We start from the raw sequence: 121,765 nt of genomic DNA on the forward strand, positions 1-121,765 counted from the left end.
CACCTTCTGAAGCAACTGCACGCTCATGAGAGGTGTCTCATGTGACTACTGAGAACTGCCTTTGTATAGTAACAGCTGGAGAGGAAAAAGGCTGCAAGTTAATACATGCCATTTGTTGAACAGGCATTTTGCCTTTGCTAGTACATCTGTAAGACTTCAGGAGGTTTATTTAAAGCACACAGTGTCAGTCATCCTATTCCTAATAAAGTTGGTGGGAACTAGACCTTCAGCTTCAGTAGGAACAGATACGAGCCACTGCTTTTAGAAAAAAAATAAAAGTATCTTCCCACCCCAGACCAACTTTTAATTTAGGAGTATGCTGTAAGACAGGAAAAGTTACTTTGTGCATTTATAAGAGCATAAATCAGAATAAAATTCAATATTTATTAGAATTTCTTCCAGTAACAGCATTCAACATCTTAACAAACCAAGTTGTGAAGTCTTAAAAAAATCTAGGATTACAAAAAAAGTTAAAATAAGTTGTTCCTTATATTTAATGGCAACAAAGGGGGAATTTTCTATTTAAAAACAAACTTGTCATATAAACAGTATTTTTTTAAGAAAATGTGATTTACATGATATGTAATTTTCAGAATGGATACACAGTGTATGAATACCAATCTGAAAGGAACAGAGGGGCAGAACACACACCCCCTTAATCTCAAAATATGCTGTCTGAAGAAAGGGGAAGGAAGAGGATCTTTCTAGTGAAATAACTTAGAAGATACCACGCAATGGACAAAAAAAACCCCGCAAGAGTACAGAAGACATTACATGACACCCTCATTACAACACACCCTCGAGTCTGGTTATACAGTAAATAAAGTTAGTAAAGTGCATCTTTTAAAGACTTGTCTAGTGAAATAGCTTTTCCAAATATAAAACACAACACAAGACGTGCAGTAACAGTTAAATCATAGTTTAAGTTTTTAAAAACTAATCTTTAACTTTTCATTCACTAAAGAAGAAAAGTTTTAACTGCAGTAGTGTTCACATTATTCTTCAGTAGGATGCATCCTCGTGTGCTTTTGTTACTTGGCAAATCTTTAAATATGGAGCAGGGCAAAAAAAATGCAGTTTAAGCAAGTGCTTCTCTCAATGTAATATAATTCTTCAATGGCAAAATAGCCACATGCAGCACAACCATGTTAGATTTTGGGGAGCTTTGGTGCACTAACGACGGGATTGGTCTCCTGCAAATACCTTCGCCCTGCACTCTTATAGTCGTAGGTGCAGGTGTGAGTCTCTGCATAGCGGTGTGTTGCACAGAAGTTGTTTCCACATCTGAAGAATCAAGAATATTAGAAGTTACAAGCTTTTAGAAGCTTTTAACTCTCTGACATGCTGGGAGCCCTTTGGCTTAATCATGTCTTGTATATTTGACATGAGTTTGGATTCTAATCATCCTTGACTGATAACATTAACTGGTAGGTTAATCAAAGTGACATTGTAACTGAATGTCGCAGTTTTGATCCAACAGTCTCTTCAGCTGGGAAGTTAACCAAGATCAGTACTCCTGGAACCAGCTAGCAAGGGTCAAACACACTTATAAATTAAGAATGATGGGCTTTGATTTATTTTATTTCTTTTTAAAGACCTCACACAACATCAGTTAGTAGAATTCAGTGGACAAAACCATGGAGCTAAAGTAATGGCATCAGGTGAAGTTCACATAACGCATTTCAATTCAAAACCACAACATCATTCAGGCCACCAAAACAGATGGCTTAGTTCAGCACAACTTCTGCCTGGCATAAACTCAAATTAGTCAATCGAGATTAATAAATACAGATTTAGTCAGCTGTAAAGACATCAGACACACTAACTATAGGGAACATGACTTCCTATATGACTGGATAAGGGTACATCTTTCCAGTATCAGTTGCAACTTCAGTGAGTTAAGATTATGATTTTTGCCTTTAAACTAGACAGCTCAGCAGCTAAGATTCCTAACAGGAGAAAAGCATTCTCTGGATGTTGTATCTGATCTAGACAAGTGCTTTAAATGGAGACCAATATTAGTGTCCTGCTGCCTGATTATTTGATAAAGTTGCTTTTTGACAGTAAAACAACATCATCATTCAAAGTCAGAATTCTCCTGAAATAGATTAAGCATTACTTGTCCAACTTACTGTCTATTAGACTATAATCTTCTATTTATCTATCTGGATTTGTAATAAACTCTGCAGCTGTTCCTGAGGCTTTGTGTGCCAGGTAATAAATTTGCTTTTCTTTGGTTCTTGGTCCTATAATCACTGGTTCTTACACGACTGTATTCTCTATTTGGTTCATGTTCCTTTCTAGTAAAAGGTCATCTCATTGTTCCTTTTGAAACTAGAACAAACGCTATTCCTGGAGATGTGCAATTTCCCCCTTTTCTGTGCTTCATTTTTAACCTTATGCAAGCTGCTTAGTTACTTCTAGAAGAGCTTGCAGTTACTTGTTCATCAGGAAAGTGTGCAGTGTCCAAAACTCTTTCAAAATCAAAGACTTCAGGCAGTTCCTCACCCTGAAACTCTTCAACACAATTCCCCAATGGCATAAGTCTTGTTCTTTTTGCTGTTGATTGGCATGAACTAAGATCAGCTTCAAATGTAGGCCTCAGAGTGCAGCAGTTCCCAAACTTGACTAGCTCATGGGAAAGGATACTGAGAAAAGAATGTCTTGTTGTAAACAATACTTTGAGAACCAAGATGAACAGAGAAAGCGGGTTTTTTTAAGTTGTTTTTTTAAAGTTTCCAGTGATCACCACTAAGTGCCAGGCCTCACCGTGTTGTCTACAAAACATGATTTGGAAGACCAGCGCCTGTGCTCTGCTTTTGAGAAGTTCTCAGAGGTGACTAAAGTCTCACAAGAAACAGAACACACATAAAAGCAAAAAATTGTCAAATTTGTATAAACTCTCAAACTGTGTTACAACAGGGTGAAATCTGAGGGAGATTTTCTGAAAATTTGTAACAAACCCAGTTTTTCCTCACATTGTTAATTATATAATTAATGTCAAAAAACTTCAGAGCACATAAATCTGTAGAAAGTTCTCCCAACACCAGTAAAAAATGTAATTGTTCTCTTTTTGCAATCATGTTCTTTATTTCCTGATACCTTGCATTCCAATACCTTGCATTTATTGATTTTTTTGGAAGAACATATACCTCAACAGCAGAACAGGCACAACATTCCTAAATTTTAATTCCTGGAATTTTGCTGAATTGAGAATTGCAACTTTTTTGAAGGTTGTCTTTTGATTTGCTATGCTTAAAGAATACCATGCAGCACAGAAAACCTTTTGGTTTACCCAGCTATCAATTTTAAACAACAGCTGGTTATACACTCAGCCTACCTGCACTCATAGCTGGTTGCCAATCCAGTTTTCTTCCCACAAAGAAAGCAATGCTTTGTAATTTTCTTTTTTGCTTGAATTGAGCCATTCACAGGTGGAAGATGGGTTGCTTCACCTGCTTTCAAAGGTAGAAAGACAGTAAAGACATTTTATTGTTACTTATTCCTGATCACAAACTAGTTAAATGTTATCTTCTGAAACTCATATTCATTTTGCATTTCTTAGGATCCTTCAAAGTGGAAGCCCCAAAGCCTAAACAGAAAGGGAAAAAAACCCAAAAGCCAAACCAGAAAACACACTTCAAGTCTACTAACACCTTTGGAAGAGGCAGCACAATGCGGGACTTAGACTCATTATTTTTAACACCTGTTAAAAGTTCACATAAGCAAGAAGTTACAGAAGAAATCACTGTCATCCCAAATGCAAAATAAAAACAGATAATGTGATTGGGAAAGCAATGCACACAATGGCTTTCCAAAGAATCAATTGGGCATTCAAGTACCTAGCATCTAGTATTTTCAGTAGCTAATAACTCAATTTTGCCAAATAAATACTGCAACATTTTAAAATCTTGCTGGTACTCCATAATTGCAAGAAAAATACATTATTAGACTACAGCCATCTGTTTAGCTATATGGTTTCATAAGGCACTTTGTAGATGTTAGTAAAATTTCTGTACTTAAAAATTTACTTTACTTTGATGTTTTGCCCTGTAGTTCTTGGCTGTTGCTTTATTAACTGGAGAGCATGTGAAGAAAAGGGATTTTCCTTCCCTCTGTAGAAGTAAACTCTTTGTCCATAATGTGCTTATGCATATTTACCATATGCTAGGACAGTGAAAGTGAGCAATGCATCCTCTCAACCGTTCTTTCAATGCTTCTAGTGCTATATTGTCAAGATGCTCCAAAAAAGTGACCTCATGAGTTCAGGAGTATTTTTTGTTCAGCACACCTTTAATCCCAACAGTCATTTCTCATCTGAGATACAGCAAGCTACATTCAATAGTAACACCAGGCAGTCACTACAAACCAGTGCTATCCCATTACTATTTAGCATCAAAATTTCCAGGCGTTTGTCCATGCTATCAACTTCATAATCTAAAAGCATACTATTTCAGAAGCATCAGTTAGCCAGCTTGTGAAAAAGACAGAGCTTGAAGACAGCCTCCCTTGTGGACCATACCTAAACAGAACAAATAGTACGTTTGTCCTCACATTTACAGTCCCTACAGCAATTGCATGTAAACTGAATCGGTCCTTTTGCTGGTTATAGAACAAATCATTACCAGCCACCCCTCTCTAAAGAGCCTGCACATGGTGACACCAACTTTGTCTTTCTCATGTCTAAAACCTTTTGGAAAATACACTTTTGTCTGACATAAAATACCAGAGGAGTGTCGTTTTCATAGTTCTATCCAAAATGACACAGATAACAGTAGGCTTCCCCATCATGCAGATATGTCTATTAGGATATAAACTCTTTTACATGGAGTAGGTAAGGACAGACCTGTTTATTAATTGACTGCCAATTCAAAGCTGTAACTCTGGTTCTGAAGCAAAGGCACAATCCCAAATCGTTACAATTACACCTTTTTTTTTTTTTTTTTTTTTTTTTTCCTGTTACAGCTGCTATTTGAAGATCTATCTTCTAGTTCATTCTCTATACCTACATCTTAAAATCCTGGAATGCATGACTTTTCCTAAGGTTAAACAGAAATAAAAGAAAACCTGAAAACTGTAAATCAAAAATGTGAAGAATTAAAGTAATTGTGCTGAGAATCTTCAGCTCACTGTCTTAAGAGTTTTGGAAGTACCAACCCAGACAATTCCATTCCTCCCAAGAGAATTAATCACATAAGAAATTAATACTTATGCACAACACATCCATTTTCAGTAGGTATCAAACATTAAGCGCTCCACACTTACCAAGACTAGGGTAGAAAGAATGATGCCCACCACAAGAAACAGGGAAAAATCTGCACTATATCAGTAATCTTAGGCCCTTATTGCTTCCTCCCCACTTTTCTTTGGACAAATCTTTCTGTCTCAGGCTGCAGTCCTAAAGACAATGCTACCAATAAATTTGACTCCGATTTTAGTACACTCAGAAGTACTCACAGAACTGATCTTTTGGAAACTTCAAAGCAGAAAGTCATGTTTATATCTACAAATGACATGCAGGATTCATGATTAAAAAAAGCTAGGAAAGAGTCTGTTATGTCTACCTAAGATCTGGATGACATCTGTATGTTAAAGAATTGCTTAAAATATTAAAAGTTATACCATGCTATAGAAGTATAATACAGCAAGGAGTTTGAAAGCTATAAGCCTTACAAAGATATATGATTCTTGTCCTCTATATATGTGATATACTGGGAAAGATTAAAGAGTCACTTTCAATTATTATTTGTCACATTACTTACCTACTCTTTTCCCTACAGCTGCAATACTTCCATTCATTCCAAGTCCATGCGCAGACTAAAAAAAAAATTTCCACAAAGAAATTACTAGCAGATGGAAATTACATGAAAAGTTAGGTGCTATAAGCTTATTTGAAATCAATGTTTTATCAATCAACATACCTACAAAAAGTCCAAGACAACTTTTGTACACAAAACTAATTTCTGCAACATAAAGCCTTACTCAAAATGACTAATAGTCTCCCCATACTTCACAACACACCAAAACAAGTACATAAGAGATCTGAAGTGAGGCACATATGGTGCCACTCATAGGGCAAACTTTGGAATAGATGACAATTAGTGAGCAGCAGCAGAAGTCAGATGACACTTCAAACACAGACATTTATAATTCTATCATTACAATAACTAATAAATTGTAGTTGTGAACTGAACAACCACTTTAATTTTTATGAAAAATTACTTCTAGGATCCCTTCAGATAAACAGACAGTTAAGATACCAAGAAGAAACTGGAAAAAAGTTTAAGACCATCAGGGATTTAAGTACACCTCCGCCTCCCCATCTGCCTTCCCTGAAAAGACACATGAAAAGTACAGTTTTCATAACACAGTACCAGAGAAGACAGGAAAACTTCAATTTCCTTGGAAGCATCAGTACTCACTAGAATATATTCAGCAGCTTCACTTGAAGGAGTAGTTTTCCTAAAGCTTTCCTCCTGAAAATGCTGCAGGTTTGTAGGTAGTGCAATACCAGAAGTCCGAAACCTGCCCGTCCCACAGGAACTCGGTAGACTTTCCCTATTTGCGCTTCGGGCCAGCGAAGCCAGAAATCCCAAGTTACTTACAGAACTCACAGGTTCTTTGGATGCCTTGTTAGCCACATCTGTGATATCCCTAGCCTCTGCTTTAGAAATTACATCAGATCTTTTGCCAAGTGACTCTACTTTCATGCTACGAAACCTAGTAGTCCTAGAAAAAGAGGAGTCTGCTATACTACGGACTTCCAACGATCGAAGCATGCTTGGGGAGGCTGTAGATCTCAAGTTACCAGCCTCAAAACATTTAGGTTGTGCTTGCGGTTTCAGAGAACTGTGACGTGCCACTTGTGCTGAATATCGAAGAGGTGACAAAAGCAGATTTTTCTGAGGACTTAATTCATGAGTACTGAGAAGACCAGTCCCCATTGCTGCAGTGCTCAGCACTTTGCTAATAGGTTTTCTATGCTGCTCTACAGCCTTAGATTCTTCATCTCCATCAGACAGTTCAAGTTCTGGGTTCACCTTTCCTATGTCATATATCTCACTACACTGTTCAGTGGTGCTTGCTTCTGTCAACAAAGCAAAAGCATCTGTTTCAGGTAGAAGTTTTTCTTCTGTTCCATATAGTTCTACATTTGTTAGATTAGAAAACAAAACAGCATCCTCCTCATTTGTTGAGGTCACATTTTCAGATGCTTTCTCTGAATTTGCAGGCAGAGATGAAACAGGAGTCAGAATACTATTTGTAGGTAGTTTTGCATTTTCTAGTTCAACGCGAGATATTTTTGGTGGTAATCTGATGCTACTAACTGACTGAGACCAAGAGTTGCTCTGCCAAGTGTCATCTTCCTTAAGAAAGTCATTAGTTGGGGATGGCATTGTTCTACCAGCAGTGGCCAAAGTAGCCAATGCTGAAAGTGCATTCTGGGAAGACTCTGAGTGATATGAATTCCCAGGAGGAGGTAGACAGGACTGTCCAATATGGGGAAGCACTCTTAAGAAACGGTGACGAGCAGCAGCTGCTGAGCCACTAGATGGTCGAGGAGCCATTGGAGGACGAGGTTTCACCTTGACAGTTTTCTTAGGCTATTAAAAAAAAACCCAAAACACAAAACACACACAACAATTAGTATCAAATTATGGTTGCGTTCAAAGACCTGACAGATCATATTCCCAGGAATTCAGACAGTGTAAGGCCAGAAAGGACCAAATCATTCTTTCTACTCCCTCATCTGTTACTACCCATCAAGACTTCACTCCAACACATGAATTATAAAAGTCAAAGATTATAAGCAGAAAAGGCTTTTTAATAAAAAGGCCACATGTCAGCAGAATAGAAAAGGGAAGCTAGAATGCCATCAAAGTTATCAAGAGCAGCTTAGGGTCCCTCAAGCAAGATGAACAACAAAAGAAAGTGTATCTTCATTATACATCTAGTTAACCTAGACAGACATGAACACCAGTGTAATGTTTTATCTTCTAGGTAATCTCATTCTCGTATTTAACTTTATAGGCTTTTCAGTTACAGTATTTCGAATGAAGTTTAACTTGAGAGAAACATTGATTTTTACCAGAGTAATACTAGAAACAATGCTACTTAAAGTATTGGAAGAAAAAAAAACCACCCTCCAAAAATGACACACCCAAAACAAACAAACCACTCCACGCAAATAAATCAAGGACCAGTGTGAATTCCTTGAATGTGGACAGGTAGATCCAAGTAAAGCCAATGCCCCACAGCAGAACATTTATACAACATCATTTATTTAAAGAACAGATAACCAGTGATAATTTTACTTCCCAAGACAGCAGAGTATCTGACCCGCTTTTTAGAAAAGCCAGCACTAGGAAAGTGCAAGCCATTTTACAATAGAAAAATTGAAATCACAACATCACCTTTTTACTCAGATTCATGTTCTCCATCTTTGCCTTGAGCAGTTTCATTTTATTCATAGTAATTGAATTCTCAATAATCTGTTGGCCAGAAGGTGATGCCTCTGTCTCATCTTCATCATCAGCATATAAATTATAAACTGAACCACCACTGAAAATAAAAGAAAATTTGTGTTCACCCAATCAAGTAATTTAATTATGTTTTCAATGTATTCTCACACCTAGAAGATCATATCCGTAGTTGATCTGTTGACAAAGCATTATGCAAAACTGTATGCAAAGACATTTCAAATCCATTCATTTTAGCACCTTATAAGGTGCTCACGCAAAGCAATGATGCTGAAATCGGAACACAGCCACACTTCTGGGAAGTTGTTATACCACATACAGTTGGTTCACACTCACTATATATTTTCCCCCACAGAGGGAATATCCAGTTCCACAAATGTCTCCTGAAGATATGGCCAAAGCTGTTAACTGTGAGACTCAGACAAGCTGATCAGTTTTCCAAATAACCAGACACTGGCATGGAAGGAAATTCCAAATATCTATCCATCCTGAGGGGTGTTTTCACCATAAATGGAAATGAGGGGTCACCCATGTGGATGTGATAATCTATTTCTCCTTTTCAAAATAAATTAAAAAAAAAAAATCAGTTTAGGTTTCCAAGGAGTCCAAGGAGTCTCATGTTTGGAAAAACAATGAGCAGATTAGAATTGCTAGTCCCAAGACAAAATATTTTAACTTGTAGTCACTGGTAATTTTTAGCATCACATTGCCTTTTTCCATTCTGTATTCTCACAGAACACAAAATCCCAATGTTTTGAAGTCAGTATCTGACTTGTTTTTCCTATGAAGCAATGAACCATTAATCACTCACATCTAATATTTGACAATGAAATGAAACAACCATTAGGAGTGTCCAAATCAGATTAATGCATTTTTGACACTGTATATAACACATTTTGAAGAGTGTTCTAATTGTTCTATTAGGCTGTCAGCATCTAGAAATCGTGAAAATCGGGTAACCCCCCATGTTTATACAAATGTCTTAACAGATTTAACTAAAGTTTCTACTCTCCAAAAGAGACCAAGGAATAAAAGTCAGTACCCAAAAAAAAAAAAAAAAAAAAAAAAAAGGTATTTCACTAATTACAGGTGGCATCTTACCTGATTCTTGGAAATATTCTGCTGCCCTTAGTCAGGAGCCAGTAATTGTGCACTGACCCTCCAAATCCATTGCCTAAAATGTAGCAAAATTCTGAAGGCAGCACAGCTGGGCGACAGATCTTTATGAGCAAGATAGCAGCAAATTCAAAGCAAGGGTCAGCAAAACAGTCCAGTCATTCCTTACCAAAAACTGAACAGGTCTATATGAGGACAGTCAGCACGCATATTACATATCTCTCCTGGTAAAGATTCAACAACAAAGAACCATTTCAGAATTTTAACTCTGCAAAGACTTAAGTCACCAACCCAAAACAATTCTTTGAACTTCCCTTCCTTCAAGGTGAGGATAGAAAGAAAAATGATACGTCTCACATGATTGGTTGGGTTTTTGTTTGTTTTGTTGGGTTTTTTTAATGCAAGAATAATTTTTATCATTTTTCTTGCATCTTCTGGCTAAACAGGAGCCAAAAATACTTTAAAAAAATCAGTAACAAAAGGATTTTTTGCATTAATGTGATTGTAAAATTATAAAAGTTGGAGAGGAAACTTTGTTCTTGATGATATTTTGAGCTCATTTTCAAATGAGTAAGTTTCAAATTTACTTTGTCCATAGGTGCCAACATTGCTGAGATTTGTTTGTAAAACGCGTGCCTCAAAAGTTACCAGTAGCTTGCTGAAACTCTTTTGACACCAGTGCCTGCCAGTCCTCTACCACAACTTCAAAAATTTTCTTTTAATCCAGAGACAATAATCATCATACATATTTACATCTTGTCAGGTTTTAACATTAACTTAACCACAGATAAAATACAACAATCTGGAGAACTATAAATCATAACTCAAACCAATGTCTCATTTCTAAATTGCAGTCACTGAATTCTGCTCCACTCATAAGCAATGTCAGAAAAGCTGGTAAACAAGTGCCTCAAAATGCTCAGTCACCAGTATACCCACACACATAAACCCATTTGTCAGTGTGGAAAACACTAGCATTCAGAGCGATTCACAGCCTTCCTCTATAATGATCAAATAAAAAGGTCTGATTTGTTTCTATTCTCTCCTCCATGTGCTACTCTTCCCATTTCCCACAAAGTTTGACCTGGCCATAACAACAAATTCCAATACTAGGATTTACAGCCTGTCTTAGTAGAAAAGCTAATAAATGAACTCCCATAGAAAACAGAGGAAGAGAAACAACTCAAAACTGTATGTTTTCAACTCAGGTGGCTTCTAACCTAACTGGATCATTTGACCAGTGACGGCACATTTCTTAAGCATAATTTGACTTTTATACATGCTGCTATGCTTTGAAAGGCTTACCAAGATGCCTTGCCAGAGCTAAAAGTGTTGTTTATTCCTCCGGTTTGATACATTTAGACAATCTGAATTATACTACTATTTAATCTATATAGTAGGATTACCTAATTGAAAGTACTAAGAGTTTCAGACAATTGTCCATGCTAGTTTTAAATGGGAACAAAACAAACCACACACAAGAATCTGAACACGTAGGCAGACACCAGGGAGCCCACTGTACCCATCAATGAAAGTTCAAGCTCCTTCTGACAACTTCTTGCATCACCTAGTGAGGTGGTATACAGTGGTATGTATATAGCATCTACAGTCCTAGCTCTGGATTGGTCTGGATGTTCTTTGGAGTTAAAAGGTAAAAGCGAACAATTTGGTAATAAGCAGGGTATCAGTGAGAACATGAATTACACCTATCTGCTCTTCTTTCCAGAAATATATCTAGCCCAATACATAAGCAAGGTTCTCAGTTCTTACTGATGATGGTGGTTTTTACCTATTTCAAATCTACACACAATACCCTATGTGGCTATTTACTGTGAAAGAGCACATGGGCTAAAAAGATAACAGATCTAAAATACTGGTATCTTTCCTCTTCTTTCCCTACAGTATATCAAATATTAGCTCTGTCTCTTCTGTGTAAAGATGTGGGAATTCAACCTTGGTATTTCATTCAGCATGTGGTTTTTAAGTACACACATCCTATAAAAGTTTGGGAGCAGTACCACTCTGAATCAGACTGAATATAAACCCAATACAAAGCTCTTCCTTTCACTTTGCCATCAGGAACAACAATAGTTACTGTAAACAGTGGAAGTCTTAGCCTTGGAGAAAATGTAGCTAGTCTCCAGAATAGGAACTCCTTTCCTTACAGTTGTATAAATATTAAGTTCTTCAGGGGATAAAAACAACCCACCCAAAATCTGCAGTATAAACACAGAATCTAATAATTTTTAATAGCTATTATTTATTTTGACAGCCTTAGGACTAATCTGTTTACTACAATGTAGTAGTTTAAGTGACATACTTGCTCTTCTGATATAGTATTTCAATTCTGTGACAGTGATTGAGACAAGTTTGGTACCTCAACAGTAGCTAATCCAAGGCCTAATTATGTCCAAAGGCTAGCGCTAATGGTAATTACTTCAGTATACTTAAAAGCAAACAAACAACCCCCACCAAAAAGAATAAAAAATACCCCCAAGCCCCAAACACCCAGTTCCTCTAAAATTTCAGCCAAATCCGCTCAATTTTGCACTGCCAATCCACTATCTTCCTGACTAATCATTTGGTCAAGTCATATCCATACGAAAAAGAAAGTTTATGCTGTGAACAGAGAAACATTTATAAAACCGAACAAATGCCTTAAGATGGAAGAAGGAAATACTTAACGGAAGTTTTTAATATCTTTATTGCCAAATTGACTCTCCTATGAATGTTCCCTTTTAGAAAGGGCTGGAATATTGAGAGTTGCCTTAAGCACAAGGTCAGCTTTATCTCACTCTATTCACACACACAGTGATAGACAACCATCAGCATAACCACTAACCACAAAGTACTACTGTGTTGGTATGCCACCCAGTTACAGAATTTTAGTAGCCCTTAGGGCACAATTCTTACAATATTCCAGATAGGTTTATTTGTTGACTTTATCAAAATTATACAGCATCCCCGTTTCGAAGAATAATATAAAGATTAAAACCTACTTTACCTCAAAGATTCAGATAATGGTGTTAAAGTGCCATCTCCCCGGTCTACCACACGGAAGAAATTCAACTGATCTCCTTCGCGATATACTAAAAAGGTAACTTGTTTGTTGGATAGCCCTTTCTCCCAGATCTCATCTCTAGTGGGATCCATGTATTCAGCCATTTCCCTGACAGGGTCTTCCACAGGAACTAAAAAAACCAGAATAAAACAAAATTATTATTGTTCTGATCACCTTTGAGAGCTCAGCTCAGTTTACACTGGGAATTCTCAACGTAGAAGACTTAAGTTTTATACAATTAAAATTATCAAGGGGATTTATCCACTTTCACTCCTCTACAGCTGATCCGTATAACCAAGTTTTATCATCAGACTGAACCACTGCCTGATTTACTAACTAGATTTTAAAAACTATTTGTATAACAAGATTACAGTATCATTTTTTCTGCAGGTGAAGATGTGCTGATTTTAAGATGATGATTCTACACAAAGATAATTGTTAAACTAAGGGTAAACAAGATGAAAGGGATGGTGCACTTGGTATGCTAAGGAAGATGGAAAAACACCCCTCCACTTTTGTTAAGTATTTCTCCAGTTAATTTGGAACTGAACTCTGCTCATCTAAAATGCTTAGCTGAGAGAAGCTATTTACAGTTTTAAGATGTTGCATGAAAACCACTATTTTTAAATGAGTTAACACCTACCTCTTCTAGTGTTAATAGGTCCACCTCGCATAGCCAGAACTAACTTCAGAATGCAGCCTTCTGAAATGCTGTAAATGACAATAAATAAAATTTTGGTAGCATTTTCTACTGCTTATGCTAACAATCATTCAGAGACATTAACTGCAATTTTATTCTATACTTACTTATAATCATTCAAACAATAGTCATCCTTCAGTTCTGTATTATTCCAAATTAAGTGCTGTTGAGAGACAGGAATACCTGAACAAAATAATCAAACAAAAAGACTATTAAAATTGGAGCATGGTGGGCAGGTTCTTGGGAAATTTTGCTTTTTGAACAATGTGAGGAGAGGTGAGAAAGTACATGACAGGGGAAAGAAGAAAGGAAGCAGGACAAGGACAGACACTTGAGTAGCCTTCAGTCATGATATCCAATCTCACAAATAGTTATTAAGAACAAAGTTAAAATTTCCAGCAAGCTTGTGCTCACACACCAAGTTCAATCTTCTGACTCAACAAGGGGTCTACAGTAGTATTCAGTTGCTTCAGGCTTACTGAATACTTGCTCTTTTCCAGTCATCAGATAAGGGAGGTTTTTCCTGTTATCCGTATCTCAGAGTTTTGAGCCTACTGACAGAAGAAACAGGATAAAACTTCTAACTACAGAACTGCTGAATAATTTAATCACAGACTGATTTTGTATTAAAGACAAGGCTGCATTAAGGTAACTGGTGGCAGCTCTAATATAATGGTGACAACTGTAAGTGTAGTTTTATCACTACTTTGGAACCTGAAAGTTCACATGTACAATACAGTACGATGGCCATTAGTCAAACTTTGCACTACAAATACTTATATTTTGTTGTGGGTGTTCTTTTAAGCCATCGGAACATTTTATTACTTATATCCACTAATACTCATTTTCAACTCAATTTCTGGGATGGATTTGCCTAAGTATTTTTTCTTAAAAAGAAAGTAAGCATACTGAATATTTGTTCCTTACTTAAAAAAATCCATATTCTACACAAAAACTAACTTTGTTTCTTTTTGCCTGAATAATCAACTCATTTAGATACAGATACAATATACTTTAAAGATAATAAGCATAAGCTGGTACAACTTGAGGTCTTCACACTTTTTTACTAGAATGCTGCCAGTTTCCAAATTTTGGATAGGACAGTTATGAAAGGATGAGACATGTCAGATAGAAAAAAAAAAAAAAAAAAAGACTAATAGGAAGGCGAATAGCTTTTTTCCTTTGAAATAAAAATAAAAAAAATCCTCCCTTCAGCATCAAAAAGAAGTACTGTTGCTCAATTTGTCTAGTGAAATCCAAGTGATTAAGAACTCACTGTGCATTCCTGAAAAATTGTAATTAAAATTAAAATCTATTATAGAAGTCGAGCTACCTTTTTTTCAAAAGTTCTAAACACTACTCCTCAAAGCAGTAAAATATATATTTCCCAAAAGGCTACATTAGAATAACCTTACCTTATACTTCTATTCATTGCATGCTCAGGTATTTAAAAGGAAATGCAAGTAGCAAAGCTACACAGTAAGACTTCCCAGTAAGACATCTGGCAAGAGGGGAACACAAAGATCAGCCTTTCAGGTGGCTTCCAAAAACATCTCAACTTCACAAGGCTTGCAAGTGTGCTTAGCAAGCTGTGGCAAAAGGTCAGTTAAGTAGCCCCTTCCTAGCTGGAGGAAGGGCACAAAGCTACTAATGCCCATTACCAGCAAGAAAGAAAAGGGAAACAGATTCTGGTGAAAGTCCAAGCAGATTCAACAGGCAAGTAGGAGACATGCTGAAGTGGACATCCCTGTGCAGAAGAGGCAGTAACTGTCACCGTTATTTAAGTTTTAGAGAATATGACAATTTCCTTTTCTCACCACAGCTCACATTTAGATCTTTTATCAACAACCAACAGAACGTCACTTGGATGGCATTTAACTTGAATCTTATATCCCCTGAAGTCCACAAGATGTTTGTAAGGTATGTTCATACAGTAGACTAGCATAATTACTACTATGCTACCAGCTATTTAATAACTGGTTATTGGCTATGTTTCAAGTCTGCAGAGTAAGTAAAAAAAGAACAAGCTGGCAACAGCCATTGAATCTACAGTGAAGTTCTTTTCTGTGTTGTTTTGCAGTCTTCTGATTACCAACAGTCATTACTGTCTGCATTTGTTATGGTTTCAGCAGCCTCCAAGGAGTGATTTCCAATTACTTTGATAAACTGAGAGAATGTGTGTTAAAAAGGCTGGCTTGCAACTGGCAGTACTGCAGTGAAACATGGTTTTGTTCATTTAACAATAACAACGTATTTTTGATTAAATGAACAGATGAAAAGACTATACTTTGCTGTGATGGAAAACAGACACATCTTTATTACTAATTGCCTTTTATGCTGCTTTTCAAGAACTCTGTATTTATACATGGAGGAAATGGTATGTGTGTGCTTCATAGGTTCAGGTGCAGGAAAATATGTGTCAGCTGTCCCTTTTCTGGATTACAATAAGGCTTTCTTGAGGAGACATTTGCACATGGATCAGCATGTAAGATTGGCAACAATAATGAGAACTAAGATACCCATCCTCTATCCCCTCTCCCCAAACAGCATGTATCACTTGTGTGCTCTAAATCGGTACTGAGAAGAGGAAAGTAGAGCAGTAAGCTACATCTCAATGCTCAAATGGAAGTGGGCTACCCAGGTGATGCTATAGGAGGACAAAAGCATCTGCAGACTGTCTACTGAAATGGCTGCAGATCTGCTGACAATCTGACCTATTAAAATAGGGGGAGGAGACGAGAGAAGTAGGTACTGTCTCTGAATCAGCGGATCAGATACACCCTTAAGCTCCACTCCTTTACTCTCTGGCATGCTAAGTAGGCTCACCAGAGAGACTGATGTGGTCAAGTCTGACCCAGAAAAAAAACCCCGTAGATTTCAGAACAACCTTAATTTTATGTTGTGGGTAGAAGGTTACTATGCTTAAACACACAACAATCATAGTCAAAGTTCAAACAGTGTACTACTTATCTTTCATCAGTGTTGAAATTCTGGACAGTTTCTTAAACAATTACTTTTTGTTCCTGCTTACAGAAAGGCTGGGCTAACAGTCTTATTTTACCCCACAAACTTGCTACACTATAGGAGAGATGCAAAGACACAATTTAGAGCAGCAGGACAGGTTTTATAACAGTCAACCCCCCCACACTTTCATTTGCATGACAGTAAGCTAAGTTAGTGTAAATGGTGATCAGTATTGACCTACACTTTATCGGAGAGACTGACAAAGAGGAGACTAACAACAGCTAGTCACCAGTAACTGAATACAGACCCACAAAATTCCTGACAAAGGTGACCTTATTCACACCTTCCAGAAGCTGCTCTAACCATCTGATCTGGGCACAGGATTGCATTTGCAGGAATATTTTCCCCACTCAGACAAGGCAGAAGCCTAAAAAAGGCTTCATGAATTTCTAGTGCCCATCAGCACAGTAAACAGGCAAATGAAAAAGCAAACAGTAGACATAAAGGAAAAGTAGGAGAAAGAAGAAAAGCAAGATTGGTTCTGTTAAAAACTCATTACACTTGTGCAATCCACTTACTCCAGTCCTGACAGAAACATAGCTATTTTCTCTAATACAAGTAGTAACAAATATTATGCCATACCCTGGATGCACAGAATATTGAAAGAAATTACATCCAAAAGAAGTCTGCTTGATATTCAGTTTCTTTCACTGAAGGTGAAGCTACTGTACACGAGCAGCAAAATAATGACAGCAAAAAGACCAAAGAAAAATAACAGCTCATGATGAATTGAGAGTACACACACATACAACAAAGTTATTGTTGCATCTGTCATTCTCTGCTGAACACAAGCATTCCAAATTAAGATGTACTCTGAAAGCTAGTTGTCTTTCCCCATTACAACAACACAAGAACAAGAGAGCACCTAAATTTTCATCTATGAAGGTAGATGTTTCCATATACACAGATCATAAAATTCAGTTGTGGTACATGTACAAAAAACTATGACCAAGTTGGTTTTGCTGATTTTAAAGTTAGCTACGTAAATGAAGGCCTTAACACTCCATACTGTAGAATGCAAATTTCATGCAAGTTAATAAATAATAATAATACCACCAACACCAAATCCTAAACATCACCTCCTCCCTTGAGATTCAATCCTATCTTACTGAACAAACATGTTTAGAGGTATTATCTATGAGTCTTTAACAGATGAAGGAATTAATCATACTAGGAATACACTATCTGAACGCTCCTTCCGTAAAATTCAATATAGTAGTTGGTGTTTCTAAATGAAGAATACTAAACTTTGTCCAGCCCAGCAGCTACAAAAACTGGTGCAATGGAGGAAGCAAGAAGATATTTTCTCAGTTAAAAAAAAAATAAATAATAAAATCAACCCATAAATGCTATTTCCTCTTTCAATGAAATCCTGCTATTTTTAAGTCAATCTTTCATGTCATCTTGAAACTCAGGTACAACCCTATCCATGTCCATCGACATGTGATCCTGCTTTCAAACACAAATATTCAACAACAAGTAAAACCAATGGAGTTGGTACTGCTACTGGCAACACTATGCTATGCTGCTGGCTGTGCATATTCTAGCTTTTACACCACCAATAGAGAAAAAGGGAGCTACTTCTTCTTCAGTGTACCATTTTAAAAGGTTCATTCCATGAATCTGAGATTAGGAGCAATTCACCCTAGGTGGCTCCAAAGTCAACACTGTTAACAAATCTATATTTTTGGATCCCAGAAATGGAACATACTTGAGGACAAATGCCTGAATCTGATCCAAACACACATTAGATCTGCTTCACTTCAATTTATCAGTAGACCTGCACTGAAATGTCAGATATATTAAAACCCATTAATAAATTTTTAGACCTATTCTTTAATGACTATACTGGAAATAGAAAGCTGAAGATCTGGAGCTCTTTCTTAGTAAGGTACCGATATCTATTACAGCTACCTAAGCAAAGCCTTTCCATACCAGATCATTAAAGAGGCATCAAGAATGACAAAGAGTATCATAAGTATACAAAATTCCTAACATACCATCCATATTGTCCTTTCTTATTACAGTGCAGTCTACAACTATTGATACTCCAATTGTTGACACGATCAGTTTGTCTTGATTTAGTTTTATTATTAGCCTCTTACAATTAAGAAGCACTAGTGAACAAATTTGTTAACTTCTGACACAATTCTTGGAGAGCTCAGGTCTCAGATCATTTTCCCAAAATTTATCTTTTTGTATGCTTACATACCATCATCCTCAACACCCAAACGAGTCCATGAAGACAACACGCATACTAGGGACCCTATACAGCCTCCCGGCTGTGTAGGAGGCATTCTCCAGCCAGCAATGCAGCTTCAGGCTCAATGAAAGTTAACACAATACAATTTCAAAAAGTGGAAAACAGCAGCAGAAAGAGATGTAAGCTTTCTGCTTCCCATGCTAAATTACAACAGAAAAACTACTTTAGGATTTTTGCTTCACCTGGGTGATTCACTGCTTAAACTTGTGCACTCTAGGAACTCTGTCACTGAAAAGTTTTTGGTTTGGGTTTTGGGTTTTTGTTTTGGGTTTTTTTTTGTTGTTTTTTTTTTTTTTTTTTTTTTTTTACATGCAACAACCACCCCAAATGCAACATAAAATTGTCATTGTGTATCTATCCTCTTCACACATAGCTGATTATTCTGTTTTCACTCTGCCTCCTATAAATCCTATTAATTTGGACATTACAGATATTTTAACTCTGTTCTGGAGGATCAAGGTATTTAAAATGATTTCTAACAGTTCAATGATAAGCACCAGTGAACTATTCATTTTTAAATAAAATTTACTTAATAATTAAGTATGTACAGCAGGCACCTAAGCCATTGATTACCTTATCTTACAAACTACAACATATGAGCAAAATTCTGAACACTTATAATTATTACTGAGCTGTTCTTCCAAAAAGAAATTATGATACTTTTGTAAGCTAGGCAAATCCAGCCTACAATAATAAACTAGGTATAATTCAATTATGTCTATTAGTAATGTCCCATTTTGGACTACAAGAAATTCAAATTCCTCTTCCTCACATATCCCACTGGTCTTTCTTCATGCATCCTTTAAAGGTAACTCCATCTATACTGTCCAGATATCCTGTCTTCTCCTGCGCTCCATTGCTCATGCTCTCCTTTTAATTCACTCTTAGCTAGCATTGTATCACATACATGCTTGCATCTCTCCTATGCCTATAGTCAGTCATGGAGAAGAAAAACCCTTTTCTTGTTTAATCTCTAGCCTCCAGAAGCATCTCAACACATTCTCAGACTTGTGATTAATTATGTCCCTGTCCATAGGAAACAAAAGCACATCCACATAGCTGCATTACTGTAGCTATGCTGATGTAAACTAGTTGTCTGCATGGTAGAGCCTCTACCATGTCACCTTACTAGCAAAAAGTCACCCCTACTGTTGCAATGCTTCTGTGTTTTAAGACATGCCAGCTACACTTTTTTACATCTATTAACACAGATTTCCATGAGAGGAGGAGAGTATCTAAGATTCAAGCGTAAGGCATCATATTCCATCTCCCAGAGAGGGGGTTCAACACAGACAGAAGCATGAAAAGCATGTACAGGTGTACCAGGGAAATAGAGGATTCCTTTTTCTTAAAATGAGCAACTCCAGTACTCTCAGCCTGTGCAACTACATAGTTGTAACTCCTCCCAAGCGAGAAAGAGGATGCAATGCTTCCAAGTAGCTAAATCACATTCATGCAGGATCATTCTCACTGTAGAGGGAAATGGGTGAGAGGACTTACATCTTTTCTTCTTGCATTAGCACCACAACTGGCCTCATAGCTTAAAGGGGGTTTTCACTTTGCAAGATGTGCCAAGTTTATCTCTTTAAGACAAAGCACTGCTCAGCCAGACCTCTACCAACAAAAGATCACTCACCTAAACAAAATTCAAATCAGTAACTTCACACTGCCTTTGGGATTTGCCTGCACTGCAGTTGCTCTTGCGACTGCAGTATCATAAACAAACCATAAACTGACTAACCTAAGAAGCAACAACCATAGCACCTAGTTCAAAGTATGCCCAGACAGTTGCAATATAGACACACTGATTAGGTTTACAACCTTGCTAGTTAACAAAAAACTTACGTCAGACAATCCTTTCAACATCAAAAATAGTATATCCCATATAATATCAAAACAATTAATGATTTACAATAGACTTTAAAATTTATCTTAATAACAACATACAAAAAAAGAAAGAAAAGAGCAGCAAACCCCAAATTCCACTGAAGCTTAAGCCATGAACTCCCAGGAAAAGGAAAGAACAGAAAAGCAACTCAATTCCAATTAAACTGAAGCCATAAACCAAGCACCTAGCTTATATACGTGTCATTAAACAAGTAATTTATTTGGTTAGATTTTAGTATTATAACTTGTAAAACAAGACTTCCTCTAAAGTTTATGCTGAAATAAGAGAGAATAGTACCTTCCAGTCTTTGAATTTTAGCTTTCACAGAAATAACTGTTTCAAAGGGGGAAACTCGCAGTTCAAAGCACGTCCCCGTGAGTGTTTCAATGAAGAGCTCCATAGTTTCATAAAAAGGAAGCTTGTAGTGAAACGGTCCCATATTATCTTCATTGAAAAAAGGAGGTTCTTTCTTGTTGGCCATTACAAAGGATTTAAAACTGTCTTGTAAGATCTGTCAGAAAACTACATTCCACTTCTATCCAAGTCAGCTTTGAGGACAGGTGTGGTGCACTGCTGCTCATGTTTGGGATTTTTCACCTATAAAATAAACAAGCATAATTCTAACCACATCTGAACATAGCTATTAAGAAAAGTTTCAATTTATTCTTAATGAACAATAAAATAGCTATTAAGAAGCACTAAATTACTATCTATGTCGTGCAACAGATACCAAACCCAGCATTAGTAACATCGTAGTTTTACGGTCAGTCGGCATTCCAGGTCCTACCTATTACCTCTACTATTTCTGCTTTCACGACCACCACGACAACCCGCGATATTAACGGCCAAAGCCTCCTGACAAGGGCTGAGCCTTCAGCAGGGTCAGAACCGGAAAAAGAACTCCAGAAAGACATAAAGCCAGGGACTCATCCGGACTCGGGGAAGGCAGAGGAGGCGGCGGCGGCAGCTTTGCCTCCTCGGCAGCGCCGCTCCCCGCCGGCCCGGCCCAGCCCCCACCCCGGGGCGGCAGCCCGGCCCAGGCCAGCAGAGCGGAGCGGAGCGCCCGCAAACAAAGGAGCGAGCGCAGCTGCCCGCCGCCCCCCACAGCCACCGCGCCTCTGGGCGGCCTCACAGCCCCGGTGGGACGCAGGGCCCCGCCGCCCGTGCCAGCCGTACCCCCAGCACACCCTCGGGGGGAGCCAGCCCCCCCTTCCCTCCAGGGACGCGCTTCACGCCGGCGGGGCTGGGGGAGAGAAGGGGTTAGACCATTGACCCTCTCTCCCCCGCCGCAAAGGCCCCGGGGGCGCCGCGCTCCCGAGGGCCCCGACACCGCCGAGCCGGTCCGCGACAGGAGGGAGGGCGGGGTCTCGGCTCATCTCATCTCACCTGCCGCCGCCGGGCCCGCTCCGGGGGAGACACGGCTCCTCTCCCCCCCGCGCAGCCCCGCCCGCCGCGCCTCACAGATGCTCGCCAGCCCCGGCGGACCTCACGGAGGGGGAGGGACGACCGCCGCCGCGGGAGAGGGACAAGACCCGGCACCCGCCCGCGCCGCCGCCACTCGCTCCCCGGCAGCCTCCGCGCCTACCTACCCTTTATGACATCCCCGCGAGGCGTCCTCCGACGGGCCAATGCGCGCCCGTTCTCATGCAGCTCGCCCAATCAGCGCCCTCGAGGGGCGGTGCTCCCGGCGCCGCCAGGGGCGGGTGTCCGCCGAGGCCGCGGCGCGTCGCTCTCGCTTGTTGTGGTCGTTAGGAGGCGGGTGCGGAGCGTGCGCGGGGAAGGACCCGGATGCAGCGCTCCCATCGCTCACGGTGCTAACGTCACATCCGCCCGGGCGCCCGCGGCGACTCCTGGGACTTGTAGTCTGACGAGGGCAGGGCCGCTCGCCCCGGCCCGAGCGCTGGATGAGCACCGTTGGCCTTTCCTCAGGGAAAATGCAAACTCGGCATTTACACCTCAAACTCAATCTCAGGGGCGCCCAGGAATTGCTAATGTAATAGCGCAGTGCTCGGTCCAGGTAGAGTAGGAGGTGGATGACTTCCTGCCTGTGCCGTCCTCAGCCAGTACACGGGCCTGGGGCAGCCCCTGCCACCGGCAGGGAGAGGAGCACTGTTCTCGGCATCTTTACTCGAGGTAGTGATCGGCTCCACTCAAACTTCAACCTAAGGCGGTCAGGCAGGCCTCCCGGAGCAGCGCTTCCCTCAGATGATCACAGTCTTCTGGCAAGATACTAGAAAAAACAAGCTTAATGTAATTAGCACTTCCTAATAAGCTAACTACTTTATTTTCCATTTAGGTTTTAAATTATGTAAGACTTACCCTGACTCTAGCTGTTGGGTTTCAGGCCCAGTTAAAACAGTGGTTTTTGACAGGCATGCAGCTGGTATGGGACCCTTCCAACAGAGAGCACTAAGTCCTGGGTGCTGTAACACTAGGCCTCTAGCTCTGCCCTTCAGAAAATGCAGCTGTGGTTTATCAAATTTGCTGAAGTATACAACCAAGTCAAAACTCAGTTAAAAAAAGCCACCACTTAGACCAAGCTATCCCAAACGTGAAGTGGCTAGACCAGGATATGCAGTCTGTTACGGAGAGTTAATTGAGGACCACACAGTTTAACTGGGGGAAGGGACTTTCCCTGGATCAGTATAGAAAGATGGGGAGAGGAAAGGTTTTGATCTATGTCATGGCGCAAGTTTCTATCAAGAGCTTTCCTCTACTGGGCTTTCACATTAAAGTTTAAGAAACACTAGAAGGCAGGAGGGTTTTTTTTCTGCTACTCCATCAGCTTGGGCCCTCAGGGTTCTTGGGTTGTGAACAGCACTCTGCAATGGTAAGAGAAGTTATTAATGATAAGAGCCAAGAAGAAAAAGGATGCAAGAAAGAAACAGAAGAATTCACCGTCTTTTTCCTGTTTCCCCCAGAATATCCTTGAGGCCCTTCTAAGCACAGAAGAAAGAGTAAAGCAGCAGTCCAAAACATGTACGAGGCATATGCAGCAGATGTAATGCCTATAAATAAAGTGCAAGTGCTCTCACTGTAGACACCCATTTGCAAATAGCTCCCACATTCTTTTCCAAGCTGCTACTCTCAACTTACCATGAATCACTGCCAAGCCCACCTATGGTGCAAATCAATACACGATGTTTCTCCTTTATCCTTTCCAACCTTTCCTTCTACTTTACCCTCATTAGCGCTAGATGCTTTGGCTGTAGTATTTACTGTGCCTGATAAAGTAAATCCAACTTGAGAAACAAGAGACTGAAGCAGATGTCTCAGAATAAGGGCTTCAGTGAAAGTAGGAGTTGCTCTCAAAGAAGTCCTCTGAGTACATGCTTTAAATTCACAGAGAGCAGAAGTCTTAAGAATTGAAGATAAAGTAGTTCATCACTATCATAAAAACAGTGCATCTAGTTCTAAAGTCAGAATTGCAGGCAGTCACTGGTAAATTAAGATAAACATTTGATCCTAACATTTATGCACTTGCTCTGCTTGTGTGCATGCAGGAGAGCAAATGTCTACCCTTGGGCATCAAGTATCGTTAATGGCATCAGTTCCAGAATGACAATCTAGAAAATACAGGAAGCAAGAAGGTTAAGCCAAATGCATCAGACAGTTAAAGGGATTCCACTGATTACCTCCTGTAAACAGCCTACAATGTGTTATGGATGAGAAAGGAAAGCAGACAGCAAGCCTTTGGGCACAAGTGAGTCTCTGCACTGAAGTATGTGCATAGGCTTGTTAACCTGGAAGTGACCAAGCGTGCTCAGTACAGGTGGACTTCTTGGAAACTGTTATTTGCAAAACTTTGGTATATCCAGGCAGGTGAAAAATCTCACGTAGTGGCTTACAACTTGAACAGAAGACAATCTTAGGTTTCTGTTGTTTTTTGAAGCAATGTGTGCTCATCTGTTACACTCTTTCTGGCAGAGAAGTTTTAACCATTTGTTATTTGTATAGACTACATTAGCTGCCAATATGAAATACCTAGCTCTGTCTGGTGTCAAGTCCTGCTCTAAGATTTGTTAACCGCTTAATTATATAAAAGAAGCTGTACCTGGTAACAGAACCCAGCCTTACCCTAGTATTAGCTTAGCAGATCAGCAGCTGATCCAGACAAGGCATGGTAATAGTTTTGGTTGTTTTCAAGTCATGATGCAGACCTCCTTAGCAAGCAGTAAAAAGAGACATACAGACAGATCTGGTTTAACAGACTCCATTTACTATTTATCAATTCTTTTCTCTATAGATCTGTTCAATAAAACAAACTATACTTTGTATAATAGATTACTTCATCACAGGTATTGCACAAGCTATATTCATCTGGGCACCATGGAAACAAGATAGCAGGAGGTTACTGTCTTTTTTTAAAAATATATCATTTAGCACAATTAGACCTAACACAAGAGAATACTAACCATTTAAAATGGGTAATCTCATTTAAATATCCACAGCCATCTCATTTCAGCTCTACTGGATTAAGGAATGTAGAGTATTAGTACTAAACTGGGCATAAGGAAAGCCTCCTCTCTGCAACACACTCCCCTTGGCTACTGGCTTCCAAAAACATTCAGTGGGTCATCAAATGTGCTCAGTGTCTTGCTTTCAGATTTTGCTTCTGAGGCTGCTTGGGAAGATCTGCTTTTAGGAGTGGGTATCTTGACTTGGCTGCTAGAGAAGATATCATCTAAAGGGAAAAAAAAAGGACAGATTTTAATGTGAAGCGACTGCCAAACAGAAGTAACATTGTACATAAGTCTCCAGCACACAGCAGTGACTGCCAAGGACATTCTGTGATAAACAAATGCTTTCCTGCTGCTTGCGATACTAGATGCATTTGTAAGGACATATGTGGGAGCTGCTAGCTGTAAATCAAATTAAGAATATTTTTTCTTCTCAGTAGAGAAGCACAGTACTTGTATTTTATAACATGTGCAAGCTCTCATAAGTTTGAGAAGTACTAATAAATTAAACCTCCGCAATCAATTCCATCATGTAAAGTGCCAGATAACATACCTCTTATCTAGAACATTAGCATCTGAGGAACCTGAGAGACCCAAGAGCTGTGAAGTTGTTGCCAAAGAAAATCAGAAGGGGAAAAATGGTACTTGGTAGCAACTACTGTTGTGACATCCACTAGCCATACCAGTCTTTAATGTACAGCTCAATAAGAACATAGCATAAATCACTTGAGAATAGAGCACAGCAAAGATGCAAGGAGGCAGACAGCTACAACTGCTATCCTGCTGAATATTAAGAAAGTCTGTCTACAGTCCTGGATCAAGATCTCCCACCACCTTCCTCAAAACAACTATTTCTGTTATGAATAACTAGGGCCACAAAACGGGAAAAATATCATGTTGCTATTAAGACAGAGTTCTCTCCTGAAGGGTAACAACAGGTACAAGTGAAACCCTCCAACCCCGATACCCTTCGCCAGCAGCAGAGCTCACAGACCTGCAGTTCTTGCTGTGGCTAGCACTGCTTGTGTTTAGTACTGTGCTCATATAAAAGGGATAAAGCTGCTACCATACAATATGCTGAAGCGTTGCCTGAGGTTTCCTGGGTACACACAACAGCATATCTCTTCCTATACACTAAAGTTTTAAATTTAGGATACTCAAATCATGCAACTGGATGAGGGAATTAAAAAAATTTGACAAGACTGAGGTATGTGGATCATTAGTGATTCACAAGGTCGATATAAGCAGCACATAGCTGGTCTTGAATCCCTATTAAAAAAACACAGGTCTTATACAGAGGTTAATAGCCATTTACTGGTCCAGAGTATAAAAACTAGTATTTCAGCCATGTATCCTAACCTTGAGCAAAGGCCAAGCATAAAGTGGCCTATCACAGTATGCTTGCCTTTTTCTTCTAGCTACTTCCATTCCAGCACGTCTGCTACTGTGCTGATCATAGGGATTACACAGGAATAATCCAGGACAGCATTTCAGCACAAGAACAGTTTAGAAAGGCAGTAAAAGAGAGTAATCCCCTACTGGCATCACTCCAAAGCAAGCAGCTATCCCATGGATTGGCTTCACAGCAGAGGGAAAGTACAGTGAGTACCATAAGCAGTAGAGGTATCACTCCAATTTTATAACAAGGCTTAAGGAATAGAAAATTTTGGGCCACGGAAAACAGTATTTGTCAATGTACAAGAAAGCTCAGTCACCATTCTGCAGATAGGCAGAGGTGACATCAAGATGTTTGTGTCATCAGCCATTGCTGAGGAGGCTAGGAGGATAAAGAGCTGCAAGAGGTTTTCTAATACTGCCACCACAAGCCTAACACAAATGTAGTAAATAGTAACTAGAGGCTGCAGTAGGACAAAAGAAAGCATCCTGCAGCCTCCCCCCAAACTGCACCCACTTACTGTTTCATTTGCAGCAGAAAGGATCTAAGACAACAATATACAACCCTGATAAAGTGCTACTATGATCACTTAAGCCAATCCTTAACCTGAAGCATGGGCAAGTGCTAGTTCTACTACTTTAAGGCCAGCAGGGCATTCTCACCTTTCCTAGACTCCTGTTGGTGTTCTGGAGCTCCATAGCTTTGAGCACTAAGAAGTTGCATACCTATAGCTGCACCACAAAACAGTCAACACTCTAGAGAAAGACGAAGTCTGTCAGATACAGGGTGCTGTAGATGCTATAGGTATCAAGATCAGATGTGACATCAAACAACCAAGCTCTAGCACCAGAGTAGATGTCAAAAGTGGAAGTGCAAACAACAGGTTCTGTCATAGCTAATTTTCCAAGATACTTTCAAGTGGTACTCTACAACTACTTTTCAACACGAGACCCAGATTTTTGTCCTGAAACATCTGGAAGGGCTAGGTGTTTGCAAAACTCTTTCATTTGCTATAGGCTACATAAAAAAATGTACATGATTAAAATACTTTAATCATCCAATACATATTTCAAATATCTTGCCTGCAAACATTTAAGTCTTATTTCTTATATCAATTGAGAAGGTTTTGACATCTCGAGATGTTAATTCTCTGGCAAGTTTTCTAACACATTTACAGACTCAAACCAAGTCATTCCATCAGGCTGGAATGCTTAATAGCAGTCCAAGCAAAACTGATAAGTCAGATTAAATTTGAATAGGTTAGAAAGAATGAAGACTGACGAGAATCAAAGCTAGTGGAGAAAGGAATTTTTTGTCTCAGAGGAAAAAAAATACATGCAACCCCAAAGAAGAGCTATAAACATGAAGAGGTTGAGAACAAACAGGGATCAAATGACTTTTAATACCTGCATTGATGAAGAACAAGAAAGGACCATGCTTTGCATCATTTCGCGTTACTATGTGCTTTTTCAACAAATTATATAGAGCAAACGTTTGCTTTCAGGTGTAGTATTTGTAAATTGTTAACAAAATCTTATGAGCTCCAAGGAAGTCAACACAATAGTGAAGGTGGGGTGGGAAGAGATGCCAATTTCTTCATATCAGTGATTCATCTGAAAGTACGATACAAAAAGCTGTGCGAATTGAAAGAAAGAACGTATCTTGGAGCCATAACAAGGTGAGATTAGTTTCTTATTCCAGGCAAGAGACATAATTCCAACAGGTGAGAAAATCCCTACAGGAATTAAACTATTCATTCCCTCAGAAGAATTTTAAGCACTCTCCTAAATATTTAAATACTGTGCTAGTTCTACAAATCAAGGAAGTTCTCATCCAAGGCTAGAATTCAACGATGACCAGATTTCAGAGCAGTTGAAAGGTTGAAAGAAAGCAAAGAGTTCTAAAACCATCTCCAATGAATGCAACTCAGGACAATAAAATAATTATCAGATTAGTCGCAATACATTAGACACTTACCCATATCATCATCAAATATGGATTTTTGTTCCACTTTTTTCTTGGTCTTCTTTTCTTTAGGTTTTACAGTGAGATCCGCAAAAATATCAATGTTATCATCAAACAGGTTAGTCTCTGGCGTTTTCTCTTTTGTTTTGTTCATTGGTTTAATTGCCTCAGTAGCAAATATATCATCCTTGGAGCAAAGCATAAAGAGATTATCAATACACAACACACTTCAAAAGAATAGTCAAGTTACCTGTACACAGCAGCTGAGATGCTTAGAAGACTGACAGCCATGCGTTTCTCTAACCTCAGAAGTTTGAGTCCCTTCTCCCCATAGATGGCTCAGAAGTGCTTTAGTATGGGATTGTGCACAGGTCAAGTGCATCACACAGAGGCTTGTATCAGCTGCCCAGCCTGTCAACTTTATTCCTTTTTTAAAAGACTTAATTTGAGCTGCTGTGCATTGAACAGACAGCTATCAGGTAAGAACCAAATGCTTTGTTACTCTGAAAAAGGTCATAATCATAGGTGTGTCGTAATCACAGCACATACAGTGACATGCCTGCTCTGTGTTAAGGCTCCACGTTTTTAATCTCTTTTAATCCACGTTTGCTAATACGGGGGTGAACAACCAAAGGAAGGGTTTTCATTGCCCAGCAGCAGAGCACGATTGACAGTTCACTACCTATCCGGCACACTCCATCCTCCTCAGCGGCCACTATTAAGCCTGTGCCTAAGTAGAGGGGTCTGCATAAGGCCCTGGGGATCAAAAATACCAAGGTTACAGGCTCAACCATTACCTCAAAGATATCTTGGGCAGTAGGGTCAACAGTTTGTTGGACAGCAGATTTCAACTCCTTTCTTCCAGTTTTCTGACAGGTGAAGAGAGAATCTTCCTCTTCTTCCAAAAAAGGTATAGGGCTGCTTTTTGTTGAAGATTTTTGCTGTACGGGCTGGAAGAGATCACTGCTGTCCTGATCACCCAGAACAGATAGATCAGGCTTTTTCTCCCTGCCATTGATGGGTTTGTTAGCCACACTGTCTGGCATTCCCTCCTTTAACTTGGATTGTGCAGCTGGTCTGGATGTTGAGCTGCTTGCAAAAATGTCTTCTGATTCAAAGAGATCATCCCCTTGGTCTGTGGATTCTGGAGGAAGGAGTGAGTTCATCCCAGCAGACAAAACACTGCCATGAGCTGGCAGTGACAAGCCAGAAAGAAAGTCATTTTTTGTGGACTCTGCTTCAGTAGCAAGAGGCTCCTTTACATTCACTACTGCTGACATCTGTTTTGGTAGAGAGAATTGTGATTCTTTAGCACTGTCTACATCCTCACTCTCTTCAGACTCTTGGGCAGCTAGACGGCGGGCCATTCTGCTAGGAGGTCTTCGTTTTCCTGTAACCTTGATCCTGGTCTGCAAGAAAGGAGTAAAAGCAGAGCAGGGTTATACAAAAGGAAAAAACCCTACAGTTCACAGAAGACAGGTTAGGATTCCTGTTATGTTTCCTTGCAGCACTTTGCCTGCCTTCACAACAATGCAATTAACATGCATTACCCATTTCATACTGGCACACTGAAACTGAATTAACTACAAGTTCTGCTTACAGCTCTGGTTTAAATAACTTAAACAGCTACACACACATTTAAACAAATGCTCAGTTGGGATTCTTGACCACAGAGCAGACACTGATTTAGGTTATAGGGAGAAGCAGCAGGAACCATTCATCATCAGCTTAACATCATCCATCCTCCCCATTTTTCAGAAAGGGGAAAGATGGACAAGGGGGACATAAAAGTTTGGAGTAGTCTGCAGCAAGATTCAGAAAAATAACTCAGAACTTCTGATTTGCTGCCCTCTGGCCATTCCACAGCAGGTGGAATTGGGGTACAAAAGCAACAGCACTCACAAGTAGAGAGTCACAACATAGGTCAACAAGCCACTCTAGCCCTTCGGCTTTAGGTAATACCTCAGTCAGTCTGACAGCTTGCTAATCCAGGGGCTTCTACAGTGCAGTTAAGTCTGTCCAAGCCATGACTAATTAAGTTTTCCATTTAATTTCATTTTATGCATAGCCTGCTACAGTTAATTCCTCTGCTGCTTTTAAGGAAGCCCCCCTGCATGGTTCCATTATAGGCTGTAGCATATCCCATATGGACAGGAGTATTCATACAGGTAGGAAACAGATCAGTACAGCTTCCTCTTCCCTTTTGTTAACTGCTGTGTTGAAGTAGAAGGACAACCTGGATGGATATGCCATAACACAGCTTAAAGGACCCATGTGTTTTTGTTAGAATCATTGCAGAAGCACATCTGCCTTCAGAGTGTGAGGCTGTATTGATCAGAACATGGCTGAAAAAACAGGAAAATTATGATGAAAGGGAGATGCACTTGAATAAAATCTGATCCTTGCTTCATACACTGTTCTTTGAAAGGACAGCCAGAATGCTAGGTAGGTTGCCTTGTTACAGACTTTGGAAAAAATTATATTTGCATGAATATATTTACTTGAAAGGTTCAAGCAGCAATAACATGCCAAAATTAAAACATGTAACCTGAGCCACAAAACACATTCACTGTATAGTTTCTGACATGCTTCTTCTTAGATTACTACTGTAAACAAACACGCATCATCACTACTATAAAATGAACATTCAAGGTTGACCACATGCAGCTATAGGAGCTGTATTTTTGCAAGCCTATCTATTTAAAAATATCACGACAGAGGGTTTTGTCTGTTGTGCAGGACATCCTGCTATTGGAAACAACTATGCCTACATGGTAATGCATCAGTCTGATTTACTAGCTTCAAACCCATTTGACACTAAGGGGTCATTGTCAGCCATTGTGGTGACAGCTGCATCTTCCCAAGACATCTCTGCTGTTTGTTTAGTAATGACAAGACTCAGCAGAATTAAGGAAAGAAAGCATCAAAGTTAAGATCCTAAATTATCTATTCAAATAGCTGCTCTCAGGAAACCCAAGAGCTTTATAAAATCATAAGCACCCAGAACAAATCTTAACTACATGGTTCAAGTTGTTTTTTTTAAAAAATAACCCCACTAAATCTTCAATTAGAACATGCCTTTTGCAGTCCATAAAGTAAAAAGGTATGAATAAAACCCAAATGAGTCAGGAGGCAGAGATCTGCCATGTCAAAAGCTGTAATACTCTCTTGGTTTGGTTTTGGTTTTTTTCTTTAGAAAAAATTTTTGTTTGAAAAAGAATTGGGAGTGGCAGTTCAGGACAACATGACATTTTTATCTACAGAGGAGGTAAAGGTCAACCTACAGCAGTGATGTGTTCTTGATACCTTGTCACAGCAGCTGTCCATAACATATTTTTGTAGGTAGCCTAGAGAGATGCCTTTTTTGTGGTTTTCAGGTTGGCATCTCCTGGGACAGGACAAGACATTATATCAAAATACCTTCAACCTATAGGAAAGACCACTGTATTTGGGGAACATACACATGTACCTTAAAAAGGCACAGAATTAGGCATACGCATAAACCCCTCACAGAGCTAAGAATGTAGTACGCTTGACTTTCTCTTCAGTGGTCCATGGAAGTGAGGGGATTAGATTTCCACACCTCCACTTAGATTCAGACAGACCACCTGCCTACCAAATCACAAATTCCTGCATGAGTACAGACTGTGTTTTTAATCCCCTTTGCTATCCTCCTAAATACCAAGGTTACCTTATTGGCGCTGTGCAAGGTATCCGCTTGCATAGGCTGATCAAAGCTTACACCTAGTTCTTCAGTGTTTCCTGCAGCAGAGAAAGCTTCGCTGTTCTGTACGTCCTTGGGCTCATGCAATGGAGTGTCCAGAACTGGTAAGGGGGACTTTACATTGGAGACCTTAGGCATTGCACCAGGTAGTAAGGCTGCAGGATTAATAGCTAAGTTAGCCTACAAAACAGAGAAAACAAAAACATACATAAAAGAGATCACATTAACACTGCTCCAGAGCAGGCACGGCTCCAGAACAGCAGCAAGAACTAGCATATGTAGGCATTCAAGTTCTACCTTCTCACACCTATACACTTCTGCATCGTCCACATCCTCTGTCTCATTAAGTTTCAACACTATTATTCTGTATAAGAGCTTCAAGAACAGCATGGCCACATTATGTCAGACCAAACACCGGTATAGCTCAGTATCCTATCTGAGGACAACAATGGTTCTGATGTTAAGAGCTATACTGTGATATAGACAGTTATTAGGCATTTCATGTCATAACCAAGTGATATAACCAAACCCCAAATCCTTAAAAGTCTCTGAACATATTCGTAAGAGTCTCTAAACATACTTAAAATAGTGCTGAGAAAAACAGCAGGTCGAAGAGGAGCCCACCCTCTGCCCCCAGAGTAAATACTGCTGCTCAGAGTCAGGTCTGAAATGGGAAGGGGGAAATAAAATTAAACATGCAATACAGAAAAAGTAAGAGAAAATATGCCAACTGAAGAAAAAAAATTGCAAGAGAAAGGTAAGAAAATAAAAAGATTTCATTTCAGGGAAAGCCATCAGTGAGGCAAGGAAGATTTTTTTTTTTGAAAGTCAAAATGCCAGTAAAGTTAATTACTTGTAGCTTTCCAATCCGAGATGAGGGCTCTTTGGTTTTAATGGGAACAGGACCTGTAGATTTCTGCACAGAATTACACTGGATTAAACAACTGGACAAGTTATCAACTAGACCATAGTTTGCATTTTAATACATCTATACCTCACTGCTTACCAATTTCTTATGAAGATACCTTGTTATCGCCACATTCTACCACTAGAACTACAGTCACTCAATTTCAACTTGTTCAGTTCAGCATGTTTCAGCATGTTCAGTTCCCAACATGCCATAGCCCCATCATTAACACATTTCATTCCACCCTTCTTCTACACAATATTATACTTCTACCCTAATAACCCATCAACTTCCATCTTCTCCAGGTCACACACAACACCAGTCAAACCAAACTGTGACAGCTACTCTCCCTCCTTGCTTATTCTCTCCCCTAAGACCCTCTGAAGCCATGTTGCCAGATCACGATACAACTATTCTCTTTGTGACTGGCTGTAATAGTGCTACAGACTACAAACTTGTGGAGAGCAAGCCCTGGGAGGAGCACCTTAGCTGATTTGGTTCTTCCCTGAGACCTAGAATTGACTCAAGTCTTCAGAACCTAATAGCTGCTCTTGCTCTTCTAGTCTAGTCTTATTTCTTGCACTGATGGCCTGCTTTCCACAGAGGACTGTGTACTTCTCTGAAGCTGCTTTTCTTGTAGGCTGAGAGGTACAATTTTGTAGCCCTCTTGGTTTCTGTGAGTTTGGCTGTACTGCTGTTGGTGTGGCTGGGCAGTCAGAGCTCCTTCAGACAGGCTGAATTTAACTGAGGGTTTGCAAGGCTTAGGACACGCATGGTTTTGGGGAGTCTTGATAGCATGACAGAGGAATCCTAGTGTCTGAGGAAACCATTCTCCACTTAAATGCATCGGGTGTTCAGATGAACCTCAGACAGGCTAAGATCATTCCTATACCAGGCTGTCAAAAAAATGGAAGACAAGCATCGTTCTACACTTCAAGAAATACTTCACCATAAGGGAAGACATGCTTGTTACTAGCCCTACAGACTTGCTCTGTATTCCTCAGCCCAGGGGAGAAAAAACAACACCCACTCCCCACACTGAAAAGTTAATCTCCTACAGATGGAAATGCATCAAGCAGCTCTGGTGAGGCACAAGCCAGAATTCAGATCCAGACTGCTTCTCCTAGAGACCCTTGGTCTGCAAAAATAAGGACAGGAGTCTTGTTTGCTCATCATAAAGTCTCTAAGGTAAGGTTCTCAACAGCCACAGATTTGTGCTGCATGCCCTGATCTTTTTTCTGAGAAAGCCTATCTATACTTTAAAGATCACATTAATTCCAACAGACACTGGCACTTCAGAGAAGAATGAACAACAACCCATTTTTCAATCCAAATGGGCCTGAGGTGTAGTTCTTCACTGCCTTGTAACTTTGCCCTTATAAATGTGTGGGCAATGAACAAAACACTGTATCAATAGCATTTAAACTTCTTGCTAGTAACAATGCACCTGCTGATAAGCAGACACAAGTTTGGCCATGCATTGCCACTTTGCAGTGAGTGAATCCAGGCATTAGTTTTGATTTTTTCCAAGAGACTGACTTAAAACAAAATGATACATCTCCTTTTTCTTTTTGTGCTGTTCAAGGCACAAGATTTAAGTACTTGCCTCTGTAGTTACTGCCTTCAGAGCTTCGTCTTGTTTGGCACTTAAAGCACTTTCTAGAAGGTTACTGCTCTCCAAGGAAGGGCCAGTACTGGCCTTAAGTGTTTTCTTCTCAGCTATTTTCTGAAAACATTAAGAGCACAAGTCAACACGAATCAGGTAGAAAGCATGGTCTGCAGATCAAAAAAAAAAGCAAAGTTTTTAAAAATCTTACTTCTATCTGAAAAGAAAACTAGCCACATCTTTTGACTCTGCAATGCATAGTAGGCATTGCCTTTTGGCTCTGCAGTGACAAGGGCCTTGCACTCCTCCATTCCTTTAGCCTATCTCAACCTTTGCTGTCTATGTTAACGATAAATAGTAAGAGTTTCAATAAACTTAAAAATGCATACATATTTCCTCATGCACAGGACAGCAGGGAAAATAAAAGCACAAAGCTAGCTAAGGAACACTGCTATTTTTATGTTTTCAAGCAAACAGGCTCCATATATATCTGCCAAGTGCTAATTACTTAAGACCACCCCTTCCACAGTCCTCAAAGAAACCGTTTCTAGAAACTGTTGCCAGTTTTCTAGCCTAACTTCCAGCTACAGACATGAAAATAGACTAAAGTAAAAGTTGGCTTCAACTTAAATAAGCTAAACACAATTAGAGTATCAGTTTAGAATGCATGTTAGGACTTTGACCTCAGACCACCTGTAATGCCATGTAGTTCATTGTTGCAGCTGCTCACCCTCTAAAAAATACAGTGATCACACAGATTTTAATACCACATTCATAACCTTAAATCAAACCAATCTGCAGAGACTTTAATTACATGAGTCATAGAGCAAAGCTCACCAGTCACACATGAACTACAGAGCAGTAATATTAGCAACTTAAACAACAAAACAAGTAAACAATGCACTCTGCTATCTGCTCAAGTGTGTTATGTTCTCTTACACCAAAGTCAGTCTCAGTGATACACAAAATGAAAAAGAATATAAATCCTCTCATCCCAGCTTTGGAAGACCTAATGCATCGGTTTGTTCCCTATACCTTCAGGGTCACAATGGTCATTTCTATACTCTCAAAGAGATCTGAGAAGTCACTTCATTTCTTATGGGAATACATATGGAAAAAATCTCTTTCTATACGCTTTTTTCCAATGTCTTTTATGTAAGCCATTTACAGTAGAGGAACAGATACCGGAAGATTTGTTTTAGCTGTACTGAAGAGATCATCCTCATCATCATCCCCAAAAAGCCCTCCTCCAGATGATGGCTTCAGGATACGGTTTGCAGACTAAAGAGACAAAGGATAAAGAAAAGATGTGTCACAGATCAAAAACACATCTCCTTTGGTGCATGATGCCCGAACTCGTATGCACATTTAGTCCTCCCTGGAAATCACTGACCTCTTAACCTGTGTTCAAACAAGGAACACCAGTAGGCTGCACACTTTAAAGACTGTTTCTAAATAAAAGGTTCAGAAGAGGAATTTGAACTCACCATCGACTTCTTGGGGCTGGCAAAGAGGTCAACGTCTGGATCATTGTCCTTCTGAAGTTTTTGACTGAAGAGGAGCTCTTCATCTTGAAAGACTCCAGTGCTTTTGGGCCGAGTACTTTTCTCAGAAGCCTGAAGGAGAGGAGAAAGGTTCACAGTGAGAAACTCTCCCCCTTAAGGAAGTTATTTGCCTAGAGATAAGGCAGATTACAATTCATCTGAGGCTACACTATGACCCTGGTAACAAAAATACAAACTTAACTGCCAGTTAAATATTTTACTTTGAACAAATTTGAAAAATTTACAATGTAAATATTTGTGGTCACAGTTCAGTTTGATGAGAAGACATTAATCAAAATGTATCTGTGTCTGCTGACCTGAGATCCAGCCACTACTTTTTACCTGTAAAGCTTCCTTAGAAGTAAGAAAAAAAAAGTTTTCAGTATGTTATCATGAGTGTATGGTGAGGTTTATATTTCAGTAAGAGTTTTATGTCTTGATTTTTTCAGTTGAGGGTGCAGGACTGAGAAGTGAGAAGAAGAGAATCTGGTTAATTCTTTTCCTAAGCTACCTTTTTAAAGAAGAATAAAATAAAATAAAAAATAAAAACCCAAAGTTGAAGGCCTGTAAAGCTATTATTATTGCTAGATTCCCCGTTCTCCTCCTGTTAAAGCAAACACACCCCCACAATGAAGAACAGAATGTATTGTCTGCCTTTGGCAGGAACTTGTGCTTTCAAATTTGCTGATGGGGGCGGGGCGGGGGAAGGTTGACAGTCGAACATATCACCCTACCAACCCTCCACTATCTGTCAAACCAATCAGTGTCAGCTGCTTGGACACCAAAACTAATGCCTTTCTATGATCATGGTCACTGTATGCACCCAGGTCTGACTTTCAAAAGGCAAATGCCCCACTGAATGTCTAGGTAAAGGCCAGTATCATGTTTCACCACCCAGATGTCTCTTCAGGACCTAAACAAATGAAAGGATGCCTCTTAAGAGCATGTCCAGTAGCATAACATCAGACACAAAATCCAAGCAGCAGGAGCAGCAGTCATAAGAACAAACCCCGATTCTCCCCTTCCTAGTCCAAATCTCCAAGAGTCCTAAAGGGCTGCCTACTAAAGCTAGTTTCCAGCACACCATTTCTGGTCCATACACCCTGTCCTATAATTTCTATTACTGCTCTAGTCTCAGTCTCTGTGCACCAGCTTTAATTTTATATCAAAAGCCAGGTCACATTTTTAGAGCACTAGAACTGCTGTTTATGCCCAGATACATGAAAACCTAATGCACATCTAGAAGTGTCCACACATAAAACACGTATTAAGCTGAGACAAGCAAGGAAAATAGTAGCACCTTTCAGATTTGTCTGTCAAAAAAGTTAAGTTCCTAAATTACCTATTTTGATTTTTGCATGAATATACATTTCATCACCTTAATCACTTCATGACTGTTATATGCTGATAGCTGAGCGCTTTGAAGGAAAGATCAGAAAAAATTCACAGATAAAAAAGCCATAGGAGAGATGTGGCTTCTTGCAACCATCTCACAATGTGGCCCCCCTCCCCCAGCCAAACACAGGATAGATTCACAACAAGTAAATAAGCACTCAAGCTAACAATCCATTTTAATTCAGAAGCAGCAATAAACAGGGATTTTTCTCTAAGAGCCATCTATTTCATTCAGCTCCAGGGACTTCTAAATAAAGTGTGTATAGCCTTTAGGGTTGACAGCTTACTTTACATGGTCACACAAGATGATGAAACCTCGTAGTATACTGTACTAAACAGTATAGACTTTTTGACATTACTTCAAGTTAACAGAAAAAAATCTGGTACATCTGCATTAAGCAGAAACAAGAACAGTGCCATGGATTCAAGGATGTTGCTGCTGAAGATTCAAAGTCTACCTCTTGATGTTATATGTTATATCAGGAAGGCCAGACAGCAAGAATATGGCAACTGGAGACTTTTCAAAAAAACCGAACACACATACTTAAAAAACAGAAGTAAACATAGAATTAAGATTCTTGCTGAAGCTAAGTCTGCAGGCATATATCCATCAGCAAACCGCAACACTATAGAGAAAATAAAGGGATAAACCACAAGGCTTCAAATTCTACATCTTTCTAATTACTAGTACCCCTGACCTTGAGGGGTAACTGGAGAATCAGTTCTGTAGAGCAAGCATCAAGCATCAAACATCTGTACAGAATTTCTTTTCACACTAGCATGCAGCAAAATGCTTTTGAGTTAGTGGAATGGAAAAATTTACAAAGGGATTCAGGATCATGGGGAAGAGCAAGAATAATTTCTCACCCAAGAATCTGGAAGTTTAGAAATAGAGAAAATTTGGCCTCTATAGCACGAAGAGAGGGAAGGGTAAAAACAAAACCTTGCCTAGAATAGTAGAGGTAAAAATACTGTTTCCTAGTGTTCAAGAACTTCCCTAGACTCACCACACCAATTTCTATCTGTGCATTTTTAATGCCATCATCATCTTCCAGTCTCTCCTCTTCCTCCTCCTCAAACAAGCTTAACACTTTCTTAGCTTGGGTCTTGACATCTTTCTCCAGAGCTGGTGGCGACGTTGCAAACAGATCTGAACTGCTGGCTGGCTTTGAAGATGTTGCTGCAAAAGGCTCCACAGAAAAAAAAAATAAAAAATTAACACATAAATCTGTTACTTAGTTCAGGTTTGCTCAAAAAGCCACTAAACTTTCTTGATTAAATGCCAGCAGTAGTCAGAGTTCCACAATCCATTACCAAGCAGACAACTATATTCAACTCCTTTTTCCTAAGCAGACAGAATAGCAACATGCAGATTAGCAAGAGATGATAGATGAAGAAGAGAACACACTTTATGGCTCTGAAGGGAACAGAAATTTCCTCCTGTACCCTACACTGTAGCACTGTTGATAAGAAGCTACCTACATAAGATTTTCCTCTTCATCCATATGCCAGGCTGCATGTGCGCCACAAGGTTGCATTAAGCAGCTTTGCCATTACCTCTAAGGTACCTAGATCATGCAAGGTGGGATTCTGTGGAGTGCGCAGCACTACCTGAATCTCAAATGCACTCAAGAAAGTGCAAAGTATGATAACTACTCTGGAAATTAATCAACTAGCAATTCCCCAACAATCACTCAGTAAGACCATGCCCAAGATTAAGTTCTGCTGAAGCTTCTTCAATAATACACTCAATACACATCAATACTGTTCTGTAACAGTATTGGCCAGGAGAAATTCACAATCCTGAAAGCCACAGCTACCAATACCATTTATAATTAATCAGACAGCATGTTGCAAAGTTACTGAGCTTGAAGCAAAGCCTACACATTAATATAGGCTATCTTTTAAAGGAAAGATCTGTTCACGTGAATGAAGATTACCCAACCCACTCTGGAAGAAAAATGAAACAGATTCCCCACCCAACCCCTCGTCCCCTAAAAAATCCCAAACAATTCTCTCATGTACATCAGTTGGAAAACAGCTTTTAAATGCCATTAAATCAATTTTCTGTTTGACTGACAAGTGATTTTGCTAAATGGACATAGTTATTCTCTCTCTGGCAACAGAAGACGTAATCCAGAAAAAAAATTCTGTCCCAGAGCAGCACTGTTAGATTGTGGAGTTTTTTTTAACTGAACCTTTACCAAACTTCAGATTAACGTAAGAAAGTCCCTCACTTTTTCCTTTGTTTGCTGCCCTGCAATATCTGTTCCTCTAGGCACAGGAACTGCTCCAGGCTCTTCTAAACACCACAATGTATCTTCTACCTGTTTAGACTTTGCTGCTCTGTCTGGTAAATTTTCATTTTCTTCCTTTTTATCTTCATTAAAGAAAGGTGGTGCTTGTGCTGGTTTCACTTTCTCCTGCAAAATTAAGAGAATGTTGGTGACACAAAATTGGTGGGTATATAAGCAGCATACGCTGCTGTGGGATAGCAGAGTCTCATTCTGCCTTCTGCAGGGATCTAGGACACTGGTAACATGCTTGACTTCTACTTTCCTCCCACGGGATATTCTGGTTTATGACTTTTGATTTCTAGTATTATAGGCTCTTAAGTCTGGTTGAAGAGTGCTGAGAAGCAGTTGCAAGCTTAGAGAAAATGCCCTGGGAATCTTGTCTGCTTGGTGCAGTTTCCTGTGACTGACAGCAGCTAGACTGTGGCTGACCTGTCTCTCTTCTATTCCCAAGCCTATTATCTTTATGGGCCATGACAACTGTTTTCCTGGTAAGCAGAAAGGCAAGGCATGGGGGTGGGCGGCACACACACGTACAGGAAATCCTGCTACAGATACAGCTGCATTAAACTTTTGCAACTCCTACTCTCAATTCCAAAGCACAACCAGACAGGTAGTAAGCTATGGGTTAAGCTCATAAAATAGAGGACAGCATAAGCACCCTCAACAGAGAGCCAGTAAGAAGCCTGTAGACACATCTGAATCAGCTTGGGTTGAGGTGACACTAAGGGTGAAGCCCTAGCTTCACAGTTAGAAGCAAGCCATTTGCTCTTTTAATGGTATTTCATGGTTGAGACCTCTCAAAATATCCTTAGGGAGGGCTTTTAGCATAAATCGATCAAATTTAGGGTTAGTGGTAAATAAAATTTTGAAATCTATTAGGCTGATGGTAGTAAGAAGTTTTACGTGTAAGAGTTCAGTCTGCCCTGTTCCCATTCCCAATTTGCTAGAACTACCATTGTCTAAAGCAAGTTAGACTTAAATGCAGTACCTAACAAGGAAAGCAGACTATAAAAAGACTAAGTGTTCCACATTAGTTTTAAAAGAAAGGGGAGGTACCACTGCAGCCTTCGCAGCTGAAGAAAGTAACGTTGATTGGGAGCTGAAGAATGAGTCTCCATTAGTAGCATCATCTTCAAACAACAGTGATACCTTCTGTGGCTTTCTTTGGCTGCGATGAGAGGAGAAAGTGGAAGAGTTTCAGAGGCCATGCATTGCATCTGTTTAAAAGTATCACTTAGGCCCATCATTTGCCAGCAAGTCATCCCAGATACAAGACTCCGCTTTCTCACTGTCTCAACAATTCTACCACCCTCCCTACCTGTTGGCACAGCTTGCTGCAGAAGTGAAGATAAAGAGATATGAAGAGGATTTTACATGGCAGGCTTGGAAACGGAGAGAGCCCAGTTCGGTGGTGGCAAGGAGAATGATCCACCACAGATACAAAAAAAGTGCCCAGCCTTGCCCATTCCCACTCATAAACCTCTACTTCCACCTCAGCAGCAAGGGATATCTGCAATACACGCGGGTCTGTCATGTTTTGAGGGCACTGCTGGGCAGTTCTGAAAAAATGCCACCCCCTCCATCCCACCCCAACACCGTCACCTCTCTTTAGTGATTGCAAATAAATCCTCCTCATCCTCTTCCTCAAAGAGGCTTGTTTTCTTCACAGCTTTAGCCTGACTGATAGTGCTAGCTGATTTTGGAGGGTCCTCTTTTCCATCATCTTCAGAAGGAAGTTTAGCTGGCTTGGAGACATCCCAGTGTTCCTTAAAAAGAAGGAGCCCTTAAGTTTTCTTTTGCTTTGGTCATAGCCGTTTCCTCATCTTCATAAGCAGAAACACTTCAGCATCTTGGCAGTCCTTGCATTGGTCTACTATTTATTTTCCTGCCTTTGTGTTAGCCACCGTAATCTGACATTGTTCAGGCTTTACAGAGGGCCTGGCAACCTTCTGGCATATGGTATTTGCTCAGCAAAACAGGGTACACACACTTTACTATTATAGTTGCTCCTGACAACTGAGGTCAGTGTCAACTGCAGTCACAGGAGTAAGGTCACCTAGTAAAACCTAATTTGAGCCACTCAAATAATTATCAAGTTTGATGTATGGGGCGGAAAAAAAAACCAACAACAAAACAACCCAAAACCCCAAAGAAAAACCACATCACCAACACCCAAGACACCTCATTAATAGAGTGTGCATGATTCTGCACTTCTTATTTCCTCAACTTTAAACCACAGTACCTTCCTTTTTCCCCGCTCTGGAGCTAGCATTTAAACAAGCCTAGCCATTCAAGAAGTCAAAAGTTTACATTAGAAGGAAACATTTCTGGGGTTGGGAGAGTTTTCTGACTTGTCTGTTTTCTTATTCCCAGCATTTCAAGTGGTTTGCCCAATTTCCCCCCCTATTTGACCCCCTTCTGAAAGGAACTACAGGCATGCTGAATTAAGAACCTGGTTTATTCTACATTAAGATAAAAATGCATCTAAAAATATTACTAGTATTTACTAACAAGCAAATACAGGACAGGTAATAAAAATCAAGTCTACACAAAAGAGTAATTTTGGAGGGTGGGAGGGCTAAGAAGAGTCTAGATCCTATTCATGCGAGTTAATTCAGAGACTTTCCAGACAAGTTTTTAATCCACTTAGTGTCTCTGGCTTTCATTTAAGATGTAGCACAACACCTAATCCATCCCTAAGAGGGCTGCTGTCTGGGAAGCCTAGTTATTTGTTTCATTTTTTCCCATCCCTAGATTTAAAAAACCCCACCAAACAAAAAAACCACAACCAAATACCACCACACACAGAAAAATTCCACCCCAAAACCCCAAAACCAAGAAAAACTCATCACATATCTATCTAGAACTGCTACACTTTCCTTACAGAAATTAAAGCAGTAGGAGCAAACTTACGTTTCCCTTTTGGTATTTTTAAGTCAGATTTTTGGGCAATAGCTTCCATTTGCTACCAGTCTTTCTATAAATTACATTGAAAACATCGATTTTCTGTTCCACGTGTCTTCTTTTACCTAGAACCTGAGATAATTTGGGCCAAGAATCAGACAGCTTCCTCAGCTGCAAGCAAGTCACAGGACTGGGGTATGTATGGCATGTAGACACAGCAGAGTTTGACTATGGTTCCTGTCTCAACATTTTTATGCTTTGACCAGCATAAAGTACAGTAACCCTTTTCAACGAAATCTTACTCCTCAGTACCTCCTCATCACTGCTGAACAATAAACTGGAGGCTTTCTTGAATGGCTCCGACTGGTTTGCTTTCTCTTCTGGGGGTTTTTCCTGTTGCATCTTGGCAGGTACTACACCAAAGAAATCCTTAAAATAAATTAAAATAAAAATCAAAAGCCAAAGTCACAGTGAAAAGCTCACTGACAAGTCATCAGCATGTAAGACCGTTGCCATCCACTTCCGAGATGAGAATAGGGAAACGATGTTTTGTGAACCCTTTTTGAAGACAATTTCAAGTGTCATACAGTATTCTGGTACAGGGAATTCTATGCACACAGCATTTGATAGACCAGAAACTTGTAAGCACACAGTTTGTTTTTTTCCCACAGATTCTCCACCATAAGGCTTGACCAGCAGCCAAAAGCCACCACACAGCAATTCTGTTGCACAGCAGCTAACACAATGGGGCACTGTTTCTACATCTACATAATGAAAGAGAGAATGAATCCTATTCTGTGAGGACAAGCAACAGTCAAGCTGAACCACCAGCACTGGGCAAGAACCAAGACTTTTCACCTGAAGACACTCCTGCAGATTATTATATAGGCATCAGAACATAAAAAGGTAATGTTGACTTCACCACCTAACACCTATTTATGCTTTTCTCCACTCAACTTGAACTTAACACAATCTTTATGGCAGACAGCATTTACAACATGCTTCACTATCCTGACAGTTGCTTCTGAACAGCCCCTGCTCACAGAGGCGAGCTGGAAGTAGCCCCCTCTTGAACAGGAAACCTTTATCTTCAGTTTGCATAAGTCCCCTATCTGACAGCTCTGAGCAAGCCTCCTATTTGCCTCAGGTTAAGGGTAAGTTAACTCACCTTGAAGGCTGCAGGCCAGAGCTGAAAGCTCTTTGGAGAGTGTGTGGGAGGGAGAAGAGGGTAAAAAAAAAAAAAAAAAAAAATAAGGACACTAATTCTATTTTGTTAAGTTTCTTGCATAAACTGTGCTCTGATCTCAGTTTCTGCACTAGCAGCTGCAATTCTTAAACACTGAAAAGCAAGAAAAAAGGAATTCATCAGCCATGACAAGAGGAGCAAGAAGTCATCCATGTGGCTAGGTACCACAGATCAGGATAAAACAGCTTCTTGAAGCTGAAACCTGTACTACTGCTGAAGATTCTCTAGTCCTATCAAAGGGATAACATCCTTCACACTTAGGTCCAGAGATTATATGCACTGACGACAAAATACTAAACAAACACCAAGAACTCGCAAGAGTCCCTGCTACAATTCTCCACAACGCTATTCACATGCTCAGAATTGCTACACAATGCAAGATTGATTTAGTGCTCCACTTACAAGCTTAGCATTGGAAACTTCCAAATATTTCTGGCTGCATTTGCAACAGGCTGTGCAGGAGGGTTCCCATACACAGGCTGTATCAGGAAGTGGTACTTACCTCTTCATCATCATCAAACAAGGAGAGTGGAGCTTTTGTCATGGACTTGCTGGTAGGGAGAGATGTAGCTTTGGACTTCACAGTTTTACTTGATGAAAACAAATCCTGTGCAAACCAAGGAAATGTCACATTGCAAAGCAATGCTATACATTTAAGAACTGTAAATGGGACATTTATATTTTTCTTTTTAAAAAAAAAGTGTTTAGCGTGCATGTGAAGTAGGGAAAGATTGTCTTACTTCGATGTACCAATCACCTGCAACTCCACAGGGATTTTCCTCAGCTTTGCAGAGTAATTGCTAGCTGGAGGCCAAGGACAAAGAAACATATGCAGTCTTTTGTGATTCTTGCTCTCGATTTGCTGATCTCCCCTCCTCAGGCTTTCAATTTATGTCTGTGTGTACCACACAAGTTTAACTCTCTGAAGACAGGGAAAAGGTTCCCAGAGTTTTCAGTCTTGGAGCAAGAAGGAACTTTCAGGATGGCTGGGAACAGATGCATGGATGTCAGAGTTCCCACTCCTACAGATATAAGGAGTCCCCAGATACAAGTGGACTGAAATCAGAGTGACTCAGATCCCAAGGATTTCTGTATGGATTTATTAAAGAGATACTCACTTCAGAATCCTCCTCATCAGAGAAGAGGCCCCTCTGTTTCCTTGGAGGTTTTTCAGATAAAGGCTTGAAGTCCTCATCTGAAGATGCTTGACTCTTTAGGACAAAGACACTGCATCAGCACCCATTTAGATTCAGTAAGGGCAGGCAAGTCACACGACCCTTTCTAAGAGGCATGCTGCTGGCACGGTCTCAGCAATTGAAGGGACTGAACACAGTCTTGTCACCTATGTCCTGGAGTCCAAAACTCATGTGCTGAGTTTCTCACATGCAGCCAGAGCTATGCACAAGTGACTTGCAGGTCTTACCACAGGCCTCCCACCACCATCCTTCTCAGCAGAAGAATGTATGCAGTGACTCATGTCAGGCACCCTTGTAAGTTAAACAAAAATGTTTGTTTTAGCAAACTGTATTCCATAAAGGAAGAGGGCAGTTTGTGCCAGCCGTTATTTCCTGCATTAGCACAGCACAGCCCAGACCTGCCACCAGCTATATCACCATTACAGTCAGAATGATTCCAGACCCAAGTGCTACTGCCAGCAAGCCTGGAGTATAAAACAACCCTCACTTCCTGACAGGGCAGGAGTGGTGCTGCTGAATCAGTTCTCATCCTCTCCTCCAGGAAAGCCAAATGCTATGAGATCAGAGCAATGGCACTGGATGACCTCCTACCACCACCTGCGCTCCATTGACCAAGGATACTCTTGCACTGCACCAGAAATAGAAGCTGGCTTTGGCCCTTGTGCCCAGGTGGCTTCTCATAAGGCAACATGGAGGAAGTCCTACAGCAATTTGCATTAGACATCCCCAGCACTGCACACTTCTCAGTCCAGAGGGGAGAAGAGTCAACGTAGCTCATTACTTAAAATATTCCTTGGACAGCAAATATGTATAAAATGAGTATATACAATCTCTGCCATAGAAACAAGAGGCATTACTACTTTCCTCAAAACACTGCTCTGAAAATGAAAACGAAGTGGGCATTAGGAGGCTCTCATAACTCTTCACATGTGTCCTCCCAACAGCATTTAGAGCTTTCTACAACTGCTGAAAACCATCTTTTTAAACAGTCCAAGTATTGTATATAATTATGTAAAACGGTGACATCCACCTTCCTCTCCCACAATATATACAAGCGATGGGTTACCAGTTACTATTAGTACTGGTACCATGAGTTACCTGTTGCTATCAGTGGTTGGTCTAAGTGTAGACACAATCTCTGCAGCACAGAACTGTGACACCACAACTTCTTAGGGCAGGCTGGTTTCATTTCAGACATGAACTTCATAAACATTTTTTATTAACAGAGGCTTCTTGTTTTGCTCTCATTTCAATCCTGCCTTAGTAAGATTCTTCCAATCACTGCCCACACAAGAAAAACCTCAAATAAACCCAAAGTTTGAAAGGCAAAAGGCATTTAAGAACCCCTGAAGCACCTGGGTCATGGAAGACCCTATAAACCTAGTCCTATTTCACAAATATGGCACTTCCATAGTGTTGCACATGGAAAGACTACTTCAACTGCAGTAACAGCTTTTTCCTAAAACCTTAGCCATACAATCCATTTATATGCCATTACCTTTTTTTCCATGACTGTCTCCCTGGGGCTTTCTGTTTCTTTAGTTGTTCCGGCAACCACAGGAGGAATGGCAGGTTTTCCCTTGAATAAGTCACCTTCATCATCATCAAACAGGTCAGCTGTGGACTTGACTGCATTAAGACATAAACAAATGGGGAATGATGAGAACAGAGCAGCCACTACTGAACAAGAGAAGATACCACACTCCCTTTTTAATGACCAGCATCAAAGTGTTTAAGAGAAAAAGCTAGACAAGCTCTCAAAGTGAGGCACCAGTTACCTGAGAGCACTGGTGACAGAGACTGCAGTCCACAAGCACTGGAGTAGTCAGTTGGCACCTCTAAATGCAGTGTTTTGTATTGGCTTGGCACCTCTAAAGGCCTAGAGCCTGCCAATAAGGAGTGTTGGGCACAGGGATTCAAGGCTGTGTGAATAAAGTCTGTACCACTCCCCTGATTCAAGTCTAGATATTGCCCTAGCAGTAGAAGGCGCATCCTAAGAGAGAAATCAGTGGAGAGAATGTACAAATAAACCAGTCCCACAGCACTCCAAGGAAAAGAAATTACAATAACAACAAAAAACCCCTCACAAAACTCCAAGCAGAAGTAGCAGTGATGCGGGTTTGAATTTTGTAACTCACTGGTTCCTATCTGTTTGAATTTTGATGACCTTTAATGTTTAATCTTCCACTGTACATGTATAGAGGTACCTGAATCTGGAGGCTTTTTAGTGGCTCCCACAAAGAAGTCATCATCGTCGTCAAACAGAACAACTTTCCCAGGCTGTTTAGGAGTTCTCTCTGTGCTCTGTGCTACAGATTTCTTGTCCTTTTCCACAATTAAAGTGGAACTAAACACATCTCCTCCTCCTGCAGGTCAGATGAAGAAAAAAACCACAGCCCACACAGAGATCATTGCCAGAGTTACTGAAAAGCTGAACTTGTGCCATAGTAAGTAGAGCAAGGCAGTTTCCATCACAGCAACTGTTAATACACTCCTCAACAATGCTGCATCAAAAGCATTAGGTAGAAACTTCCTGATAAAGCCAAGTTACAGACAGATGGCTCCTCATTCTCACTGCAATCACTTCTTCCTTGAACCTGCTCATCTCCCCTTGGGAACAGCAGCTGGGTTCTGTGTTAAAGCTAGAAGACCCAGCAGTCCCACACTGTTGCTCCTATGGACTTCTGAAACCAGAATCCCACTCTACTAACTAGTAAGCCACACCACTGTGGTCAAATAAAAAGTGGGAAGGTGCTTGAGGGAAGGATAGGTGACTGACTTCTCCCAAGGAGCTTCATTTGTCATGCAAGACCACTAGCAGTACTGCAGTAGGAGGCTAAGTTTGGCCCTAAGATTCCCGCATACTTCAAAAATGGCAGTGACCAACTAGAATAAGCTGGTAACAACTGTTTCTTCTTCATTTGGGGTGAAAATGTCTTGACTTCAGTGATACATGCATGTTGAGTGATTGTCTGCAAACACTTTTAGCATTTTTGGTAAAAACTGGCAGCCTGGCTCTTATGTATAGATGCTTGGAAATGGTGGGGAAAAGAAAAAGACTTTAATTGAAAGTGGCAGAAAGTAGAACAACTGCTATTTGGTTATAAGTCAGCAGACTGCATGAATTTTGACCAGCACAGCAGCAGTTTATTATAAAAAAAAGTGTGTCAATTAGAAAGTGCCACAGAATTGACAGGAATACAGACCCAGAGTTTTATTAATTATTAAACATTCTCAAGTTCCTAACAAACTGTTCACTGGAAATGTGTTCATCAAGAAATTTTGATTAGCAAAGGAGTCACAAGCTTGTTTTTTCTCTGGTGACTTTAGCCTGTCTACAAGTTACTGAGAGGGAGCAACTGAAGACTTTGAATACAAGCTACATATAACTTCATTTCTGATGAACTAGGACAGGACACTTAAAATGATGGGTAATTCATTGCTTATGCAACAGTACTTCCAAGAATGAGGTTTTCTTTATCCGTTGCTCTATCTGCTGTTTTAAATTTTGCTACCAAATCTTAAAATTATGTAGAATGACCATTGCTGATATATTTCTTTGATCTTGGAGTAAAAAGGCTGTATTTGTATATGTTCTACTCTAAAAAACATGCTGACTGAGGGCTCAGTTAACTGAAGCCATAGTCTAAAAATAGGCCTTTCTTAATGAAAGGCAAAACTTAACTTCTGATAACTCAATCAGGTGAAGTTCCTAAACAGAGACAGAAATCAAAGTCAGTTGATTTACAGAGACTGGTGACATATGTTTCCTTTCATTGCTCAGCTGGAAGTCTGACATGGAATAGGGATCTTATAATAATAATTTTTTTTTTTTTTTTAAGCTCTGAGTTATAGATCTGGTCCTTCCACATGTATGCAGATCCTCCTAATCAAAACCAGAGAAACAAGATTGGTCTTATTTACCTATGCCACAAAAGCATAGGAACTTGATGTTTACACTGTTCTTCTGCTAACCCAAAGAAATATGATCAAATCTGAAAGGTCAAAATGCGCTTCCTTCTCAGAGTATAGAGGGAAGCTGTGACTGCATACACTCCAGACTTAAGCTGTATAATATCAGCCAAAGTAACACACATCCTTGAAAGTTCATAGCACAACACTGGAAGCTGACAGCTCCTAATATCTGCCATCAATAATATCTACCTTCAAAGCTCCTACAGAATCTTGATTATCCATAAAGCATGCTGCAGTTTAGGCTTAGCATGGTAGAAGCACCTGTATTTGTCACTAAGCATATGATCAAGCAATGCTGTGCTGCTGTATTTGGGTAGTTTTCTTCTTTAAAACCTCCCCAGGTTTTAAAGAACAGAGCATTTTGTGCAGGAAGCAATCTGCTATTGAATAAATCATACCTGGGAACAGAGATACTGCACCTGCAGGAACTTTCTTTAAGGACTTTGTAGAGGATGCTGAAACCATAGGAAGTACAATACAAATGGATACACTTGTTTTATGCTGTCAAAGCATTCAGAACTCAACCACAGAAATAGGAATCCAAGAAGTCTTCTGAGCTCCATCTTTTTTCTCCTCTCAACAGCTCAGAACTCTTTAGAAATTCATATATAACAGTCCAGCTATTTTTCCTCCATTAAAACTACACAAAACAGCTCTACTCAACCTTATCAACATGATTTACATTTACAGATAGCATTATTTACAAGAGTTCACATTCACACAGTCAAAACCACTTCAATACAATACCCTCAATACAAAAAGGCTTAGGTTCCCAATCAGTATCTGAAAATTCAAATACAATGCTTCAGTAAAAGCTGCTGCAGTACAGAATGTGTACTCAAACTCCTTAAGGGTCTAGATATGCAGCTACTGGGAAACTCAGATGTGCATTAATCTGCAAGAAGAAATCTTTACCCTGCTCAAACCCACAACTGGATTCTGCAAAGTACTTTTCAGTGGCAGGAACTCAGTGCACACAGAGAGCTCTGCCAATGTCAGTAAGGACAACCTTTCAGCTCCAGGAGAGTAGGTGTGTGTAAGAGACCATAGTGAACAAACACATTTAAAATTCAAGGGAAACACAGCTGTTCTCTATTAAAGCTAGGGAGAAGAAAATTGCCAACAACTGCTACTCCAGACGTCCTAGTTTGGAAACAAAACAGTCTAGCTGCTAGTGGTGATAAATCTCAGCATAGACAGGACTACAGGAGGCAACAATTGGTTCTTACCTTCACTTATTGGGACCTGCTCCTCTCTTTCTTTTGATTCTTCTCCTTTTGGTGATTCAGCAAAAAGATCGCTCTGATTGTAGATGAAAATGCAAAGGGGAAGGGGGGGAAGTGGTAAATTTGTTTTTCATAGCAAAAGACAGTTGCCGATTTTTCCATGTTGAATATCCACTTCTAAGACAAAACAGAGGAGGTAACTACCACTCCTTCTCAAAAGGATGTTCGCACATATAGACTTAAACCTAGGTACCCAAGCATTAACTTGAGTGCATACATTCAGAAGAGTAACTTTCTGTCTTCTAAAATTTAATTTAGACTGATCATCAGTCTGTTGACTCCAAAGAAGGAATGATATTTTATTTGCACATCTTCAAGGGCTTACACTAATTAATCTACAGCTGTTTGTCCTGATTACACCCTTCTAAGCTTTCCTATTGAAGCTTACACAGTAAGGTTTGAAGGAATGATTCACGTCAGGACAAGCATAAAAATAATCCTGAACTTCAGACAGTTAAGATGAATGATTAATATTGTTAAGGAGATGCTAAGACACCACTGTGGTGCAGAGATATACACTATAGCTCAAAAGTATTGCAGGACACTCCCACAAAAGTCCTTGTGTTCAGGTTGCACTTGCCCTGTGCCGACCCTCCCTAAGAATCACAGCCTAGATTTCCAGGAAGCTTCCAGATCTTGTGAGTACTGACCACTTAGTTTCTTGAAAGCCTCCCTCTTACGGGAAGTTGAGTATTAGAGGTTGTCTACTTGAAGACTCAAAATGCACAGTCTTGTATAAAGCTTTGTGGAAAGAATGCAGCAATATTTAGGAAAGAGTAGGAGAGCGCAGGGCTGCAGCCGGGATGTCAGTTTTTAATTGCACGTTTCTCAGCTACTATTTGCCTGCTGACCTACTGTGGCTGCCTTCTGATAGAGCAAGGCCTCCTCCATTGCACAGGGTAAGTGAAGATAAGTTACCCTTCCTAGATGATTAACTTTCAGGTAACAGAAAACCAAAAACAAGTATATGCAGGCAGGTAACAATCACAGACAAATCTGCTTGGTGGTCCTACGTCTACAGTATGAGGAAAGTCTTGCCAATAAGTAACCAAGAGGCTCTAATGATAGCTTCATCTGAATGTGCACTGACAGGCTGGCTTGCACTACTGGATTACTTATTTTTATTTTTTAAAGCTTTTAAAGTTTGCTGCCACTTAAAAAGGCAGCACATGAATATTTTTTCAGTAAAGGCTGTGTTTGAGTGGAAAGCATTGCATAAAACTATCCTCTTCCCTTCACACAATGTCCTTGTTTGGTGCTTGTTGGCTATATGGTAGTGGACTGACATGACAAGCTTGAGGTCAGCTGTACATGACACCTCCTTCCAAATTTCAGTCTAATAGCCTCATTGGCTCCAAGGAACACCTGACTTTTGCTCTAGTTGCAACGAGGAGCACAACATCTCACAAAGACAATGGCTGGTTATTATTCCAGACTAACCTTGACTATTACCCATTATCAGCTGCATGATAAAATCAAAGGCAATCACTTATTCTACACAGCTGTACTATCATATTCTTAAATCTTAAGTATCCCTGACACTGCGTTTCTATCCCCTTTCACATGCACAAACAATGCTAAAAAAGGTCAGAAATGCACTTTGCACCATTCCTTCATCAAGTCACCTCTAGATACATAGCACAAGAGTAAGTTTAAGGTGAACCTTTCTTGCCTACACAGGTAATCCAGGAGTTGTACAATAACTAGATGAAAGAACAGAGCATAATTGCAATAGGGAACTTTTAAAAACACAGAGACAGAGAAACTCAACAGCATCACTGTCCAGATACAGTATATGAAAGATAAAGTGAGAAGGATATCATGGTCTCTTTCCTCTAAAACTTCTCCCATACCCAAGGAGAAAGAGAAAATGACAAAATTCAGTATACTCACAGGTATTTTAATAGAAATCTGCTGTTTTTAAAATAAACAAACTGTATGGTATTTGACTTTCCTCCACAGATAGAAGTGAGGTGCCAAGTAAACTTTGCTGGAATTAGAACCTGTCTAATGTAATGCTAGAATCACACTTGCATCTTTCATCAGCACCACTGCAGAAGGGAGGGCTTTGTGCCAAGGGGATCCTAAGTACCTCACGTGTTTAGTTCTGATTCTCCAATGGAAAGCTACACTGTCCCACTACACTTGAATATCACTCCCCTGCCTGCCTTCCAGAGGTGGGGATTGCAGGGATCTTTTGTTTTTTTCTATCCTCCCCAGCATTCTCACCTCTTCATCATCAAAGAGACCTGTTCCACCACTGAAGAGGCCACCCCTAGAACCAAATGGTGTGAAGTCTTCATCAGTCAGCTTAGGAGGCTTGAATATATCATCATCTTCATCTAGAAAGTACAAGAGCCAAGAGTTGTAGTGGAACTGACCATGTTTCAGGAAAGAAATTAAAGGGACAACCAAAAATAAAAAAACCTGGCTTGATTCCATCCCCTCTCTCTTATAAACATGACACATATAGAGAAGCTGCTGTAGACAGACTGGGTTGTATGGTTGCTCCATAACACCACATTTAAGGAAGAACTCTCACTGAGCCTGTTTCTAGCCTTATTTTACAGGCACATCACAACCTAGATTTGTTTACACACTCACCTTCAAGGATGGTCACCAATATCCCATCCAGTTTCTAGAGTAGATGCCACAATTTCTTAAGTAGTGTCTTACAATCCAGCCCACAATTCAAAAACAAGAGAGAAGGATATCTTACCATCTGGTGGAACTCTAACTTCCTTCTTCTCTTTCAGGGTCTTCCTTGTTTTGGTCTCTGATGACAGGGCTTTAAGAAGAAAATTTCAAAGCAAAAATAAATTAGTCCACCTGTACTTGTAGCCTATGATCAATCTGTGGTAAAAAGAACCTGAAAAAACAATCTAACCAAGCTGACCTACATGTTTTCATATGAATCAGCCCACTAAAGCAATTCTACGAAGTACAGGTTCTAAAATTAGCCCTTAAAATTGTAATAGCATCATTCTGTCAGGCGTTATGGGTTCAACACAGTTGCCTACACACAAACTAGTGTCACTTGAGATGCCGGAGAGCAACACAGCATTCCAGATGGTACAGATCCCACACAGACTACGCAGAGCCTTGGAGCATCTCAAATGGTTCCAGACCTACTCCTTGATTCAGATACCAAAAGCAAAGCCACAGTTTTATTTCCTCTGGTCCTACCATCACAAGGTTATTTCAATGAACAGAAGATTTCCCTGTACTTGAACAGGGCAAGAGGGTAGGTTTTATGCTCCGATATCCACAGACCTAACTTAACTGTTTGAACTGCGCAGGAACACCATACACATGCTGTTCTTGTCTGTTCATGCTCTCAAAATTACAGGTCAAAAGCAGGCTCACAAGCACTTGCCAAATCAATTTCAGTCAGCTATTTTCAACTTCTACTTTGCTGCACGAATAACTACTTGAGTGAGGTCTCTCCCTTTAAAAATGACATGAGTAAATCCAATACGTAGTCTAAAATATCATGGAAAACAGTAGCAAGGAAAAGTTCCCCCCAAAAGTATACTTAAGCCATAAAGAGGGAAAAAACAAACAATCCACCACATAAAAGGGGTTTTCCACTGTAGAGCTCACAGAAGGATTACAGTGACTAGTGGCTTCCACATACTTATGTGAAACAGGGAGTCCCTTGAAATATGTTGTCAAACATGCAGTTTTCCATGCAGAGAGAGAATCAGATTGAGAGAAAACCTTTCCAATAACATGTGTGCTTGGGGAGTGACAGGTCTCACCTGAAAGCAATGTATTTTCCACTATAACAGTGAAATTCCAATTCAATCCAGTAAATTATGGCCAAAAGGTTTCTCAGAACACAAAATAGTGCCTTTAATTCCTCTTGTTAGGCTTTCATCTAATACATATTTAAATAGCAGATCCGTGTAATATCACGTATTGTTACACAGAACCTCCCATGCAGCTCTCTCATGAGTCCCCCACTATCTCACAAGCACTTATCAGAACTTGAGTTAACTTACATGAACGCTCTTCATCCTGTTTGGCTGGGACTTCTCCTTTGATTCGGGCTGCCAGCTCATCTGCAAATGATGTTGGTCTCTTCGTTTTCTGAGGAGTAGGGACAAACAACAGCACATTCCTTATATGTAATCTGGTTACCAACTTGATGCAATTGCAATTATAAATACTGTATCATACAGCCTCACTTGTACAATATCCTGTCTAGACTTTGATTGAAGCCCTCGGAAGAGGCAATACAGCTTTCTATTAAGAAAGTAATTAAGAGATTATGCATTCATCAAGAGAAAAAAGGCCATTTCTAATCTTCTATGACCACATAATTTTTAATGTCACCTTGTTTTGACAGCAGGATAAGCAAGAAGCCTTTACCACACACAAATGCAACAAGTTAATTTCTTAATGACCTTTAAAGACAGCTTTGATGCAAGCTTAGGGTGCAGGAGTCCCCTACCTAAAGGGGTAAAGCCTTAACAACCATGTTGAAATACCATTCAGGATTATTACAGGCCCTCTCTACAGGATCTCATCCCAGGTAACTGAAAGTTATCATCATAATCCCTCTAAGGACAGATTTTTCATGAAGGAAGTCAAATCTCTCCCTCCAGGAAGGCAATGGTTACTTACAACCCTTGTGCTTTCATCTAAGTCTCCATCCTCATCTTCCTCTTTTTCAGAGTCAAAGAGATCACAGCCATCATAATCTTCTTCATCACTCATCTGTGCTGTCCTCTAAAAAACAGTAATACCCTGTTGTGTTCTCCTGAAGTTGGCACACAAAGGAAGCACAAAACTACACCTGTTTAGAGAAAACACTCAAAGCAAGCTTACTGAAAGGAGGGAAACATTCTGCCAGTTTGGGGTATTTCGCAGCTTTTGAGAGGTAAGGAAGGCATGCCTGCAGCTCCAAGCAAGTTGCCACATTCTCTACTACATCCCTGTGCTGTGTCACCAAACATTTCTGGACCAGAGATGCAACTGACATTAAGGCTCTCCTCACAAGGAGCATACTGCTACTGTACACAAGCCTGAACTGCTTTGGCTGTGCGGCTTCCCTTAGTTTAGAAACTTCTCTTCACTAAAGACCTAGTATTTAGCCTTAACTCAGGAACACTGCCATCAGCTAGTAAAAAACTGTATCATCTTGAGCTATTCCTAAGGTGGATAGCAGAATGACAGATAATACATGCCCACATCTTGGCTTCAGTCATGTCAATAAGAAAAAAAGGATGAAAAAGATTAAGCGAATTGTGAGCTGGGGGCTAACACAGACAAGGGCCCAGAAGTCAATTAAATCATGACAATCCAAAGGTACTTGCTCATCTTAAGATACATCAGGCATACAAAGTTACCCTATGAAGGTAAATGCAGCTTAATGTAACATCTGAGTGCTTTTGTAACATTGCGTTATTAATACATAGGTTTAAAATGGGTTGCTTTTTGAAACATTGCTCTTTTGGCACTAAATAATTTCAGACTGAGGATCCCCACATAAAAATATTTTGCAGTGGCACATCTAAACATGGGTAAGATGCCTTCTCCTACTACCAGCAACTAAAGTCAGGCGTGAATTTTTCAATCTAAACATTTCTTTTCTCTTTTCATTTGTTATCCAAACAGACATACTTTTCAGATATTTAATACTGTTCACAGCTTTGATTTCATGCCATAACCAAACTGCACTGTTCCTTACTTCCTACATAGCATGTTTAGAGTTATAGACCCAATAATCCCACAGGAGCCTAGTTTTCCTGAGGTAGATTCTTTGAACTCTCATGGCTCCAAAGTAACTCCTCAGGAAAACACACATCAGGCAATGCCATGCCATATATGCCTTGCATCTAGTGATGGCTTGCAAGCATGTCTTTAAGCCCAACCCAGCTTCAATTCCACAACACAATGCCATCTGCCCAGGACAACCTTTCCTTACAAAGTTATACAGATCAGGCTTAACCAAAGGTTTTAATAGTTAATTGTCTAGAGCTCTCATCTCCTCTTTGTTGCATCCTCACTGTGTCACAAATGGAAAGTCTTTCAGGTATGTACCACAGTGTATAACCGTACCGTCTTTTGGTCATCTTCACTAGGGTTTCCAAAGTCATCATCCGATTCCTGGAACACAAGAGACACAAAGACAAGTATCACACATTTACTTTGTCCAGTGTTTAAGGGAGAGGGCTCACATTCACATTCTGAAGTTGCTTATGTTTGGACATTCAGATCTCCTCACCATGATCTGACCAAGGAATTATCTCCCCACCGCTGACCAACTTTATGAATGGAGCTCACTAGAAAGTCATTAATTTAGTGAAGACAGCAAGCTCCATCTGACAGTGCAATTAAGTAAAAGGAACTTTGCTTTTGGTGTCTTTGCTTAATTAAAGTTAACTCCTCAGGAAAAAGGGAGTGTTTCCATAGTACAGTTACAAAGCAGAGACATCCTAGCTAAGGTGGCAAAACATACCAGAAATTGATAGTCCACAGCAGCAGATTTGAGGCAAAGCCTGGAAATGCATTACTGATTAAACCTAGTTAACCTTCAAGCTTACTCCTGTTAGTCTCCATCCCATTCTTTGTAACTGTAATTTACAACAGATTTGGTTCTCCATAAATACAATTCTTGATAAGAATCTGATTTGTTTACAAAGTGAAGTTAGACTGGAACAAAACACTTCGGTTTGAAGTATTCTACTATAATAGCAGTTAAAGCCAATACTACCTTACTGGTCCTCTGAAAAGCTGCAGAAAAAACTACTGTGTAAGAATAATGAAAAGCACATTTACCACAACTGACATAGGGAACAGACATTGCGCAATATTATCTTGAGAACCCACATGAAAAAGCAAGGTAGCTAATGGCCTCATATGCAGTGAAGGATTCACAAATGCTTGTGCAAAGTAGCTTGATACTCTGTCACATGTCACTTACCTCTTCATCCTTCTCTTCACTGTCCATTACACTTCCACGATCACTATCTACTGATCCTTCTATTATAAATGAAAACAGAAAAGTTAAGATCAGACACAATGTCTGTACACAGAGCAAGGTAGTCACCAGACATATCAACAGCAACTTTAAAAGCTTTGTGAAGAGAACTAAAAATCAGGTGGAAAAGGGATTGGTTTGGAAGAACTTTGAAGGCTGCTGAAATTTTAGTATTTTGCATTTCAAATATACAGAGGACAAGTTACTGAGAAGTTACTGCTTTGCATACTGGAAAAGTGGTTGTTACAGCATGACGCACATTTTTTCCCCAGCTAATTACAGTGTGCAGCTAAACGTGCAAGAGCACTACACAGTATAATCCCACTGTGAGTTAAAACAGACCGAAGTCTCAAATTAGGAACTAGTTCCTTGCATGGAAATAAGAGGTCAGGCCAGTACATACCCTCACTAGAGAGATCTCCAAGGCCAACATCATCTTGTTCCATAAACTGCTGAGAGCCAATCAAGTAAGGTAAAGGCCTGTCAATATAGAGATCCTGGAAAGAGACAACATCAGGTCTTTCTGATATCTAGGAACAGCTCTATGTTGCTGATGAAGACAGAAATCTTACTTCACTGCCATTAAACTAACTCTCTTTAGGGTGCTATACATTAATGCTACCCAACTGCAAGACAAGCAGGCTACAAAAGGAATAGCTCAGCAAGAAGCACTTCTTTGGATGTACTCATCAAATACTTTTTAGGTAACGAATATCAATTTTATACCAACACAGTGATAGTGCTGACAGAAGCAAAGAGCAAGTCCAACAAAGCCAAACACAACCCCATGCTCCCCGAAAGAACAAGTCTCTCCACCTTTGGCTCAAGTATCAGTTCCACCCTTTCGTTACTTTCTTCCTCTTCTGAGTCGGAGTTGCCTGCTTTAATATCTAGCTGTTCAAATGCGCTGTCCAAAACTTGCAACCCATAATTCACTGCTTCTTGGATTTTGGGGATCAGATCAGCTTCTTTCTGTTCCCGTGTCTTCTCCTTTAGTAACAGGAATAACACATTCTCATTGCATTTTACTCAGGACTCAATCTCACTGCAACATGCATGAAAAATTGTAACTTCAAATTAGTACAATGAAAGCTTTTTCACTAGAAGTAAGAGAAGGACCTTCAGAACCCCTTTTTGCTTGATTTAATTCATCTTTATCACTCGCAGAAACAGAGATGTTCTGAACAACCACACCAGCACAGTACTATCTTATTTGTGCTCCCAGTTCATCAGGGGAACATTTATGGTATAATACACTTAAACTGCAAGATATATAAAAAGCTCTCTGAGTTTTTATCCCTGGGAATTGCAGTCAAATTCTGCTTCCCCAATTTACTATCTCTGAATCCAGTAAGAAGGCCCAAGGCCTCAGTTCTCTTGCTGAAAAAACACGCACAGCCATTTGAAAACTGACACGTAGGTCTTGCCTATTGGACACAGTATTGAGCCTGGGGAGGCCCTAACACATTACCATACACTGCAGTAGCCTCCAATGTTATTGTCAACTTTATGTTTGAATGACATACACCTTCCAACAGAGAAACTTCAAGGAGAAAGGAAACAGTTTGGTTTGTAAGTTGCAGATGTCTGCAAAATAAGTTTGAAAATGAGAAGGTAGACAACAGCTGCAAACATACTGCTAGCACTCAAGACAGCTTAAGTTAACTACCTGCTCTGTTTTGTCTCCAACATCAGCTCTGGGAATAGGCTCTTCCACTTCTTCATCATATACTCTCTAAAAAAATCAAGCAAAATTAATTCAAGTAAGAACAACATACTGATGCAACAGCTAAACCACAGGCACCACCAACAAAATAAAATACACTGTTAATAATAAATTACACATAATTCATTACACATTTTAAAAAAGAAGCCATGGATGATGCCAAGCCTTCATAGCTTACTTCATGCATTGAAGTCATCACCTTGAAGTTACCATCAGGCAGCTTCTCAACCCAACTGAGGTAATCTAGTGTAAACGTCACTGCAGTAGTAGAAGAAAAGTTGACCCTTTAACCCTCTTCACAGATTGACCTGAATATGTTTAAAGAAAGCACTGTTTTATGCCCCCTAACATAAAGCTATTCTAGAAACCTTCAAAGTCAAATTTAAGTTTACCTATGAGCTATTTTCCTTTTGGTTTCTGTCATTTAGTAGCTTTCCTTCTTTAGCATTTACCCTTCTCCTGTACCTACAGAGAAGGTTCACATCCTTCCTCAGCCTTCAGTATGTTCCAATGATCCCTCCCGTCTAGCACTTTTAGTACTCTTTTGTAGGATCAAGTACAAGGAGACACGGGAAGAAAAAACCACCCTTGAACCTGCAAGCCTAAATTCAAATCTCTCAAACACAGGTGCAGTTATCCCCCGGGAAGAGACAGATCTCTCACATTAGCTAAATTGAGAAGTGAAGACCTATTTCTTTCACTTAAATTTGGGAACAAACAGCCTCAAGCACCCAAAATTTAAGACATTTGGTACAAACTGTTCTCAGCAGAATCATTATGCTGAACAGCAATGGTAGGCCAGAAAAGACATTGCAGCTCTGTAAAAAAACCACCACCAAACCCCACAATGGAAATCTAAGTTACCATTATGCTGCCCTCTGCCAATATCTTTCCAATAATAGCATCATGTCTTCAGGTGAGACACACATGGCCTGAGAACAATGCTGATCATAACAATATACCCGATAAAATTCAGTGCTAAAAAACCTTCCACAAATATGAAAGACTATTAGGGCTCTACGTCTTAATTACATGCATGCTCCTAGTGATACAACGTTGTAACAGGCTTTCAATTCTGGCTTTTACCTTCCTAAAATAGTAATATTCATAAAATGGGAACATTAATCAACAAATACACTCATCATGACCAAATGTATCAGACAACTGTCTACAGCCCAACACCTTTAATACCAAATGTTTTTAGCATAAAATACCACCACTAGGCAAATTTACAGCATCGCACAACATTCTTCACATTCAGACAGCCAACTGCAGCCAAATGCTACATACACACTACCTGTAAAGACATCCCAAGACATCCCAGACATCTCAATTTATTCATAGTCCTAAAAATGAAACTCTGATCTCCATGTCACATATAAACAAGGAAGGAAGGTACCTCAAAAAACGCAAAAGGGAATGTAACAATATTGGATAGTGCATCACTCACAAAGGAATTAGGACACTCTTCAACAGAAAGCGATTAAAAGGCACTTCATCTCTAAATTGACATCGGACTTGCCAAAAGATCAAATCACTTCTCCACTTCTTCCAGTAAGGGACAACACCAGTGTTTGAAGTACAATATATACTCACGTTCTCTATGAACTGCGTATTGGACAACATGAGAAAGTCATTGAAGACATTATGAAGGCGACAGTCTGTGGCTTTTGTTTCACTAATCAATCCATCTACTTGCTTTTTGATTTCATGAGTCCTGGAAATAGTTTGTTGTGAGAACTCTTGCAGAAAATGCAGAAGCTGTTTACAACAGAGGAAAGCAATAGTCAGCATCCAACTCCTTTTCCTTTTGGCACTGTTTAGGACGCAGGCAGAACTTGACTGTATGTTTCAACTAAGCATCAAAATAAACACAGTTTAGACTGAATCAGCCCCAGGTACACCCAGGACCAAGTCCCATCCTACCCAGTCTGTGCTTCGTTCTGCATTTCCTTTCGGGCCAACTCCTCATTGTAGTTTTCTCGGCCGGGCCGCAAGGTTAAAGCAACGGGAGAGCCTGCCGACCGCCGGGCCCTGACCGGGGCTGCCCTCGCCGCGTCCCGCCCGGCGGGCCGCGACCACAGCGCCCTTCCCGAGGCAGGCAGGCGACCCCCGGCCGCTGCTGGGGCCCGCCGGCGGCAGCACGCCCGGCACACGGCCCCGACTGACACCTCCCAAGCCCCGGGGGAGGCCGCGGCCCGCACACCCCTCCGGTCCCAGGCTCGGGCCCGAGCCCGGCCGCATCGCTCACCCCGGCATCCGAGGCCAAGGACCAGCTCTGGCTGCCCTTACGGATCTCCTCCAGCGACCAGGGCCGCTCCCACAGCGGCGCCGGCTCCGCCGCGTCCCGCGGGGCCCCGTTCATCTGCGGGAGAAGGAGAGTGAGCCGGGAAGCCGGGGACCGTACCCGGCCCGGGCGGGCACACCCGCGCCGGCGCTCACCGTGACCGCAGGCCGCGCCGCTCCGGCCGCCGCGTCCGCCGGCGCCATGCACCGCGGCGCCCGCCCGCCGGTCAGCTGAGCGCCGTCACGGGACCCGCCGCCCGACCCGCCCCGCGCGGCCCGCCGACCGGCAGGGGGCGCCGCCGCCCCGGCGTACAGCCCCCACGGGCGGCTGACTGGGCTGAGCGTGCTCCCCGCCGCGCAAGGGATGCTCGCGCCTTCCTGCGGGCCGTGACGGCCGCATCTCCCCGGCGAGGGCAACGGAGAACCGGATGGGAGATGGCTTCGACCGCTGCACCTGCTTCAGGGGTCTGACACCCTCGACTGAGAGACCATTCGTGACGTGTAACAGACACGGGCTCAGAGGGGCCCTACTCTACGCCTGGAACAAAGTCGGGGTGGCAGGAGTAGCAGGTTGTGGCCACACATCTGCAGCACTGCAGCATTCCCCGCTCCAGCACTGCAAGGGGGTATGCCGATGCCCACTCTTACAAGTAGAGAGGGACCCTTTCGTCCTATTTTTCTTATAAAAGTAAGTGCAAGACTTACCTGACAAGTCAGGTAAAATCTCCTTTGATTTAAACTGGATTAGTCTTAATAAACCCACACCAGGATTCCAGGATTTCTAGAAGTAAACACTACATACCCTAACATAAATAAATACACAGTGCAAATCACCAAACAGGGATTCACAGACAATTATCCCTGGGCCTTTACCGGTCAAACACCAAACTTCCCCCTTTCTCACTAAGTAATTTTTTCCAAAGAACTAAAAAACCTTGTCATACCACTGTATTTCATATATTCTTTTTTATAAGTGAATTAACCAGAAATGAAATTACAATGAAATCATCTGTTCTTCCAGCTGGTAACTAAATAATTCGATGGAAATGGTCAGTTTAGATCAGCCCTTTAGATTAGCACGTGGAGTTTATTTATTTATTGCACTTGACTGCACTGATACCACAGAAGACCTCGTGAGAAACCAGGACACGGGGTGATTTACTTCTCACTTGGGTTCTCAATTTAAATAAGAAAAATGCCCAAGATCTCCCAAGTTCTCATGTATGGATTTTAATGGCTACATCCAGATACTTGAAGGATATTGCTAGATTAGGGACATAGAAACTTCTAAAAGCAAAGTATCATCATATTCCTTGTTTCTGTTTTTCTGTTATTCTGTAACAAGATACCATTACTGAACTGGCTCAGATCTTCAACACTAGTAGAATTTAAAGATTTTTAATATACTGACAATAAAGCAAAAACTAACAAAGTAGAACAATATTAGCCTAGGCTAGTTTCACAACAATGTCTTGAGCAAGATTGTTAAAAACCACACAGATGGGATTAATATAAAATTATTCTCCAAGGCTCTTCATTTTGCCATAGATACTTCCTCTGCAACATTCCAAAAACCAGAAAAAATGGCCTTTAATTACTTTCCATATTCACTGAAATGTGGAATAAAATCCAACAAGTTCTTTGCTGATAATGCAAAGTTCTACTGGCACAGAACTTTGTGCACTACAAAACATGAGGTCTCTATGTTCTATGTGTACTGATGCTGAAAAATGTAGGGTCTTACCACCAGGCAGCTTCACATCTGGGAGTCTTGCAGATTAGTTTCCACAAAAAAAAAACCAAAAAAAAAAACCCCACAGGAAAATACCCCAGCCAGCCACATGGAACCTGAATGTTCTCTTAGGGGAAATTGTTTATTTATGATACATACACCAGTCTCTGAGCAGAGAGGGCTATGAATGGCATAGTAAAAATCTGCTTTCTAGAATTCACAACCTAAACATTATGATCAGGGTCCCAATAAAACATTTCAGTCCTAAAATTCCTTTTAGAGAGGAATTTAGACAGGTTCCTTTTAAAGGTTAGAGAAAAGATCACAAGAAAAATCACTTGCTGTTCCCCTTAGAACTTTCCAAATGAATACGCAATGTAAAGATATGAAAAATCACATATGTCATGAGGGACTAATTTTCATATTAAGAACCAGAACATGTAAGACTGCATAGAGCTGAGCTCTCTGATATCCATGCTTACAGGCACGCCTTAACTCTGTGGCATTGCTTGCTACTTGTATGTGGCCATGAGATCTCTGTCTGTGCAGCTTGGATTCCCCAGCACCTTCCAGAGGAGGACAGAATGCTTCTGGAATCATTATGGGGGACAAGTTCTTTTCTGCATGGCCACAAGGACAGAAGTTACAGCAGGCTGGTGTTGCTTTGTAATTCTGCCAGTCCCATGCAACTGCTCAGTCTTGTGCATTTGCAGCAGTGTGAAATGAGCCAGAGGTCTTTTGGTGGGACTCTGAAAGTCTGCAGTGAAGGTGTTTAAGGTGGGGTCAAGCAATCACGTTACTGCCAGGCCCCTGTGGATTGCAGAGGTGGGCCAGAGTACAGGACACAAAGGGTTTGAAAAAAATCTACACAAGATGGATGTGAGAAACAGCACATACTGCAGTTACTGCTCTCTTCTGTCCTCCAGTTTCTGGAGAACTAGCACAGTGTAATGGGATGCTATAGTTACTCAGACATGGTGCAAGAGGAAACAAACCTTTATGGATCTCTTCCTGGTCCTACTTCAGTCTATCTTTTGCAGTGTTGTTCCATTGTGCAAAAAGCCACTGCCTATTCTGAAGTTGCTTGTTAGCTCTGTCTAAAAATTTACTATCCCAGACTGCTGCTAGACCATAAATCCTGTGCTTAGTTCTGATAAGCCAACACTTAAAACTGGAGACAATAGTGATGAAAGTTTGTGGCTTTAGTGTGAAAACTTGCTCACATACAGACTTGGCTTCAGGGATATGCCTGAAATTACAGCTGGCTCTGGGATTTCACAGCTGAGTTGGGGATACAGGCATAAATATGTGTCTGTAGCTTGCCTCCTCAACGTGGTAATGAAATTATCAGTGTTTGGATTGAGCAATGGGAGCTGATCCTGGCACACTTTAGGGATTTTGTGCTGTAGCAATCTGGATGGCTTTCTCCTGGCTTAGATCCCTAAACTTTCTTCCTGTGAAACCAAGGCATGGAATGGGGACAAACAGTGGTGGGAGGGGTACTACAAACAGTTGCAGTTATCCAGACCAAAGAGCACACTAGGACTCCTTAATCCACCAGTTTAAGCAGAGGTTGTGTTAGCTTCAAAGCTTGTTCTTTGTGTCCACAAGAGACATCTGTAATCATCAGCACAAGAAGCAATTGCAAAGCAAAGGAGGAAATCCAGTATTTAGGCTCTTGCACAGGCTGACACCCATGGACGTGGTTCCTGGTGGGTACCCACAATAATTTCCACAGGCCCATAGAACTACACAGAAGTTCTAGCAGCTGCAGAATGGCTGTAGAAGGCTAAAGGCAAGATGATGCAACCTTGAAAGTAATTTGGAGGCCGGTATTGCACACTTGTTATGTATGATCACAGCTTACACTCTTTTCACAAATTCTACAGAGCTGAAAGCAAATGTTTTCATGTGGAGTGGGTCCTGACTACTCTCAAACCAAATAGTAGATTATTCTGTCCAGAAAACATCCCTATAAAAAACTTGGCCAACTTTAAGGGAGGTATTGTATATGCTATACCCAGTCACTGCTAGGCCATATGCAACTCTATTAAAGACAGAATGCTTTCTAACACACATAGATTATGAAATAACAGGAAACATTCTTTGTTCATACAGGATTAAGAGGGGTATCTCATTTATCTCTTTTACTTTTTTTTTTTTTAAGTGTTTGTGTGAAGTGGCTACTAAATTTCCACTAGCATTTGTCTATGAAGAAATTACAATTTACAGTGGACAAAGGCTTAAGAGTCTTGACATGACATTCAATATAAATTTAAATATAATTATCTCTTCTTGATAATCTGGGTAATTATATGCCATATAGCTAGCCTGGGTAATCTTTTTTTCCTGTGGATAAAAACTTTGGCAGAAATACTGCTTTCACTGGAAGTGTTAACAAAAGCTTAAACAGACACAGCACTTGATTAAACTCACAAATATTTACAAGGCAAAAAATAAAAGAGAATACCACAGCCTGCTTTTCCAATAGCTAACAGAAAGTAAATATGTTTTTATAACTTTAGAACAGGATGCAAACAAAAGAAAAAAGTCAAGTTACAATGAAAATATAAGCTTCTGTATCACACAGGGAAGAACCCCAACAGAGTTTGTGCATTGTTCTTAATTTTACCTGCCACTCCTTGTTCTCATGCACAGGTTGTATTGTATGGCTTGGTACAGATACGGAGAGGTGTGGTTGTCCAAGCCCTGCAATTACCAGAAGTCCCCAGCTTACAAGAGACAGTCCCACCACCTGCTTTACCTGCATGCTGCAAGAGGAGTTGGGGGTGATGAGTGAAGTCAGGTCTTGAAGATGCCTCAGCCTCTGGTTTCACAGTGTAGAAGTGAGTGTCTATAGATTGAAATAAGTACACGTGCTGACACTGGACCAGTACAGGAGCTTGAAGCCCCTAGATGTACTTCCTCTCCTGCTTGGGATTCATTGCTGGTTAATGCAATGACCAAACACACCACTTGCCTACCAGTGTATTCATTCATTTCATGGAATTCAAAATCATCTTTCCTTTGAAATAATTAATTATAACCTGTGTGTCAGAAATAAACAGAGTATGATTACCTCTGTCCCTAAAAGACCTTGCTGGTATGTGCCGAGTCAAATGACTTACTGCAATAAGTTGTGCAAGCAGGAAAAAAATAACTAGATTGATAAACTTAGTCGAGGTAACTAGAAATCCTAAAGGAGAAATAAAAAATCCTGAGTAGAACTGCTAATTCTCTAAAGGAACCTGGATACACATGACTTCCTTGGCTCATGGTTTCCCCCATGGGGGTTTGGTTATTCTTTGATCCCAAAAGTTAATCTCTCATGGTAAAATCACGGTCTTGGAGGATGGCTGTTACCCTGGAGTTCCCTTGGTGTGGCACAGGAGTGCCTAGCGTGTGAGGAATAGGGGAAGTTGACTTTTGGGTTCTGTCTCTGGGTTCTGTGGTCCTCTACAATCAGGTAATAATCTCTGAAGCTTGAAATCTCTGACACACTTAAGGGAGCCACCTGAAGTCATGCATCACATCAGTATCAGATTGAAAAAATTTAAAAGTCTCCTGAATCGCAGTCCCATGATTTTCTACTTCAGTTTTTAGCAATACTTTGAAACATGAAACTCACAGGAAATAGTGAAATAGTGCTACCCTCCCACTTTTGTAAACAGGTCAAGAAATTAAACTTCTCATATTAATCGATATATCATAGCTGATAAAGCAACTCAGAGCCAGGATGACTGTGAACTTAGGATAAAGGTTAGATCCAGCAAAGCCTTTCACCAAGTGTGTGCTCAGGAGCAAGGAGTGGCTCCACCAGAGACTACCCACATGGCTAAAGCTAAGGCTATACTTAAGTGCTTTGCTTGATCCAAACTCCTAAAATTTAATCTGAAAGCTACAGAAGTTAACGGGAATTTTCCAGCTTTTCTTAGTAGGCTTTGAACCATTTAAGCTAAAAATTGTATTTCCAATGTATATGAGTTTTAGTTATCTGTGTGACTTATGTGCAAATATCTATCTGCACGTTACGTGTACGTTCTATGGAATCATCAGTGAACTTTGCAAAATGCTTATTCTCTTATTGGGTATTAATCCATGACAAGGACATCTGCCCTCTGGCTTTTTGCCACTATTTCACAGTATTTACAACTCTGTGTTTATTTTTTTTTAAAAAAAAAAAAGGCCCCACAATTTTTTACCTTGTAGTACAGCCAAATTTTATGGATTTATTTGTCCAAAGTTTCTAAATGTAATCTTGAAATCATATGCTAAATTTCTGTAGCTGGTGATAAATCTCCCACAGGAACAAGTTTCAAATTGCTTGCCAGCATCTGGAATAAAGTGTTTCTCTTTGAAACATCGGTAGGGCCACAGTCTCTTATTTCGTACTGAAAAAAAGGTTGCAGAAGTAAGAGAAAGCAGAGTATTTGATTAGCACTCTGAAATTTATCACTGCTTTCAAAAGTATTTTGCGCATATAAAAGTGATCACATACTCTATCACAGTTATTCAGGTCAAAGCCTGAACATGCCCACAGGAGCACAGCAAGCTTTTAATTTGAGAGGAAATCCTTGGTTTAGTTGAGGAGAAGGAGAAATGTTGCAATGTGATTCAGCTTTGACTAAGATCTGAATGTTAAGAGGTTTTAATACGGGTAGTGGCAAAGTACCTTCAGTTATCTTAAAGTGCACACTTCAGGATTAAACATGAGTATGAAAAGATCAAGCAAAAAGCTCCCTAAGCTATTAATACCTATTTTTTTACTCTAAGCATATTCTAGCCCACTGATAGCAGAAATGATCAGCGTGAATTCCTGTCTAATCCCCTAACCGTCCAATACTGCCCATAGCTTAGCTATCAATACTTGTATTCCATCAGAAAGGCACTTCTAATCGTAATGCTTTGAAGGAATACAAAGTTCTGGGTTGAATATTTTACCCAGGTCAGTGCTCTACAGAAACAAACATTTTCTCATTGCCAGCTGGCAAAATTTCAGTGATTTCTTCAGAAATTTCAACAACACTACATTTGAGCTGAGTAAGCTTTTTTTTCCTAGACTTAAATTGCTCAACATAAAGGCACCATAAAATATTTGCTCTCACATTCCACATAAAGCACTTGCAGAATTCTGGAGACTTGGAGCTCTTTGGAAGTCAAGCATTCCACAATGGTAAGTCAAAGGTTTAGATTTTTTTTTTTTTTTTTTTCAAATGAAGATACAGATAGGTATTTGCTTGAAAACTGCAAGAGAAGGATATTTAAGAGAGTCACCTAGTTACACATTTTTAAATGTGTATATATTCTGTTTAAACACTGTAAGATGCAAAGGAAGTAAGGCACCTTTGTGAAGATTACTGTGAATTTTGTTCTGTTTTGTAGTTCTTTGCAAGAAACTATACACTTACATCACTTGATCTTTCACCTGCTGTTACCTTTTTCTCAGAAATGTTTGTGAAAATATTCAGAATTTTGTAAACATTTAGGACCATGCTTTAAAAACCTACAGATGTGAAATACAGTTTAAAATACATTCCTTTTACAATTAAAAGTGTAATACACAGCATATTTGTCTGCATTTTTCTTTTGATCTATCAGGTTGTGTCCTGTTTCAGCTCTCCAACCCTCCAAATATGTTTGCAGAATTTGGATCAACTGTTAGGTAATGCAAAATAGATAGAAAAAGCCTTATGGCCCACATAATCCCCAAAGGTACAGACATCAATTACTACATTTAATGTGAATCTCAGGAATGGTGTAAGTTTTACAGAAGAGGCAGTAGTTTCTCTGATATATATATATGTAGGTTCAAAAATACGGGGAGAAATTATCATCTACTTCTTTCTCTGCCTGAGCTTTCCTGAGGACTTCTCTATTCTCAGACAAGACTTAGTTGAGCAAAATGATCTAGTATCTCATCCCACTTTCAAAGGCCATTAAATCCAGTTTGGAAGATTCTGTTCTGCAAGATGACTGGTGGCATTCTCTTTTTAAAGAGAGCAAACAAGCAAAAAAAAAAAAAAAAAAAAAAAATTATTCCTTCAAGTGCCTTGCTCACAGACTGCCCAGAACAACAGAACTCTGTGTTTAACTAAGAGCTCTTGGCATCAGTGTAACGGTAATAATCTCTACCATTTCTAATAAAGGATACTGTTTCTGCGAGTACTTCCTTACCTGTTCGATACTGTCTGTGCTCAGTCTACTTACATGTGGGCCCTTTACTGCTAATGATTTGTTGCTTAGCTGACGTATCCTTTGGTTGTTCCGGCATAAAGCCAGATCAGACAGTGATTGGACACCACAGACTTCCCCTTCAGTTTCTGTTTAGATTCAATAGAAGTTCCAGAACTTTGGTCTTTAGAGAGGAGCATGCCCAAGTTCATCAGACTAGCATTTCTAGGAATAGCAAGATAAGGACAAATGTTGCAGCAAACAAAGGCTAAAACATTCACAGAAGACAGCCGAGCACGGCAAAAGAAGGATTTTAGTCTTTTCTATAAAGACATGAGTGACAGCAGTAAGGCCTGTGGTAGAACTGGCCTATGCTGTTGCAAAGACCTGGACCAGTTTGGAGGAAAACCATCACACAACTCAAGATGGATGATTAATATACAGCAAGCAGTATCCCAAGCATGTTGAGATCATCTGTGGAAAGCCACAATGCCCTGAGCTCACAAAGCCCTGTATAGCTGCATAGCACAGACACCCCCACAGATCCATGCCAAATGCATGTCGAGCCTCAGCAGAGACCAGCTGCAATGTTACATCCTGCAACTTCAGTTAACAGTAGTTGCTTAGACATCTTTCTTTGGCCAGTCACCACAGAATAGCACAGTTTAAGAGTTTCAGTCTTGCTTCTTAACTTCTCTCATTCTGGCTATGGTGCTCAGCATGGCAACTGGCTCTGTTCTACCCCAAAGCCTCAGGAACTCTGAATCACAGAACCACTATGGAAATTAAGCATTACACCTTTCCCAAACCACTCCATAGACCTCCTCCTCCCTTCTATTACACCATAAATGTCTCTCAGCCCTGTAAGAAAGCAGTGCGTCAAGGATTAAAATAGCAAGGTTTTTTCCACAGCAGACAGAGGAGATTCCCCTTGGCTCACCACCTGCCTAAGGTTCAGGACCTTTCAGTGTCTTTTGACGTTCATGATCCAAGCAAGTCAAGATAGACAGCAGAGCTGCCTAAAAACAAAGCCTCTCACTGCTATTTTAAACTCCAGTTTCAAGTAGCAACAGCCTCTGGAGTTCAGAACAGTAACTTGGAAAGATCTACTCAGTTTACAGTCCTTTCATGTTAATCTGCAAGTGCTATTAAGAAAATTTAAATAGCTTCCTCTATTGCTTCTCAGTCTCTGGTCATTCCTAAACTTTTGCCTTAAGTCATCCAGCTTGAGCAACCCATCAAAATAAAACCCTGTGCTCTCTCATGCTTCTCCAGTCCCTCTATCCCAGCATAACCACCATTACAAAGTTACGCAGGATTTTTTCAAAAAAGTCCTGGTTCTTCAGCAGGTCCCAGCAAACATCTCTAAAGAACTCTTAGAGATGTTTAGATGTTGTCACCACTAGACAAAAAGAAGGAGGTCCCGTAACATGTCCATACTTGTGCATGCATGGTTTGACAAAATGGCTCACACACTTCTAAGTAGAATGTACAGCACTGGAATCTTGTCCTAAGATACTAATTGGTGCCTCTCTTCTCTACCCAGCCACCTACTTCAAAAACTTACTGGTCTGAGATCTCCACTCCACTGCCAAATTTGGAGAAACTGCTGTAGCCAAATGTGAAGCAATGGGATGCTATACAGACAGTGATTTGCTAGAGGAAAAGCTAAATCTGATCAAGGGCAATAAATAAAGCATTAATAAGTGTCTGACAGGACTTTCAAGTGTACAATACTATTGAAGATTTTTGTGATTTCTAGAGACTGGACTTCAGCAGTGAGTGATGCTGCTGACACATTTATCATTTTGTCTCTTCCCACCTAGGAAAAAGCCATCAATGCAGTGAAATACCTGAGTGCCCTTTTCAAACATTTTCATATACACAAACTTATTTCTAACTTTTGCTTCAGGTTCAGTAACTTAGCTTTTAAAAACAAAGATAATCAAAGTGGAATTAAATTCATGCCATGGGTTCTGTGTCTCTCTTACAGAAGAGCTTTCTGGCTTTCCTTGTTGCAATGGGCATTGTTGTGACACTGGGTGATGCATACTGCTTTTCTAAACTGAACAAGCCAGGGGAGACTGACAAAGGTAAGAACAGGGAAGGTCCTCTCACTTGATTGTTCTGTGGTAGCTTGTCTCTATGTGGAGCAGCCAGGAAGGGCTCAAAATACAAGGGAGGGGGAGATGTCAGAAAGACATGAATAGGAGGTTTCAGCACCAATTTGCTAAAAGTAGGGAAAACTGAAGTCTTCCCCTGGACTGGGTATGGTTGCACCAATATCATCACTATTTGTGGTAGGTTGCTGTTGCTCTTCCAGCACATGGAGCTGATGCAGGAGTTGAGAGTGATTCTGAATAAAGTGTGGTGCCAGGTGGCAGACCTGGCTGTTTGGTTGCTCTCGTTCATCACAGATCTGCCACACTGAAACCGTCTCTAACAAGTGAAGAGGAAACAAGTTCAGGCTCTCAAAATAGTCTGGGTCACAACCCAGAGAACAAAATTACTTCTACCTTACTATTGCCAAGAAAAACATTTTCAGAAAACTTGAAATAATTTTTTTCAGCCTTTATGTGGAGGCTTCAAGAACATATTTTGTGTTGCTGCTGTCTTATGCAGGCTGTATGCTGGATGGAAAACTATACCCCTTTGGAGAGATCCCAAGGACAGAAAATTGTTTCAGATGCAGCTGCAAGCAAGATGCAATGCGTTGCTGCTCCCTGTAAGTTTGCACTTCTTGGTAGCATCATTGACCATAGGAAGACCATAGCTTTGCATTTGCTGGGGATAAATTATTTTCTAAGGCCACAAGGGAGCCTTTCCTCACAAGTCACAGAGCTAGGGCAAACCACATACAGATCCTGATCATTTGGATCCTCAGCTGTGTTTACCTTAGCTCACTTTCTGCTGACTGGGCATGGACACAGGTCCTTCCAGACACATCCACCTGGTGCTTGTCTTTAATTTTGAGGAACTTGTGAACCACTCTTATGCTGCAATTAAGTCTTAGCAGGGAAGGTGGGTGTAGGAAGGAATTCGTTCCACAAGGGACTTAAGTGAGGCTCCTCTAAAGGACTTATGATGATCTGAATCACTTTCCAGAGGTGCTCTTCTCCAGTGAATATGCTGACTCTAGAATGACAAGGCTTTGCTCTGAAGTATCTATCTCCAACAGCCTCCTTTCCTATTATTCTAGCTTCTCAAAGGGCCAAAATGGCTTGATTATAATCATCACCTTTGCCAGGTGACACTCAGTCTATACCAGGAAACAGTTGCTACATTCTAAGCAAACTGACAGTAATGAAAAAGATTAACGGAGAAGACATAAAATATGCCAAGACCATGCTTATGTCATGCTGTATAGTGCTGTGCTGGAAATCCCTATGCAAATGCTGTGCATACTGGCACATCTACACAGTGCAGTGCAGCAAGGCATCATTTGAGGCCCTGAAATCTGTAGCTGTGTGGCACTCAAGCTAGCTAGGCTGGTCTTAGCCATAGTTTCAGAGATATCTCACTCAGCATTAGCTGAAGATATAATCACAACCACTGAAGTATTGAATCTTTTATTGCTCTCAATCTAACATTTACTTTCTCTTTGCTAATGACAGCTTTCATACTCCTATTGGTTATGACAAAGAGAACTGTAAAGTAGTTTTCAACAAGAAAAGCTGTAACTATGACGTGGTGCTGAAGAGTGACCCCTTAAAGGAGTGTGCTGTTTATTCTCGTGTGGGCTAACAACCCACCTGCTCTGAACCTTCCTACAGATGCTTTGACATCAAAGAGAAGCTCAGAGACATAGAAGATCTTCTAAGAGAGAGTACTTCAGCAGCTCACTTGTAATCTCCTAATTATTCTAATTCAGTATACAGGGTGCATAATCAGATATATCTCATTTCTGTCATTGCTTGCATTGGTGTCACTGAGCTTTGTTGAATACAATAAATTCAGATGAAACATCCAAAAATGCTTCATAATAATTGTTCTTTTTATGTAATAAAACTGGGCAATGTCACCTTCTTTGAGAGATGAATGCATTCACCTCACTACTCTGACATGTTGTATTTCAGTGCCCTGGTACAAGACACTCTCATGCTTTGGAGATTCTGTTCTAGCCAGGGGTCAAAGAAGATATTTTAGCTCACCAGGTATCAAAATCTATTATCATTTGGAAGGGATGCACTGTTTGGGACATGCTGTACAATGGTTCCTACTCAGGGTACACAGGGCACACTTGAACTGCTGCAAAACTTTTGGCAAGACCCATGCTGCTAACACCTGTGACCTCTGAAAAAACAGTGAGGATGGAGGATCATAATCCTTTTTCTCCTCCCTTTCCCCCCCCCCCCCCTTTTTTTTTTTTTTCAGCAATGTTATTACCCAACAGCAGTGACTGTTCTTCTCCATTACTCTGACCTGCTGCCAGGTGTCTTCCTCCAAGCCCCGCTCCTCAAAGTCTGCACACACTGCGCTGCATTTGTGGTTCTTGCCCAAACTGAAAAAGAGGTCTAGATCAGCCCTTGGAGACATGCTTCCTCACGGCAGCAGAGTTTGAGGTCCTAATAAAAGGCAGATGCCTTCTGTCTCTTCAGTATAAAAATTCCCCACATTCCCTGGGGAGAGAAATCCAGCCAATGGTAGGCTTCAACATGGAATCTCCCCCCTGACAATTGGCAATATCCTAAATCTGCACACATATAGGAGACCAGGCAACAATACCTTATAAAATGCTGCTTCTACATGGCTTCTTCACTCCAGAATTGAGTATTAAAAAACCACAACAGTCTGCAGCTAAACTGTTGTATGATTGGAAAAGAAACACATCTTCCAGGACAAGTGGACTGTTTAGTGATGCTCCATAATCACAAGTCTGTTGTCTTGCAAAAGCATGAAGTTACACACAGCTAAGCATTCTTAGGGCAGGGATCCTCACTTGGCCCAAAATCAACTGTCAGCCTATATTTATTCAGCAGGGGTACCTGCTTCTCAAGACAACCTGTCTCAGGCTCTGTGAGCCATCAGTAAAATCAGAATGATTTAACATGGTATGTTTCTCTGGCTTTGTTTTTGGTACTTTGCCTATGAATATTGTTTTAAACTTTCTTACGTCTTCACTTAAGATAGCTTCTTTTGGGAAAAAAAAATCCAAGCATTTTGCAAGCACTGGTATTACATACTTCATGTTTTTAAGTTCTCTACATTGCAGGCTGGATAACAGTCAATAACTCTGTGTTTCTGTACAGTTGGTTCCTGCAAGGCTGAAAAAATGTAAGGGGCCAGAATTAGTCAGTGCAGCTTTTTCTAGTATAAACATTTCCATAGGTCTTTTTAAAATCTGACTTCCATTCACTGATTTAATCATGTCATTACTCTAAACAGCAGCAACATATGGAAATCAAAGTTCTCACGTTGCTTAAGGTCCTAAGGTAAGTCTTCTTCGAAGAGTTTTCATATCCTGCAGGAGAGAAACAGTTTTGAAACTTGTCCTGAATGACTTTTCACCTCTTCTGCCAGTATGAGACACTGAAATGTCAAATGACTGTCTCAAAACTCACTTGTGTCTGTGGAAACCTCAAAGACAAGCTGTGGCCTTTGGATTAGTCTAAGGAATGTCACCCAAGGAAGCAGAAATGTATCGAAGGATGCACCCCCTGCTCCCTTGCAGTTGCATTGTCAAACTCCTTAGATAAGTCTCAAAGGGGGAGACATGGACTGAGTGAAACCAAAGGTTTATCATCATTGGCTCCATGTGTAGCCATTTGTGACTCTATTGTGTACACCAGACACCACGCATGCATTGCTAATGAACTGATAAGAGGTAAGCATTTGCTTATTACCATAAACAACAGGACGCTGTTGGATCCAGGTTGGTGACTATTCTTGCAACTGTATTCTGGATGCTTGCTTTATTTCTGTCTTTTCCTTCCATTCTGTCCTGTCACTACCCCTCTTCACTTTTAATAACAAAAACCTGTTTTGGGTGTATGGCATTTGATCTTGTTTGTGTCTTAATCTTGCTCTTGGGATCATATCGAAACCTGCCCCAACATTGGATCGGGACAGCCAGCTCATGTCAAAATTACACAGAACTGGTACCTCAGCTGGTACCTGAAGGAATGTTCTCACTTACAGAACAAACAGCTGCAGCTTCTTAGGGGAAGTAATATTTTGAGCATGGAGACCCAAAGACTTCCGACCTAAATAGCTCACAGAACTGTTTCTTGAGAAAAACTCGTTTTTTTTTTTTTTTTTTTTTTAGATCCTAGTTTTAAAAATAAACATTTTCATGGGTCACGACAGTGACTTGGAGATTCCTCATGGATTACTTTTTAGTTCAAACCACTGAGAAGTGCACACATCAAGATCAACATCCAGTTTGTCGTAGTATGGAACTCTGCTGTGTGATACTGAAATTGTTTCAGTATTCCAAGGTTTTTCCTACCAGAGTCTTACAAGTTAAGGCTACATTTTTCTTCTAAAATTTATGAAAATGAGTTTATCTTATAAGGTCATGTTCTTAGTATTAGCAGTTCCTCAGTAGACTTCATATTTAAGTGATCTACAGATACTTAGTTCACTTAAATAGAATTTTATTCTACTTATTACTTTATTTGGACCTTTATTTATAATTTGGAGCCTTATTACCTCCTAGAGTCCCAAAAGTTTCTGTAAAATCTAGGTGCCAATTTTCTGACAGATGAAGATGACTTTCTCAGTGCAAGAAGATTTCTGATTTGCTGACAGCACCAGTAAAATTATGAGTGACTGAAACAAGAAATCTGGCAAAAGCTTTGGATCTCATGCTTAATTTATTCTTTAATGTTATGGGACTGGGAAGAACCAACATATTTGATCAATGTGATTAGCACATCCTTCCAGAAGTTATCTGTGGGTGGAGAGGCCCATTTTCCACTGCAAGGGCATCTCCTCCACCACATGCACTTGAAACAGAATCTGAACAACCCAGCACAAACACGAGCTGACACGGGAGAAGTAAGAAAATGATTTCTGGTGAGTTTACCCGGCCAAGGAAGTGTAGAGAGAACTGACCTAGAGGCTCCAGAGAATAGCCTGGCTTCAGTGAGACCCAGAAATTCCCTCCAGATGTTTTAAAAAAGGGATATTTTAGTTTCAACATGCAATTGTATTGGGTTTGCTATTGCTAGTGTAGCTGGCACTACTGAAACTATTTTTTTCCCCTAAATAAGATAATTTTACCAATGAAGCTTGGGAATCTTGAATCTCTCTTGCTATAAACCAGAAAGCCTGTCTACTGAGTGGGGAAATGCCTAACAGCATTGCTGCAGATAATTTTAAAATTTATTTTATTTGTGAGATGACCCAGCTGCAGGAAAGCAGGGTGATATATCACTCAGCCTCTGTTTTGAATCCTTTCCATTACCTGTGCTATCAAAGATGAAGAAAATGTGTAGGGCAGAAACAGAGAGAGGTGCCAGTTCAGTTTTCTGTCCTTCACAACAGTGAAACTGCTTGTTGATTACGAGTCGAGTTTCAGTAACTTCCTTAAAAACCCTAACAGAACCTCTCTATGAAATATTTTTGTATTTGATTTGCTTGGTAAACCACTGGAGAATAAGTTTTTGCCATTTCTATATTCACCCCTGCAGAAAACACCAGAGAGACCATTTAAGAGCTCCTTAGAATCAACCCATTGTTATAATAAGTCCAAATTTCAGATTCTTAAGACTTCATAGCACACAGAGTCAATCTGTTGACATGTATGTGATCAGAGAGCTGTGGCAATACCATACATGCATTTGAGCTAAAACCTATTTCATATTTGAAGGAATAACAAAAATAAAATGCTGTCATTTTGTGAAAAAAAATTACATGAAACCTGTTAAATATTCTACCCTTTCAGATGCTGTGACTCCTGTTTGCTTTCTCAAAGAGGGGGAAGGCAATTCTCCTAGCACTAGCATGTTCTCAGTAACTGTTAAAATACTTTCAAGAAGTAGTCCAAGACATCGTGGGGTTTTTACACCAGTGCTTCCTCAGCTCCATTCTTGATGCCATTGTGCAATGCATACTGTTTTTATGAACAGCACAGGCACAATTCTCATGAAACCTGCCAGATAAGAGTCACAACAGCCCTTTCTCTGTTGTTCTGTTCTAGTTGTTGCCCATCAGGAAGAGACAGGAAGGGTGTAGTACGAGAAATGGGAGGAAGCAGGATTTTATACATTACAGCAGAAAACAGCAGAAAAGAAAAAAGAAAAAAGATCCCAACAGCCAAGATATCCCATGGATTTGACTGAAGCATTCTATGTGGCTGCCCTCCTCACCCCAGTTTGTTCCAAGTCCATGCAGCAACAGTATCAGACTACCGTGTTTTATCCTTATGGAATTAGTGACTAACAAGTTTAGAAAATGGAAACAAACTCCTGTTCTCTAAATAGAGCTGAAATACAGTATAGGTGGGGTATACACAGAACTAACTGAGCTTTCCCCCAAAAAAGCCCTGAGGTCACTGAACTAAGTAAAAGACATTATAAGACTGTAGTTAAGCCCCCTTTTATTTTGTGCATGAATGTGCAGGTTGTGTTAAAAAAGTAAAACTTTTTACAACCTGAAGGACCAAAGGTGTGCTTCCAATGCCAGTGTGGCCAGAGCAGGGTCCACTATTGCACCATGTACTGTAAGTTCCACAAAGCCAGAGGCACTGGTGGCAAGAACTACAGCAATGCTCCCACCAGCCACTCTTCCTATAGCTAACTCCTTAAGTCACACCTACATCAAAAAGTCTTTACTTTTTCGTAAACATAAAATCTTCAATTGCTTAAACAGCTACAGGATCAGGATAACAAACTGTGTTTGGAATCACTATGTTTTTTTAATTTCTGGAATAAATTTTTCTGTCATTTTCTGGTTTACTGAAGATTTCAAAGATCTTTTTGTTACCATGGGGCTTGAGTTGAAAGTTAGAAGTATAGGAAATACTGCACTTCCAATAAATTAGAGATTTCTTTTTTGCTAGCTCTGTCACTTCTTATCAATTTTGTTTTACTGCTTCTGGACTTTTGTCTTCACTGCTGTAGTATCTGTGGCTATCTTCCTCAGTGCTACCCACGCTGCAGAGATGGAGGTCATCTCCTTGCAAACACAGCCTGGCATTTGCAGCTGGTTCTTTAGATCTTCTTGTCTGCCCCGGTGTCCCTTCCTTAGCACTGGTCCTTCATCTGGGGATCATGACCTGACATGGTTTTCCAGACTAGCTGAGTATTTACCATGTGTTTTTAAAAAACACATTTGCACCTCAACCAGAGGGATCTTTGCTTGCCCACAGAACTAAGGGGGGGTGTGTGTGTGTTTGTGTGTGCAGTAGGAATGACATGTTTCTCATCCCACGAATTAAAACTGAAATTTGGCCCAGGAATGGGGACTCTTCTACATATAAGAGACAGGGGTGTTCAGATCAGGCGAGAAATGACATTGTTGTCTCCAGCTTGAACTGAGACCTAAATTCAAATTTCTGCTATGCTACATGTTACCTGAGACAAGACACTCACACCATCTGTGCCCCTTGCTTGTAAAATTAATACAATTCTTTGCTAATTCTTATGGCAAGAGAGATCTGAGGGCACAGGCTTTGAGGTTTGTGGGTGTATGAACCTCAGAGTTAACAAAAGTGTTCCCACCAAGATAAAACTTCCTTCTACCACATTTACAATATGTTTCTCTGTCAACAGTACACTGTATATTTTAGTGCTGTTTGCTTTTGCTTTTCCTTAAACCAGTTGTCCTCTCACATGCAAATGTGGCAGACTTTGTTTAACAGTTATAAAACACCAATGTACCTTATACATAGCATTGCCAGTTTAAGGTTAAGATGAGTTTATTTGTAGAGTTGTGTTTACTTATGATCTGTGAGCTAATATACCTCATGCTTCCTCTTGTTTTCCCATTCTCAATGGCACTGGTAGTCAACCTACTGGTTTGAATGACTGGATACATGAACTTATCTTCTATAAGGAGTCCTGCACTTACTCTCGCCTACAGAAAGCTGATCCCTCTCAAGAACGTGGGAGGAGTACTGAAATACTGGGTTAAGAATCAAAGTTCCTGGACTGCTTTCATTCTAGTCCATCTCTTCTAACTTAAATTGTTCATAGAGTAATGCTTTTCATAGATATTAGCTAGTTTATTGGGTTTTTAAAATAACATTACTGCTCTGAAGTCATGCTGTATTTGTCTGTTGATTGCCTAGCACTGGAAGATACAATAAAAACAAGGCTGATAGTCTTGCATTACTCTCATTATCTCTGTGGTCATCAGTGAGATGTAGCCAGAAATCCCAGATGAAGAATGACAAAGTAAAATAGTGAGGTAAATCTTCAGGAAAGTCTCTAAGATTTTTCCCCATCTTAGGAAGAAAGATGATACTCTATTTATCAGCATAAGTGGAAAGAGGGTACAGAATTAGGCAGAGAATTGACATTCTTAGAATGTTTTAAGTAAGAAATAAATGGGTTGGAAAGACACTCAAGATTTCAACAGAGCAATGTCTGCTGGAGATATCTGTCCCCCACACAAGCAAGGCACCTATCATCCTGTACGTGAACTGAAGAAGAAATGCAACATATTATGGGACACAAATGGCCTTAGTGATCAATATATGAATGGGCTAGATACATAGGGTTTACTTCTCTGAGTGGTTTCAACACCACAGGGCATTGTTAGAATCCCCATAGTTCACAGATGAGGCAAAGAGCTTCTTCACTGTCCCTAGACACTGCCCAGGCTTAGGCCTGGCAGGTTGCTCCCTGCTGCATTCCAAAGAAAGCTGCTTGCAAGAACTTCTCTCCATACCTGGGATACCTTGCACCTAGAAAACAGGGAGGGTTCTGCAATGGGAACAGCTCAGTGACAGTCACTGCTTGTCTGAAAGGTTGAGAGAGAACACACACATGCGTGTTGGTTGGGTTTTTTTTGGAGTTGAACAACAAACACATTCTCTGTCACTCAGCAAGAAACCAACAAGTTGACTGGGTTTTGGCTGTAACCAATTCCACAAGTTTCACTCCAGTACACCAGCATCACAAATTGCTGTGTCTGGTGACTTTTGCTTACGTACAAGAACTGCTGCAGGTGCCTGTCAAGCAAAATATTGCATGCAGCATAAAAGAAAAAAATTAAATCGATCAGTAATATTAACAGTATTAAGGCAATATAATTTGATGGTCCTTTTCTTCCAAACTGTCAAGGAATACTTGCTCCAGATTACTTCTGAGGACATGGAGGAGCCAATACCTTGAACAGGACTCTGTGGTACTTCCCACATATTGTCAGCCAAGGTGAAATAGTTGATTCTCAGCACATAAAGGTTACAAAGAGCAGGAATGCAAAGCTAGGGTCCATCATTAGCCATCCCACAGATGTAAATCAATTCGGTCAGGCAGCAGAGGAACAGGATACCGGAAGGGAGAGCATGAACTCTCCCCATCTTCACAGCAACCAACACAAAAGGCAGCTTTGGCCTAGGATTGGGGTGTACTACTTTGTCATCCATCCTACTGTGCCTTTTTTTCCCCTTTAATAGAAAAATGCACGTGCTCTGAAATATCTCCTCTGAAACACTGACAGTATCCCAAACTGCAATGATGCTGTTAAATTGGTTTCATACATATTTGTGAGAGATCCAAAGGGGATATGTGGGCTCTGTTGATATCGGTAAAGAAAATGCTAGTGCCTGTACTCATGAGCTGATATGTTTTGTTGGCTTATTGGTAATTAAGAACCAAGGGCCTGAGCTATGTGGCTGTGGTGTTAATCATCTCCTGCTTCAGGGTAGTGCATACATCAGCATTGCCAAATCTAACTTATTAGTGATAGGCTGACTGTGGGCAGCTTTATCAAACCTATGAATACCTGTAAGCACTCGAGCTCTTTCTGCCATCCTGAAGAACGATCTGGTAACTGAAGGAAAACTGATTTACTCAGCTTACTGAGTTAAGGGCCAACTTAGATATCCTTGTAAGTAGTGGTCTCACTGTGACCTGCATTGCAATAATGCTGGCTTTCTCACATGGACTTTCTGAACTAGCTCTCAACTCTGGAGTTTGGGTAGAAGACAGGGAGTAGCCACTCCAGCTTGGAGTTCAACCTCTACTTCCAAATCCACATGAGGGGTCAACACAGGTAGTCAGAGTAGTTAGTTCAGGTATTGCAAACTGTGCAGCCCTCATAATAAGGGGAAGACTTCTTCACCTATCAGGGCTACACAGTTTGAAATATTTGAACTGACTACACCAAAGATAAGCAAAAGGGGACTGTACTTGACTCCTTTGCTATCAGATTACTGTCCCAAGCACTTGGAAAGTGTGTCTGCCCTTGACATGTACAGCCTCTGCAGAAAAGGGACCATTTCTACCTTGGTACAAGCATTAAGAAAATATGATGCATATTTTTTTACAGGACCTGAGCATATGGGTCTTTTACATAATGGAAAAATGAACAAGGAAGAAAATGGTTATCTAGGACCTCTTTCTAAGGGCCTACAGAGCCACTCTCCACAGAAACTCTACTTTACATGTAACCTTTCCATCACTCTTTTCTCAAGAGCATTCTTTCATCTTCAGCTAATGAACAAGAAAGCTGAACATTTGTTCAAAGCTCCTCTTTTAAAACCTAGATGGTTCAAACTAAGCATGCAAGTTGTGTGGAGTGACAACCACAATGTCTCTACTGGGTTTCTCAGGGCAAGTGCTAAATATTTTTTGAAGGCTTGAAATTCCTTTCAAAGTACTTCTCAGAACTGCCTTCCAGATCTGGTATAGCACAAAAGCCACACCTATTTCTTCAGTGCCTTTTAGAACCAAACCTTCCTGTATATAATTGGCTTATTTTAATAATGGCCACTTCATGAGGTCATTTTTCAAAAACTTCATTGGAGTTATTCATACATGTTCAGTTTGCTCAAGGACTGGTATCATAAATTCCCTCTCTATATAAGTTCTCTGAGAAGATGAGCTTCTTACAGGCTGTCTCCTTACTGGAAGCCTCATAATTCTGCAAGAATGGTGAGTCTTTACATTTTATACTTTAAAAGACCAAGGTATGTTGCTATAGGTTTTAAAGGAGGTTCTGTTGGATTTCTCAATACTCGGAGATCTAAGCAGCTTGGAGAAAGTATAAATTCTATGTTTTGGGAACAAAAGCCAGATCGGCACAGACAAGAAACTTGTGTAAAATATATCAGCATGTATAAGGCAGAAGACATCTAATAGGACTCTAGCTAAGGCTTTTTATTATCTGTTTTCAGTTACATATAATGTTTGGAGATAGTCTGTTTTCTGGCAGAAAGCAGCTCTGTTGTGTCTAAACCTAAAAATGGCCTTCTCTTCTGTGAAAAGTCTGGATAACAACAGAAAATTTAGTTAAACTCAAAAATGTTACCTTGATTTTTACTAATCTGCATCTCTGTTGCAGATCTGTTTTAACCTCTCTTCTGCAAAATAAAATGCTATTTTTTTCTCCTCTCACAGGTATGACTTCTTTTTATAAGCCACTAGTTCTACGCTGTCCAAAACAAACACACATATATACAATATATACAATATATGTGTGTGTATATGTCATTGTTTATTCCTGGGTCTACCTTTCCTCTCTCACCAAGATTTTTAAATTCATCACAGCTAATTCCATCCTAGAGTTCTTGCACTTATTTCCTTCATATCCTTGATGAAAGCCCTTCAAACATTTCAAACCAATATTGAAGAATAAGAGACTAGTTGAGGAATGTGAGCTGAACTTTCAGAAAAATCTGCTGGCAAAGGTCATAGAATATAGAATTATCTAGTTTGGAAGGCACACCTGCAAGTCATTTGGTCAACCTCCTGGTCAAAGCAGAGCCAAGTCTTGAGTGTTCAACTTCATCTTGAATGTTCATCAGCTTGTTCCTAATACTTCAATATTAGGGTGAAATATCCAGTGGGTTCTTCAGACTCCAGTAAAGAAGTTTTTACATCTATGAGTGAGGTTAGTGGTAGAGACAGTGACCAATCCTATGGAGAGAATAAGGACAAGAACAATGAATGGGGAAGGAAAAGGAATAGAACACACTCCTTTCACACACAGTATCTGGCTCTACCGGTACTCTATCAGGCAATGCTTAATTTTAACAGCTTTGAAAGACAGACTTGTTTTTCCCTCCCACATGACGCTCTGCCTCTTTCTTCTCAGTGGTTCAGTATTCCTGATTGCATGTTAAGTTTTCTAAACTGCAAAAACCAATTGGATTTTGATTTGAAACAACAATGTATTTTCCTACATCTAATGGTACTATTTATCATCGATACATCTTAATAGTTACTTGAGTATTCATAAGAATTCTGCTTTCTTGTTCAGAAGACCATCTTGGCCTGCCTTCTTGTTCTTGCTGTTACCTTGCCAGTGTCCAATGCTTCCTGCTTCATTGAGCTATTGAATTCAGAGAATTCAAACACTGAAGGTAAGAAGTCAACTGTCCTTAACTTGACAGACATCACCACAAGCACTGTTTGATTTGATTTGTCTATTCTGTGCAATTTACCACAACTTAGAAGTAAGTGGAAACAGTGGAGAAACCACTAGGAAAGAGGGAGAAAACGGAGGGGGGAATGGGGTATGGAGAACAGTGAATTTACAGAAAGTTATTAAAAAGTTTATCTGAGGAGCATCACAGAGGCCAAATTACATATTAATTTTGTCCAGGGAAGCAGCATAGGTTTATCTATCTGCATGAAGTAATAATTAATGTTTTCACCATGGCAGCATATTTAGAAATACAGAGAAGGGCCTTTCTCTACATGTGTGTGTAGTCAGTATAAATCGGAAAAGAGATTGGCAAGTGTCCAGCATACCAATAAATTTACTCATAAGTTGTTTCCCTATCCCAAGGCAAGTTCTTAAGAATAGTATGACTGCTCCCCGTGAGTCTGGGACTGCTCTTCCTGAACGCAGCTAGTCTATCAGTCTACAGATGAGTGGAGCTGCAGGAAAATAAGTTCCCAAAAAAGAAACATGCAATTATTGGGACACAAGAAGAGCTGATGTATGCCAGTATGCAAAATAAACCAAGTGCCCCAAACTAGAAAAATACCAAAGAAACAGAATTTATTTATAGGCAAAGACACAACCTAGAACCCCCAAATCGTCCACTCTGTCTTGTCCTATCCTCAAAATCCTGCTTTCTAGATCACTTATTTAGGAAGTCAATTCTGTGACTGTTGGACAGGAACTTTATATCCAGTATGTGCTTTTTTCCTGCAGCTCAGGATTGGGAGAAGTTTTCCAGGGAGATTTAGTCTTGCTCTAAATTAGGAGTCAACAACAGTTGGTGTTAATGAGGGGGGAAGTCAAAGCCTTCTCTTAATTCTGAGCAGGTCTGTGCCTAGTTCTCTTTCTGCTGGGTGCTCTGATTCCTGTACTTAAAGATGAGCTGCTACAGGAAACCCAACGCTGCTGAGAACCACAGGAAACAGAGTGACCCACAATACTCTTCTTCATGCATTAGAATAGTAGCAGTCCTGCTCTGTTGGGGAACCTCCATGTTTGCCAGATAGGAATGTTAATATAAAAGGTCAAAGATCCCACCCATTCTGTATAAGCAATAGCATTGTTAGTGCAATAGGTCTGAAGCTGAAGGTTGCTTGTGCACTATGTTTTCAGGCTGCCTTGACTCAAAAAAAGAGCTGCATAAATTTGGTTCTAAGTGGAGGACCGAAGACTGCTTTGACTGCTATTGTTCCAAGGATGGAATTGACTGTTGCACCGCGTGAGTTCAGAGCAGCAGTGGAGGTTTTCCTCTGCTGCCATGACACGGCACAAACCACTTCCCTTCAAACAGGGGGCCCCGAGAAACAACCATGATATTTGTCTCATTTCATATCACAAAGTTACTAATTAACCCAACACCATCATCACTGAGCATGCAAAAAGTTCCTCTGACAAATATAGCTCATGTTTAATAAATTATTCTTGACTGGTAAAAAAAAGATTTAATTCTTCTCAGAGCTAAAATTTCAGGCAAGATACTGATTCGAGAGAGAACATGTAGTTACTTCAGAAATTTCTACTGCTCCTAGTCCAGATCTTCCTAAAGCCACACATCTTTTACATCTCACATCTTTTTTTTCACACCGCTCTTTTGTCTGAGAAGCAACTCAAGATAAACTCATCTGCCTGTAATTTTTCCTACAGTGACACCCAACCACTCATGCAATTCTTGTTCCATACTGCGACTGAAGAGAAAAAGCAATTATATTGGAATAACAAACACAACATCTCTTGTGTGTAAATCAGATCAGTAAACTATAACTCTCCCCTCATCCTGCTTAAGCAGCAGGCTAAGTAACATTTGAGCTGTGAGATTTGTATGAGCTCCCTTTTCTGCTCCTGGACACCTCCTTAGTATAGCCTCTTCTTATTAAAAGTACTGCAGACACCATCTGAAATGCAAGCTGCTTACTGGTTGGTTTCATCACCTCTTTGTCTTTCTTTTCCCAATAACAGCTTTGCAAGACCAGTTGGCTATGATGAAGAGAAGTGTGTAAACATTTTCAACAAGGAGACCTGCACTTATAAAACAGTGGAGAAAGATGATCACTCAAAAGAATGCCCAGTCCATGAGTGGGTGGGCTAACAGAGAAAGATTGTGGATTTGGGGAATATTTTCTTTTTTTTTGTTTTAAGGGTTTTCTCACAAATTCAAAAAAATTGAAAAATGCAACTGTTGAGTGAAATCTACTCATAAAACCTAACACAATAATAAAACTGAATATCTACTCACAAAAGACTCCCTTGGTTTCTCTGCCTTCTGCTTCCCCATGAAGCAAGAACCAACTTGTTCCTTCCTTAAGAAATTAAGGCTGACATTTTAAAGCATCCTCAGTAGCTTATAACTTTAATTCTTCTCTAGTCACGCTTCAGTGCCAGGGAGTATATTCTGTTATCTGTGCACAGTTGTATCTTAAAGCTAAAATAAAATCAAATGAAGCATCAAAAATTCATGTGACATTTTCATCTTTGAGGAATGAAACCTAAAAAATTAACATTCCAAATAAAATGGGAAAGAAATGAAAAGTGACTTTAAAATCTATCTGAACACTATCTTTTCTAGAACAATGTCTTATATGATGATCTTCTATCTGGTATGGCTGCCTGGAGCCTGCCCTACCTATGGACAGCAAGAGCTACCAGTTAGCCAGTCTACACAGCACTATACTTCCATTGCACTCACAGCACAGCAGACCCAGTCCTCAACCTGGGGATTGGGTAAAAGGTCCTTTATTCAGATTAACCCTCAAGAAATTCAGGTTATTAAACTGGCCAATGGGCAGGATTGTGGCTGGCTAGAGAGACTGATCTGGACTAGGCTCAAGCAGGGAAGAAGCTTGGCAAATCCACAGGCAATAACTGAGAGGGATACACTCACCAGTAGAAGCTCTCCCTCATGGCACCTCTTCATAAACTTTATGGGTACATTTGTTCAGTTGTCTCTTTCTACAAGTGACTATGAGCATCCTATGACTTCATGCTCTGTTTTCTGGTAACAGAAAGAGGATGCCACAGCTTCCATAGCTCCTTGTTTCAAGTTATGGAACGAACACATACCTTGTCAGCAGGGCCTGGTCTTGCTGTCTGCAGGGGCAAGGCAAAGCTCAGCTTGCATGAGCCTTGACCACATGTTCTCCAGTGAGCAAGGCAGCTTCACCTTCAAGATTACATGAGGTTTTTGTTATTCCACCTCTGCTTCCCTTCCTCCTTCCTCAGGAAGACAACCCTGTTGGTTACACTTTTTTTTTTAATTGCCTATCACATGCCCTTTTGGAAGAGGACCCACAGTAATGTACTTTATACAACAGCTAACAAGTCAAAGCTGCTAACATCACTGTGCAAATAGACTAAAGCCCATAAGGCACTTACATCAAGAGCAGTAACAATTACATCTACTGGGAAAAAAGGTAAGAGGGTTCTGCATGATCTGAGATGCATCTGTCCCACTTTCTTCTTTCCCAGCTACCAAAAAATGTGCAACACTCATTGAGGTCTTGTGGTCCACATCCAGTAAGACACAGGTGGCCACAGGCTGCCCAGGAGCACTTGCAGAATTGAGTTGTAACTGAACCGATGCTCTTGTGAAGCCCAGGAAGATACTGTATGCAGAAGTTCAGAGCTTAATGCTAGACTGAGAACAAAGGATACTTCTTCCCTCATTGACTGAAATCCCACTGTCTAAAGACAAGTACTTACCAAAGCTAACTTGACAATTTGTCTGTTACAACACTCATTTATTTTGTAGTTTATTCCCAAACTCATCTGAAACTGACTGCTGAATTAGTTGGGTTTTTTTTTCTAATATCTACCCATATCTGGAAGCTACTGGGACTACTGGGATGTGCTTATGGTGTATTTATGCAGTCAGTTAATTGTAGCACAATGTGGGCCAAGCTTTGTAACCAAGTGTTAAGGCACATGATTAGTTTCTGTCTTGATCAGATGTCCCTTAGTGATATGGAACTATTTCATAGAACCTGTCAAAAATAAGATCCAGAGTTCACAACGCTATTCAGGAAGACTTCAAGTTACAGAATAGAGAGAGTAAGAATATAAGAGTAACCAAAAAGCAAGGTGCTTTGATGACATTTCTGAAGGCAGTGGTATAAATATTCTTAGAATTTGCAGATACATTCTGGTTCAGTATTGAGACACCTACTTCTGAAACCCTGAATTATTCCTTTTCTTCAGTACTATATCCTAAACTGATAATGTTGATAAGTCTTGAATTGTGACCTGTATTTGACTGAAGCTGAGCTTTGTGTTTATAGTCTCTGTATACAAGAGATCAAGTTCTGTTTCTCCTTCATGCCATCTTCCTCCCCTCAGTTATTAATTCCTTTTCTGCAACATTAAAGTCTGCTAATTTATTTTTCTCCAGTTGTTCTGAGGGCACCAGTCATTTCTATTCTGCCGCAGGTCATAATCTGATCTCTGAAAAAGAATGAAATCCACTGAAATCTGTTTACACCAAGCTTCTTGCTGTGTGCTTAAGTTTGCCAGTTTGAGTACTCTCAGAGTAGAAACAGATGAGGCATCCCATTATGTACTGTCTGAAAATTATCTAAAGGCTGGGAGCATTACAACTCCTGAGTTATGTCAGATGGACTCTACCCAAGGCTGTGAGAGGAAGTTTATAAAACAGGCCATTATTCTAACTCATATCTTAAAGGTGCCATCCATGTACAGACAGCATTCATGTTCTCAGACATGAATCTTGTTGTTTACAGCAGGTGGAACATTCTGATTCACAGCCTGTCCCAATATCCAACAAAGAGGAACAAAGAAGTTTGCCTGCCAGGAGAAGGCACTTGTGAGGCCATCCTAATTTGCAATAGTAGAATGGAATGTGGACAGATGATTTTGGAGCTTGTGTAATAGACTTCATCCTTTTTTATATAGCATAAGGGAGAGATTTTTCTCTGTGTTATTGTCATCTTGTCAACAGATGCAATCTGAGCCCACCCACAAAGAGGAGCCTCTCTTTTTGCTAGGTTTGTTCTTGCAGTAATAAACTGCCTTTACCTCAGACTCCAGCTCCCTAATTGGTTTGATCCAATGCAAGTGAAGGCACTTCCTACTTGCCTCTAGTTACTGCCTTCCTTATTCTAGCACTAAAATTTTGTTTTCCAGGGTTCTGGTCTAACTCATTGTTCTAGATGAACAGCCTCAGCCCCTTCAGCATCTGCCAAGGATATGTGGATCTATCCTGTCTGCTATGCAGAAGTAGAAAAGATTAATTTCACGTGTGAGCCTTCAGGAAGAAGGCTGCTGTCCTCTTGTCTGCTCCAATTTTCAACATGGAAACAGATGACGTTACCTATTGCATTTAGTTTTGGAACACTAAAAGCACAGCAGGGACTTGGCTCCCTTCTGTAGCAAGGAATCTAGCTGTGGGAGGATGACAAAACTCTGAAACTTGAGAAAGAAGAGACAGAGCATACAAATCCCTGCTTTATTCTTCCTACTTTTGCCAAGTGATGTTTTGTCTCGGCATTTCACTACTTCAACACACACTCCCCTACAGTCCCATACAAACAATACATGCCACCACCCTCAAAGCTTTAGATAACACCACTAGCTCCACACAGTGGAAATGAAACATTCACCAAAGAGTTTCCTCAATTATCCTGACACATTAAACGTTTAAGAGACTCTGCAGAACCTTGGAAGGCAACACAGCACAGGCAGAGCAGAAGAGATTGCATGCTCTCTTCCCCCCAGTTTCCCTCTCTCCACCTAGTAGCACACAGCTCTTTTGCTAGCCCTGCTAGAAAAAGAGGCAGTTTCAGATAGCTGGCCTTCTACTCCCAGTAATTCTTTTCAAGGCAAGTCTTTCTGAGTACTGAAAAGGTCTTCTTGCCCTAAAAATGAAATCTAGTGCTTAGCCTACCAACTATCAAGTCTTTTAAACCAAACACTAGAACTATAAAAATCCAGTGGAAGTTTTCCTATTAAACAATGTTTATCCCCTAGAAGTTAATGGCCTTGTACCCATTCATGTTTTGTTTACATTAAGATTCTTGCCCTAATCTTAAAAATAAAATCCAACTTAATCTTAAACAAGGAATGTGCATATCATTATGCGTACCAAAGAAGCTAGAGGTTTGCAGTTCACATTCTGCTTTGTGATAGTTTTAAAAAAAGATAAATTCAATTCATGACAGTTTCACTTGTGCGCTTTGCTCTTAGTTAACTCTTCTGTTGGTAAGCAGGAAAGTTTACATCGGCACCTTCTAAAAGCCTGAAAGTTTCTGTTCAAATCTGCTGTCGTGTACATGTTTTCCGGAGCCAAGATGTGGTTTATTTTAGGGCAAACTGACTGGTTTTATGATAGGTATTTACAGAAAACTCTAGAACATGCAAATCATATGACCAATCTAAACCACCCAGCATGACTGGGTTACTTTTACACTCCTCACCCTCTAAAATTCTGTTTTCACACTTCATTTCTTCCAGCATGTAAATCTTAACTGACCCATATTTTTTACATTTCTCCAGGGCTTCAGCGCTTTAAGTAGATCTCCATTAAGGAGCACTGATAAACTGCAGTCCTTTGCCACCACAAGATAACTCCCTTCAAAATATCCCAGTATTTGCCATAATTGCAGATGCTTCTCCCCTTGCTGCCCTGGCGTGCCAAATATGGGGCAAATATACAGAAACAAGCAGTTTTGCTAACTATAACAGCTCAGAGACTGTGAAAGAATTCCCTAAACTGTATAAAAAAAGAATTAACTTCAGCCTGCTGTATGAGGGACAGGGTAGTTGAACTGAGCTGAAATACCATCTTGGGATGTGTAGTTTCCCCAACATGCTATCCTGAACCAAGCTACAGTCTCATTAGAGTTCAACAGTTTCCTGAGGCACTTTGCCTCCCCTCTTTAGTTCCTAGTTTGGGACTTGATCTCTCCTAACAGTGCTATCCTTTAGTCATCCCATGTCCTGCACTTGGAGGAAGCTTCCTGGAGGCTGCAAGAGTTGATTTTATTGGGGTTGCTCTACCCTTGCCTGCTCCTGAATAAAGGGATGCTGTCCTGCACACCAAAGATTATGGTCAAGCAGGGATGAGCAGGGATTTGGCTTGGTACAGATTAATTCAAAATTCTTTAGACTCCTGAAGTCATAGACCGGATTATTTATCAAAAGTTGTTTTGTTTTCTTTTCCCATTTCAGTCATTTGTTCCTAGTTGTAGTATTTGGCTGTGTAAGGTAGATGATTGAACAAGTTCATGCAAAGCACTAAAGCATCATCCTCTAATATTAACAGCAAATTATACAGATAGGTTAGATAAGAGATCAACTCTTAATAACATCCAGAAGCTCAGCATCTGGTTTGGCTACATTGCTGGCCTCAGGCCTATGTTTTTAGGATATAAATACTATTGAGCAGCTAATAACCCTCATTAACATCTCCCTTCCCTTTCAAGTATCTCTTAAGTTGGGAATTCTTCCATCTCTCCTCAGTAAGAAGAGGTTCAAAGGTTAGAATGACCAAAATTATATAGAAATGGAATAACATGTCAGTAGTTTTTGCTCGGTGCTCATTACCAGTCAAGAATTTCAGAGAGGACCGAAGTTTTTCAGCAAGCCTAGTGGGAAGTCAGGAGCTTGATTGAGCAGTTTTTGTAACTACAGCCCAGCTACATTAGCACAGCTTTTTTATGTACAGATATGACAGCTCTGGAACTTTTTGTTGCTGCTGAGGTTTTGGTTTGGTTTGTTATTTTTAATCTGTCCTATAATTTCACTAGCCACTAGGTGACATCCTAGTTCTGTCACAGTGCTCATATGCAGGAAGAAATAGATGGACAAGTCAGAGCTACAGAGAACACAAAAAACCTAGATCCTGATTCAGCTGGCAGACTTGAGCTCAATTTCCGTTTGCTCTGGTGAGGTTTAAGAAGGTAAGTGGCACTTCAAAAGTGCCTGTATATTTAGTCTATATCCAAGGAGGTATCATGGATGGGACTGATTAGTTTCTGGAGAGTTTTTTGAACTTGGACATAAGACCAGCCTGCCTGAATTACCCTTGATACATGAGAGGGAAAACTTAGCAATAACACTACCTCAGAATTTCATTCAGGGAACAGATGCATTAACATATATGGTTGTTAAACAGAGAAAAACCCCAGGAGTTTCCCCTTACAGCACAGTAGTGCAAGTCTAGTCAGATGTGATGGCTTGTGAAAACATCACTAGGGATAAAAAGGAAAAAAACAGTATTAATTCTGAAGTAGGCTGGTTCATAGAACAAAAATAGTGCTGGGGTCAGTTCTGTTTGGGAAGAGGAGTGGCTTCATAAGCTTTAACAGTAGAAGCATTGATAGGACCAATCTCATGCTTTAAAACTTCCAGTAACCAACTTTTCTTACAGAACTCTCAGACTGCATCTTTATTTTATCAGTTTCTGGTTATACTATCCTTTTTCAACTGTACTTTTCATGCCTTTCAAGAATAAAGAAAGCAGGAATTTACTTTCTGGTATCTAATCCTGTGAAGAAAAATCTTTGTCCAGTTGCTAGAGGTTTTCAACAGTCAAGCCAGTAACCATACTTAATGTCAGCTTTAGATATTCACTGATGTGCATTGTATTAGTGCAGCATCCCTTAACTTTGAAGGTAATAAGCTCCATTTACAAGTTTTACCTCTGCTCAGGTCTTAAGGTTATAGTTTCCTAAAGATTTTGCTACAGGCAGGAGCAGAAATTCCTTCTGCACCCCTGTCCCCCAAGAAGTCCAGCCAAACTCCTCAGAGGCACTACTGTCATGAGTCAACATAAAGACAGAGAAACAAATGAAACAAGTGCTTGTATACAAAGTTAGTCTGTGCAACACTTCTTCCCCCCCAAAAACCCCATGCCCAGCTCTGAGCAGGGCATTGGCTGGAAGAAAAACAAATTGCATTTACAATTCAGGAGGTGCACATGTAACCAGCTACTGCCACGCTTCTCCAGCACTAATTTTGGAGAAGGATCACAGGAAACAGTTCTGTTGGCTGCCTGGACACTACAGCACACTGATATCATATAATTGATTTGCAATGCTTTATTGGTCAGATAGTCAGAAGGGTGTGACCTAGACAAGATTAGCACCCTGTCAGCAGGAAGCAAAGCAAGAGATGCCGTTTTTAACACAAAGCTCTTTTACTAGAGCTGTTACCAGACTCCTGTGACTTCATAACATCAGGTAGCTCTGGGGTGCTTGAGAAGGGGTCAATGTGCAATGGTTCAAAGGTGCCATTGCTAGGTCAGAATAAAGCCAAGCCCACCATGGCAGGAACATGAGGACGACAGCTTTGGCTGCTTAAGCCAGTCTAGCAGAGTCCTGTGATCATCATCCAGTAGCTGGTTATCTTTGTAGAGCCTCTGCTCCTCCAGTGGCCTCTTCAGTATTCCCTCCACCACCTTTTTCAACTCATGCACAGCTGTCGTCTTTGGCCTCAGTGAAGCTTGTTGTCTTGTGGTGGCAAATCATCAGGTAGACATCCATCACAGTCATAGGGCTTCCTGCAGTCCTCTGTCACTGGGAAACTTGTGATTTCATCCCTCTAGTGAAAAACCTTTATTTTCAGGAATAGCTGAAGTCAAGACAGAACTGTCATTAGATGAATGGATCCAATGGGGACAAAGAAGGCCAAAAAACCCCACAGAGCTGCTTTGCTAGACAGATCAAGATTCTCATGCTCTACACAAGTGATACTATTAAGTACTTAATGACTTCTGTATTCCTAGCTAGGTATCATCTAGCAAGATCTTTTGACACAGTTAATAAACATTTGTATTACTTTAGCTTCTTGCCTGAAAGGCTTTTATCCTCAGTTTGCTTTAGGCCATGTGCATCTACCCAAGATCTCAGGAGGAGCCAGGCATGCAGCTCTGTCCGCACTCAGCGCAGAGGAATACAGCACAAAGTGATTGGGCTTTGTTGGTTTCTAGTCAGGCTAGAGAAAAGGACTTCTCTGGGTCCTTCACATGTTCAGTAAAGACAAAGTTGGTAAATACAAAAGAGTTGAGAGCTGTCAAACTAACGGGCAATGTCAAGATATTTTAGCCTCCAACTGCAGTTTCAGAAAGTCAGTTGTCAAAATAGCTCATTGCCTAGCACTGATGCTGATAGTGAGTCTCAGCTTAGAAGTAACTCTTCTCCCTCAGAGTTTGGCTCGGGTGGAAGAGATTCACACAGGAGTAGTGGGAGGGGAAATTAGGTCTGGTAACTTTAACTTAAAAAGGAGCTCTTTAAAGCCCAACCATATTAAGGAGCACCTTATGGTGGTGCCAGTGTAGTCAGTTGTCACATGCAGAGCAAGTCACACCCAAGAGGCTAAAGGCTCTTTTCAGCTCTGAAATGCTCTGAACATCTTCCCAGAGCTACCATTACTTGTTCCCACAAGTTCAGGGACAGCATACAGCTGGCTCCATCCATACCCACAGACACCAAGGCCTACTTCCAGCCCCGTGGAAGAACAGCTGCACTTCAGGGATTTGGGCTGCTCTTGTCTATGGAATGAGAGGCATAAGGTCCAGAGGTTCAAGAGTAGTTACTACTCCCCCAGTAGGAACTTCCTTAAAAGTGGAGCAAGATACTCCTCTGGATGAAAGCAAGCAGTGGCCAGCTACCTGCAGGCCTGTACTGCTGAAAGGAGGAAGAACCCTCACTCACTAAATCAGACAGAAGGGGGAAAAAAAATAAGTTAACCTTGTTCTTCTCTGCCATCTGCACTTTGATATCACTGGCACATACAAACTTTCCAGACCTAGGCTAGAGTTAATCCCTTGTGCAGTCAAATTAGATTACACCAGAGATTGTAACAGAGGCAATAACTCTGTTCTTCCAGTATCTTTTTTCTGTCTAACAGGAAGACAGACACTGCTATTCCAGCCTGGCAGAACCCAGTTCACCCATCCCTGAGCAGTGACCCAGAGGAACTATCGTCTAAATATGGCCATTAACTGTCTCTTCATGTGCATGTCTGAGCTGGCATGACATGTGTCTGTTCTAGCCAAGATTCCCTGTGCTTTGCAGTGTGTTCTCCAGGAGAGAAGAAAGGAGAAGAGAGATGTCACAAGTGCAGCACAGCCAACAAAACAAGAGGGAGCTACTTTGGACTCAGAGTTTATGCAATGGCTAATTAATTCTGAAGGCAAGTGGGAACTTGGGATCTAAATAAGTTCATGGACTTAGACCAGTACTAGTATTACAGATGGGATAGTTTTGAAGGAAGGACAAAGCAACATTTACCTCTCTTCAAGGTAGTGAAGGTGTTACGACATTTTGCTAAACAGTTTAAAGAAAAAAAGTCAGGTCTTCTGCATGAGCAGCAGTTAAGAGAACTCAGTTTTTATTTCAAAGGGAAAGTGTTCAGAAACACAGCCAAGCTAGACAAAGGAAAGCATGCACATGGGCTAAACAACCTGAAGTAGTTCAAGTTCAAAGTAAACCCCACACATACACATGAGAACCAGCTGCCATCTGCCCCAGACCAATAAAGGTGTGAGCTGATGGAGAACGAAAGGAAGAGTTAGAGAAATGTCTTTATAAAACTTCCATTAGAGAGAGGATTTGAGCAGGGTGCATTTACATAGCCTAAAAGCATCAGGAAGTCGATCATGAATCCTTCCTGCAGAGGGAAAACAATACCACCCACCACAAGTGATGGCCACACTGATGGTGCTGCACCCCTGTAGGAAATATATATATATAGGCAGCAAACTATATTCTCACTGACAAGGGTCAGGTCACACAGGTGGTGCTTTTGGGAAAAACACAAAGTTTCATGAAGTGCATTTGATTTCCTAAGAGTTGCACACACATTAGATAGGGTCCTACCTAATGGCTCACTCCCATGAGTTCAGCTAAAAATGGAGGCAATTAGTTGCCTGAACCAGAAGGAACATCAGTTTCCCTTACTACCCTCTCTAAAACAAATTGAGATGAACTATTTTGAAGTCAGGACAGATTTATTTGTGTGCTTTAATCCAATTTTGAAGCCCACCAGAGTGTTTAGCAGTATGTTGATCTAGTTTTGAATCAGGAAACACAAAGCGAAGCAATAGACATACAGCAGATTATGTCTAAAGCCACTGAAGAAGTATTTTCAGTGTGAGCAATTTTTAAACAAGTTATGGAATTGATACCCTAGCCAGAGACTTGGTGATCTGGAGCCACCATACAGACCACAGCCCATACCCCTCAGTTCCAGATATCGCCTCAGAAAACTCAATCCTTTTATTGACAAAAGCTTCTCAGGACAGAACTTCTTCCTTGACTTGGCACAGAGTTACTATTTTAGCCAAGCCACTACATTATTTACCAAGTCTAGTTTGGCAGCTTCCGTGACAGACACAGAAGCTAGATAAACAGGGGAAGGCAGTGCTGGACATTCCTCTCATTGCTTCATGGACCTCAAGCTGAGGAGACCCATACATTAGCTGCTGTCCTACCCCCACAGACAGTAAAGGAAGTTGTTTAACTTAAGTCAGTATGTCCAGAGCTGGGCTGCAAGCCCCTCCAGCACAATAGACCCCATGGGAGAAGATATGGACAGAAAGGAGCAAGCTGCTGTAGTCTTCATGTCTCAGAGGTACTCAACCTTCTCACCCATTACAGCCATCAGCTAGGCAAGCTAGGCTAGGACAACTTAACCTTCCCTTAACAGAGGAACCCCCAGAGGACACTTACTTAATACTGCAGCCCCAGAAGGTAATTTCATTTACATCTGCACAACAGAGAATCCTCTCTACTCCTTTGTTACCCATTTGACTTAGAAAACCTTTTGTCTCAAGAGGAAAGTTCCAAGCAGGTCAACAGGAACATGGACAGGTTCAGATCCTGCTCTACTACAGATCCCATAGACAACTCAGTATTATAGACTTTCATAAACATTTGGTTTCTTCATTCCAAAGTCTGCAATCTAAGATACCATAAGACACCCCTCCCTTTTCTTTTTAAGGAAAATATGCACACGTGCTTTAATAGACACTTCAGATTAAGCAAGTCAAGCTAACAGGCATTTCTAGCAACAGCCTTGGTCACAGGAAACACTTTAGTTTCCTATTTTATACATTTGTCTACCTGAGAAAGAGCAAGAATGATAAGAAAGTTATTAATAGTTATTTCTCTCTAAGGAAGAAAGGATAATTAACTAATTAAGTAAACTAATCATCTTAAGAAAATAATTTAAAATCCATCATACCCTTCAAGTCAGAAGTTGCTTGTTACATTTCCTTGCAACTATACTCTTATTGAAGATATTATACACAAGAACACTGACCTCTCCTCAAGAAACAGCACAAGATTTGTCAAGAGTTACAGCAGGGACAGGGCAGAAGTGGGTCTGGCCTCTAGTTACACTAAACCCTAATCAAGTAGTTTCAATTAAAATAAAACCAAATTCACATCATGTACTTAAATGTTTAGTAGCATAAGAGCTATGTCATATTTTTACCTTGTTACTTATAATCACTAACAAAAGTAGTTCTGAGCATTCATTTTTTTGGTGAACTATTTCATTTAAGGATTACTAAGGAAGGAGTATTTTCTCAAGGCACATTGTTAGATACTACAACTGTTTCCTGCAGCAGAACCACACACAGAGAGCAAAATTTACTAAAATGACAAGGTTAACACAAACCTTGACAGTTGCACTGCAAAGCTAAAAGCAACTCATAACAAAAGCTCTAAAGTATCTTCTTAAGTACATACAAACAAAAGGAACTTACACAAACCAGATCCTCTGTCACAGCAAGCAGCAGCCACCACCTTCTTAATTGTCCCTTTACTCCAGATCCCTCAAGAGACCACACTCATTCTGCCACTGGCCCTTTTATCCCCAAACCACTTCTAGTGCAGCTTTGATTCCTCTAGCTATTTGTCAATCAATGGAAGCTAATGAGTGCAGCCATATCAATCAAGGTGTCTAATTAAACCCAGGTGTGCTGAAAGAGCCAAGCTAATGGAATTAATGTAGCTCATTATGCTGGGAATCTTCTGGTAACTTTTAATACTTGCTATGTCTATGTTCCACTTCAGTAAACTATTGAATTCCTACAGCCCCTGATGCAGCCCCAAGGATTTGTGTTAGTTTTCCTGTGATTTTGAGATGCAGCCTCACATACTATGTGTTGCAACAGTCTAATGGCACAAAGACCTGGACCCTTGCGACAAGATGTGTATTGAGAGAAATATCCTCATTTTAGTGTTGCAGAAACAACACTGCTGTTGGTGTCCGATTACAGCTGTGTTAGAGGCAGGACATGCACATGGTGAAAGAATATAGAACTTCTTCTTTCTTTGCCTTCCTCAATCCTTAGCATTAATGTTGTTGCTGTCAGGAAGGGAGCTATGAGTGACGGATACATTTGTTTTTAAACTGAGGCAATGTCATCTCATCTCACTTTTGCTGCTGCCAAAAAAGTGCTGTCTAGTCGTGGCGATCTGTCTCTGTTCTCCAGGCTTGGCTTTGCTTCAGCAACTGAGAGATACAAAACTACAGCTAGTTCCTGCAGGTTGCTAAATATGGACAATATAACATGTCTCATATGAAATAATTGAAATTATAATAAATCAGTCTGAGAACAGTGGACTCTCCACACCACTGCACTGTGTGAATGGCTTGTTCCATACTGGGGGCGATCTCCTTGTAGCAGGTCAGCCGAACAATAGTGCCCTGCTGCCTTGCTTAGCGTGTGCCCTTTCCCCACTGTTCCTTGATGGCCTGCCAGTTCTGGAGGCATGGCTTTCTGGGGGTCAGACTCTTCCACTGACACAAGTACTGATGTGGAGTAACTAGTCTATCTACTGATGTTTCTTCAGCTTTACACCAGCACAATGGAGATCAAGATGCCAATGTACATCAGTGCACAAAACAAGCTTTTGCATGACTTTCTGAGGTGCCACCTTCTGATCGATGATCGGAACAGGTTAGAGTGTCCATTGGCACCTGAGGTGCTCACATTTACATCACCTCCCTTTGCATTGACCATTGTTTCCTCACTGTATATAAATACACACTACTCCTCATTATGAAATGTGAGCAGCCCATGCAAGTATGGTAAGTTAGCAGCTTATAGTGTGTGTATGTGTGAGTCTCTGCGTGTGTGTATGTACACTGGAAGTCTTTTTTAATCTGAGTTTATAGGGAATAGCAGGACTGGTCCTTAATTCTGTGCACGTTAGTCTGCTAGACTTTCTGAAAAAAACCACCTAATTTTAAAGAAAGATTCTTGTTTCTTTTCTAGAAATTCTTGCTGTTCTTTTGCTTGATCCTTCTCTTCTCAAGGACTCTTTGTGATGCTCGCTGTTACTTTAGACCAGCAAGCAAATATGGTAAGAATGGCAAATATATTAGACATCCCTGAAACATTAATTCAGAGACTCAAAGCCCTTTTTTTTTTTTTTAGAAATGTTGGAATAGAATAATACATTCTTTGCTGAGGAATGACCCAAACAGCTGTGTAGAGAGGGATCAACCTACCTGGAGGCATCTCTGGAAACACGGAGAGAGACTCTATCCTGTTCAATAGTTACCCTCTGGGCTGATATATAACTGAAGCCTTTGCCCATGCGGCAAAACCCATGTACTTTTAAGCAGTGCTGACTAACCTGAGGAGGTACCTGGCAATAAAAGCAAAGCAAAGATAACATATGTGGTGTTTAAATTCAGTTTAGCACAGCAAGTTGAAGTCTAATAAGAATTGAGAAGAAGGAAGAAGGGAGAAATTAAAGTCTAGACCTGTATGTTGAATATCAGAAAGGGCATAAAGATTCTTCTGTAACCATAAGCACAGGCATTTCTCAGATCCACTGCAATAGCAGAATAATACTTCTTTGGTATGTGGTTGCTACTACTTTGTCATGCCATGTCATACACTCATGCACACTCCAGAAGCAAAGACACGGTATCTTTTCTGCAGAGCACTGGGTTAGATTCTTCACTGGTGTGACTCCACAGAAATCAGTGCTTTGATTGCTAGTCCACAAACATAAGAGTGTGTCTAGTGATATTGACCTACTGACTATTATTTTCTGGTGTGTACATGCAGGGTGCCTTTCAAACAGAAACCTCTATGTTTTTGGTGCTGTGTGGAAGACTGAAGATTGTTACCAGTGCAGGTGTAAGATGACTGCAATGATTTGCTGCAGCTTGTAAGTTTACCCAAATTATTGTTTGCTTATTCAGGAACTGGTTGAAATATTCAGACTGTGCATTAGAATTTCATACTTGCATAAACAAAATCCCTCTTCCCATTTCCCACTTAGCTCTAATCCTGAAAAAGCAGAATAATCTGGCAATCACATAGACTTCTTTGGGAAGAAACAAAAATTAAACACAATTAGGGTCTTTCCAATACACAGCTCTTCCTCATCACCTAGTCCTTCTTTTGATTCTGACAATAACTGGGTGTATGTTTTCCTTTAGCCTCTGTTTTCTTTCTCCTTCTATTCAGCAGCTTGTCTCCAGATACCTAAACACCCCAGACACACATACGTGTGGGCTTCTGCAGCTCTGTCAGACCAGTGGCCTGCCTGCAAGCATCTAATCAGGCCAGAGCAGCTCCACATCCTTCCCATGCTGCCAAGAGCAAACCCTTCTTGCTTATCAAAGCAGGACACACATGCCCTGCTCTAATAATTTGCTTCCTAATCTTCTTGTGTGTTCCTGCCTCATGGATGGCAGGTGACACATCAAGGCCAGCTGTGTCTTCCTGAATATAGTGTGAGCTGATCATTTCCCCAGAAAGGCTCGAAAAATTATTTTGGAGGTGAGGGAGAAAGAGTCACATAAAGGGTCTGTGAGAAAGGATACAACCCAAGGAACTCTTGGTGGGAAATATTCCTGGCTGTCCTCAGCTATAGGAGGTAAGGAGTCAGCCTGTGCTGAGAAGAGGCTTGGCTGGAAAGTATTCAGGCTGGGGTGATTCAGCATTCTAAATCATGTGTTATTGTCAAGAAAGTCTTAGTTTGAATGAGGAAAACAGAACTAATTCCTGGTTTGTTTCTGTGCAGGAATTTACAGCAATTTTTAACAAAATCACCAGTGAGACCTGCATTTAAACCAGAACAAACATTGGGAAATCACTTCATCTGTTAAGAGCCATGATCAGGGCTCTGTGCTCCTCTTATGATAATTCACAGCACTTGTATTAATGGAACCCATGAGCCAAATCGATCCATGATGTATCTTGCTGAAGGATGGCTGTGGCTCAGTAAGCATCCTTCTCAGTCCATGTCTTGACTGATTATTTTCTCTTTGCTTTTCTCAATTACAGGGTTTTAATCCCCAAGAACTATGACAGGGTGAACTGTGTTGGCCTATTCCACAAGAAAAGCTGTTCTATCCGAGTGGTGAAGAAGACTAATCCTGACATAAGCTGCAAAGTCTACAATGGAGTTGGTTAAGACCACGTGATGTATTTCTCCTCTTCCACACCTATCCCAGAAATAGAACATGCTCCAGACCTTTTCTTTAGAGGAAAGCAGTAAAGCAACATGGTTTCAGGAGGAAGGGGTTTGCCTATTGCCTTTCACAGCTCTAATAGTGCCACATCTATCTCATTTTTGACACTAGGTGGTTTGTCTTATAACATAACATTTGTAACCAAGCTTTACCACAAATAACCTTGTGACTTTTTTCCTGTTGGGATCCAGAGTTAAATAAATTTTCACTTATATCAAATCACTGTTTTTCCTTCTAAGTAGTCACTGATTGGTCTTGTTGAAAGCAGAAGAATTCATGGTGTCTGTAAATGTTTCTAAATCCAATTACTGTTTTGGAAATCATCTAGCTTTTAGAGTAACAGGTATTATATAAATTGTTGCCAGACAAATGGATTTATTATGCTATTATGCTCATTGACATTTCCCCAAGGACATGTATACTAGAAGAACAGGATGAAACAAAGCAGAAAACAGCCCTTTGAAAGCCTCTCCCCACCCTGGTGCCTCGTGTGGGTCAATCCAGAAGTGCAGATGCACAAAGGAATATATTCTCCAGAAGATGACTGGTATATTGCAGAAAAGGCAAGCCCATGCCTGAGAGTCCAACCTACTGCGAAGAAATGCCATATAAATAGCTCTGTAGCCTTCCATACCGGGGTAGAATTTTCTGCAATAATCTTGTTGGGATCAGAGTCCACTGACAAACAACCCCGTGAAAGCTGTTTGTACAGAAAACCTGGACTATAAAACATGTTTAGCCAGTAGACTTTAGACACTACACTGTGCCTGATACGAAGTTCATGAAAGTGGTTTATATGAGAAATATCTTATAAAACATATTTAGACAATATTAAAAGCAATTATAACAAGAGAGCTTAAAAGGCCCAGATGAATCATTTGAGTATGTTCAGTTTATTTAACACTGACATCATAAGTGTTTTCTTTATCTGCCTTTCCTCTACCTTGCTGAAGTGTATTACAATGAAATATTTGAGCTGATGGAAACAACAACTGCTTTTTAATATCTACTGTGGAAAGCCACGGTCACATAGTCTGTTTTCAAGTGTTATGCTGAGAGCATACAATTAGAAAACCTGCACATACTAAGGAAAACATTTTACCAATGGTTAGAAGAAAACCCATCCATGGCTCCAGGTACTACCATAAAGTCATTAAGGTGATTCTAGGAAGCAGGTAAAATGAGAAATGCAACTGTAGCTTCTTAAATATTTGGCCTTCAGGATTAGTTAGAACTGGCTAGTAGCAACTCCGTTTGGCACTATCCCCCTGTGGCTTCTTGGGAATAATGGAGTGGACATCACTGGAGCTGGCTATGACCCTTCCAACCTGTGAGTAGCAGACACTGGAGAGGCCATCGCTTTTCTACTTGCTGAGGGTGGATCAGAGGATTTCACCCAGTTATATATAGATATATATATAGATAAAAGGAGATAGATATAGAATATAGATATAGATATAAGGGATCATGTTATCAACTTCCTAAATGATAGATGCATTTATAAAGGGCCTGTCTAGGGACCTTGAGTAACAGGGCATCTTTCCTGAAGGCTTAAACATCATTTAGGCAGTTCAAAAATATCCCTGGAAAGATACATCTGTTTCATAGCTCCCCCCATGGAAGGAGTTTTATGAACAAATTGGAGAAGGCTGAAAATGGTTAAAATATCAATTATGCTTCAGAGAGAGGTAGAGATTTTGGCAAAATAAAGTCAAACCGAAATTGGCAAAATACCTACAAGGCTGCCACGTAGACCTGATAAGCTTAGCATACACATAGACTATGTACTCTTCCATGGTACATTTTCTCCATATGCTTTTATCATTGAGTACCTAGTAATATTCTTTGTGGACATTGTTTGCTCACTGTTTAACAGTGCCAAGAGAGAGCAGGATTCCAGATGCTGGACCACAATTAGATTTGCTAGATGTACTGTAGGAGAACTGACCTCTGAAATTCCATGCTCAGGGGAAAGAAAGAGACAGAGCATCAGGACTCCATCAATGAAGGCTGATATGGCAGAAAATCTGACACAAGAGCATTGAAGGAGACCCTCAAAACATCCAGAGGGCAGCTGTAATCCCACTGTTGTGACAAGCCCGTCACCCCTAGGGAAATGTTTAATTGCACGCAATGAATGTTTGTTGGTAGAGGTCTTGTTCTCACCATAACCATGTGCAGGAAGGAGTTATTTGGTCAGAGCAGAGAGGACTATTTCCCCATGCACCTGTACCCTCTTGAAACTCATTGTCTCCATGGAGTCCAACTGTCTTATGTGACAAACTGCAGAGAAAACAGGACAGTTGCCCAGTGCCTTCCCATAGCAGGAGCATGTGCTGTGGACAGAGAATGGGAGCAAGCCTTCTTATCGCTCTGTGGGTAGTAGTACAGACCCATACCATGCCAGTTAGTTTCTTTACTCCATTCCCTATCAACAGCAAACAGGGGCTGGTCTATTGGTTGCTAGAATCAATGCAAACCTACTGATATGAACAGAAACAGGCAGTCTGACCAGCACATGACAAGCTGGGACTACAGTACTTCCATGCTCCTTCCCAGCAGCAAGTGTCCTGCATATAGAGGAATTTCCACCCTTATGCATCCTCATATAAGTACTATCTGTGCATTTTCCAAAAGCCTTAATGGGTCAGGATCCTCACAGAGACTCTCCAGAGATACATGTTCAATAGTCCCCATTGTATAGTGAAATTAAACACGGCCAGATTCAAACCAGCCAGTTCAGGTACCAACATCCCTTTCAGCAAGGTGCAGAACTAAACCTACAAGATCCACCTGGATGAGGAAACAGGCATCTGCATCTTTGTCTTGCTACTGGTGTTCTCACTCCAAGCTAGCTCCAGTATTGTCCCCTCTGTGCTGTAGTCCAGTCAGCTACTGCATCACACCACATCTCTTCGCTTACAGTGGCTTCTGCGTGCATGTAAATCCCAGCTACACAACCTAGTGCAGGGTTGGAGTGACCCAAGTGCTGCTCTCACATTAGCTTGTTAATAGTGAACATTTTCACCCTACAGTTTGGACATGATGTGGAAAGAATATGCATGTAATACGATTCTAATGCAGCCCTATTCACCTCATCAAAAAATGGCCAGAACCTTACTACAGCAGTTCATCCTAAAAAATCTGTCAAGAAGAAATTCCCAGCTGACATAGCAAAATATTGGTGGCTAGGTAATTTCCTGATTCCCTGGGAGGCAGCCCCCTGAGCAGTTCTTCAGGAACAGTTCTGCAGTTGTTTTCTGTTGACTTTAAGAAGAGAGCACAGGCTAATTTTTTCGTTTTCAGGCTCTGTCCAAATGTCTGAATTGAGAGAATAAAAGTGACACAGAATATTTTTAAATGTTTGGAAGGTGTGGAGATAAGGCTTGCTGAAGAATGCTGCAAGCTGAGGGGAACAAGAAGAACAGCTTCACAAATCGAAGTACTCAGTAAAAGGACTGTTTCCTAGTGGTTTTCTTCCTCTTTCTTAAATGCTTTGAATAGCAGAACAAATAAACAAATGATAAATAAATTAAGGAAGAAACAGAAGTGAGCAGGCCAGCTAAATAAATCATTTCAGATTTTCTGGCTCCAGTAAGATAGGAAGCTTTTACTTCCTAAGGAGCTGGCAAGAGGGCTGATGCCTTCTCAGCTGGAGCACAGACTTCATGTCCTCTTCCCTAACCAGATCAGAAAGGTCATCTCCTTCTGAGGTGCCTGGGTAAAAGGGAAATGCTGGGATATGGGGTGCTGGTTCACACTAGCTGGTAGATAAAGCTCCTGAAAAGGAGTCTGGAAAAAGTAAGTAATACAAAATAAGCATCTGAAGCATGCCCTGAAAAAAGAATCAGTAGCTAAGGACAACTTTTCAGCCTATACCATTCATTACAAGTTCCAGTTTTATGCTTCTCAGCATCCCAAAACATGAGAAATGCCAAAATACCCTAGAAAGACCTTGAATATTCCTGCTTCTGCTTTGATCATTTCTCTAATGATGAAAGATGTCAGCTAAACTCTTGAAGTAGATGAGCACATCTGTAATATCTGGTACCAGAAAAAAAATGAAAGAAAGAACACAGTACAAATGAAAAAATATTTTCACAGTTAGTTTAGTTGGTAAGAGTTTGTATTTATTTTGATATTGAAATGTTTGATTTCTGGTGACCTACTACATGGCTGCAAATGAAAACACATATTTGTTACAACTATTTATCACACCTTTAGAAGGGCATTAACCCTTCTAAATATTAATAAATAGCATTAACCACTGGACTAGTTAAGTAGTTGACCATAGCTTAAAACCCACTTTAAGACTGAAATTTTGTTACTCAGATATAGCCCTTGGAAGTATTCTGTTTGTGTATTTTCCAATGTAAGAGAAAAATTTGCAACTCTGACATTTTTCACGAGAAAGACCCGGGAAAAATCAAAGAAAAGTGGTACTTCTGCAAAACCTTCTTTTCCTCTCTTTCCAACTTTCTCAATGCTCTTACGTTTCTGAGTTCTTTGTCCTAGTAACAGTGTATCTCTTGCCCTTTCACAATTTAAGGACTTGTAGCCTGGATCCTTCTAAAATAAAATTTCAATAGTCTGATGAAATGGAAAAATTGCGAAAACTGATACTGGCAACCTTTTCATACATATGAGGCAAAATTCTCTTCGAGCCTACAGAAATCTCAGCAAGGAGAACAGGATTAGGCTCTGCTCCTGTATTTTGTCCCTTTGCTTTAGTGTGCTTCCATTTGAGTACATACTTGCATGTAGCATGTAGCATGCTGTTCTTCAGATAACTCCATAGCCCTTTGCTGAAGTTGCTATTCCTCTCAAGTATCTGTAGAATTTCTATATTTGTATAACAGCAGAGGGAGCCAGAACTTCAAAGTCAGACCATAATCATAACGCAGAATTCATTGGCTAAACTGAAGGGAAGGAGGAAAGGAGAGGGGAAGAGAGAGGGGGAGGGAGAGAGAGAGATGCCACCCAAATAACCTACAGAAATAGTGAGGATTCTCTTCTGGATTGCTAGGACACAGAAGACCTTACTTTGCTGCTACAACATTCCTTCTTTCTTCCAAGATAGAAATCTGCAGCAACAGCAGTGATTTTCTCAATCAGTAACAGGTAAGAATTTTCTAAATTATGTATTTCAGACTGGTAAGAGTTCAGATATCTTTATTAAAGTTATTGCTTTTGATAATAAAATTTTATTCACTTTTCATTGGAGTGACTGACAGCTGATGCCATCATTGTTAATTCTCTTTCTGCTCAAATCTTCCTCTGCTTTGGATAATGACTGATTTCTGATCGAAAATTGTTAAGGATTCACCTGAAACAACCTAAGATCTAAGGCAAGAGTTATATATCAGAAACTTTTAAGGGAGACTTACTGAGTAGTTGCTATGTTTATTTAATTTAAAGAAACAAGTTTTAGAAGAACACAGAAGTACAGATAACAAGCAGTTCAGTTATGATTCTTCATTCATATAACTATTAGGGTAAACAGGAGATAATGAAAAGCATTTGATTAGCATTTAAATTCTAAAATTTATCCACTGATATTGACAGGGACATAAAATTTGAATTCAAGAGAATCCATGGATTGAATGGCTTTGTGCATATTCAGTTCCTAAAAGCAAATAATTCTTATACTGATCCTTCAGTTCCATGAACATGTTGTACATTTCTTTATGGTTTTCAAACAATACAGAAATGAGGGCAGAAATATTAAGTGAACTTCATCCAAAGTCCACTATAATCACCAGTTACAAAGCAAGGAGAACAGCAATAAATACTTTGTTCTCTTTGTATGCTTTTTAAGCTCTTGTTTATCTCTATTAAGAGGGAGGCTTGTCTGCTCCTCTAGACGTGAACAGCACCAAGCACAAAAGGACCTATTCTCAATAGGTTTTTTAATACCACCATAATAAACATTAATGTAATTATTAATGGTAATAATTCAGCAAGAAGGGTTATAAAAACAAGGGACGCCTTTGCTGTTAAACATTCAGCTTTGATTAAGGCCATGCAAACAATTGATTTTATCAGTCAGTGCCTGAACGAAAACATTAAATGTATAGTTTTGAAAGACTGGGTGTTTTTAAGGGAAAGAAGGCATTTTCATATAAAAAAAAAAAAAAAAAAAAAGGTTTTAGTATGAATGCAACATTTTGCTTCATTGGAAACAAAATAATTATAATCAATTTCCGAGTGTTTTTTAGCAAACTGAAGGGCTTGAATCACTGTACAGGAGATGATACCAAACCTGCTGTTCAATCCAGTGAAGCCCAGTGATAAACTGGGTTCTCCCTCTTCCATCTGATTAAGAAAAAGCATTTGAAGGGACATCTTTGAGCATCATGAAATGTCCACAGAGTATAGGTGCACTGAACTGGCGCTTTCCAACAAAGCAGGTGACTTTGAAAAATGGATCCAGTCTGACTTGTCATGAAAGGCCCAACCCTTGTATCTACTGAGCAGAGCTTTGAAACCTTTCAGGGTGCAAGAGGGAGATAGCAGCTTCTTGGGGATTTCTGGGTTTCAGATGTGCTCCCTGCCACCTTGTGGTGTGACAGAAAGCCTTCCTGGTTACCACTGGTCACTGGAAAACACTTCTTATCTCCTAGTCCCTGAGACTTCTTGTTCCTCACCCAGCCCATGTAGTTTCTGGCAGTACACATCATGTCATCATCCAGATATCCTGACTGGCTGTCTGCTAAGGTGCCCATTACAATGATTTATGTATTCCCCACCTCCTTTGGTAAAGATCACCTTTGTAATTTTTTTTTTTTCCTCTTGGGTACAGGACAAGTCACAATGGCCTTTCTTAAGGATTTTTCTTAAGGAATCAGGGACTAACTACCATTCTCCTGTCTGCTGACCTGCTAGTCACATTTTACATTTGTGAGCTGCCTCTGTGTCTTTGGTAAGGTTGTTATGATTTTAACTAGCAAATAAAATGTTAGAGTAGGTGCTTTTGTAAAAATTCCCTGATATCTGCAGGATCAGAGAAGGTTCACTCATAATATAAATTCATAACCACTAAAAGGTTTCCTTCTGAAAACGTGCAGATGTGAAAGGGGTCAAAAATATTAACTTTCCTGGGTATTTATACCATCTCCCAGTGTTACAGATTTGTAACATATTAATACACACATCTTGTGCTATACCCTCATTATGCAGGTTTTAGAAATTTTTAACATACATAGCTTTTTCAATGACCTAAGATAGTTGCTCCCAATATTTTTGCAACACAAAATTAAACAAAGATGAAGAGTCCACCATCAATTTTCATTGAATCAAATCCCTTATGGATTTAACATTGATGTGAGACATTTGCTCATATTCAGTGGTAGGTTTCCTCTTCTACTTAAATGTTACCTTCCTGGGAACCTGTAATGATAGCCAAATGATTTTTAACCTTTCTCTAGGATGTAAGGCTAATCAAGGCAAGTACATTTCACTGAGATAATGTTATTGCCAGCAAAAAGGGGATACCACTGTTAAGTCATTCACTATGACCTCAATATCTACAATATGAATTTCAGAGTTCTCTTAAACTGCTTCTTTGTTTCTAGTTTGTAAGAGGCAGACCATATCTGTTTTACTCCAGATAACTGCTGTAACTCTTTAAATAAGTAATACAATCACTTCAGGTCTTTAGGAACTGCTTCTCTCAGGAAGTCTCATGGCCTGAAAAGAGCAAACATGGCTTGAGCAACTAGTTAAGTTCTGAGCTAGATAAGCAATTGCTTCTAAGTACCAGATAATAAAGCCAAACACTGCAAACATTTTTTTTTTTTTATTTTGACTTATGTCTGATGTGGAAATCGATCCACACTGTCCATCACAACTATGGAGACTGATTTTGATTACAGAGAGGGGATGATCATTAGCTTTGCAAGAATGACCCACCCGACCCACTCCTTCCCAGTGAGCACATAAAGCACAGCATCAGTTAAATACATCCCTTGATTTATCCTGCCTCCAGGAAAGCAGTTTTATAGAGGTCTTCATAGGATGTCTTCAAGTCCAGGGGTCTCTCAAAAGGGTAATCATGCATTAACCGCTTGGTGCCACTTATTGTCTAGCAGTCTCCTCGAAACCCATTGAGGATTTCATTTTCTTCCCTGACCCATCTCTGCAGAATTCCCTTTCCTTTGAGGAATTTTTCTGGGAAATACAAGATAGCCCCTGGGCTAAGGCTTTCAAGTTGACTAGTGATAGATGGTTTCCTTTTTTTTTTTTTTTTTTGAGACAACCTGAGTGACATTTTTAAGTTTAGAAGGCTGTGTTGTTCAGCAAGACAAATCCTTCAAGCCTTGCTCACTCTTCTTCCTTGCTTCCAACACACAGAGCAGAGTGATGAATATCTATAAAAGTAAGTGGGGAAATTTAACTTACACTAAGATTAAATCTGAAAGCTCCTTCTCTTTTTCCTTCTGTATCCTGACAATTTGCTGCAGAGTTTTGTGATGTTCACTTTTTAGTTAAACTACGTCATGCTGCATCAATTAGAGAAGAAAATACTTGCTTTTTGAGCATGTTAACTTTTGTTACTAACCTCTTTTCTGAAGTTCATTAACTGTTCTGAACAGGATTACTCTTTCCTCTTTAAAAACAAACAAGCAAACAAAAGCAATCCAGCTTTTCCCTCCACTCCCTCAACAAACTGATTTTGGAGGCATGCTTTTCACTCCTACAAGCCAATTAAGTATTGCTTCACTTTCCGGATACAAAAGCTGGTTTTCTTAGCCCATAAAGGTTTTTCTATACTCTACTTGGAATTGACAAACCTTCAATACAGTGAGGGGACTAACACCCTTGTTCCCACTGCAGTGCTGATTCAGTATATTAGCTAAAATTTAAATCAAATTTCTAAGCATAATATGTACACATTGCTTATTACTAGCTCTTAATTTAGACCAAAGTGAATGGCGAACACCTTGAGATAATGCAGCATTTATCAGTGACTAAGCTTGAGAATCTGCTATCCAAGGATACCCTAATAGGATACGTAAGTATAAGGTCACTGCCACATTTATTTTTCTATTTTTCTAGAACTGCTTTTTACATTATGGTTGTCAGAATAAGAGATACGGAAAACTATTGGCCTAGATGATCTAGGCTATGACTTTTCCCAAGACATCACTTTGCAGGCAGTTTTAAGTACTGCATAGTGCAGCACAGGTTCCCTTGAGACACTGGACAACTCAAGTCTCACCTTCCTCTCTCAGACCCCTTATCTGTAACAAGAGGGTGACAATTCCTTATTTACCTCTGTGTGGTACCATGAGAATGAAGGCCCAGGAAGTGCTCGACAGTCATCCTGTGGGAGACTGCATGGAATGCAAAGTGTTAAAAGAGAGGGAGCTCCTAACCCAACAAAATGCATTTGCAGAGCCTTCATATACGCTTTCTATCCCCACCATGTTTGCCTTCTATGACAAACACACAACTGTGCTCTTGGGAACGTGGCCCTTAAAGCTGTGGGATCTGGCTTCTGTTCTTCAGGTGGCTTCACTACTTACTTTCTTTACTTCAACTTTATTAGTTCTCCTCAGTGACACCTCAGCCAGAAGTGTCTGGGACCCTTCAGAGGGCTTCCTCTGTGGGGTACAGATGTTTGTAAAAACTCTGCACACATTTTTCAAGCAACAAGACAGAATCATGTGTTTATTGTTGAGGATACTGTAGCTAAGGACACTCGGCTGGAACTGCCCCAAAAAGCTCATGGTCTCATTTACAGCAGAGTTTGTTTGTCCTGTCCAAATGCCAAGATTGAGATCCTTTGACTGGTATCAAACAACATTGCAGGCTGATGATCTCTTTGCTGTTTCATCTGCAGCATCTCTATTGGCCAGTAATCACTAAAAGCTAAAAGACTTGTTGATGGTTTTCATTCTATATTCATCTTCACACTGAGACAGACCATCATACCCTCCACATATGTGATCATGCAATCCATATATCATTGTCTCTTCTTTTAATTCCAGAAAATAAATCAATCTGTTCACACACATTGAGTAGCAACACTAAAGTGAGTGAACAGAAAGAGCCATACTTAGATTCATAACTTGAAAAATGTCATTTGCCCTCTTAAATTAAGGTTTAATCTACTGAGGAAATGAAAGAAACGGAGGAAGAAAAGGTTACTATATTTTACTCATGTGACTGTCTTGACTGTCCCAGACTGATACACATAGATAGATGACAGATAGCAAAGCAACAAAAGAATCGACTATACTCATTTTTGCTTATCAAGCAGAACAATGATCTCAAAACGTCTTTTTATTTACTGTACACTATTGCTTTTCTTAGTTCCTGAGAGGCAACATCTCTAGAAGCATACAATACATGTCATAAAGACATGGCAAACAAAAAATGTAGGATGGTGTGTGCTTTTTTGTACAGTACTTTATGCTTTATGCATGTAGTTGCTCTGCAGTAAATGCTACTCAAACAAAGCAGTAGGTTCACTATACCATTCTATTTATGTATTTATATCTTAATCACTTGTTTTTCTGAAGCTCAGAAGTTTTTCACCACCCTACAAACTTGTTTGAGTGGCATTTTGTTGCTGAGGAAAAGGTCATGTAGTGGGTAAATAGTGTGGTTCCCTGAGTATTTATTTACTTTTCACATTACAAGCCTTTGTACAGCATAAAACCGTCTCTGGCCTGGGGAGAATTCCCAGCAGAGTCAGATTTTTTTTTCTTTGATTCCTGGACATAGAAGATTTGGACTCAGAGTCAGGATTATATAGCAGGCTCTGCTATGGCAGATCACAACAGCCTCCCAGGAGCCATCTGGTAGAGTTCAGGCAGACCTACGGCTGAGATTTCCAAAAGTGTGCAGCTCTGATTAACTCTGTGCATTCAGCTCCCTGAGACCCCATTGAAAATCCTAGCTCAGGGTTTGCAGCAGTGGTTAAGAAGCAGATCCATCTGCCTGTGCAGGAACAGTATTGAGGACATAGCACATACTATTACAACACTTGAATTCTCTTGGTTAAAAAACCCCAAAATTATGCTGAGGGAGAATTGATAAGAAGCTTCTCATAAGGAATTAATAGATTGATCAAATGAAGAGATTTGTCAAAATCGCCCACTCTTAAAGCCAAAACCAGGAGACTGGAATATATTTCTGATAAACACTGTGATGGATATTAGTCACCCAGAGGGAGACATCAGTGCTTCATGGGCACTAGAGTTTATTCAGAATGGAGAAGCAGGAAATTTGGACTGCAGTTCCCATGACCTATCAGAGCTGTGTAGAAGCTGTAGAATGTTGAAATGATTTTGATTTTAGACTTTTTCAAAATTGTCCTATGTTATCCCTCCTGAGGCTATGGGCCTGAATTTTTTCATGGTGATTGTCTCAAGCAAATGTGGGTTCTGGCTGCAATCACCAATGCATTTCACAGATTAACTCACATAAAATATTCTAGTGTTGGCTTTATGCACCTGATATGGCTTACTTTTCACACTGATGATTAGCTCAATTAAAGGTAAATGCACCCCACAATGTGTCTTCTGTTCAGTTTGGATCAGAACCTGCAAAACCAGAATTACACACAATTTTTACCCCCAAGTGTGTTTTGATCCAGCTTTCTTGAAGCATCACTCTACTGCATTAGTGATGTTCAAGATACTGCACTGAGTTAAATGATGAAGTTAAGGTGTTCTAGAATCCATGGGTCAACCTCACAACAAGTGAGGTCATAATTCACTAGAGTTGCACAGACTTCCATTCCACATTTTAGCAAAGAGTTCCGTTTTATGATCTAATAAACTATGCAAAAGGGAGCTGCAGAATATACACAGAATCCCTGGCATTTGCTTCCCTGTCTCCGCCCCTGCCCTTTTGACTAATTTTTTGTAGCATAAGTAAGCAACCTCTTTTCCTTTCCTTTGCAGATATACCCAGATCTTCCAGAGCCAAACAGAACAAATGAAACTTCTTTTTAAGCTGGCTCCAGAAGACCCAGGTTCTGTTTGACTATCACCTTTTTGGATAAATATTTTGGAGTTCAGGATGAATAAGACAAAGGTTGTTAATGATGGTTTTCCTTTCCTGAACAGTAAGAACTGGAGCTCAAACCGAAGCTTCCCTGTGCAGATTTCTAATCAGTGCAGGAACATCACTGACCTTACTGTCTTTCTCGCCACCTCTTACAGCTTGGAGACTGTCCTAGGCATTGTGGGAAACATCTGTCTGATTGCTGTCATTGCCAAGCAGAAGGAAAAGGCCAATGTCACCAACATTCTAATTTCCAACTTAATAATTTCAGATTTGTTTATGTGTCTTGTCTGTCTGCCTTTCACCATTGTTTACACCATGATGGACTACTGGATATTTGGGGAAGTCATGTGCAAAATGACCTCTTTCACTCAGTGCACATCTGTGACAGTGTCAATTCTTTCCCTTGTCCTTATTGCTCTGGAAAGACACCAGCTCATCATAAACCCGACTGGCTGGAGACCAAGTATCTCCCAAGCCTATCTAGGAATTGGAGTGATTTGGACTTTAGCATGTCTCATGTCCCTACCCTTTTTGACCACATCCATCTTGTCTAATGATTTGTACAAGCAGCTCTCACACATCATGAATTTTTCCACTGACAAGGCCATCTGCATCGACTCGTGGCCTTCTGAGCAACACCGACTTATCTACACTACCACTTTACTGCTCTTGCAATATTGCATCCCACTGTTCTTCATTATACTTTGCTACCTGCGTATCTACTTACGTCTACAGAAGAGAAAGGACATGTTTGAGAAGAGTGAATATAGCAACCGAGCAGTTCAGCTGCGGAAGATAAATATTTTGTTAGCATGCATGGTTGCTGCTTTTGCTGTTTGCTGGCTACCCCTGCATGTCTTCAACACCATTGTGGACTGGAATTACAAAATCATTTCACCTTGCTACCACAATCTGATCTTCTCATTGTGCCACCTGGTAGCTATGGCTTCCACCTGTGTCAACCCTGTTATCTATGGTTTCCTAAACAGCAACTTCAAAAAAGAAGTCAAGTCACTGATTCTGAGCTGCCAGCATAATTCAGTAAATGCATCAGTGGAAGAATATGATCATTTGCCTTTATCCACGATGCAGACTGAAATTTCCAAGGGCTCACTGATGTTGAACTGCAGACATAATTCTATCTAGTTAGTAGACAACATTTCCTAGGGATGCACTAGACATCAATTATTACCTGTAGATATAAAAAGCAACTGGTGATGCCATAGCTGGGATGTGAACAGAAACTCATTACTGCTTGATTTTTGGAAGAATAGGCAAAGGAAGATTGTCAATGTATACCGTAACTCCTACAGTACACAAGTTGTTCATGTCATTCAGAGGGTATAGACATTGAGACTGGGCTGATGGATATGTGGCTGCTCTAACAGATCAGTAACTAAGCTGTGGCTGCACACAGACTGACATGGAGTTGATCAGCTAAGCTCACACCTCTACCATGGCTGCAGTAGAAACCCAGACTTCCAATTTCAGCACTGCCAAAATTTGTATTAGAGAAGACTGTCTGTTTTTCAGTATTAGCAAGATTTTTTATGCACAGCTGACACACCAGTGGAACAGATATGTAAATATATAAATTCTTGTGCTTTGCCAACTCTCATAGACCATTAGGTCACAGTAATCTTTCAGCAGATCTAGTTCACAACAAACAACTGGATGTTTGTATGGAACTTCTCTCTCTGTCATATAGGCTTGGGAATAGCCATTGCTTCTGCAAGTAGTGACACAGAAGAATGACTTTAGTATGTAAAGAAGACAGTTACTTATTGAGGGATGATGGCAAATGAAAATGTTGCTCAGTGAATGAAACTCTTAAAGCACATTGAGATGAAGCGGAGCACTATTTTTAAGCAAATGAAAAACAGTTGTAGATCTACATGGAAACAAGTCTGATTGACTTTGCAATTCCTGCTGCTGTCAGTCACAAAGCTCTGCAATGCTAAAACTGCATACCACAATGGTACTAGGTGGCTGGATTGGTGGAGTTGTTCCAGGTCTTGCTAGCAAGATGTCACTTCAGCAGTTCCTTGGTACTTTAATTGCAAAGTATCTCATTCACAAGGTCAGAAGGGGCAAAAAAACATGTTGTGGAAACCATTTCTTTTAAGAGTGGGTTTGTTTCCAATGAAATAAGCATGTGCATGGCTTTTCAGTTTTCCATTATAAAAGAAAACCAGATGTCAGATACCAGTCCCACTCATTGGCATCAGCAACAGAGATGGAGCTGAAATTTCAACTAACCAGTAGAAGGTCAATGAAAATAAACAAGTGGAATCCAGGTCAGGTTGAAGCCAAGCTTCATGTAAATAGTATTGTCAATTGCTCTACTACAGTGAGGGTCATGTTTTTTCACATCTGTGGCATTTTTAGTCTTTGTCCACAAAACCTACAAACCATAAACTCATTTTAACCGCTGGAGCCAGAGACATTGCTCAGTGACTACTGAGAAACTGAGAAACAGGTATGCCCAAGAAGTCTGTATTGAGGAATGGATTAAAAAACAAAAGGCAACAAGTGTAAAAAGAACAACCAGATCAGTGCTAAAGAGATACGACAGTATATTCTGTCCTGGGTTGTTAAACTAACTTTAGCAGAAAACTGGACTGGGTGACCACCTGAGGTAATTTCTAACCTTATGCTATGATAAGGAGTCATTACTTGTCATAGTCAGTGGGTTTGCATTGAGTTGAAGCTATCCAATGTATAGTTATGCAGACAGCTAGAAATCACATAGCTGGAAGCTCTCTGACTAGACAAGTCAGTAAATAGTTAGGTGAGGAAAAAATTCTTCCTTTGCTGTGGTCTGACAGACAATACGGAGATTGGATAGAGTATCTAAAGACAAGAGCAAAACCTTATGCTATAAGGTAGCAAAAGCTATCAACGAGTGTGAGGTCATATCTTCATCTGGCAGAAATGGGAGTTAATGCCTTGCCATGAATTGGATGAACAGAAATCAGTGGTAAAACTTTTAAGTTTGGACTTGAATTCTTGTGTGCAAGAGTTCTTGTGCAAGACTTCTCTGTGCAAGACTCAATTCTTGAGTCTTAAGGCAGAAGCTGTTTTGATGCAGCCACATTTCTAACTCTTGTGTATCTCAGTAAGAGTTCACATGTGATTTCCTTTTGTATCTTCCTCAGTTATTCGGCAAGACATTTTTGCTTCTTTCAAATGGACCTCTGCTTTCTATTTTACTTTGTTAATTGCCACAGTATGATGAGAAGTTTTTTCTCTTGATTTGTATGCAATGTCATTTCTAGACTGGACATTGAGTGTCTTAGAAACAGAACAAGAGGACTCTCATTTTATCTCATATGCAGCATCAAATTTGCTATTGTAGCTGAAACCAGAGCTGATACAACCATGTGATACTGAATAGTACAAAATACAGTAACTCCCCAACAACTTGATTTATACCAAAACTTTGTTCTATTATTTGAAGCCTTAAATACTGCTTAAACTTTGTAGTGTTTTTGTATTTAGGATCAATTTCATGCAATTAGCCTTGAATAATTTTGCCTGTTTCCTGCACTTGTTATAATTCCAACATTTAATTAACTAAGATTTGTTTCAAGCTATTGTAAGAATACTCTGCTAAACATGAACATAGAAGATTATCTGATTTATGATCTTATGATCTGGTTATGATAAGTATACAACTTTTTCATCACCAGTATCTTCAATGGAAACACAAATACCTTTAGAATTTGTACTTCCATGAACATGTCTTTTCATTAGTTCTAAGTGAAAACTTTTTGATAGAGCACTTACAGTATGGCAGCAGAGGCCTGCCACTAGAGCTATGCATTGGCACTGTGCATCTGGTCCCAGTTCTTCCTGCAAAGGGTAGAAATATCAGTGGGGTCTGACTCTTTGTTTAACTGTATTTCATGTGGCTGTTAGTATCCATGACCACAAGTAAATATGTAAAACAAGCAGATCCAACTTTACAGTAACCCAGACAGACACAAACGGAATGTATCTTCCTCTAGTGATTAAGAGAAGTGTCGTGTTTGAAGTACTGTTTATTGCTAACAGACTTTGGACTGGATAAACTAAAGGATCTAAACACTAAAAGCCACCAAACCACACCCATACATCTAACTGCAAAAATGCAAATCCTCAAAACTCCCAACCAGCTGCTGCCTATCCATCTACTTACATATCATCCTGAGGTACATGGTTTTCAACCTCTAAAATTCCCTAGGTAGCTAAATAAACTTTAGAGTAAACCCAGAAAAAAAAAAAGATCTAAATTCCAAAGGATTAAATATCTATGCCATGTGTAATCCCTAATCTTTATTTATACACTAGTTATCCTGCTGGCACAAATATCCGTAACAGGAGAGGTGTTTTTATCATCACTTCTTCATTCTGTGTGGACATCAAGGCTTATGCAGCTGTGCACAAATGCAGTAGAGGATATTATGCTGCTAGTTTTTAAGAACTGCTGTAGCAACTGTTCCCTGCTCTCTTTGAAGGCAAAAGCACAAGGCTGGATACAAATATACCTGTATGGTTGAAAGAGCCATTTTGTTTGTTGCTTTGAGACTTTAATGCAGCCAAGGGGGACTACATCTCTTTGGTCCCAGCAGAGAGTAACAGAACCAAAATAGTTTATTTACGTGTTATTCGTTTTTAAATAACAAGTGAGGTTCATATCTAAGAAGGATCAAGCATTTTTGTGTTCATTGTACACAGTGATGCTTTTGAGTCTGCTCTTTGCAAAGTTCTGCTACTGGGTTACAAAAGCAACATTGGGGAAATATGCAGGAGTTGTGCAAATTCATACAATTCTAAAACCTTAGCCAGCTTTTTTTTTTTAAAAAAAAAGCTTTTTATAGTCCTGCTTCTTGTGACATGTTATATAAAGATAGTAATGTTTTCAGCAAGAAAACTGTTTATTGCTATGATATGTGGCACACTGTAGGGAGTCTAATAAATAAAATAATGCCTGTGTTACTTTACTTCTCTCTGTCTGCTTCTGTAAAACGGCATGAAGTACATAAGATTTAGTTCTCAACTAATGTTTATCAAGAGAAAACAATTTAAATGTATGATAAGAGCCATTGATATGTGAAGGATTAATGTCTTGATGCATTATTCCTCAGGACAGACAATGGTGCAGCACAGCCAACCAAGGAGGAGAGGACAGACTAAGTATCAAAAATTCAGTGTGGGACACTGGAATATTCTGATGCCAGGACTCAGCTCCTCCCCACAGACTTCCCAGAGTACACAGGAAACTTTGTTCTACGCGGCATACTGTCTTGAACCCTGACCAGAAACTTGACCAGAAACCCAACCAGAAAGTAACCGAGGCTGCTGAGATGAAAACTGATGTGGGACATTTATAAAAATTTTATTGAACCTCAGAGGTGCTTTTACTGGGTTAAAAGAACTGATAAATTTCTCTGACCTGGGTTACCTGCCTTGACAGAAAGTAAGAGATGACCATAGGATGTGCTGTAACCAGGTTATGTTTATTCATTTCCACACACAAGTGAAGAGTGCAATAGCAGTATATGTTACCTACCTGACATGTTGTTGTATGTCATAAATGTAATAATCAAAAGCTGTTGGTAATGATATTGTGACAGCAATCAGGGTCTGCACTGTAGGTTTGCTGTTTGCAAATGCAGTGTACACACACATATGAAACATGACAGTCTAAGAGAGCTTATTGTAAACTAGGACATTGCCTCCTAAGGGTGTAAAAGAAACCTTTAAGGGTTTCTTTTACTTTATCCTATGTATCTTCTCACAAGATCACCTGACATTTCTTTTAGAGGCCATTATCTTCAAACTTCTAATTCATTAAATACTGGCTCAATTTTCAGACCAGTATTCATTTCAATCCAAATTTTTGTTGCTTAGCACCATGGGTACTCTGGGTTTACATTTTATAAGTATCAACATCCACATAGCTTTTATGACCTTCCCTCACTTTGTCAGTTTGCTTTACGAAGTCACTTCTTGGAACTCAGGAAGTCATAAGTAAAATAAGCCTGAGATTTATACTTTTGTATAATGCCTTTTCCTGCCAGATATAATGCTCATTAGGCCTTAGTCAGAATTGTTTTGTTGTCCTTCCAGTAACTGCTTAGTAAACATGAAACCTAGTAGCAGTACAGAAATTATATGATGGAAACCTGGGATGAAACTGAGTTCCAGATATTTTTTTGTTAGAACTTAAACTGATGAGAATTTACCACCCAATTACAAAAAATGCTCAGTTAAATAGTGCTATAGTATTCATCCCATATGATAGAAAATACTTTGTTCAATAGTAACAATAATACAGATCACCAGCCATAATATTAAAATAATTTAGTCATAGTACACATAAAATATATCACTGCACATTTTTTTCTACCTATTGGCAAAATATGATGGGTTATGTTAAACATGATGCCATCAGAATAATAATAATATGAATAAGTGTTTTTTTATAGAGTAACACAGGCGCAAACACAGCCTCATTTTTTAGGGTCAAGATGCAACCTCTGGCAGTAGAAACATAGATTTTATCAGTCAAAAACTACAATGACATATAGAACATGAAACTTGCACTTTAACTCTTAAAAACAAGGCTAAGTTACGTCCTTAAAGTCCCAGATAAATATTTGTCCCTTGAATATAATAATTTTACCTCATGAATTACTGTGTCCCTTATCCAGACTATAGTAATACAAAGTCTCCCTGTTGGCAGCCAGTGGGCAAATACTACTTCATCATTTGTAAATATTTGTCTTGATTCCATTTTATTCCAAGGTGACTGCATGTAAAATGCACTTGTCCTGTGCTATGCCTGTAGCAGGGTAATGAACATTGATTCATTTAGTTGTTACACTGACTTAATGTCTAAAAGTAATTACACGTAACATGTATTTCTTTAATTTCAAGACAGATTGTAGAAAGTTCCTGATGTCCTAAAGACCAATGCAACCACTTTCTGAAACACACTGCATTCACAGCAGAGACAGATGAAAAACACTGGAAAGTTCTGATCTCCTCAGCATGTACATTAAATTCACATGAATTAATACAGTCAAGCAGAGAGTTTTGTTTAAAGTAATAGCAAATACACAGACTGCTTCAGGAGCATAATGTACATGTACCCCATGGGCCTGTGTTTTGGGAAAGCTCACAGGATTCAAAGATAGCAGAAGCTGGCTGGCACCGTGTCTAACATTTTTTAAAGCTAATGAAATCATCTAATGACACCAGTTCCATCTAAAATTCAGTGTTTACTCAACTCCATTCATCAGAAATACAGCTCTACTGTCACAAATTGTGAAGTGTTCTTTCATAATAACCCACATTTCCACAGTTCCATAATGCACACAAGCATGCACAACTTCATACCAGGCAAGATAATCTTCACTAACAGATCAAAAGGTCTGCTATTAAACCTACAAAATGCTAATATAGTTTCACTCCCTCAGAAACAGTCTATGAAAGATGGGTGATAATAGGATGAATATATTCCCCATACATTGCAAGGGATAGCTTCATGGCAGTGTAGCTGCATTCTGTGTGAGTTGCTTACAGATAGCAGGGCAGAGAGATCCTAAATAAGGAGTATCTTACTATTTGTGGGAAGGAAGCAGGGAATTATTTGGCTGAAACAAAAGGAAGTGTTCTACCTGTACTCAGAGCAACGGAAAATATATTTGCAAAAACTCTGATCACACACATGCTCAATTCTTTGCACTGCTAAACAAATATACTACATTTCAGATTTGTGAAGGTTAAGCTTTAAGTGAGGACAACATGAGGCTTTACACTTCAAAACATTTTCACTGATCAGTTTTCCACAAACCACAACTGGTTAGAACACCATGTGCAAAGCATTCCAGGATTAAAATATATAAGATGAATCATAAGCCTATGTAATTTCTCAGGATCTGGGCCACGGAACACATGTACACTATACTTTTAAAAAGCCATTAATGAAGAAAATCCACTTTTTTATTTTGACAGCTTCCAAGCAACAACTTACAAGGATGAAACATAGTCCCTCATTCTGCAAACAGGTTGAATGCAGTAGAAGATTTGTTTACTTGAAGTTATGTCAGTAATAGAAGGAGCTTGGTTTTAGACTTCCTACTATGCAGTACTTCCTAGGTTAGTACATTAGCTTCACTAGAAAGAACATAAAGAAACAGTACAGTAATGATAAACACTGTAATGCCCACGTGAATGCACTATTGTGACTGAACTGTAAGTAAATGATATGATTTGGTGCAGTACAGAACAGCTAATAGCTTCTCTTAAGTACAGTAAGAAGGAATGTGCCTTTTTTTCAGCTATCTTAATTCGGTATCACTTTTTACAAATAGAATTCACATGAAAAAGGTAGTAGCAG

At 40.1% G+C, this 121,765-nt stretch overlaps 6 protein-coding genes across 12 annotated transcripts; 3 read left to right on the top strand and 3 right to left on the bottom strand.

Moving 5' to 3' along the window:
- Positions 1–364: 364 nt before the first annotated feature.
- Positions 365–22,705, bottom strand: ZFAND4 (zinc finger AN1-type containing 4). Of its 3 annotated transcripts, none has more exons than XM_074907365.1 (10): positions 22,122–22,705; positions 20,830–21,129; positions 13,465–13,540; positions 13,301–13,368; positions 12,601–12,787; positions 8,415–8,562; positions 6,423–7,604; positions 5,763–5,817; positions 3,341–3,458; positions 365–1,284 (listed from the first exon to the last, which is right to left on the bottom strand). In XM_074907365.1, the coding sequence occupies exons 2-10, from the start codon at positions 21,011–21,013 to the stop codon at positions 1,149–1,151; spliced, it is 2,154 nt and encodes a 717-aa protein (XP_074763466.1). In that variant the 5' UTR covers positions 21,014–21,129; positions 22,122–22,705; the 3' UTR covers positions 365–1,148. The 3 variants fall into 3 exon arrangements, with proteins under 3 accessions (XP_074763466.1, XP_074763467.1, XP_074763465.1); XM_074907366.1 differs by lacking the exon at positions 22,122–22,705 and adding an exon at positions 21,919–22,106 and having other exon boundaries at positions 3,341–3,455; XM_074907364.1 differs by lacking the exon at positions 22,122–22,705 and adding an exon at positions 21,919–22,106.
- Positions 22,706–24,737: 2,032 nt separating this feature from the next.
- On the bottom strand, positions 24,738–61,687 carry LOC141960965 (WASH complex subunit 2-like). 5 transcript variants are annotated; one of them, XM_074907362.1, is made up of 31 exons: positions 61,590–61,687; positions 61,399–61,512; positions 60,744–60,908; positions 59,091–59,156; positions 58,238–58,411; positions 57,825–57,918; positions 57,365–57,423; positions 56,500–56,547; positions 55,063–55,167; positions 54,438–54,525; positions 53,153–53,221; positions 52,663–52,775; positions 50,377–50,449; positions 49,546–49,602; positions 47,380–47,538; positions 46,671–46,801; positions 45,095–45,187; positions 44,479–44,583; positions 43,043–43,159; positions 41,429–41,592; positions 40,883–40,994; positions 39,857–39,952; positions 38,537–38,719; positions 36,078–36,206; positions 35,776–35,871; positions 34,591–34,710; positions 32,931–32,993; positions 32,045–32,257; positions 29,151–29,762; positions 28,366–28,540; positions 24,738–25,216 (listed from the first exon to the last, which is right to left on the bottom strand). In XM_074907362.1, the coding sequence occupies exons 1-31, from the start codon at positions 61,635–61,637 to the stop codon at positions 25,080–25,082; spliced, it is 3,978 nt and encodes a 1,325-aa protein (XP_074763463.1). In that variant the 5' UTR covers positions 61,638–61,687; the 3' UTR covers positions 24,738–25,079. The 5 variants fall into 5 exon arrangements, with proteins under 5 accessions (XP_074763463.1, XP_074763460.1, XP_074763461.1 ...); XM_074907359.1 differs by having other exon boundaries at positions 39,767–39,952; XM_074907360.1 differs by lacking the exon at positions 49,546–49,602 and having other exon boundaries at positions 39,767–39,952.
- A 6,580-nt stretch (positions 61,688–68,267) lies between these two features.
- MSMB (microseminoprotein beta) lies at positions 68,268–73,293 on the top strand. The gene is made up of 4 exons (XM_074908338.1): positions 68,268–68,338; positions 71,330–71,429; positions 71,959–72,061; positions 72,951–73,293. The coding sequence occupies exons 1-4, from the start codon at positions 68,336–68,338 to the stop codon at positions 73,078–73,080; spliced, it is 336 nt and encodes a 111-aa protein (XP_074764439.1). The 5' UTR covers positions 68,268–68,335; the 3' UTR covers positions 73,081–73,293.
- Positions 73,294–83,331: 10,038 nt separating this feature from the next.
- LOC141961177 (beta-microseminoprotein-like) lies at positions 83,332–85,984 on the top strand. The gene is made up of 4 exons (XM_074907853.1): positions 83,332–83,340; positions 83,710–83,812; positions 85,012–85,117; positions 85,855–85,984. Exons 1-4 carry the CDS (start codon positions 83,332–83,334, stop codon positions 85,982–85,984), a joined length of 348 nt encoding a protein of 115 aa, XP_074763954.1.
- Positions 85,985–93,027: 7,043 nt separating this feature from the next.
- Positions 93,028–93,389, bottom strand: ELOB (elongin B). Its single transcript, XM_074907855.1, is given in 3 exon segments — positions 93,028–93,232; positions 93,234–93,323; positions 93,325–93,389. Coding segments are annotated over 3 exon segments (360 nt in total).
- Positions 93,390–113,388: 19,999 nt separating this feature from the next.
- Positions 113,389–114,522, top strand: LOC141961440 (neuropeptide Y receptor type 4-2-like). The gene has a single exon (XM_074908339.1). It carries the CDS (start codon positions 113,389–113,391, stop codon positions 114,520–114,522), a length of 1,134 nt encoding a protein of 377 aa, XP_074764440.1.
- The last annotated feature ends 7,243 nt before the right edge of the window (positions 114,523–121,765 follow it).

Source organism: Athene noctua, chromosome 5 (genome assembly GCF_965140245.1).
Source record: "Athene noctua chromosome 5, bAthNoc1.hap1.1, whole genome shotgun sequence".
Lineage (NCBI taxonomy): Eukaryota > Metazoa > Chordata > Aves > Strigiformes > Strigidae > Athene > Athene noctua.

Coding starts and splice junctions, on each gene's coding strand:
- ZFAND4 (XM_074907365.1), bottom strand. CDS start 21,013: ATGGCCAACAAGAAAGAACCTCCTTTTTTCAATGAAGATAATATGGGA. Junction 13,369..13,464: donor TATTGTTTGAATGATTATAA/GTAAGTATAGAA, acceptor TGTCATTTACAG/CATTTCAGAAGGCTGCATTC. Junction 12,788..13,300: donor ACCTATTAACACTAGAAGAG/GTAGGTGTTAAC, acceptor TGGTTTTTTTAG/TTCCTGTGGAAGACCCTGTC.
- LOC141960965 (XM_074907359.1), bottom strand. CDS start 61,637: ATGGCGCCGGCGGACGCGGCGGCCGGAGCGGCGCGGCCTGCGGTCACG. Junction 45,188..46,670: donor AGACAGTCATGGAAAAAAAG/GTAATGGCATAT, acceptor TTTGTCCTAAAG/AGTCAAGCATCTTCAGATGA. Junction 32,258..32,930: donor CTCGGATTGGAAAGCTACAA/GTAATTAACTTT, acceptor TCTGTTTTGTAG/GCTAACTTAGCTATTAATCC.
- MSMB (XM_074908338.1), top strand. Junction 71,430..71,958: donor GCCAGGGGAGACTGACAAAG/GTAAGAACAGGG, acceptor TGTCTTATGCAG/GCTGTATGCTGGATGGAAAA. Junction 72,062..72,950: donor GCAATGCGTTGCTGCTCCCT/GTAAGTTTGCAC, acceptor TGCTAATGACAG/CTTTCATACTCCTATTGGTT.
- LOC141961177 (XM_074907853.1), top strand. Junction 83,813..85,011: donor AGAGAATTCAAACACTGAAG/GTAAGAAGTCAA, acceptor CTATGTTTTCAG/GCTGCCTTGACTCAAAAAAA. Junction 85,118..85,854: donor GGAATTGACTGTTGCACCGC/GTGAGTTCAGAG, acceptor TCCCAATAACAG/CTTTGCAAGACCAGTTGGCT.
- LOC141961440 (XM_074908339.1), top strand. CDS start 113,389: ATGAATAAGACAAAGGTTGTTAATGATGGTTTTCCTTTCCTGAACAGT.